Source organism: Mustela putorius, unplaced genomic scaffold (assembly GCF_011764305.1).
Source record: "Mustela putorius furo isolate JIRA1106 unplaced genomic scaffold, ASM1176430v1.1 tig00537227_pilon_pilon_pilon, whole genome shotgun sequence".
In the NCBI taxonomy this organism is placed as follows: domain Eukaryota; kingdom Metazoa; phylum Chordata; class Mammalia; order Carnivora; family Mustelidae; genus Mustela; species Mustela putorius.
In genome coordinates, this window is record NW_025422368.1 from 9,050,789 (window position 1) to 9,182,500 (window position 131,712).

The 131,712-nt window shown below is 37.1% G+C and overlaps 1 protein-coding gene and 1 pseudogene across 10 annotated transcripts; both read left to right on the forward strand.

Annotated features, from left to right (window-relative positions):
- Positions 1-40,196: 40,196 nt before the first annotated feature.
- SCAF11 (SR-related CTD associated factor 11) lies at positions 40,197-119,666 on the forward strand. 10 transcript variants are annotated; one of them, XM_045073206.1, is made up of 17 exons: positions 40,197-40,333; positions 42,099-42,224; positions 59,632-59,683; positions 64,825-64,908; positions 68,156-68,313; positions 83,762-83,839; positions 87,448-87,593; positions 89,888-89,949; positions 106,314-106,372; positions 106,529-106,635; positions 107,786-107,887; positions 110,261-110,367; positions 111,023-113,734; positions 114,516-114,859; positions 115,903-116,121; positions 116,480-116,599; positions 116,859-119,666. In XM_045073206.1, exons 4-17 carry the CDS (start codon positions 64,848-64,850, stop codon positions 117,003-117,005), a joined length of 4,422 nt encoding a protein of 1,473 aa, XP_044929141.1. In that variant the 5' UTR covers positions 40,197-40,333; positions 42,099-42,224; positions 59,632-59,683; positions 64,825-64,847; the 3' UTR covers positions 117,006-119,666. The 10 variants fall into 10 exon arrangements, with proteins under 10 accessions (XP_044929141.1, XP_044929142.1, XP_012918449.1 ...); XM_045073207.1 differs by lacking the exon at positions 59,632-59,683 and having other exon boundaries at positions 64,827-64,908; XM_013062995.2 differs by lacking the exon at positions 42,099-42,224 and having other exon boundaries at positions 59,632-59,687; positions 64,827-64,908.
- On the forward strand, positions 101,007-102,819 carry LOC123389993 (annotated as a pseudogene).
- Positions 119,667-131,712: the final 12,046 nt, after the last annotated feature.

The following is a 131,712-nucleotide window of genomic DNA, read 5'->3' on the forward strand; positions in this document are numbered from 1 at the left end:
AGGAATAAAATTTACTGACATTGGAAAGAAAAGTAAAATTGTCACTATTTGTGGACAACACATTTTTGTATATCTAGAAAACCCTAAAGACTCCACCAAAAAACTCTTAGAATGAATAAATGAATTCAACAAAGTTGCAGAAGATGAAACAATACACAAAAATCTGTTGTATTTGTATACACTAATAATGAACTATCAGAAAAGGAAATTAAGAAAACAATCCTACTCGCAATTGCATCAAGAAGAATAAAATGCCTGTGAATGAATTTAAACAATAAAGTGAAGAGTTGTACACTGAAAACAGGAGGACATTTATAAAAGAAACTAAAAAAGACATGAACAAATGGAAAGATATTCCATGCTCATGGACTAAAAGAATTCATCTTGTTAAAAACTGTGTATTACCAAATGCTATATATAGATTTAGTACAATCCCTATAAAATCCCAATGGCGTTTTTCACAAAAATGCAACAAACAATCCTAAGATTTGTATGAAACCACAGAAGATCCTCAATAGCCAAAGCAATGACGAGAAATAAAAACAAAGCCGGAAGCATCATGTTCCCTGATTTCAAACTATATTACCAAGCTAAAATAATCAAAACAGTATGGAACTGGCATTAAAAATAGACACATACATGAATGGAACAGAACAGAAAGCCCAGGAAAAAACCCACACATACATGGTCAATTAATTTATGACAAAGGAGCCAAGAATATACAATGGGGAGAGCACACTCTCCTCAATAAATTGTGTTGGAAAAACTGGACAGTCACATGCAAAACAATAAAACTAAGCCATTTTATTTTTTTTGTTGTCCAATTGCCAAGGCTAGGACTTCTAGCACTATGTTGAATAACAGTGGTGATAGTGAACATCCCTTCCATGTTCCTGACCTTAGGGGAAAAGCTCTCAGTTTTTCCCACTGAGAATGATATAAGGTGTGGGCTTTTCATATATGACTTTTACGATATTGAAGTATGTCCCTCTATCCGTTCACTGTGAATAGTTTTAATCAAGAAAGGAGGCTGTACTTTCTTTCAAAAGCTCTTTCTGCATCTATTGAGAGGATCATAGGGTTTTTGTCCTTTCTTTTATTTATGTAATGTATTACATTGATTAATTTCCAGATATTGAACCACCCTTGCAGCCCAGGAATAAATACCACTACCACTGGCATGTGGTGGATAATCCTTTTAATGTACTATTGGATCCTATTGGCTAGCATTTGAGTGAGAATTTTGGCATCCATATATTGGTCCATAATTCATAATCCAAATGGATTCTATAAACCAAAATGGACCCCCCTTTTAAGTGGGGTCTTTGGTTTGGGGATCAAGGTAATGCTAGCCTCATAAAATGAGTTTGGAAATTTTCCCTCCATTTCTATTTTTTTGAAACAGCTTCTGAAGAATAGATATTAATTCTTCTTTACATGTTTTGTAGAATTCCCCTAGGAAGCCATCTGGCCCTGGATTTTTGTTCATTGGAGATTTTTTATTTCTGATTCAATTTCCCTGCTGGTTATAGGTCTATTCATGTTTTCTATTTCTTCTTGTTTCAGTTTTGATAGTTTATATATTTCTAGGAATGCATCCCTTTCGTCCAGATTGCTTAATTGGTTGGCATAGAGTTGCTCATAATATGTTCTTATAATTGTACTTCTTCAATGTTGGTTGTAATCTCTTCTCATTCATTCATGATTTTATTTGGGTCCTTTCTCTCTTCTTTTTGATAAGTCTGGCCAGGGGTTAATCAATCTTACTAGTTCTTTCAAAGAACCAGCTCCTAGTTTTGTTGATCTAGTCGACTGTTCTTTTGGTTTCTATATCATTGGTTTCCATTCTAATCTTTATAACTTCTCTTCTCCTGTTGGGTTTAGGCTTTCTCTTTTGTTCTTTCTCCAGCTTGTAATGTTGGGTTGCATTTCTGGGATCCCTCTTATTTCTTGAGAAAGTCTCCTATTGCTATACACTTCCCTCTTGGGACAAACTTTGCTGCATCCCAAAGGTTTTTAAACAGTTGTGTTTTCATTTTCACTTGGTTCCATGAATTTTTAAAATTCTTCTTTAATTTTCTAGTTGACTGATTCATTCTTTAGTAGGATACTCTTTGGCCTCCATGTATTTGAATTCTTTCCAAATTTCCTCTTGTGATTGAGTTCAGTTTTAAAGCATTATGGCCCCAAAATATGCAAGGAATGATCCCAATCTTTTGATACCAGTTGAGACCTAGTTTGTGACCCAATATCTGATCTATTCTGAAGAAGGTTCCATGTGCACTTGAGAAGAATGTGTATTCTGTTGCTTTAGGATGCAATGTTCTTAATATAACTGTGAAGTCCATCTGATCCAGTGTGTCATTTAAAGCCCCTCTTTCCTTATTGATCTGCTTAGATGATCTGTCCATTGCTGTGAATGTAGTGTCGAAGTCCCCTACTATTATTGTATTATTATTGATGTGTTTCTTTCATTTTATTATTAGTTGGCTTATACAAATCACTGTTCCCATGTTAGGGGCATAAATATTTACAATTCTTAGATCTTCTTCCTTTTGGATTGATTCTTTAATTATGATATAGTGTCCTTCCTCTTCTGTTATTACAGTCTTTTGTTTAAAATCTAATTTGTCTGATATAAGGATAGGAGACAATATTTGCAAATGACAGATAAAGGGCTAGTATCCCAAATCTCTGAAGAACTTATTAAACTCAACACCCAAAAAACAAATAATACAGTCAAGAAATGAACAGAAGACATGAACAGACATTTCACCAAAGAAGACATCCAAATGGCCAAAAGAACATGCAAAAACGCTCAACATCACTCGGCATCAGAGAAATACAAATCAAAACCACAATGAGATACCACTTTATACCAGTCAGAATGGCGAAAATTAGTAAGTCAGGAAATGACAGATGTTGGCAAGGATGCAGAGAGAGGGGAACCATCTTACACAGTTGGTGGGAATGCAAGCTGGTACAGCCACTCTGGAAAACAGTATGGAGGTTCCTCAAAAAGTTGAAAATGGGGCTATTATATGACTCAGCAATGGCACTATTGGGAATTTACCCTAAAGATGCAAATGTAGTGATCTGATGGGGCACCTGCACCCCAATTTTTATAGAAGCAATGTCCACAATAGCCAAACTATGGAAAGAGCTCAGATGTCCATTGACAGATGAATGGATAAACAAGATGTGGTATACATATACAACGGAATAATACACAGTAGTCAAAAATGAAATCTTGCCATTGGCATCGATGTGGATGGAACTAGAGAGTATTATGCTAAGCAAAATAAGTCAATAAGAGAAAGACAATTATTATATAATCTCACTGATGTGTGGAATTTAAGAAACAAAACAGAGAATCATAGGAGAAGAGAGGAATAAATGAAACAAGATGAAACTAGAGAGGGAGAGAAACCATAAGAAGCTCTTAATAACAGGAAATAAACTGACAGTTGCTGGAAGGAAGGCAGGTAGGAGGTTGGTGTAACTGGGTGATGGACATTAAGGAGGGTATGTGTTATAATGAGCACTGGGTATTATTTAAGACTGATGAATCACTGACCTTTAGCTCAGAAACCAATAATATGTTACATGTTAGTTAATTGAAGGTAAATTTTAAAAATAATATGTCTTTCATATTCTGTAAATTAATATGGCAACAGAGGGAACTAGATTTATTGTAGTGATCACTTCTCAGTGTATACAAGTACTGAATCATTATCCTGTACAACTGAAACTATGTTATATATCAATTATACTTCAATTAAAAAAGAAACAAGCCATTATAAATAGGATGCATGCCACAAATGAAGAAGTATAGTGTATTGTCTAGGATGCCAGGAAGACCTTCCTAAAAATATGGCATTTCATTTTTTTTATTAAATTTATTTACTTATTTAAAAAATATGGCATTTCAAATGAAGGATGAGTTAGAATTAACTGGGCAAACAGGGTAAAGGGGGGTTTGGGACTTGGAAAGAACTGCAAGTAGAAGGAAAAGACACAGAGGTGAGGGTGGGTAATAATATCTATAAGAAACTGAAAGAAATCCAGTGTAGCTAGAGTGTAGCAATCAAGAAAAGACTGGTATGAGATGTGGCTGTAGAGGAAGCAAAGGAAAGCTGACCAGCTATATCTATAAGTCATGTGAACATCTTTGTGCATGTCTATGGTCACAGCTTTTCCTGATTGCGTTCAGTAAGTGTTATTAATGATGAAGTCTACTAGTACTGTTGAGGGCAAGGTTCTAAGCCCAGAGCCCCCTATCACTGCAGAGTCTCTTCTGACTTAGTAAGCACAGTCTCACTAGTGCTACTGATATCTAGGTCTACAAAGGGACAGCTGAAGACCTCAAGTTCTTTTATCACCCACAAATGCATTCTTATGTAAATTCTATATATTCTTAAAAAATAGTTTTCATTTTAGAAGAGTTTTATATTACAAAATAGTCGTAAAAATAGAACATGATTTTCCATATGCTTCCTATATCCTTTCCCCTTTTGTTATCATATTAGTATGGTACATTTAATACAACTAATAAACCACTATTGACATATCATTATTAACTGAAGTCCATATCTTATCCTGATTTTCTTCATTTTTACCTAATGTTCTTTCCGTGATCCCATCCAGGATATCACACTACATTTATTCATCATCCTTCCTCAGGCTCCTCTACAGAGTGACAGTTTCTCAGACTTTCCTCATTTTTAATGATCTTCAGTTTTGAAAAGTACTAGTCATTATTTTGTAGAGCATCTCTCAATATTGGGGTTGTCTTTTTTTTTTCTTCTCATGATTGGACTGGTGTTTAATGCCTTTTGGAAAGATCACAGATGTAAATAAAGTACTATTCTCATCACATCATATCATGGGTACATTCTGTCAACATGACTTCTTACTGTTGCTATTGACCTTGATTATCTGGCTAAGGTAATATTCACTAGGTGTCTCTACTGTGAAGTTACTCTTTTTCTCCTCCTTTTCATACTGTATTCTTTGGAAAGAAGTTACTAGATATACCCACCTCCATAACAACAAAATATCTATACAAATAATTTGGAATGTTTCTGTATAGAAAATGTATATATTTTCTCATATTTACTTATTTATTCAAACATTCCCTAATATGGACTCATGGATATTTATTTTATACTTTGGGTTGTAATCCAATTCTACATTATTAATTTTGTTGCTAAAATTGTTCCAGCTTTGGCCATTGGTAAGTCTTTCAATTGGCTTTTGTGTCCCTTTGACACACATTGTTGTAGTATTTATTTCTTTGAGAATTCCCTTACCTTTTGGAACTACAAAACACTACAGGAGCATCTTGTTTATATGCATTGCCCCAGTTCTACTATCAGCCATTTCTCCAAGAAACCCTGGTTCATATTGTTGAAGAACAGTATTAGAAACCAAGATCTGGGTGTTAGGTGTGTTCATTGTTACCAAGATGTCATTGCTTCTTAACCTTCTTAGAGGACAGAGAAAGGACAAAATGTGTGTAGTGGCCCATATTACATACGTACTTAAAAATATTTATGTACCCATATGTATTTATATGAAGTTAAACATGAGGTAACAATGATGTCATATGTTCATGAGATAAATCTTTACCAACTAGAGTACAGTGCTTATGTACAATTTTTATTTTTTTTGCCTTTAGTCTTAGTTCCCACCCTTTACAAGGGGGACCACCCCCTACCCCAATTTTCTTTTCTGAGAGTATGCATTCCATTCTGAGACTGCCCAACCTCCTAAATGCTATTTTAAAATACTCTGTGCTGTAGTTCTATGGGGTTTAACAAATACATAATGTCATATATTCACCATTACAGTTGCATACATACATTTTCCACCATAAAAAAATCCCTTGTACTTCACCTGTTCAACCCTCCCTCCTCCAAAAACCTTTGGCAACAACTGATCTGTTTACCATCTCTATAGGTTTGCCTTTTCCAAAATGTCAAATATATGGAATTATACAACATATAACCTTTTCAGACATTTCTTTTTCTTAACAATAAATACTTATAATTCACTCACATTTTGTATGGTTGATAGCATACTCCTTTTTATGTCTGAATATACCATAGTTTCTTTACATATTCACTTATTGAAGAATATATTGAATGCTCCCAGTTTTTAGCAATTATGAATAAACTTGCTTTAAACACTTGCATGCAAGCTTTTGTGCAGACATAATTTTTCAAATCAGTTTGGTAAATACTTAGGGAGCATTATTTCTGGATCATAAGATAAAACTATGTTTAGCTTTATACACTCTAGCCTTTATTATTTCCTTCTGTTTGCTCTGGGTTTAATTTATTCTTCTTATTCTAGTTCATTAAGGTTGAAGTCTAGGTTGTTGATTTGAGATCTTCCTTCTTTTTTTAATATATTCTTTAGAATTACTGAAATATACATCTGAAACTAATGATGTTCTATATGTTGGCTAATTGAATTTAAATTAAAAAATAATTATATAACTGTTTAAAACTAGAAATTTCCCTCTTAGCACTATTTTTATTCTATTCCACAAATTTGGGTATGTTAATTTTTCTCCCCGTCCCCAGTTTTATTGAGATATAATTGATGTATAATGTGGTATAAGTTTAAAGTGCACAATGTATTTGTGTGCACAATAATTTGATACATTATATAAAGTGCACAATGATTTGATACATTATATATTGCAGATTACATAATCTGGCATCTCTATCAGATTACCCCTCATATGACCTTAATTATCCTCTCACTAAAAGTAAGCTTTTCTTTTTTATTAAGGGTTGCTCTATTTGTTGCAAGCTTTTGTTTAGATTCCAGAATCCTCCAAAAAGGTTTATGGTTACAGGGTTTTTTTTTTTTGCCACTTAATCTCTGCTTTTGCAGAGAGATGTACTTTGTGAGTTCCCTACTATGCCATGTTGCCTATCTCTCTCTCTTTTGCCTATTTTTAAATTGTTTTGTTTCCTTATTACCGCCTTTTAAGAGTTCTTTATATATTATGGGTATAGTCCTTTATCTGCTATGTGATTTGCAAATCTTTTACCAGACAGTGATTTGTGTTTTCATCCTTTTAATAGGATCTTCTGCATTGCAAAAAAAAAATTTTTTTTAAGATTTTTTTATTTATTTGACACAGAGAAAGAGATCATAAGTAGGCAGAGAGGCAGGCAGAGAAAGAGGGGGAAGCAGGCTCCCTGCTGAGAGAGCCCAATGCAGGGCTCGATCCCAGGACCTGAACTGAAGGCAGAGGCTTTAAACCATTGAGTCACCCAGGCACCCTTGCATAGCAAAATTTTTTAACTTTAATAGAGTCCAATATCCACGTGTTCTTTCATGGATCATGCTCTTGGTGTTGTACATAAAACCACATCACTGGGACACCTGGGTGGCTCAGTCAGTACAACTATTTTAGCTCAGGTCATGATCCCAGCATCGTGAGAGCAAGCCCCAAGTCCGACTCTGTGCTCGGCAAGGCGTCTGCTTGAGATTCTCTCTCTCTCTCTGCCCTTCCCCTACCACTCACATTCTCTCTCTCTTAAAAAAAATAATAAATAAATAAATAAAATCTCATCACCAAACTCTGTCATGATTTTTCTCATGTTTTCTTCTATAAGCTTTACAGTTTTGTATTTCATATTTAGATCTATAATCTGCTTTGAATTAATTATTGTGAAGGGTATAAAGTTGGTGTCTATGTTAATTTTTTTGCATATGGATGTCCAATTTTATAAGCAATATTTATTGAAGAGACTATTATTTCTCCATTGAATTGCTTTTGTACCTTTGTCAATAATCAGCTGACTATATTTGTGATATTCTATTTCTGGGTTCTCTATTCTGTTTCACTGAGTTATGTGTCTATTATTTTGCCAACGCCATCCTGCTTGATTACTGTGGCTTTTTAGTAAGTATTAAAATATGGCAGCATGAGTTCTCCAATTTTATTCTTCTTTTTCAGTTTTGTGTTGATTATTATATGTTCAGATCTGTATCTTTGACCTTAATTATCTTTTTAAAACACACCATAATAGAATAGCTGCCAGGCATGGTGACCTTTAAAGTATGTAATATTAAGTAAATGTATTTGAGAGAAAAGAATAGACATGTTCCAAGGATTCCTTGCTATACAATCACGAAAAAAAAGAAAAGTGTGTTGAAAAGACATAAGAAAAGGCAGAAAATTTATGAGGATTACTACTCCACACCACTGGAAAATGTAGTTATTAACACTATGATCCTAGATCCCCAAGTTGAACACAATTACCAGTTAAAATATTAGTTCAATGTCTGAATTTGTGAATCTACTCACTATCACCAAAACCATTTATAACACTTCGGTCATGACAACTTGATCTAATTTTACTAGAATTAACATAAAAAATCTTCCAACTAAGCAGCAATGTCCACAATAGCCAAACTATGGAAAGAACCTAGATGTCCAAAAACAGATGAATGGATCAAGAAGATGTGGTATATATACACAATGGAATACTATGCAGCCATCAAAAGAAATGAAATCTTGCCATTTGCGACAACATGGATGGAACTAGAGCGTATCATGCTTAGCGAAATAAGTCAAGCAGAGAAAGACAACTATCATATGATCTCCCTGATATGAGGAAGTGGTGATGCAACATGGGGGCTTAAGTGGGTAGGAGAAGAATAAATGAAACAAGATGGGATTGGGAGGGAGACAAACCATAAGTGACTCTTAATCTCACAAAACAAACTGAGGGTTGCTGGGGGGAGGGGGTTTGGGAGAAGGGGGTGGGATTATGGACATTGGGGAGGATATGTGCTTTGGTGAGTGCTGTGAAGTGTGTAAACCTGGTGATTCACAGACCTGTACCCCTGGGGATAAAAATATATGTTTATAAAAAATTTTAAAAAAAGAGAATAACTAAGAGTGTTCGGATTTTTATTTAAAAGTAATGTCTGTGACAAAAAGCACATAAGAGACCGTCTGTCATATTCCATACTAATTTTTCCAGTGAAGAAATTTTTTTAAAGTGAATTTGTTGCTAAGAGGAACAAATGCCCTACACATATTCCTGATGTCTCTGGAAAACTTGAGTAAATCTGAGAAAAAGAGTCAACATGACAGAAGATTCTTTTAAAGGACTATAAAAAGTTCATAAGCTTAAGCAGCAATTCAGGTTGCCACAGAATTAATGTTCCTGATTCCAAATTAGACCAAGTACTCAGAATGATGGATTTTCAAACAAGCAAGAAAGCTCAGGAAATTTTATTTTTATAACCATTTAAAAAGAAACATAATGCTCATTTCTTCCCTTGAGTAATATAAATTTTAGTGTCTTCTCTTTAGTACTAAGTGTTTCAGAATCTTCAGGAAATGTTAAATGTTAGAACTAAAACAATATGATATTAAAATAATCAGTGGGGATTCTACTGTCGGACTCTGGTAGGTTTTGTGGGCCGACAGGCACGAGGAGAGCGCCCGGGCCAGCCGGTAGCTCCCCTTGGGGCTGAGTGGGATGGCGAGTGTCGCGAGTCCAGGCGCATTAACGAACCACACCAGACTGTCGAAGCAGGATCTCACTTTATTGAGCGGGGTTGCAGCTTATATTGGGTAGGGGATGGGAAATGAGGTCAGCGGGGAGAGAGCCTATGGGGTTTGGTTACGTAGTCAGTAACTGGGTAGGGTGTGTTGGGCGAGAGGAGGAAATATCAGAGATATGCGGAACCGAAACCGCCACGTTGGCGCCAATACTGCCACGGTGGCGCCTTTTCTAGCCGGAAGAGAAGGCAGGCCAGCGCCATCTTTGCTGTGCCCAACATTCTACTTGGAATAGCTTGGTCTCTACTTAAGGAAAACCATCTATTCAATATCATCCTCAGGAGACAATATGGAAAAATAGCATTATATGCTCAATTATTGAACATCTCATTTCGTTGTTCCTCCAAAACCCTGGAACTCTTTGTTATAGGTTCTATAATGAGATAACTTTTTTCTGTTGGATGCTATTAAAATTTCCTTTGTGTTTTTTAACTTGAAGGGACCAGTGTCAATGTTGGTGGTCTCTAAATTAAGACTGCATTTATTTTTAAATGTATTTGCAAGTGGAATGGGTCATTCTTCAATTTTGTTTAACAAAGTTAGAATATATCTTTTCTTTAATAGGTATTAATATAAAACTCATTTTGAAAATGGCATATTGTGACTTATGGATAATAAATATTGGCTTGTCTTACCCCTTTGACACTATGTGTAAGCCAACATGAGTTTTACTTTATCCTCTTAGCAGTTGAGTGATGACGTTTTAGCAGAGGTTCTTTTATTTATTCGCTTTATACATTCACTGATAACTTTAAGGCTACAAAAAAAAAAAAATCCTGCTGCTTCTCACTAATGGTAACAAGGGTCAAAAGAGCCTATGTGTTAAGATATTGAATGGATATTAATATAATACAGCCAAATTTCACTGGGCACCACAAATTATGTCACAGTTTTATTAAAGCCCAAAGTTTAGTTCCTAGTTGCTTCCTACTGGTGATACAGCATCTCAGATTCCTTCCAAAGTATCTCCTAAGTATTCCTATGGTGTCTTGCTTGCCCTAAACTTTCACCATATTTGTTCTACTGGGCTACAAAAAAACCCTCTCTTACAGTTCCATCTAGCAAAGCAATTCTTTGCTGATGACTACTGTTGCTCTGTTGAGAACTGGTGGGAACTTAGCACCATCACATGTTGTTCCTTTGCATGTCACAGTCCCTCCTGCTGCCTTGCCAGTTCTTCAAAGACAGCTACACTTAGCTTTCAAGGTACCCAAACCACACTGTTGTCCATAGCAGGGGTGGGCAGATGGCTCCCTCAGATTTCTAACTTCAAGTGCAGTACCAAAGATATTTGGGACACAGTGGGTAAAGATTTTAATGAAACAATCCTTTTGGTTTCTACTTAAAGCCATTTAGTTTTTTTCCCCTGGGACTCAGAAACATGTTCAGGGGCTAGACCCAAAACAGATTGAGTAATAATCACTGAACTGTACTCAGAATCCTTATTCTACCAGCAGAAAATATGGCCAAATCTAAAGCTGAGAATCTACCAAGTTTAATTAGAAAGAAGCATTAACAAATTATTTTTTCTTACTAAATATACAGGTATAATATTTGAAGTGAATATTGATGATATTTGAATTCAAATGTACAGAGAGATAATATTTGAATTTTAAATTATTTTTCACTCAACAATTCTTTGTTATTCCTTCAGTTTTTTTCATCATTAAAATGACATCATAGTACTTCTAGTTTTCAGTCCAACATATAAGCAGCATAGAAGCCACCACTCAATGCTGATGAGTAAAAGCTGAACAAATTGAAAAAACAAAAACTCCTCTTATGACTGTCAGAGAAGTGAGTTCAAGAGGCAAATCACTGTTCCCCCAAATTGGAGAGACACACAGATGAATATAAAGAATTATAACTTACCCGAGCAGAAACCTCAAGGGGAGCCAGGGCCAAGGTAGGAAAGCCTAAACTTCACTGGTGAATTTCTGGAAGCTCAGCGTGGACAATTCTGATAGCTAAAAACTCCAGGAAGACCCACTCAAAAGAGCTCCCATACTTTTGGTGTTTCAACTCCTAGAGCTGTATGTAGTTCTCACACTGAATGTCAGAGAAAAATACATTCATGCTTCCATCAGGGAGAGTGGAAAAAAAACATTTTTTAATATGTCAGAGCATTCTGTTCTTAGTAAGGCCTATCCTCAAGTGAAACTACTTTAGCAGAGCATGAACTACTGGAATCTCATCAGAGACTAACTGACCAGGAGGAAAGGAAATACCCAACTCCAGCTCACTCACCCCACCTAAAGAGGAAATGGGAGAACTGAGAAGCACTTGTGAAGCCCACAGTCCAGAGGTATAATCTTTACTGAAAGATTAGATATAATTGGGGTGCCTGGCTGGCTCAGTCAGTACAGCATGTGGCTCTTGTGCTTAGAGTTGCAATTCCAGTCCCATGTCGGGTGTAGAGATTACTTAAAAGTAAAATCTCAAAAAAAAAAAAAAAAAGAGGGATTGAGACCTAATCATAGGACTATAGAACATTTCCTACCCACCCCTCCCCCATAACTTACTATCATATTCCTAAAGACCTACTTTAAACCAGTTACTTTAACCTAGTATGTCTAAGTCCATTGAGGCTACTATATATATCTATCTATATATAGATATTTATCTATATATATAGATAGGTAGATATGTGTATATATATATATATATACATATATATATTATTATAGTAGTAGTTTATAAACTGGGTGGGTTATAAACCACTCACAAAAAGTATTTTTCACAGTTCTGGAGGCTGGATAGTTCAAGATCAAGATCTTGTAGGTGCTACTTTCTGGTTCATAGATAGCCATCTTCTAGGTATGTTTTCAAATGGCAGAAAAGGCAAGGGAGTTCTCTGGGGTCTCTTTTATAAGCTTTCTAGTCCCATTTTTAAAGGTTCCCCCCTCATGAACTAATCACCTTCCAAAAGCCCTACTGAGAAATATCATCCCATTGGGAATTAGGCTTGAACATTTTGGGGGGAATTTTGAATTTGGGGAGGATACAAAATTCCATCTATAGCAGAGTACATCATGAATGGCTAACAAGAAAAAAAACCACAAGGCATACTAAAAGCCAAAAAGCACAGTTTGAAAAGACAAAGAAAGCATCAGAATCAGACTCCAATATGGCAAGGATAAAGGAATAATTTGACAAGGAATTTAAAACAATATGCTAAAGGCTCTACATAAAGTAGACACATGCAAGAACAAATGGGCGATGTAAGCAAAAAGATGAAGGTTCTAAGAAAGAATCAAAAGAAATACTAGAGGTCAAAATCACTGTAACAGAAATGAAGACACAGCTGAGCAATAGATAGCCAAGCTTGAAGAGATCACAATAGAAATTTCCAAAAATGAAAGGAAAACAGAAAAACAATACTGAAAAAACCAGAAGAGTCTATCCAAGACCTGTGGGACAATTATTGAGACATAATAGAAAATATACATATGTTGGTCTTTGCCCCTAGTTCCTGGTACAGAGATAAAACAAAACAAAACAAAACAAAACCCTTGTAATTTCCTACATGATAAGAATATTAGGAGCTTATTTTTTTCTAATACTTCTTCTTTGACCCTAGTCAATAACAGAAAGCTCCTAAATTCCCTAGAATTCCTGGGTGACAGGAATGTCTTTGTTCTGATGAGGTGACTCTTGGTGGGCTCCTGGATGGCTTTACGATGAGAGTTGTTCAGCAGAAGTAAATAAGGAAATTCCGTCCTGCCTCCCATCCTCCAGGAAGGAGTGAGGTACTGGAGACCGAGTTACTGACCAATCATATTATATAATGAAGCCTCCATAAAACCCCCAAAGTACAGGGGTAAGAGAGCTTCCAGATTGGTGAATACATCCAGGTGCCAGGAAGGTGGTACACCCAACTCCATGGGGACAAAGGTCCCTGCACTCAGGACTCTTCAGGACCTCACCCAATGTATGACTTCATGTGGCTATTCATCTGTACTTTTTTCTATCCTTTATTACATAACAGACATATAGGTAACATCTAAGTCAAAGTGAGTTCAGTGAGCTGTTCCACCAAAGACTGAACCCAAAGGGTGGGGCATAGAAACCTCCAATTTATAGTTGGTTGGTGAGAGGAAAAAATGACAAGCTGGGACTTGCAAATGACACCGAGGTAGGAAGGGCAGTCTTCTGAGACCAAGCCCTTAACCTGTGGGGTCTACACCAACACCAGATACTGTCAAAATTGAACTGAATTGGGGTGCCTGGGTGGCTCAGTGGTTTAAAGCCTCTGCCTTTGGCTCAGGTCATGATCCCAGGGTCCTGGGATTGAGCCCCACATTGGGCTCTCTGCTCAGCAGGGAGGCTGTTTCCTCCTCTCTCTCTCTCTCTGCCTGCCTCTCTGCCTACTTGTGATCTTTATTTTTCAGATAAATAAATAAATATAATTTTTTTTAAAAAATTGAACTGTAGGACACCAGCTGGTGTTGCTGAAAATTGCTCAGTTGTGTAGGGGGGAGGGTGGGGGATAGTCCGCATATCTGTTGTCAGAAGTGAAGTGCGGTAGTGTGGTGGTAGTGTGAGAGTAAAGAAAAACCAAGGATTGTTTTGTCCTAGACAACTACCGAAGGTGTAACATACATGTAATGGGAATATTGGAAGGAAGGAAGGGAGACTGAGAGAAGAAAAAAAAAGGGAAAAGGAAGGAAAAGAAAAAAATACGTGAAGTAATAATGACAGAATTTTCCCCACATTAGTACTAGACACCAAACTCTTCATCAGGAAGCTCAGAGAACACTAGGCAGGAAATGTGAGAAAAAAAAAAAAAAAAACCTACAAACTGTAATGAGGCAGAGAAAAAAACTGTAGAAAATAAAAGATAAAGACAAGATCTTAAAAGAAGCCAGCGTTTAAAAACAACAACAATAACAAAAAAAAAAACTTATCTATAAAGGAGCAAAGATAAGAATCACACCCAAATTCTTAGAAACCATGCAAGCAAGAATGCAGTGTGGAATGACGTTAGCAAAATGGCCAAATAAAGATGTGGCTCACCTGTAAGCCCCCAGCAACAATTTGGTATCCATTAATAGGAAAAAAATTTCCATTGTCAGATACAGCACCATACACCAAAGGACCTGCAAGGAGCATTACCTACCCCATTTCTTCAGTAGCAGACATACTGACCTAAGTCTTGACTGTGGCCCTTCTGCTGGTCCATAAAGCAGTTCCAGTCCTTCTTGACTGTGGTCTGGAAGCCGGTCAAGAACACTGTCTTAGATAATGCCTGCAGAGCCTTTGTGAAAGTCCAGGAGTCTAGCAGAGAAGTTCTAGCACACTGCTGGAACAAAAAAAAAAATACATTTGGATACCCTGGAGAGAGTAAGAAAAAGTGACTTTACTCATACCACCCTTCATCTGAGGTGGCACAGCCCAGGGTCAAGAGAGAAGTAATCGGCTTGTGATTTCTCCTGCAGGGGAAAGTGAGTGTGTGTGACTGTGTGGGAGCCCCCAGAGAGGTCCATATCTCTCTCACCCCACCCAAAGCAGTATTGAGTCTTGAGCTGCACAGCTGGCAGGTGGAAGGATCCTAGAAGGGCAGCAGATAGAACTCTCTAATGGCATTAAAGGGACATGGATCCCACTAACAGCGTCATGAACTCCATCAAGGAGCTTGCCCACAAGCTCTTGGGGACACTGCCTAGAAATCACTCCAGTGGCACACAGGTATCCCTAGCACTCAATCTGTCTCACCCACGTACCCCACTCTGTGGCTGGTTCCCTACATGCACTCTCAGAGTCAGTGAATATATACAGTGAATATATACAGAAAGCCAGACTGAATCCGTGAGTCAAAGAGAGACCACAAATTTGAGCTTTAGCAGTGTCCTTAGAAAGCAAAGGTAGTCTATTGGCATAAAGGTATGTTGCAGGACTGAGAGAAAGCAAAGAAACTTAAGAATTCTGCCACAAGATGAAGTAAGAAATGTTCAACAGACATATCTGTAAAAGATCTGAGAAAGCCTCAGAATCTGTAGCAACGCTGATGGAAGATATTTCTCTCCCAAAGTCACCCAGCAAAGACAGAAGGAAGTGTGTGAAGAGAACAATGCAAGACATCAAAGAACATGAAAAATCAGGAAAACATGACACAATCAAATGATCATAAAAATCATTGTCACCAACACCAAAGACATGGAGATCTACCCAATAAAGATTTACCCAAAAAAGAATTCAAAATGGCTGTTTTAAGAAATCTCAATTAGCTACAAGAAAACAAAGAAAGAGAATTCAATGAAATTGGGAAAAGAATACATGAATAAAATGAAAATTTTAGCAAAGAGATATAAATAAAAAGAGCAAAACAGAAATTCTGGATCTGATTAATATAATGAATGAAATGAAAAAATGCAATAGATTACATCAACATCAGAATGAATGAAATAGAAGAAAAAAATCTGATTCAGAAGATGGGACCTTTATATTATCCAGAGGAGAATAAAGAAAAAAAAATGAAGAAAGAAAGAAATCATATGCGATTGATCGGATAACATTGAAAGACCTAATCTGTGAATTACTAAGGTCCAAGAAAGAGATGTGGGCAGAAAACTTATTTAAAGGAATAATGGCTGAGAACTTTCCAAATCAGGGGAGAGATTTGGGCATCCAAGTTTGTGAAGCTCATAAACATGAGGAAGTTTATCACCACTAGAACTGCCTTACAAGAAATGCTGAAAGGAGTTTTTCAAGCTGAAATGAAAGGACATTAATTAGTACCATAAAAACACGTGAAAATATACAACACATGGGTAAAGGTAAAGATTTAATCAAATTCAGAATACTTTATTACAGTGGTGTGTTAACCATTTAACTCTAATAAAACGGATTGAGCCCCACATTGGGCTCCCTGCTCAGTGGGGAATCTGCTTCTTCCTCTGCTTCAGCTGTTCCCTCTGTTTGTGCTCTCTGACAAATAAATAAATACAATCTTTTTTAAAAAGAGGTAAAAGCGAAGAACATTAAACTAATAAAAAATTAAAATACATATAGCTACAATACATTCTTAATAAATACACAATACAAAAGAGATATATTGTGACATCAGAAACATAAAGAGAGAAGGAATGAAAGTGTTGAGTTTTTTATGCAATCACAATTGCGTTTCAGCCACTGTGGAGAACAGTATTGAAATTCCTCAAAACATTAAAAATAGAACTATCTTATGATTCATTAATTCTTCTACTGGGTATATATCTGAAGGAAATGAATTTACCATTTTGGAGAGATATCTGCACCTCTACATTCATTGCAGCATTATTTACAATAGTCAAAACACATATTTGTATTTGGAATATAATACCCAGAATGAATGCCTGGCATTGTGTTTAAACAAACTGATACAGAGAGATCTTTCAGGAAAAAGATTTCATATCTCTGGAAAAGCGCTAAAACTTTATATGATCACAAGAAAAAATAAGCTAAATGTATTATAAAGATCTCAAATGATGTTAGATTTAGTAAAATTTATTCCTTGAGTTCTTCATGTGACAACATGATTAGATAGGCATAAGATAAACTTATAATTGTCAGCTAAGGAGTCCATAAATGGCTATAAAATCACCTGACTTAAAAAAAAAATCCAGTCCTATTATTCTTAGTTTCCTTTTTTACCCTGGAACTACTCTCCGTTGACTCTAATGACCCCACCACCCAAGGAAAAGAGATCAGTTACATAAAGCTTTAGAGTGTTATCATAGAAAGTGCTTCGTCCATTGTTTTAATAATGTAAAATTCTCTTCTGGTTTTGCTCTGATTATTTATATAATAGTCTCAGTAAATTCTCTTTGCATGAGGAAGACACTATACAATTTCCATCTGTAGTGATTCTAATCCTCCAAGAAAACCCCAGTCGTCTTCTTAAACTCAAGTTATTTACTTACTTACTTATTTATTTACTTATTTATTTATTTGCCAGAGAGAGAAAGAGAAAGAGTATGCATGAGGGGAGGAGGGGCAGGGGGAGAAGCATGTTCCATGATGAGCAAAGACCCCGATATGGGACTCAATCCCATAGGATCATGACCTGAGCTGAAGGCAGACACTTAACCAACTGAGCCACCCAGGTGTACCAAAACCCCAGTCTTCTTTAACCTAGAAGGATTCTACAATCAGTATTGAGATTGTTGTTTCTTCTTCTCTACTAATCCAGACAGGGGCTGGGATCTGAGCTCACAAGAACTGATGAGAAATGTTACTTTTACCTTCAAGACATTATTTGCTAATATTCTGTATGGATAGTCACAAATCTACACTTTTCAAGTTTTTGAAAATGTGTCAGATGTGTATATGTTAACCCAAAAATCTGTTCAAGACACACTAAGAGGGGCACCTGTGTGGCTCAGTGGGTTAAGCCTCTGCCTTTGGCTCGGGTCATGGTCTCAGGGTCCTGGGATCGAGCCCTGCATCAGGCTCTCTGCTCAGCAGGGAGACTGCTTCTCTCTCTCTTTCTCTCTCTCTCTCTCTCTGCCTGCCTCTCTACCTACTTGTGATTTCTCTCTGTCAAATAAATAAATAAATAATCTTAAAAAAAAAGACACACTAATAAATTTACATAGTAATAAGTACAGTTTGAGTCCTTTTTTAAAAGGAAAAATCCTTTATATTTTAATATAACTGTGTGTGTGAGTTTAGAGATTGGTAAGAAGGGAGATAGACTATCTTTTTAATAATAGATATTTCAAGTGGGTGGGAGTTGACTTGTAAAGAAAAAGGGGAGTAACTTTTCTTTTGCAGTTTGCCGAGGTCACTTAAGAGAATTTAAAAAAATCTTTTCAAAAGAAAAAAAATTAAATGGAGAATTAGATGACTGAGTTAGCTCCTAAAACACTAATTCTTCTACAGATAACAGATAAACGTTGGACAATATACAAAAATTACTTGAAGATTCTGGAGAGAAAGTAAAAAACAACAGGTAGTTTTGGGAGGAAAATTGAAAAACTGGGAGACGAGAGTGACACAAGGCATTTCACATTTTTGTGTGGAAGACAGTTTAGCCTGAGGTCAGGCCAAAGTGGTGGCACTATGCAGAGCTCCAATAATCTGTAGTTTTTCTGGCCTGAAGACCGAAAATACAGAGTTCAGGGCAACCTGCATCATTATAAGCTGAGAGTGGAACCTTAGAAAAGAAAGAACCAAAGAGAGATCCCTAAATTTTGTTTCCAAAATATAACCAAGTTTCCAGCTGACCCTTGAACTACAAACACACAGCAAATAGCTCAGGTATAAAAGAACTACACTGAAATTTGAGCTGTCACCAAAAAGATTTTGCTGTAAATTGCATGCTCAAACAAAAAGATGAGCACTCTTTGGAGGACTAAAATGGAAAACAAAATCTCCACAACATTAAATTCAAAACATTCAAGATATGATCCAAAATTACAAGACATATAAAGGATCAGGAAACTGTGATTATCTTTCAAAGAAAAGATAATAAATGGAGGCTAATCTAAAGATGACTCAGATGTTAGTATTAGCAGACTAAAGCCAGCAGACAAGCACTTAATCAAGCTATTATAACTATGCTTAATGAGGTAAAGAAAAATACACTGTAATAAATTAAAAATAGAAAGGCTCAGAAGAGAAAAATTATGAAAAGAACCAAACAAAAACCACCCCCCCACACACAAAAAAACAATAACTAAAACAAAAAATTTACTGGATGATCTTAACAGCAGAATGGTGATAACAAGAGAAAGAATCAGTTAACTTGAAAATAAGCCAATAGAACTGCCCCAATCTGAAAAATAGAGAAAGAATGACAGAAAGAAAATAAACAGATATTCATGAACCTGTGTAACAATACCAAAGGTCCAAAATTTAAGAAACTAAAGTTACAGAAGGAAAATTAGAAGAGGAAGAAGCAGAAAAAAAATTTGAAAAAATGTCTGAAAATGTACTTGATTTGTCAGTATAATAAAAAATACAGATACAAGAAATTCGGCAAATCCCTAGGATAATAAATATGAGGAAAATAATAACTAGGCATATCCTAGTCAAACTGATGAAAACAAAAGATAAAGAGAAATCTTGAAAGCAATAAGAAAAAAATGATAACTAACATACAGAAGATATGGTTAATGGCTAACTTTTTAAAATTTATTTATTTTAGAGACAGAGAGAGTGAGGGAATGGGCAGAAGGAGAAGAAGAGAGAGAATCATAAGCAGACTTCCCGCCTAGCATGGAGCCTGATGCAGGGCTCAATCTCATGACCTTGAGCTGATGACCTGAGCCAAAATCAAGAGACAGATGCTTAATTGACTCAACTACCCAGGTACCCCAAATGGCTGACTTCTCATCAGAAACAATGGAAGCCAAAGGTACTGGAACAACACAGTCAAAGTGCTAACAATAAAAAACTCAACAAACCTGAAATCTTTATCCAGTGAAAATACCCTTCAAGAATGAATGCAAAATAAGAACACAGATAAAAGATAGCTTGGAAAATTTATCTCCATCAGATTTTCAATATAAGAAATTCTGAAGGAAGTTTTTTAAACCGAAGAAAAATGGCATGAGATAATTTTAGATCTTCAAGAAAGAATAAAGATCATTAGAAATGCTAAATATCTGGATAAATAGAAAGGGCTATTTTCCTCTTAATTTCTTTAAAACACATAGGACAAATAAAAGCCAAAACTATAACATTTTCTTATGAAATTTTTAATAGAAGTAAATATAACACATGACAATTATAGCCAAAAGGACAGTAGGGGCATGAAAATGGACCAATACAATTGAAAAGTTTTTACATTTTATGTGGAGTGATATACTATTAATTCAAGGTGAACTTTGAAAAACTAAAGGTATATATTGTAATCCCTAAAGCAACTACTAAAAAATGCAAAAAGGTAACTAAAAAAAACTAGACAAAGTCTAGTCTAGATAAAATTTTTTAAAACACTAGATAAAATAAAGTGAAGTTTTAAAAAAAATAACTGAATAATCCAAAATAAATCAAGAAAAGAGAAAGAAGAACCAAAAATGAGGAGGATAAACAGTAAAGAAAATAATAAAATAGTAGACCTAAATCCAATCACATTAGTAATTGTATTATATGTTAATTGATTAAACAATCCAAGTCAAGACAAAGATTATCAGATTAGATTTTTATATAAAGGAAGACGCAATCATACAGTCTGTATAAGATGCTTTAAATATAAATATACAGATGAGTTGAAAGTAAATGGAAAAAAAAGCCCATGAAAATTTTAAGTATAAGAAAGATGAAATTAGTGTGTTGAATAGCTTCAAACAGTATTTCCAGAAACAAAGGGGACATTTCATACTCATGGAAAAGGGCCAATTCACAGGAAGACACAATAATCTTAATTGTATACCCATTCAGTAATCAAGCTTCAAATTCATGAAGCAAAAATGACAAAATTAAAGAAAGAGAATCACATTACTATAAATACATTTGGAGGTATTAATATCTCTCTCTTACCAATTTATGAATAAACAGGTAAAATATCAGTAATAACATGGATGACCTAAACAACATGATCAATTATCTGATCTAATACAGAACATTACACCCAGCAACTGCAGAACAGATGTTCTTTTCAAGTGCACCTGGTACTTTTTATCAAGACAGACAAATATACTTGGCTATAAAAAATGTCTCAATAAATGCTGTATGATTGACATCACATGAGTTATACTCTTGGAAAATAGTGAAATTAAACTGGGAATCAATAATAGTAAGATATGTATTTTTTTTTAAAGATTTTATTTATTTATTTGACAGACAGAGATCACAAGTAGGCAGAGAGGCAGGCAGAGAGAGGGAGAAGTAGGCTTCCTACAGAGAACCTGATGCAGGGCTTGATCCCAAAACCCTGAGATCATGACCTACGCCAAAGGCAGAGGCTTAACCTTAACACTGAGCCACCCAGATGCCCCAAGATATGTATGTTTTTAAAGAATATTTTCAAATATTTGGAAATAAAATAACACCCTTATAATTACATGGGTCAAAGGGAAATGACAAAAGAAATCAGAACATATTTAGAACTGAATAAAAATCAAAACACAATATATCAAAATTTGTGGGATGCAGCTAAAACTGTGCTCAGGGTGAAGTTTATAGCTTTAAAATGTTTACATTAGAAGAGAAGTTTAGGGGTGCCTAAATGGCTCAGTCGGTTGAGCACCCAACTCTTGATTTCAGCTCAGGTCATGATCTCAGCACTGCGAGATAGAGCCCTGCATCAGGCTCCACACTTAGGAGGGAATCTGCTTGAGAGTCTCTCCCTCCCTCTTTCTTGGTCCCTCCCCCTGCTCATGCACTTGCGCGCTCTCTCTCTCAATAAGTAAATAAAATCTTTGAAAAGAGAGAGAGAAATTAAAATCAATGACCTGAGGATCCCTCTTTAAAAGTTTTTTTTTTCATTGAAGATTTTATTTAATTTTCAGAGAGAAAGAGCACAAGCAGGGGGAGCAGCAGGGCAGAGGGAGAAGCAGACTTCCTGCTGAGCAAGGAACCCAATGTGGGATCCCAGGACCCCAGGAACATGACCTCAGCTGAAGGCAGATGCTTAGCCAAATGAGCCATGCAGGCATCCTTAAGAGTGTTTTTGTTTGTTTTTTTGTTTTTTAAGAGCAAATGAAACCTAAAGTAGAAATAAGGAAAAAACAATAAGCAAAAATCAGTAAAATAGAAAACAGAGAAAATTCATAGAGGCAAATGCTGTTCTTTGAAAAGATCAACTAAATCACTAAAGTCCTAGCTATCCTGATCAAGATAGAAAGGCGACACAAACTATTAATATCAGGCATGAAAGAGGGGTCCTCATTACAAACTTTACAGATAACAGAAGGAAAGTAAGAGAATACTTTGAGTAATAATCTGCCAACAATTTCAACAACTTAGCCAAAATGGACAGATTCCTTAAGAAATTCAACTTACCAAATTTGACACCAAAGAAAAAGAAATATCTATTATTTATAATCTTCATTCAAAGAAAATGCCAGGCTAATATGGATTCTCTGGTGAATTTTATGAAATGCTTAAGGAAGAAACAATACTAATATTATACAAAACTTTCAAAAATTAATTAGAGAATAAGGGAACACTTCTCAATTCATTTTACAAGGATAGGATTACCAAAATGAAAAAATATGATTGAGACAGTACTAAACAAAATGAAGAAGCTTCATCTTTTAAAGCAGCTGGAAGTGAATATTTCTGTAAAAAATTCACTCCCAAATGTTTGTATATTCACACTTACGTACCTGTAGGCTCATACTCTTCTATCTAGGTTGACTTATTTTAACAGCTGTTTGAAAGTATACTCTGGAATGAAACTTAGAGCTACTTCATTAAATAATATAGATTTTTAGCATATTTATTTATTAAACACTTCATTAATCTTTCTATTTTCTTAAGATTTTATTTATTTTAAAGAGAGAAAGCACATGCAAGTTGGGGGAGGGGCAAAGGGAGAAGGAGAGAGACTCTCAAGCAGACTCCATGCTGAGTGCAGAACCCGATGCGGGGCTTGATCTCACAACCCCAAGACCTCAGCAGAAATCAAGAGTGAGAAGCCAACCCAACTCGGCCACCCAGATACCCCTACAAAGATTTCCTTATTTCTGTTTCAATTATCTATGTTTTGCTTTTATACAGCCTCAAATCCTTTTTAAAGTACATGTAATATAAACAACAGAGACATAATTGAAATATTCTAGTAGCTGGAAAGAAAAACAATAATTAAATTGGGAAACATCCTCATAGGAATATTGTGGTAATTTAATTCCTGTCAATCAAATGGTAATAATACAAGTTTTATGACACAACGGTAACAAGAAAATAAAACTATGAACACTCGATTTGTAACTATGTGCTATGTGTACCATGAAGAAATATTGAAAGAAAACATGCATAAACGAAAAAAATATTCTGTTAGTTAGATGGTGATTGTTGCCCATTCCTGCTCTGTATTCCAGATTGCTTCACTGTTGTTGACTGTTCGTCATAATTGTTAGAAGGAACATTCCAGTGAGGAAGGTTTTGAAGATGTTTCATGGATGTTAAAGCTTAATCAAAGTGAAGACTGTCTTTAAAACTTTTTATTGTTGGGCACCTGAGTAGCTCAGTTGGTTAAGTGTCTGTCTCTGGTCCAGGTCATGATGGCAGGGTCTTGGGATTGAGCCATGCATAGGGCTCCCCACTCAGTGGGGAGTCTGCCCCTCCCCCAGCTTGTGCGCTCACACTCTCTCTCTCTCTCAAATAAATAAATAAAATTAAAAAAAAAAAGGTTTGGGGCGCCTGGGTGGATCCGTGGGTTAAGCCTCTGACTTCGGCTCAGGTCATGGTCTCAGGGTCCTGGGATCGAGCCCTGCATCAGGCTCTCTGCTCAGCGGGGAGCCTGCTTCCCCTCTCTCTCTGCCTGCCTCTCTGCCTACGTGTGATCTCTGTCTGTCAAATAAATAAATAAAATCTTTTTAAAAAAATAAAAATTTTTATTGTTATAGAAAGCATAAAGACTAAATTACTTTGAAACTAAATTCACCTAAGAAAAGGTTTATTTTGGAAAATAGCCAATTATTGTTTATCTACATATTATTAGATCCTTCTGAGAATGGCTTTATCTCATGGATTTGTTCTATTATTTTAAAAATAAATCTAGAAGAGAAAGTAAAAATCAATGGAACTCATATAGTAAATTCAGAAGACATGTATCTATTGCATGTTAACATTCTGTTGGCTTGAGAGCTGTGCAAATACCCTTGTTAAAAATATGAATATAAGATATAAGATTCTGATAAATAGTAAAATAGTAATTTATGAAGCTGACAAAAGTACTGCTGAAAATTAGTATGTAAATGATTTTTATATGCCAAACATCATTTTAAGAAAGAATATCGTCATTTTTTGTTTTGTTTTTTTAATTAAAAGTCTATCTTCTGTTGGCTCTAACTATTATAAGATAGCTTTAGGAAAATAAGACTTAAGTGGCTGGTTTATTAAACTGATGCAAATTTTCCTATATGTTATTTCCCCATATGTTTTAATAAAGGAATTTCTCAAGGGTGAGTATATATTGTCTATTAAATCCCACTGTGTCTTTTGGATTATCAGTGTTTAAAAGAGTATTTTCTTTTTATTTCCTAAAAGAGATTCTGGAAAATTGCCAGAATTTTTAAAGGGTGAAAATCTCACTTAACATTAAAAAAAGTTTTAAAATTAAACAAAGTATTACTCTTTAGGACTGTTTGAGAAGTACTGCCATCTTTTCTGCAGACTATTCCTAACTTTAATTAGTTGTATGACCATGGGCAAGTCATTTTATAAATCTGACCATTGATTTCTTAATTTTTAATGAATTATGGATGGAGAAAAAAAGGTAAATGTTTTTATGATGTTGGAGCAAGAGGCAGTGATTAGGAGAAGCTTTTCTAAGCATGACAAAAATCTAGAAGCCACAAAAGAAAAGCCTGCAAGATTTTAATTCCTAAACAGTAAAACCAAAATTTCTACTTGGTAAAACAAACAGGGTTTCATCGTGAACAATGATGATGACAAATAACAACCAGGGGAAAGTATTTGCAACAAATATGATCATATACTAATAGTCCCTGTATATAAAGAGCTTAAAAAAATTTACAAAACAACAAGAAAAAGACAAATATTTCAATAGGTAAAAAAGAGTAAAATTACAGGCAATTTCCAAAATTGGTCTCCAATTATTATTATTATTTTTAAGATTTTATTCATTTATTTGGCAGACAGAGATCACAAGTAGGCAGAGAGGCAGGCAGGGGGGAGGTAGCAGGCTACCTGCTGAGCAGAGAGCCTGATGCGAGGCTTGATCCCAGGACCCTGGGACCATGACCTGAGCTGAAGGCAGAGGCTTACCCCACTGAGCCACCCAGGTACCCCTCCAATTATTTTTTTTTAAAAACAGAATAATCCAGGGGCACTTGGATGGCTCAGTTGGTTAAACTTCAGGCTCTTGATTTCAGCCTAGGTCATGATTTCAGGGTTGTGAGATTGAGCCCCATGTCAGGTTCCCCACTGAGTGTGGAGCCTGCTTAAGGTTCTCTCTCTCCCTCTCCTTCTACTCCTCCACCACCACTGGACCACTGGCACACACCCACAAGCCCTCATTCTTTAAAAAAAAAAAAAAAAAGGAATAATCTGATGAATGCAAATTTTTACAAGTGTGATATCCTTTGTTAGTTGTTGGATTGGTTATGACAAAACAACATGGAATATCAAATGTGGTGGACTGGAAAAAAATTATGTGACTAGTTTGCTTTAGGGAAAGAGCTATCTTTACCTACAAAAAGATCTTGATAACTTATTTGGGATTGGCAAGAGAAAGCAGAATTGGGTAAGTCTCTTTACTTAAAAAATGAACAGGAATTTTGGATGGGGTGGAGAGAAGAAAAAAGAAAGAGAATGAAATAAAGCACCTGTGGAAAGCTAGAGCTTGTGTTAGGAGAGATGGCCAAGGTTCCTTTTTACTTATTTTTATTATTTTTTAAAATATTTATTTAGTTTTCTTAGAGAGGGAGCATGCATGAGTGGGGGAAGGAGAGAGGGGAGGGAAAGAATCTCAAGCAGACCCCCTGCTGAGATGGAATCCATGTGGGGTTCTATCTCACAACCCTGAGATCATGATCTGAGCCAAAACCAAGAGTTGGACACTCAAGTGACTAAGCCATCCAGCCACCTCAGTCAAGGTTCTTTTTTAAAAAGGAGAAGTAAGAGGCACCTGGGGGGCTCAGTAGGTTAAGCATCTACCTTTGGCTTAGGTCATGATCCTGGGGTGGTGAGATCATATATCGGGCTTCCTGCTCAGCAGGGAGTCTGCTTCTCCCTTTGCCTCTGCCCTTCCCCCTGCTTGTGCTCACTCTCTCTCTTGCTCACTCAGATAAATAAATATTTTTAAAAAATTAAAAAGAGAAGCCAAATATTTGATTTTGAATTATTTCCTGTATGGTTCTTTGATGCAATATCTAACATTATCTCCTAAATTAGTAGTTCAAGTCAAGTATCAGCAAAGCCTTGCCTATATCTGGCAAAGATACTAGTTTCTCTTTATAAAAGTAAACTCTGGTTGAATTAATCATAAAGGGATTCAATAGAAGGATGCTGGGCAGCTCACCCAAGGACTCGGAGAGCTAGGGAATTAGGCTTGGGACTAAGCAACTGGTAAAAACAACGAACTCATGTCCAAACCTGGTTCTGGCACGGAAACATTTAGCAGTGTGCAGAAAAAGAGAGGAAGAGTAAGAGAATTTAGCCATACTATTAGTGTCATTATATCCTAAATTAAATATAAAGTGTTTCTGACTGATCATATGCCTCTGCATAGTACCAAGAGAGGCTGCAAAAGTGACTTGTGTAATTCCTATAGTGAGAAATGGACTTTGACTCTTACCAAGACTCATAGAGTTCAGATTCTAGGTACCAGAAAAAATGAGATATGATCACTACAATGGTTTTTGGGAAAAAATCAAGGAGAAGCAGCCATGCCCCATATTTGGGTTAATACCTGGACATTGATAAAGAATAAACTACAAAATATAGATATGAATTAGTAAACTGAATAAAGCAACATATAAAAAGGATTGTACACCATGACCACATGGAATTTATTCAGAAATGTAAGGTGTAACCAAAAAATCAATTCATATACCTTATCACTAGAATAAAGGGGAAAGTCTTAAACAGATTCAGAAAAAGTATTTGACAAAGTCCAATGTATGATAAAATCACTCAACAAACTTAGTTCATAGATAGAAAGGAACTTCATTAATGTAAAGGACTTCTATGAAAACTCATAGTTAACATCATACTTAATGATGAAAGACTGAATGGTTTCCCCCCTAAGATCCAGGACAAGACAAGGATGTCAGCTCTTACCACTCTTTTTTTAAAGATTTTATTTATTTGACAGACAGAGATCACAAGTAGGCAGAGAGGCAGGCAGAAAGAGAGAGGAGGAAGCAGGCTCCCTGCTGAGCAGAGAGCCCGATGCGATGTGGGGCTCCATCCCAGGATCCTGGGATCATGACCCGAGCTGAAGGCAGAGGCTTTAACCCACTCAGCCACCCAGTGCCCCAGCTCTTACCACTTTTATTCAACACTGTCCTGGAGATTCTATTCTAGCAAGGACAATGAGGCAAGAAAAGGAAATACAAGCCCATATTTGAAAGGAAGAAGTAAAACTACTTCTATTCACAGATGACATGATACTGTATGCAGAAAATCCTAAGGAATCCACCAAAAAACTATTAGAACTAAAATTTTAGCAAAATGTCAGGAAACATGATCAACAAAAATCAATTTTATTTCTACACACCTGTAGTGAAGAAACTGAAAAATGAAAGAAAACAATTTCATTTGTAAAAGCATCAAAAAGAATACAACAGGTATAAATTTAACCAAAAGAAAAAAAAAGAAAGGAAAACCTATACTCTGAAAACTACACAAACACTGTTGAAAAAAATTAAAGAAGTAAATAAATGGAAAGACATGTCATGCACTGGACTGGAAAACTTAATATTGTTAAGAGGGCAATAATCCCCAAACTGATCTACAGATTCAGTCTGATCACTATCAAAATCCCAGTAGCATTTTTTTTTTGCAGAAATTGACAAGTTGATCCTAAAATTCACAAGAAAATCCAAGGGACTCAGAATAACCAAAACAATGTTGAAAAAGAACAAAGACCCATATTTTCCAATTTCAAAACTTACCACTAAGCTACTTGTAATCAAGACAAAAGATCAACTGGGATAGGACAGACATAAAGATCAACGTAATACAATTGAGGAGTCTAGAAATAAACCTTCATATTTGTGGTCAATAGATTTTCAACAAGGGTGTCATGACATTTTAATGAAGAAAGGAAGTCTTTTCAGCAAATGATGTTGGGACAACTGGATATCCATATGCAAAAGACTGAAATTGTATATACACAAAATTTATGCATATACACATAAAAAATTAATGGATCAAAGGTCTAAATGTATGAGCTAAAACTACTAAACTCTTACAAGCAAATATAGGCATATATCTTGGTGATGTTGGAATGGGCAACTAGTTTATTAGATACGTAACCAAATCACAAGTAACAACAATAAAAATAGATAAATTCAACATCATCAAAATTTAAAAATTCATTCTTCAAAGAATACCAAAGTGAAGATAATTCATAGAGTGGGAAAAAGATTTACAAAGCAAATATATGATAAAGGACTTGTATCTAGAGTATATAAAGAATTTACGGCTCAATAATAAAAATAGCCCAATTAAAAATGAGCAAATGAGGAGTACCTGAGTGGCTCAGTTAAGTGTCTAACTCCTGATCTCAGCTCAGGTCTTGATCTCAGGGTCCTGAGTTCAAGCCCTGCACTGGGCTCCATGCTGGGTGTGGAGCCTACTTAAAAAAAAAAAAAAATGGGTGAATGATTTGAATGGACACTTCTCCAAAGATATATAGACAAATTAACACACGAAAAGATGTCCAACTTCATTAGCTACCAGGGAAAGGCAAATTAAAATCACAATGAGATACAAATTCATATTTAATAGGATGGCTGTAATAAAAAACACAGAAAGTTCCACGTTTACTGAGTGTGCAGAGAAATTGGAATCCTCATACATTACTGATGGGAATATAAAATGGTGCAAAAGCTTCTTTGGAAAAGAGTTTGGCAGTTCTTCAAATGGTTAAACAGAGTTACCATATGGACCTAGCAATTCCACTTATAAGTATATACTTAAGAGAAATAAAAACATATGTTCACATAAAATTTTGTACATGAATATTCATAACACTATCATTCATAATAGCCAAAAAGTGGATACAACCAAAATGCCCATCAATTGATGAATAGATAAATAAAATGTGGTATATCTATATGACAGACTATTACTCAACAAAATAAATTAAAGAAGAATAAAAAAAGAAGTACTGTTACATGCTAGAACATGAAGGAACCTTGAAAACATTATGCTAAGTGAAAGCCAGTCAGAAAAGCCTGCATATATATTATTCCATTTATATAAACTATCCAGAATTGGCAAGTCCATAGAGACATAAAGTAGTTGCCTAGGGCTGGGGGATAAGGAGTGACTGCTCATGGGTATAGGATTTGGGGAGCGGATGATGAGAATAATGCTCTTAAAACACTGATTCTGAAGGAAGGTCCTGGGTGGCTCAGTCAGTTGAGTGATCAGCTCTTGCTTTTGGCTTGGGTCATGATCTCAGGGTCCTGGGATTGAGCCCCACCTGAGGCTCCATGCTCAGCTTGGAGTCTGCTTGGGTTTCTCTCTCCATCGCCCCCTCCCAACCCTTCCATCTCCTTCCGCCTCCGTCTCTGGCGCGTGTGCTTTCTCTCTAAAATAAATAAAATCTTCAAAAGCAAAAAAATTTATGGCAAGGATTCTTGCATAACTCTGAATATATCAAAAACCATTGTACTGTGCACTTTAAATGGGCAAATTGTATGGTGTGATTAGTGTATCTCAAAATAGTGTTAACTAAAAAAAACAAAACATAGAAGAGAAAGAGAAATTAGTTAAGTCAGAAATTAGAACCAGATGTAACTGGGAATAAAGTAAATTCCTGGAACTTTCAGAATCATGAAGAAGACTCTGGACTTATCTTAGAGCATAACATGAGTTTCAAGAAAATTTTATCTAAAAAAAAAAGAAAATTTTATCTAGCCTTTATGTGAAGAGCAATGGGATAGACATCCGGATCACATTCCTGTTGGTAAGTAGTGTATGAGGGAACTGGCACTCTCATGCCCTGTTGGTGTATGTGTAAATTGGTGCAATGTGTCAAATTTTTTAAAATTTTAAACATGTGTACCCTTAATGTGGCAAACCTACTCCAAAGGATGAATGCATTAAAGCATGCTTTGTAATATTGAAAATTGGGAAAAAAGAAAACACTGTGTGTCTATCTATAAGCAATTCTTCTCAATCCTAGCCAACTCAGTTCCCTTCTTATAATAAATACGTTGTTAGGGGCACCTGGGTGGCTCAGTGGTTTGGGCTGGTGCCTTCGGCTCAGGTCATGATCTCAGGGTCCTGGGATCGAGCCCCGCATCGGGCTCCCTGCTCCGCAGGAAGCCTGCTTCCCTATCTCTCTCTCTTTCTGCCTGCCTCTCTGCCTACTTGTGATCTCTGTCCTTCAAATAAATAAATAAAATCTTTTAAAAAAATAAATAAATAAATAAATACGTTGTTAACACTTCCTCTACAGTTCTAAAATGGAAGTCATAGATAAACAAAATATACCTAATTGTAATACCAAAGAGAAATAAAAGGAAAGCAATTTGTAACAAAAATAATATGTATTTCAAAACATGAATACTTTAGACACAAAGTATACTCTAGACACAAAACATACTCTAGAGGGCGGTACCATCCAGTTAAGAACTCATTGTTTACAGCAAGCTGGTTAAATTACGATGTATCCAAATGATGTCTATATATCTAAATATGCATGGAATGATGTATATCTAGGATGATGTATATCTAGATTCACTGATATATTACTGAATCAAAGAGCAGGTTGTAAAACAGCAACCACATGGATAGTTTTATTTATGTAAATATATGGGAAATGGTACGAAGAGATACTCACTAGGATGCTGATGACAAGATTGTCTCTAATGATGAGCTTCATGACGATTATTGATTTCTCCTTGTATATTTGAACTTTCTTATTTCTATATAAATTTAAAAGTTTATGGCAAGTCCCAGTGGGACAATCACAACACAAATCCCTTAGGTTCTGGAATGAGGTCATGTCATCTGCAATGGAGTCTTAAATATCTTTTGTTGAATAGTTACTGGTCTTTTCCAGGCAGATACCAAAGATGGTGTTGGGGCTAGTCACAGTACATGGATAGCCAAGGCCATCTCTTGTGTTGTCAGGTGAGCATCATGGCTAAGAAGTATTGCCAGGCAGAAGTTGTGAGGGCGTCCACATTTCTGGCAATTTCTACTGAAACAAGTTGCTGTACCTGGTCTTCTTCCACAAATGCATGAACACCAACTCATCCTGTGAGCTCTACCACTTCCAGTCCCCTGTTATTTCTGGGTCCCTAGCCGTATCTTTTTGCAGAATGGTACAAGGCATTTTGCTGCTCAAGACCAAGTAAGACCCAGCCGCCTTGGATAACCTCATGGTATCTGATGGGATATCACTCCTGCTCCTGTCCCCCACCCTCATAAGAAGAAAAAGTGAATGGTGGTTTTTACTGCCCCCCAAGGTTGTGCATCTGAAGCCCACTCAGGAGTTTGCATACCTGGGCACCTGGCTTGCAATGTTTCCTGGAAGTACAGGCCATGATGGCCACCCTACAGGAAAAGAGAAAGGAGAAGGTCAAGTTCCATTATGGGAAGAAATAGTAGCTCATGAGATAACAGAAACAGGCCAAGAAGAAAAGACAACTGATAAATACAATGAGTTCCTCAAGACCCAAGGACTCCTTGTTTGGGTCCAATAAAGATTTTATTTCTCATGCTTGGCCTGGCCTTCCCATCTTCCATTGGTACCCTAGGATGTGGGGTACCTAAAAGTGGCAGTCCCAATGTCCAAGTGCCACAGGCAGCTACTTAAGAGTGGCCCTGAAAGAGGGGAATACCTCTAAGTGAGCAGAGATTTGACTTGCAGAGATCTCCCCATCCAGAACCAAAGTCATTCCACAGCTGCTAGAAGTGTTGGAGGCTGATAGCTTTCAAATGAACCCTACTCCAGAACTTACCTTTGGCTTAAGAAGGCTTCCTTACATTTCTGGGTTCTGCCAAAATTACTGGGATTGAGGTAGCATAAAGTCTTCAGAGCTCTCTGCAGGAAAGGTTGATACCTTTGCTGGACTGCATCATAGTTTAACTTCTTCCTCTGTCCAATCTTACTTCCTTTACTCATTCCAGAGTTGGATCCCAAGAGCAATACCCAAGGAAATTTCTGCATCTGAATCTCCGTGTCAAAGTATAGTTGTGGGGAATTCAATCTGTGACAGATTCCCTTCCCTGTGTATCTTATAACTGTTAAGACCTTTTGTATTGTGAGTTTTTTAAAAACTAAAAGTTACTTAAATAAGAAAGGGGACTTATTGGCTCACATAACTGGGCAGGTATCAGGATTGATTTGATTCAGTGGCTTAATGATGTCAAGGACCCAGTTTTGCTCCTTCTCTGCTCTGCCTTAGAGAGAATCAGCATTACTCTAAAGCCAGCTTTGTTCACAATGACAGTAACTGCAGTAATTCCAGGGTTTATATTCACAACCCTCACCATCCAAATGTAAAGAGCAGGTTTTTAGTAGCTTTATTTAAAGAATAAGGAAAAATCTTTCTCAGAGTCACTAGCAATTCAAGGTTCACAGATACAAATTGGTCAAAGTCTGGGTTTCCTAAACCACTTGCTGTGACAAGAGATGTGGGATTACCTTGAGTGCTTTAAAGTAATCAGAGTTCATTCCTGGAATTGTTGGTATGTTTTAATCTTTGCCTTCTATAACCACATGGATGCTATACAAGGGGGAGGTATGGAAGGAATATTGTAGAGACAACCCATATTCATTTGCTAGGACTGCCATAACAAAGTACCACAGACTGTGTGCTTAAACAAGAGAAATCTGTTTCCTCACAGTTCTGGAGGCTAGAATTCTGAGATTAAGAGGTTGGCAGTATTGTTTCTTCTGAGGTCTTTTTCCTAGACTTGTAGATGGCCATATTCTCCTGTGTTTGCCTGGTTTACCCTCTGTGTACACACATGTCTATGTGCTAATCTCCCCTTGTTATAAGGATACCAGTCATATTGGATTAGGGCCTACCCTAAAGAACTTATTTTAAATTAATTCCCTCTTTCAAGACCTTGTTTCAAATACAATTACACTCTGAGATGTTGGGAATTAGGACTTAAAACACATGAATTCTGGGGGCGGGGGGGACACAATTCAGCCTAAAACACAAACTCAACATCAGCATCAATTACATACTGAAATATGTTTATTTGGTTGACTGTTGCAATAAATTGTAAACTCTTTAAGGGCAAGAACAATATCTTATTTATACCACCAGTGCCCAGCACAAAGCCTGGTACACAGTAGGCAGTCAATAGAAGACAACAACTGCTTGCTGAGGACTATAAAGAATTCATCGCACTTGGTCAGTATGAGGCCACTGGTGATTTTTTCCAGGAGGAGTTTCAGAGGCGTGGTGATGAAATAAGCCTAATTGTTGTGGGTTTAAGAGTGAATGGATAGGTTTGGCAATATAAAAACTAAAACCTTCTTATGACAAAAGCCACTATGAGCAAAGTCAAAAGATGATTATGAAAAAAATAGTATCCACATATATGGGACACCGGGAGTTAAGAGCTCTAACATAAAAAAGATCCTATAAAAAGTTCAGAAAAAGAAGACAAACAATAAAACAACATGATAAGGCTATGCACAGCCTCAGAATATATGAAAACAAGTTCAGCCCTATTAGTAGTCAGGGAAACACTAATTAAAATACTAGTGAGATAGCATTTAATGCACATTACACCAACAAAGATGTAAGATTCATGCTTCAGTCCTGGTAAGAGACAGAGAAATAGACATTCTACCTTTTGATTGGAATGTGAACTGCAATAATTCTAGAGGTAATCTGGCAGTGTCTTACTCAAGACATCTTTGATCACAAGTAATAGAAAACCCAGCTCACCCCCCCATGTCCCCAAAAGTTATTTATAGAGTCACATAACTGAAAATCTAGACATAGCTAGATGGAATCTACTGAAATGTTATCATTAGAATCTAGTTTCTTTCCATGTTTTAGTTCTGCTTTCCTCTGAGTGGAGGTCATTTTCTGTAAGTCTCCATGAAGAGAGCTTACATCCTTACAGCAACAAGTTTAGCATAGAAGAAAAGTCCTTGATCTAATTCTTATTGCCCTGAATTGAGTCATGTGCCCATTCCTGAACTATAGAATATTATACCTCTGTGATATTTTACTCTCATTGACCAAATGTAGAAGCCAATGGAGGAGTCAATATCATTTGTAACCCCGTAGTTTAATAGATGAGTAATTCATCTAAAGAAAATGAGGTGCTGTTACCAGAAAAAGAGGAGATGGATGCTGGGTATCAAAACAAACAAGACAAAAAAAAAAAAAAATCCATATATATCCTCTCCAGGCAGTATCTATCAAAATGTGCACATACCTTTTGTCTCATTAATCTCAAGTTAAGGACTTGAGTCTATAGAAAGAAATTGCACAAAGGACACTCATTCTAGCAATGTCTATAATGGCATAAAATCTGGACAAATCTATATTATCTACCAATAAAGGAATGGCTTAAAAATTATGGTACATTAACAGTATATTGTGCAGCTAGTTAACAGAAGGAGCAAGAAAAGAGTATCCATTATAAACTTTAATAAGAAAAAGTTGCAGAAAAATATATATGGTGTAATTTACTATTTGTAAAAAATCAAAATTTCTATTAATATGTATTTCTGTAACCATTGGAAAAAATATGGAGAGAAACATTAACCTTTTAACCTTGATTTTATCTAGGATTGGGATGGGGAGAGGAAAACTATCTTTTTCTTTATTTTCTTCTTTATTTTCTGTTATACTTCTGTGTTGTCTGAATTGTTAAAATGAATGTTTATTACCTTTTAAACAAGTGAGTAGAAAGTGAAATGAGGATGTAGTCTTAAATATAAACTATTTTTAGATTTGGAGAGAAGAAAGATAAATTAATCTCCAGTAAAGCAGAGATTGAAAAGATGGAAGACAGAGTAATCCATCAGGTGGGCCCTGAGGGGATGGAGAGGATCCATTTCAGAGCAGTGTCCCCAAAGTGCCAGGGCTGTGATGGCTTCACTGTTTCACAGGGAAATACAAATAAACAGGGTAGTTCCTAAAAATCTAGTTCTTTAGTGTTGAAAGTGCATTTTCTTTAAAGGAATTGAGGGTGATAAGAGATGGGAGGACTTTAAAAATTTATATCATTATTTGTCAAGATTAAAAGTTAATAGCCCTATCTATGCCAGTTCCTGAACTGGTAGAAATATTAATGGTCTGTAAATCCCAAAGTCTGGAAAAAACAGGTCTACAGCACAAGTAGAAAGCTAAGTAAGCATTAAGCAAGACAAGAGCTAGTGCTTCCTTTGTGGTAGAGGAAAAGAAGTGTGTATGGATATAGATAGTTATAGACAGAATTGGCAGGTGTAGGGAAAGAAGGTAAGAAAGTTAAAAGACTATGGTGAGATCTTTTTCTGGGTTAGGGTTGAGGGGCTCTGCAGGAGTAATTGTAAAGTTGAGACTTGACGGGAGTGTTAAAAAATGGTAAGAGGTGCTGTGGGGGTTGGGAAACCAACCTGAGAGAAACTGGAGCTTTTAATATGGAATAATACCTGACTCTATTTTGTTCAGATTTGTTCCTTTATGAACTTGTCCTTGGTCCTTTTTGTATTCTCTCTCATTTGACACCCCCTTTCCCAACCAGCACTTTTGTTTTTATTCCTTTTATGACACTTATATTCTTCCTTTGTTTTTGTAATTATCAGTACCCATTAAACTGTCTCTGAGACACTATTCATTTATCTATAACAACCTCATAGCATGTCCCAGAGAGTAGAAACCCAACTGATTGGTGCTGAAGTAAATTTAATTCCACATAGAAAATGGCTGTGTAATAATCCACATTATCTTGATTAAAATTTTTCACAGTTGTGAAAACAGAGATAAAACATTGGCTTTTTTCTTTTTAATTCCTATAAACTAACTTTTCTCTATGGCATGCATTTTTCATTCCTTAAAAAGATAAATTATTTGGTCATAATTTGCTTGTAAGAGTCTTAAACTGTAAACCCTTGGAATTCATACACTTCTGTTATAAAACTGCTACAGAAATCATTAAAATAAAATTTCCACTGTAATGGATATGAAAACTGAGGACCTGAAAAATTGGGCAATTTGTTAAAAACTGCAAGGGTATCATGTGAGAGTCCATATGAGAGTCTTATTTCCAACTTAATTCAGTTACACAGTAATTCCACCTCTTAATTTCAATATTATTTTGTATTCAACTTATAGTAGTTAAATTAATAATAGTTATCTCTGATAAAGCTCTCAAAATCAATACACTGATTATCCTTCAATTTTTTTTTAAGATGCCAGTATGGGTTGCTGTTGCTATGTGACATGTTTGATTTTTTTAAATAAAGATTTTATTTATTTATTTGACAGACAGCGATCACAAGTAGGCAGAGGCAGGCAGAGAGAGAGAGAAAGGAGGAAGCAGGCTCCCTGCTGAGCAGAGAGCCCAATGTGGGGCTTCATCCCAGGACCCTGGGATCATGACCCAAGCCGAATGCAAAGGCTTTAACCCACTGAGCCACCCAGGCACCCCAACATGTTTGCTATTTTAAGTACCATATTATTTGGATATTTTAATCCAATAAGCCAATTGGGCGTTCAGTTGAAGGTTGTTTTAAGAAGGGTATTATTTGTGTTATTTATGGTTATAATCAAATCTTAAATATTGACAGTGATGGTTGGTATAGCAATCTTTACTCCTGCATTTTATAGTTCATCATTTATTTAAAACTCTGTATCTCTTTATTATATTATAAATAAAGAATTGAAACAACAGAGACAGTAACAAATCCTCACATGCAAATGTAACTAGGAGGATGCTGCACGTACAGAAATAGTCTTTTCCCTGGAAAGATAAGAGATGGCCTATTAAAAGCCACCACCCTTTTTTCTACTAGCACATGAAAGTAGAAACTGCTAGTACATTAGCATTAAAAACATTTTTCTCTTAAAATATTCTCACATAATACCTACAGAGTCCAACTGTAAAAAAGTGGAAAATGAATTATCTGCCAGAGAATAAATATATCCAAAAATCCCTATTGTTCAGTACAGAGGTTCCTCAAAAAATTAAAAATAGTATTATCTTATCATCCAGTAATCACAGTACTGGGTATTCACCCCCCAAATATAAAAACACTAATTCAAAGGGATACATGAACCTCTATGTTTATTGCAGGATCTTATTTACAATAGCCAAACTATGGAAAAAACCCAAGTGTTCATCAACAGATGAGTAGATAAAGAAAATGTGGTTTATATATACAATGGAATATCATTTAGCCATAAAAAAGAATTTTGTCATTTGCTACATGAATAGATCTAGAGAGTATAAAACTAAGTGAAATAAGAAAGATAAATAACATATGATCTCACTTATATGTATCATTTAAGAAAACAAAAGAGCAAAGAGAAAATAAGACACAAGAAACAGACTCTTAACTATAGAAAACCGATTGTTACCAAAGGGGAGGTGGGTAGGGATCAAAGAGTATATTTATCATGATGAAAACAAAATAAAATAAAATGATAAAACAAAGGCGAAATAGCCTCAGTGGGGGGAAATGATTTATATTGTTCAGTTTTGCTGAAATGGTATATACTATTATTGCTTTTTAAATTTTTTATTACTTTTTAAAATATTTTATTTATTTACTTGACAGAGACATTGAGAGAGGGAACACGAGCAGGCGAGCAGGTAGAGAAGAAAGAGAGGGAGAAGCAAGCTCCTGGCTGAGCAGGGAACCGCATTCCGGCTGGATCCCAGGATCCTGGGATCATGATGTGCGCTGAAAGCAGACGCTTAATTACTGAGCCACCCAGGCGTCCCTGCCTTTTTTTAAATTGTAGTTTTCTATTGGCAGATATTATCATTTGACCTCTCATTAAATTTTAAGAAGGAATCCTTTTTAAACAAATAAATAGATTTTCATGTAAAATACCCACAGAAGAATATTGCCCCATTAGTCTCCATCTGAAGTGACGCTCCCGGAAGTCGCACTCTCGAGGGCGAAGATGTGCCTGTATATACATGACAAAGCTACACCCTGCTTCGGTTGGATGGCTCATCACCGTGCTTGTTAACCTGGTTATTTTATGGAATTCTGTTTGCTCTGAGAGTGACAGGAAAAGGCCGTTCATAAACATTTTGTTCTTCCATCAGAAAAAAAAAAAAAAAACAAAAAACAAACCCACAACATTTTAACTCCTCTAGATCATCATTCCCTCAAACCTTCCGAACACCGCAAAGCCCACCTAAATCCCCAGACCTCGAATCAAAAACTAGACATCGTTAAAACTCCAAAGACTTTGAAGTCGGGCCAAGGCTGCCATTCGTATACTCCCCCCGCAATTACGGACCAAGTTCTCATTGAACGACAGATCACGGTGCCAGGTGCTGTTGTTAGGAACGCGGGGAGACCCTGCCCCAGAGCTCGCAGAGCCAGGCGGACTCGGAGCCGACCGAGCAGGATGCGCGCACAGTACCGGGAGCAGGGGACGTGGCAACCAGCCTAGTCTGGGCCACAGCGGCAGAGAGGTGGCCTGCCGGCGGGGTATCGACCACGTGGGGAGGCAAGCCGTCCTGGGCAAGGCTTAGCGTGGTTCAGGGGGGCGCCGCGTGCACAGCAAGGGGACGGGGCGGACCGCAGGGAAAGGGGCGTGCGGCGCGGCTGGCCGAGACTGAGACCCGGGGGAAGCCGCGCCGGCCGGGCGGCCCGGGGCCAGAGCTTCCTCCCGCGGGAGCCATTAGCAGGACCCCGGGGTGCGCGGGGGACGGGAAGGACCGGCTGGAAGAGGAGGGGGTGGCCGCCGGCGCGGGAGGAGCAGTCAGGAGCGTGCGGAAATTGTCCGGAAGAGACACTAGGAGGTGGAGGAGTCAGGGACTTTGAAAAAACAGCCCGTGAAGGTCTTTCCGAAGGAAAACGAAAGCTCTGACGACCGGACGGGGAATGAACCAGGCGCACGGGTTCCACTTCGGAGGTCCGGACCAGGTACCGCAGCATCACGCCGCTGCCTGACCACCGAGTGGAAGTCCTCTAAGCCCAGCATAACCAAGTTTGATTTTTCTGCTGTGGTAATTAAGACACGGGGAAAAGCGTAGGCTCGGCGTGCCGCAGGGAAAACCTCTCCCCTAGGATAACCATAAAGATAGGGTTGCAAATGCCACGCAAACCACCTCACGTCCAGGTCCACGAGGGACTCCCTCATTGTCCACCGCAGCTAAGCCCGCTCAGCCGCCAGAGGAGCGCCAACTCCAGCGCCCCACACACGGCGCCTGCGCACAATCTGCAGGGTGGGAGGATGACAGCGCGCGGAAGACGTTTCCCAGAAGCCCGCGCCACTCGCCGCGGTTCTCCCTCCCACTCCCAGGCCGCGTGACGTCACTCCGCCCGCCACGTTCTTAGGTCGCTACGGGTGGTTTGGCAGCGCCCCCCAGTGGTCTGGTTGAGCGTTGCAGCAGGACGCGCGGGGGCCCAACAAGCAAGTAGGGAGAGCCGCCGCCGCCGCAGTCGTCACCGTAGCGCGCCGACATGTGGCGGCGCGGCTAAGCCGAGCGGAGGGGAAGAAAGGGGAGGGCACCCGCGGGGAGGGCAGGGGAGGGAGGAGGCCAGACAAGGCGGGGGGAGGGGGAGCAGCGGTGGCGCAAGTCGCGCGGAGCAGCGCAGCCCGGGTCCGCTCTCTGCTCCGTCGGCACCTCCCGACCCGGGGGGTAGAGCCGGCGCCCCAGCGACCCCCGGGACAACTCCAGGCGGACTAAGGAGTCCATGTTGGGGAACTTGGCGTCGTGACGGGGACCTAGGGACCTGCAGTGGAGCCGCCGCCGCCGGAGCAAGCGCCTCGACCTCGGCCTGAGGTAAACACGGGCCGACCCCGGGGGCGGAGGGGCTCCGGCAGCTGTCGGGGCGGAGTGGGGGCTGTTACGGGCTGGCGCGGAGCGGAGGAGCGGGCCCGGGGCGACGGGAGGGCGGACAAAGTTTCGGAATCGCGCGCGGCCCAGACGGCGTCCTGCGCTTGGAGGAAAGTTGGAGCTGCCTCTTGAGGCGGGGGAAGCTGCGGCGGGGAGGGCCCCGCTTCCTTCTCACTCCCCGGCGAGGGAGGCCCCGCTCCGGCCGCCGCCGCCTCACTGGCGACACCCCGTCCCATTTCCTCCTTGTGGCCTACCCGGCTCCCGCCGCTTCTGCCGGCGGAGCCTGTCCCCGCCTGGGTGCGGGGTCCGGTTGTGGGGGGTGGGGTGAGGCAAGGGGCTCCACGACCGAGTGGGCACACACACCCCCGCTCCCTGCAGGGGAAACGTGTCTTGCTGGGCTTCCGGGTGCTCCCCGACCCCCGAGTTCGCTTACTTAGAAGACTTTGCTTTTGTCACTGGTGTCCAAGCCCGCTTGTGAAACCAAACTTTACTGCGCCGTGACCTCTCCGTGCGCGAATAGGGAAGAGCCGGCGCTGCTAGGCATCCGCGTTTACCCCGGTCCTGAATTTCAAACTGCTCTCCCACCCCCAATTTTAAACCCGTTTCCTACCCTGACAACAAAAGGGCCGGTCTAAACTTAGCCTAATGAGTCGCTCCTCCTCAACACCTAGGAATTTTGAACCATTAAAGATGTTTTTTAGAGATGGCTGGCCGTGTTGCTACCCACATATTTTGAAAAATTGTTTTGAAAGTAAATGCGTGGTTTAAGCAGTTGGTTAAAATACAGATTCAAATGTTGAATTGTAAAATCCCCCTAGCATATTTCTCTAGAGGATTTCTTCCAGTGTCTGCCCAGTTGAGCGATTATTAGTTATTTTGGATTGCTTCTAACATCTTTATTCATACCACCAGTGAAGTAAGATATTTAAGCAAAACTGATCAAAAAGTTTTTAGTGTTTGGCTAATGGGCGCTGATCTTAAATATTCCCAGTTTCGGAATTTTCACTGAATTTCGGAAAAAGCATATTAATAGATGCATTTTTCATTTTAAAAGTTAATTCGAGCATGTGACTGCTTACCTCAGGAGAATATTGAAGGCAAAACATTCTTAAATAACTGGCAGTTTTTGTATTTTATTGGTAATTGTATTAAAATTTTGATAATCAAATCTCTAGGCCATTGCTTTCTCAGGTTTCTTTTTGCGTTTGGCTTAATCGTCTCACTTTTTTGCTGTTGGTTAAGAGCTGCAGTAAAAAGTTTGTGAGATTTTAATTTTTGTTGCTTTAAATTATGGGGCAGATGAAATTTTGAAATTGTCTTTGGATTTCTTTCGCTTTATACTCAAAGATAATCTGAATTTATAATTTTAAAAAAATTAGTTATTCTTTCTGTGGCTGCAGTTTTGCATTATAATATTTTTCGGTGCCTGCAAGTATATTAATAAAAATTCAGTTTTACGTTCAGATGGTGACCTTTTTGCCTGAGAATTTGAGTACATCAAAATAAAAAGGATTTTGAGTACATTTTAAGATTTTGGTAGGATAAGATTTGGATGTTTGCTTACGCCTAGTGTACTCACACTCTAAACATTCTTCAGTATGTCAAGGGGGAATACAACTGTAGAGGAAAATAGAAAATTGTTCATAAATATACTGCCTGCCTCAAATGTGTAATGAAAAAATTTTAAGTGATTTTTTTGGTATGTCTTCAGGTGGTGGTAGTGGGGTCCATGAGTTAAGATTGAAACTCTTCAGGGGTCACCCAGCCTCCCCATTATTTTTTGGGCCCTAGCCTGTGCTTAGGCAATTTTCCTGAAAAGCTGTGCTGTTGATTAGAGGTAAGAGGAAACACTTCAGTTGCCTGGTGTTGATTCACCATCAGTAGCATGTTTTAATAGTAGGAGAAGTATTTACTACTCATCGACTTAATACTGAACTTTTTAGGTACACCTGTGAGAGACAGTTGTGAAACCTAATCAGAGAGTGGCAGATGTAGACATAATAAAAAGAGTCAGTCTTAGAATTTTCATTGTAGCTTCCCTTTAGCAAGGTCTGCCATCATCTACCCTTGCCTTTTAGTGACGTACACTGGATCCTGACTTACTTTGCCCAGTGAAATGAAGGTTAAAACCTAAATTCTTAGTTTTTAATTTAGGTTAAAACCTAAATTCTTATTCTTTGTCCAAAGAATAAATTAGTAGCTTTGCACCTTATCTTGTATTTGAATTTTACTAACTGGTAATAGTACTGAGTAGAGCTCAGAGTTAAAATACCTGGTATTCTCTTAATATTCCCAAGACTCATCTTTGCATTTTCATTATTGTCTTTTTTTTTTTTTTAAATCTGTGGCTTTGTTAATTCTGGTGCTTAGGCATATACAGTTTTACTATAAAATGTAAAAACAATACCATCATTTCTTACTTACAAAATAGTTTCCTAAAAAGTCTCACAATGACCTTTGCTTAGTACATGGTCTTTAACACTCAGCTGCCAGTGTGATCTTGATGAAGTTTGTCAAACCATGTCACTTGTCTTCTCAAATGGCTTCTTTTCTCAGTCATAGTAAAATCCAAGTCTGTGGTTTACCAGGCTCTGTGTGGTTTTTTTTGTTTGTTTGTTTTTTAAGATTTTTTCTTTATTTATCTGACAGAGATCACAAGTAGGCAGAGAGGCAGGCAGAGAGAGAGGAGGAAGCAGGCTACCTGCAGAGCAGAAAGCCCGATGTGGGGCTCGATCCCAGGACCCTGGGATCATGACCTGAGCCGAAGGCAGAGGCTTAACCCACTGAGCCACCCAGGTGCCCCGGCTCTGTGTGTTTTGTCTCTTCTTCCTCTCTGACTTGATTACCTCACTCTGTTCCACCAACTTCTACTCTGCTACTAAAGTTTTCTCTGACTACTCTGTATAAAATAGCAGACCTTGCTCCCACATTTCCTATCACTTTGTAAGCCAGATTTTCTCCATAGCGTTAATCACTTTCTAACATACTGTATACATTCCTATATTAAGTTTATTGTATTTCTCTTTCACTTTAGTGCATTTCTGTGAGAACAGGGTTTGTCAGTTTGGGTCATTGTTTTGTCCCCAAATACCTGAACAATACCTGATATGTAGTCGATGCTTATATTTAATATTTAATAGGTCAACCTGCTTTCAGCTGGAAACATTAAAAATAGTAATTGTGGTTCAAAACTTTAAACTATGCAAGTCTGTCTTTTGCATGAACTCTAAATTACTTGTATCCATGGTTTATATTCAGTTCAGGGGAAATTTTCAAAGGAGAGTATGATCGAATGTGATCTTAAAACTGATCTGTCAGGATATAAATGGAACTAAGGATACGAAGTTAAGAGTAAAGTGGTATAACTGTCTTACTGTCTAAAATGTTGTTGTTTAGAAGCCAAATTGGACTTATTTTTGGTAGTTCCAGGAAGTAGAATTATGATTGTGGTAGTGGATACCAAAAGGGAGGAGAAGCAGCAAGAGTGGGTATAGGGAGATTAGGACTCTTTCAGTAGTAGTACAGAAGAGATGGAGGATAGCTTGAATTAGGATGAGAATTGTGGAGGTGGGCAAAAGTGAATTTAAGTGGATTTAAGATCACCAGGCCTCTGTTGATGGACGGAAAGTGCGGGATATAGAAATTTCAACCATCAGCTCAGGGAAACAGCTTGGTTGATGGTGATACAACATAAGGTCCAAGGTGCTTTTGATTCTGGCATATTGCATTAAAGGTATCTCTGGAACTTTCAGATGGAAATTACATAATATGGTTCTAAATTTCAGAGAAGAGGTGTGAGCTGAAAATAGAATACTGGAGTCACTGATATAGATAGTCCAAACTACAGGTGGAATTGCCTAAGGGAGGGAATATAACTTGAATGGAATCACAGTGGCCTTTAACATTAAAAAAAAAAAAAAAAGTACACTGGAGGAATGTAAGCTCCCAAAGAATACTGTGAAGGTCAGAGAAGTATGAGTTGAATGTGGTATTAACAGAAACCAAAGGAATAGAGTATTTTAGGGGAAGAGTAATCAGTAGGGTCAGGTGTTGATGAGAGTTGAGTAATATAAAAGTTTAAGATTTTTTTCTTAAGTTTTATTTATTTATTTGAGGGAGAGAGAGAGAGAGAACGAGCAACAGCACAAGTGGGGAGGAGAGGGAGAAGCAGGCTCCCCGCTGAGCTGGGAGCCCAGCTCAGGACTTCATCCTAAGACCCTAGGATCATGACCTGAGCCAAAGGCAGATTCTTGACCGACTGAGCCATCCAGGCCTCCCAAGATTTTTTTTTTTTTAGAGACACAGAAAGAGGGGGAGAGGAAGAGAGAGTCTTAAGCAGGCTCCAAGCCCAGCACAGAGCCCAACAAGGGGCTCGATCTCCGCCCTGAGATCACCACCTGAGCCAAAATCAAGAGTCAGGATGCTTAACTGACTGAGCCACCTAGATGCCCCAAGAGCTAAAAGATTTTTTAGTAGAATTTAACAACAAGGAGTTCATTGGCATTTTGAATAAGCAAGATAGTAAGCTGCTTATTTTCAATTTGATGTTCCTGTAATTACTTAACTAGTAAAAAAAAAAAAAAACTTGAGATCAAAGATTAAGAAATTATCTGTTCACATTACAGAAAAGATGTAATGTTTGTCAGACATTTGTTATTTGCCAACCACTCTGTTTTAGACATTTTATATGAATTTTCATTTGACCTTTTCAGCAGTCTTGCAATGTTGGGCATATTAATCCATTTTACAGAAAGGAGTCTGAGGCTCTAGAGAAGTTAAATGACTTGCTAAGTGTCAGGGAACTTGTTAAGAAATATATACTCAAGTCCATCTGACTCTTGGGCCTTTAGTTATTCGTTGTTTCAGTTGGTCTCTCAAACTCTGCCTCAGTCCTATCTAGAAGTAGACTTTTCTGTGATGATTGAAATGTGTATCTTTGCTGCCAATACAGTAGCTAATGTGGCTGTTGAGCTTTTGAAATATGGCCAGTGCATCTGAGGGAAGGAATAGCCGTTACAGCGCAGATATAGATCAAAAGTCATTGAGAATCCCATAAATCATAAAGTAGAGTCTTTTCTTATAAGAAGAGGTGGAAACACATATTCTTCATTTGGAAGGAGTAATATTCTGCTTATATATTCATTTTAGGTGCTATAAATGAATCTTGTAGACAGTCTTTTTTTTTTTTTAAACAATTTTAAACTTTCAGAAAATTCTAAGTACAATACAAAGGACTTTTTTCCCTGAACTACTTGAGAGTAAGTTGCCAACACAGTCCTGCTTAAATCCCAGATATAAGTACAGAGAAGTTTTTTCAAACCCTGAGCCATTTGGGAGTAAGTTGCAGATGCCTTCTCATCACCCCAAACAAGGATAAGGACTTTCTTTTATATAAATATATAAAAATCAGGAAATTAACATTGGTATATTACTACACTTTAATTCTCAGACCTCATTCAGGTTTTCCAGTTTCCATAGTAATTTCATTTGTTAACAAGAGGATCCAGTTCGGATTGTGTTACATTTAACTGTAATGTCTTTTTACACTTCTACCTAGAACAATCTCTCAGTCTTTTCTTGATTTGTATAACCTAGGCACTTTAAAAGATTGCAGGTTAGTTTTGTTAAATGTCTCTCGATTTAGATTTGCCTGGTATTTCCTCATGGTTGGGTTCAAATTGTGCATTTTTTTTCCCTTAGGAGTGTCTCAGTTAATGCTGTTGTGTTCTCATTGCATCCTATTGGATGGCATACCATTTCTGTCTGTGCTGTTATTGATGATGTACGCTTTGATCACTTGATTAAGGTGAAGTCTCTCAAGCTTCTTCACTAAAGTTTTTTTTTCTTTTTAGTAACTAACAAGCATTTTGTGGGGAAGTATTTTGATACTTTATAAATAGCCCATTCTTTATCAGATTTGCTATTTATTCTCAAATTGTCCCAGCTTTGACCAATGAAAACCCCTTCAAGCTGGTTTTTGTGTCTTTTGACTTGCTTTGAGTGCTTCCTTGCTGTTTGACATGAGAAGATGTTCTGGGGTCACCTTGCACATACTTTCCCTGCTGTGACCCTGGAATCAGCCATTTCTCAAGGAGGGATTTCTTTTAGTGGAGAAAGGTATTTAGAGAACCCAAGATTTGGGTGCTATTTTTATTTCTGTATATATAAAAAAACATGAGCTGGTACTAATTTTTCCAGTTTCAGTGTTTGTTTTCCAATGTTTGTTTTCCAATGTTTGTTTTCATTTTCTCCCTTTCCAAATTTATAACTCCCTACTCTCAGAAGGAGAAACCTGACCCAATATCCTTAGTGTGTTCAATCACCATGATGTAGCTAAATTCCTCCCTCATGTTGCATAAGATTTTCACTCTTCCTAAGGCTCTGATGATTTGTGCCAGGAGGCATTCCTCATCCTAGGTCCCTTGGATACCTCACATTGAGGATCTCAATGTTCTGCTTGAGTTCCAGTACCTCACTCTGGGCTACCTCATATCCTTCATATGGACACCTGGCATTAACTTGGGTTCCAACACCTTCAGGCCGAATACCAACAAACAGACATGTTTTCTTAAAGATTGTATTCATTTGTTTTTATAAAAGATTATCACACCAAAACTTGTAGTGAAAATTACGATCAAATAGGTTCTCAACTTTTAAAATTTAAATCCTCTTGAGACCCTGACATCTCTGTTAGTGATAATACTAATCTTCCTCCTTATTTTCTCATTTACCCAAAAGTTCTCAGATGTACTTTCAGTTGAGTCTTTTTAATAAAATTTTGACAGTAAAGTTAAAATTGGTTCTTTGGAATCAGTCAGACCTAGCTTTGCATTTTAGTTGTCCCAGATAGTGATTGTCACCTTTTATTGGTGACCTAATCAGTGTCCTCACCTATTTTAATTTTTAAGGAACACTTAACCTGAGTCCAGTGGTAATAGCAGCTAACGCCAATCCCTTTTGTTTCATACCTTTAAGTTAACTCTGTTTAGCAATTTTGAAACCTTTTTAATGCAGTATTACTAGTATACAATATTAGTGGTGTTTTAATTTTTAAAATGTTCTGTAGTATCAGATCTTGAGGATTAAATGTGCAAAGGCATGTCAGTTTATGGCTTTATATAAAGGAGGCATTTCCCTTACATAATCTTCTGCTATAAGTTTGTTAATATCTGTGTCTAGTAGATCTGGGATGAAACATGGCCTTTGCCTTTAAGGGGCTTAGATCTAATCAGGCCTTCTTAATTTGCTCCCCAGTGTTCCTCCATTTTTTCCTAATTAGTTTCCCATACTTTCCTCTCTTTCTCCACTTTCTGCTGCTACATTATTTCAAAACACCCAGTTTAAACATGTCAAATTAGTTAAATGGGATCAAGATGTTCTTTTCCTTAGTGATTTCCTACTTTTTACAAAACACAATTTAAGGTCCTACCTTGGACTTAAACTTTAAGTCCCTTTACATTCTGGCCCATAATTATGTCTTTACCCTTATCTCCTATTGCTGTACTAAATGAATTCTTTCTGACTAAATTAGTCCTGAAAAATGCTTGTAGTTCACATTTGGCACTTAGCATTTGCTATCTTGTTCATCTTTTGTATGCTACTTCTCTAGCTCTTGTTTTTGCAGCAGGGAGGGTTATAGTATCCTAATCTGTCTTTATATTCCAAGCCAGTCTCAATACCCTGGCCATTTTAGTAGTTTAGCTGCTTAAAGTAAACGAAAACAGAAACAAATATTCAAGAGAGCAGCCACAGCATCACTGCTTTGAAAATACTCTGGGATCAGTGAAATAGCTTACAAATGATAAATGATCTGTTAACGTAAATATACTTGTAAAACTATTTTGTATGCCTAGATGGCCTGTCAAGAAAATTGTTTCTTTAAATTATTGTTCTAATAGGGAATAAATATTAATAACTTAAAAAATTTGTAAGGTAATCCTTCACCTGAAAACCTTATCATAGAAGAACCTTCAGATAGGACAGCTTTAATGCACTAAAGCCATATTTCTTTAGGAACTGTTGTACGTATTCAGTTTCTTAGACATCAGTATGATTAATATGAGGGAGATGTGTGAAATGGAAAATAGCTTTATTGTTTCAAAACTGCTACAGGAGTAGTTAAAACTAAATGAAGGAGACACTAATCCAATCAAGCTTCTAAAAGAAGTTAAAAATATATTTTATATTACTATAGCCACTCCAGCTTCTTTGATTACTGTTTGCATGGTGTATCTTTTTCTGTACTTTCATTTTAACCTGTGTCTTTATATTTAAAGTGAATTTCTTAAAAAACAAAACCAGATCTATAAATACAGAGAACAAACAGATAGTTGCCAGAGGGAAGGGGAGGGTGGGAGGCTGGACAAAATGGATAAAGGGGAGCAGGAAATACAGGCTTCTAGTTATGTGGTGAATAAATCACAGGAAAAAAGGCACAGCATCTAGACTATAGTCTTAATATTGTAATAGCATTGTATGGGGACAGATGGTAGCTACACTTGTGGGGAGCATAGCATAACATATAGAGAAGTTGAATCATTTTGTTGTATACCTGAAACTAATGTGACATTGTGTGTCCACTATACTCAAATAAAAAAAATTTTTTTAATTGAGTTTCTTGTAGACAGTATGTAATTTGTTTATGTAAAATCTAATCTGACAGTATCTCAGTATGTTTGTTATTTATATGTAATTATTGATAAGATATACTAATTTCCCATTTCCTGCTTTCTTCAATTAAGTGAATATATTGGATATTCTACTTTAAATTTATCTGTTGACTTTTTGGCTGTATCTCTTTGATTTATGTCTTTGTGGTTGCCTTAGGTTTACTCTTGACAACTAGAAATGTGTCTAGCTTGATTTGAGATATGCTATAAATGGAAAATACACACAGATCTCAAAGACTAGTTTACTACCACAAAAAGAATATAAAATGTTTCATTTAATAAGTTTTTTACTGGTTAATATTTGGACATTTTGGGTTAAGAAAATATACTAGATTGGATTTTATCTTAAATATGACTACTAATAATATAAAATTGTATGTGGCTCACATTATATTTTTATTGGATAGTGCTGCTCTGGGAATTATATATGTACTGAAATATTAACAATCTATTTAGAGTTAATATTTACAGTTGGAGAAGCCAAACAACTCCTCCAGTGACCTTTATGATAAAGTTGTTGCATGTATTACATGTATATGGAATGAAAACCCCACTAGGCAATAATGTAACTTTTGCTTACAGTAATCATGCTTTTTAAAGAATTTGAGGAGAAAAATAGTCTTTTATCTGTATGTGGCTATTGACTATTTTTCTTCTTTGTTAATGGAATTTCAAGTTTCTTGTTACCATTTCTCCTCAGCTTGGAGAACTTCCTTTAGCATATCTTTTAAGGTAGCTGATAAATTCTCTTAGTTTTTCTTTGTTTATTATTATTAATTTTATTAACATATAATGTATTATTTGTCCCAAGGGTACAAGTCTATGAATCATCAGACTCACACATTTCACAGCACTCACCATAGCCCATATCTCTTTGTTTTTGTTTTTTTTTTTAAGATTTTATTTATTTATTTGACAGACAGAGATCACAAGTAGGCAGAGAGGCAGGCAGAGAGGAGGAAGCAGGCTACCTGCCAAGCAGAGAGCCCAATGCTGGGCTCGATCCCAGGACTCTGGGATCATGACCTGAGCTGAAGGCAGAGGCTTCAACCCACTGAGCCACCCAGGCACCCCATCCACTTTCTAATGGATTTCTTTACCAGATACAAAATTCTGGGTTAAGAGTTATTTTCTTTAGCACTGAAGGTGTCCTGCCTTCGTAGATGCCATTGTTTCTGATGAGAAGTTTGCAGTAATTTGAATCATTAATTTCATCTGTATGTTGTGTTTCTCTATTTAAAAAATTTTTTTTTTCTCCCTTTTGCTTTTTCGTGGTTGATTATGATTTTTCTAGTTATGTTTATCCTTTGAGTTAGTCCTATTTGTTATCTCCCCAAAATTGTGAATTTTTAAATTTGGGGAGGTTTTGGGAATTACTTCTTCAACATTTCTTTTTGTTTGCTTTTTTTTTTTTTTTAATGTACTAATCTCTTTCTCTTATTTTTCTGAAACTCAGATGACATAAATAGAACTTTGGATATTGTCCATAGGACCCAGAGACTCTTCATTTTCTTTCAGTCTTTCACTTCTCTGTTCTACAAATTAGATCAATTCTTTTGATACATCCTCATATTTACTGACTCATTCCTTTGTGTTTTCAATCTGCTGAGATCTTACTTCAGATGCTATATTTTTCAGTTCTAAAATTTCCATTTGTTTCTTAATTTTTTTATAGCCATTATTTCTCTCTTGAGAATCTCTGGCTTTCCATTAATTTCCTTTAATATATAGTTACCCAGATTAATACCTGTTTTCTTTTAAGCCCTTTTAACAAAGGGCTAGTTGAGCTCCAATCCTGATACTTAGAACTGGCTTTGTGACCTTAGACAATTTACTTAATTTCATTGTACATAGGATGGAAAAGTTTTCACAAAATACTATAAAAGTTAAATGAGATCATTTAGGAAATGTCAGAAAGTAATATCTAGAAGTAGTGTGGAATGCATACCTGAAAGTCCAGCTCTTGGGGCATTTGGAACATTTATAATAAGATTACAGTTAGGAAAGAATCCCAGTTATCTGCCCATGCCCGATGTTAATTTAGAAGAATGTTCTTTCTTTTTCATTTTTTAAGTGAGTTTTCATAGTAAGTGATAATATATTTCCAGATTAGAATAGTAATGTTTTATAGAAGTAAGATGAAATGTCTCTTTAAGTTATGTATGAGATATTTATTTGAGAATACATTGATTATATACTTAGGTAACATAAAACTGTACTTATCTGAGACAACTGCCTAGGTGATTTTAAGAAATTCAGATTATAGGCAGAACTGGAGTGGAGAGTGTGAATGTCCTGCTCACTACACAAAACAATTGCTTTTTTCTTTTCAGTACTAGTTTCACTATAGCAATTTGTACCAATTTACAAAGGATTAGAGAATGACATTTCTTGAGGAACCAAAGAATGACCTTTCACATCTTTGCAGAAAAGAGACTAATTTCTGAAGTTGAAACTCTATAATTAAGGTTTTTAAAATCTTGTTTAAATAAAGTATTTCAGAAATAGTGTTTTGAACATTGTCCTTTTTTATCCTGTTACAGTGAAATACATTTCCATTCCACTGTAACAAGCATTTGTATGTGGTCATTTATTGTCATTAACTCCTCTTTGATTCTTAGGATTTGTTTATTTATTTGCAGGTGTTTTCTGTGCTATTTATGTTTTGGGGAGGTGGGTAGGCAAGGATTGCCATTTCAGGTTGGGCATCTTTCTAAGGTAGAACAAAGGTTAAGTTAAAGATATAATTGATAGTTTTTCTGTTTTGGTTAGAAAAAAAGATGAAAAGATAACAGTTCCTTTACTTCCCATACTTCCATCCAGGACAACTTTGTTCTTCTTGCCAGATAAGAGGGTATGGTGCTGTTGATCCCAAGGGCTCCCCTATAGCTAGTCCTTCTGGGAAGTTTGGTTGTGAGATGAGTCTCTACCACCGCACTGTTCCTTTTGTTCTTTGTTCGTAGTAGGCATAACATTTAATCTTCTCAATGTAAATTTTGCTTTTCCACATTTATAACTCTCCCCTTCAAGGGATCTATAATAGGCATTGAGGAATTGCTGATGGAAAGAAACCAAAAAAGTCAGAGTGTTAGGTTTGCCTTTAACCATTTGATCAGTTATGTCATCTTGTTTTAGTAAATAGGGATGAGAAAATGGAGATGAGAATCTTGAAGACAGGTGAAGATTGCACAATCAGTTCCTCCTTTCTCTTCCGTCCGCCATACCTTAAGCAGGAGTGGTGGGGTTATTAGAGAAAAATTGCATAAATATGTATTGAAATTATTGGAGGACATATAACATGATACTGCTTTATAATATTTTTTATTTGGTGAAATAGTGGAAGCTTTTCCTATGATTTTCTTATCAACTACTTTTCATGATGAAAAGTAGCCAGGCACATAGAAGACACTCATTTTTCTTTTTTAAAAGAAAGTATTGCTTCATAGATACATTCTTTTCATAGAGTGAACACCTGTCACATTAAAGTGTAACCCACGGGCGCCTCCGTGGCTCAGTCAGTTGAGCGTCCGACTCTTAGTATCAGCTTAGGTAATGATCTCTCAGAGTTGTGGAATTGAGCCCTGGGTTAGGCTCTGTGCTCTATGCGGAGTCTGCTTGAGATCTTCCCTCCCTCTCTGCTCCTTCCCCTGCTTGCTCGAGTGCACACACTCGAAATTAATAAATAAATAAAGTCTTTAAAAAAAAAAAAAGTGGATCACCCAGTTAGAAGTCATCTGTAATGCTGGTCTTCCCCCAAGTAGTGAAAAACTTGTCAGCTCCATACCATTGGTAGGGTCTTGGAACTGATCTGTAACACTGCCTTAGAATTTGAAGGAATTGTGAGGTTGTGCCTGTTGCTTTTAATCTCTCTTTCTCCACAGCCTGTAGAATACATGACCTTTGACAGAAATACAGGAACCAGAAATAGGAAAATTAGATACCTCTTCTCAAGCTCATCAGTGACAATGATAGTCTTTACTTATAAAACATTTTCAGTTTAACTCATATTAGTAAAATTGACCTTATTTGGTTTTGTTGTTCTTTGAATTTTAATACACATGTTGGTTTTTATTACCATCACGAGTCAGGATTCAGAATGGTTCCATTACCTCCTAAAAGTTCCTTCACACTATCTTTGTAGTTAAACCCTACTCAAACCCAAGTGACGACTAATCAAAGAATTCTTTGTCATTACAGTTTTGACCTTTTGAGAATGTCATATAAATGCAGTTGTGTAGTATGTAACCTTTTGACAGTGGCTTCTTTGAGTATATTGCCTTTAAGATTCATTCAAGTTGGTGAGTGAAGTGCTAGTCCATTCCTTTTGTTTTAGACTGAGTGGTATTTCATTGCATGGCTGAGAGTACCATAGTTTATTTTTTGTTAAATCTAGTATGTCAGTTTGTTCTTTTCTTTTACCATCTTTGTTTGGTTTTACTATCAGGATAATGCTGGACTCATAAAATGAATAGGGACGTACTTACCTTCCATTTTCTGGAGGAGATTGTGTTGAACTGTTGTTATTTCTTAAAATTCACCAGAGATCCTGGAGATTTCTTTTTTTTTTTTTTTTTTTTTGGAAGACTGCAGATTTAATTTCTTTAAACAGTACAGGTCTATTTAATGCTGTTTGGTAGAGGATTTTTATTGATTTTTCCTTTCAAAGAATAGGCTTTTGGTTTCATTGATTTTTTTTTTTTTCTGTTTTTCATTTCATTGATTTCTGCTCTCTAATTCTTTCCTTCTGCCTGCTTTGTATATCTTTTTCTTTTTTAAGTTTTTTAACATAGAAGTTTATTTGAGATCTTTTCTGATGTAAATACTTTGCAGTTATGCTTACCCTGCATCTCACATTTATAACTATGGATATATTTGGATTTAGTTCTACTATTTTATTTTTTTATTTTTTAGAATGAGAGCACATGCATGTGCAAGGGGGTAGGGAGCAGAGGGAGAAGGAGAGAATCTTAAGCAGCCTCCATGCTCTTGGTGAGGGGCTTGATCTCACCACCCTGAGATCATGACATGAGCAGAAATCAAGAGTCAGATGCCCAACCGACTGAGCCACCCAAGCGCCCTCATTTTATTTTTTTGGTTCCCTCTTTGTTCTTATGTAATCTCTTTCTTTGGAATATATGAATGGTTTTTAGTATTCCTTTAGTTTATTGTGTTTTTAACCTGCTATATATCATTTTTTTAGTGATTGCTCTTAAGGATTATAATACATACATTTATATTTTCACAGTTTCCTTAGAACCAGTATTTTATCACTTCAAATGAAATATAGAAACCATATCATCGTATCGGTCCCTTTCCCCTTTATGTTGCAGTTGTCTTGTGTACATCTACATCAACAGGAAATCTTACTAGAAAGTGTTATAAAAATAAAAATTAAAAAAAGAAAGTATTGTAATATTTGCTTTTCATTGTCAGATACGTTTTAAAGAATTCAAGAGGAGGGTAGTTAATTATATTTATTCAGGTATTTATTATTTCTGTTGCTCTTCCATCTTCACAAACCCAACTATGGTGTGTCTAGGCATGGATTTCATTATCCTATTTGGGGTTTGTGAGCCTCTTGAATTTGGAGGTTTATATCTTCCATCAAATTTGGGAGTTTCTGGCCATTATTTCTCTTCATCTTCCTTTTTTTCTGCATTGAACTCATTTTTTTCTCCTTGGGCTCTTGACATGAATGTTAGGGTTTTGGTGTTGTCCCAGGTCCCTGAGGCACTAATATTTTTTTCAATGTTTTTTCTGTTGCTCACATTGGGTAATTTCTGTTGATCTGTCTTTAAGTTCACTGGCTTTCCATTCGGCTATTAAGTCTGTCCTGTGTATTTTTCTATTTCAGTTATTGCATTTTTCAGTTCTAAAATTTTCATTTGATGGTTCTTTATATTTTGTGGGTTTTTTGTTTGTTTTTGCTGTGACTGTCTAGTTTTCCATTTGTTTCAAGAGTATTTGCTCTTGTGGAGCATTTTTTTTAACCTGCTTTAAAGTCTTTGTCAGATAATTCACCCAGTGCTCTAAGATCTGTGTTATCTCAGTGTTGTTCTCTGTAGGTTCTCTTTTTCCCACAAGAGTTTGAGATTTTTTTGTTCTCTCTGCCAAGTAATTTCGGGTTGTGTTTTGGAGATTTTGAACATTGTGCTTGAATCTTAGTGTGTTGCTTAAATGCTGCAGAGACTTGATGTTTTTGTTTGGGTAGGCAATTGATTCAGTTAGGTTTTAGGCCACAATTCTAACCAGCTTTTTTCAGGTTGTAGTTTTATTTTCTATTTTTATTTTTTTTAAAGAGTTTGTCAGAGAGAGAGAGCCACAAGCAGGCAGAGTGGCAGGCAGAGGCAGAGAGAGAAGCAGGCTCCCTACTGAGCAAGGAGCCTGATGCGGGACTTGATCCCAGGACCCCAGGATTGTGACTTGAGCCAAAGGCAGAGGCTTAACCTACTGAGCCACCAAGGCGTCCCCAGATTATAGTTTTAATCTCAGTTCTGTTTTCAAAACCTTTGTAGTACGTTTGGGTTTTTCCCATAATGTGTATTACCCACTAGCCAATCTGTGATTTGCATGGGGGTTTATCCTATATTTTATTTTAATCTTCATAGTCTATGATATGCTGTTTAAGGTTAAACCTGTAGATGAACAGCTCAGGGGTAAGCTAGTAGTTCACAAACAATTTATAAGTTACTTAAACTCTTTCCCATCTTTTATGCTCATGGTGTTTTCTAGATCCCTTGGAGACACCCTCCCCCCCATCCTCTGGCTGGAAATCCCAGTCTCATTTCATTAATTACACTGTGGTATATATTTTCTACAATTGCATCTGGAGGCAAGTGACAGGAAGACAGGAGGAAAATTGAGATTAGTCCAGTTTCTACAGTCAGTGAGGATGGTACCTTTCCCTCAGAGTTTTCTGCTGGCTCCAATGCCTGCCGCTGTTGCAGCTGTCACCACAGGATTGCTTGGGAATTGGGTCATGGGGAATGAGAAACAGAAAAAAAGAGATTTCCCTTACTCTTTCTAAGCAGTTAGGAGACCCCTTTTCCACTCTTTGGTCAGAGACAGAGGGCCTTTCCGGGAGCTTTCTCTTTTGCTACTCTTTCTCTCTTCTCCTGTTCAGAACAGCTTTTTGGGTTTTAGGTTGCATTAAGCCCAGGCTGGGGGCAAAACTAGATGGGAAAGTCATGAGCTCACTACCAGCCTGAATATCAGATTCTGGCCTCTTTCTCAATCCACCTGCTGTTACTTACTTTCAAAATTTCAATTAGCTGCTCCATTTATTCTGTCTGGGTTTTATAGTTTCAGTCAGTGAGATTAACAAGGTGGAATGTGCTTACTCCATTTTACCCAGAACCAGAACTCCAGTTTACTTACTGCCACTTACAGAATGCAGTGGCAACTTTGAATCTCCTTATTTCATTTATATATGGTTTATCAGTAACATTTTTTTAACATGTAAGAATGCGAGCCCAATTTTTTTTTTTTTAATAAGATTTTGTTTATTTATTTGACAGACAGAGATCACAAGTAGGCAGAGAGGCAGGCAGGGGCGGGGGGAGAGGCTCCCGGCTGAGCAGAGAGCCCGATGTGGAGCTCCATCCCAGGACCCTGAGACCGTGACCGGAGCCCAAGGCAGAGGCTTGAACCTACTGAGCCACCCAGGCGCCCCCAGGGCAAGCCCTGTTGAGGAGATGATACTACATTAAATGTAAAAGGAAATAGGGAAAAATAATTTCTCTTTTAGAGCATAGTCTTCATGAACCCTAATCTTCCATAATTATATTACATTTGAAAAAACTGTTTTCCTATTTTCAGTTTAGTCTACGTTTTCTGCCCGAGGATTTGCAGTTCCCTTCACTTTGGAAACTTTTTTATTTAGTCATTTTAACCTTTTAAAAATGATTTGCTTAGGGGTGCCTGGGTGCTCAGTTGGTTAAGTGTCTGCCTTTGGCTCAAATCACGATCTTAGGGTCCTGGGATTGAGCCCTGCATTGGGCTCCTACTCAGTGGGGAGTCTGCTTCTCTCTCTTCCTCCTCCCCTCCTCCTCTCATGTTTGCATACATCCTCTTTCTCAAATAAATGGAATTAAAAAAATAATTTTCTTCTAAATAAGTTATTGGTCATTGTAGAACTTAGTATGAGGTGATATGCTTCATATTAGTGGACTCTTGGCTTTCACTCCACAGGAATTTTAGAGACATTTTGAAGCACATCTTCACTTCCTAGATTGATATGGGAAGCTGATTTTATTTTAAGACTGATAAGTGTAGATGACTTCATCTTTTCTATTTTCAGTTTCTTTGGTAAACAACAAGATTATTTGGTCATCAGTGAATGGTGCTTGGAAAACAAGCTTTTTTCTGGGTGTAGGCCCAGGATGAAGGAAGGGCCTGATTCAATCAATAGAATATGAAAGATTTCCAGAAATTCTTGTTGTTGATCAGCTGCTGACAGGCAACCAAATCACTGAAAATCTTATCAAAAACTAAATTAGGAAGTAGTTCCAGGGACTGATTGTGCAGTAGTAACGGAAAGAAGAGCATGTGTCTTATCTGTTCAGGTTGCTATAACAAAACACGTGGCTTATAAGCAGTGAAATTTATTTCTCAGAGTTCTGGTGGCACAATGGTTGGGTGAGGGCTCTTTTCCAGGTCACGGACTTTTCCTTGCATACTCATGTGATAGAAGGGGCTTGGGATCTCTCTGTAGCCTCTTTTATAAGGTACTAATCCCATTTATGAGGGTTCCACTTTTATGATTTAAGCACTTCCCAAGGGCCCCACTTAACACCGTCGCCTATTCAGCATTTTAACATGTGAATTTGGGCGGATGCAAACATTCAGACCATAACAGCATGTAAATGAGTTCACTAAAACTAAAATTGGTTGAAAGTCTTAGGTTTCATATCCATTTCAGTTTTCTTGGTAGTTATAAAGGTGGGGTGAAATCGAAACTATTGGCAGAAATGAAAATTTTGTTGCTGTTTTTATAAATACATACCATAATTTGCTCGTTCTTCATTGTACTTTTTTTTAAAAGATTTTATTTATGTATTTGATAGAGCACAGGTGGGCAAGGTGGCAGATAGAGGGTCAGGCGGAGGGTAAGGCGAAGGAAGAAGAGAAGCAGGCTCACCAGTGAGCAGAGAGCCTGATGTGGGGCTCAGTCCCAGGACCCTGGGATCATGACTTGAGCCGAAGGCAGACACACTTAACCAACTGAGACACCCAGGTGCCCTGCCCTGATTATTATTTTAAATGTATGGTGTTCATTTAGACAATATACTCAGATAATTGTGTGAAATATACTATTTTATAATTGTAGAAAGAGAAAAAATCCTTCTCTTTTACCAGTGTGTATGTGTAGCCATTGTCTGAAAACCTTTTTTGGAGATTAAGCCTTTATGGTGTGGGGTTGGGCACAGTGTTATCGTTTATGTTTGCCCAATGGTCATTTCCATATAGGAAGTCTAACATAGCAAGCACATCAGCTTATCTATGTGCTGTGATTCACATTTGTCCTTTCTTTTGAAAATTAAAATTGGGGCACCTGGGTGGCTCAGATGGTTAAGTGTCTGTCTTTGGCTCAGGTCATGATCCTTGGGATCCCGGAATCAAGCTCCCAACTTAGTTGGGGGTCTGCTTCTCCCTCTCCTTATGCTCTATCTCACTCTGTCTCAAATGAATTAAAAAAAAAGATTAAAATTCTCACTATCATTTTTAAGTTGGCAATTCCAGTTCCAAGTCCTTTAAAGATGGAAATGCTCCAGTGGTACAGAATGGTCAGGGGGTTAGAAAAATATATTTTTAATCTATTTGCTCTCAATTGGGAATCCTTTTTTACAAATGTAGATATGTTACAAGGATTTGGTGGTTATTATGTGCTCCTGTTATGTCTTGCACTTACCCCAATTACAGCACCTACTTACTGTATTATATTATAATTGTTGATTTTTGTTCTTGTTTTTGTTTGGTATGTCAGTGCTTAAGGCCTAATGGCACCTAGAAAATAGGGGCATTGGCTAAGTATTCATTGAATGAATAAATACGGACTGTAGCAAGGAGGGGAGTCTGGTATAGGGCCTAACTGAAAGAAAGAGGGGAACAAAAGAGGAAAGTGACTATTGGTTAAGTATACTTAAGGTCTGGAGTTCAGGAAGTAATTTAAATTCTAGTAGTTGTTGAATTTCTATATCTTTTCCTAAATTGTCTTTTTAGGTGATGTGGCCAGTCTATTTGTTGGGGTAGATCTTTTCTAATTCTCCGTTACTTTGTTTTCAGTTGTTTTTTTCCTATGTGCTGAAATGTGACTTGTGCTTCTCTCACTAAACAAAATGTTTTTTTTCATTGTTTGCCTCCATTACCTGTAAGTATCTTCATATGTGAAGGCATATACTTAACTGTGTCAGAATGTCTTCCATTCTAAATAAAAGGTATTCACTACTCAAAGCCTTCTGGAATAAATCATTTTTTATGTTTAATTGTTCTTTTATCCTGAACCCAAGATAAATAGGGTCACAGCTGGGTGAAAGTGAAGTAAAATAGGACTAATTTTCATAATTCCCTCCCCAGAATAATTTGATAGAAAACTGATTACGTGACTGTTCCACCTGAAGAATCTTAAAAAGGTAAGAGGGCTTGTGAATATTTCCATACTTATGAAAAACTAAAAATGGCACTCGTAGGTACTACTTTGGGAATTGTGGTTATAGCTTCACTTAACTATGTATAACTTCTTTTTTCCTGGAGTTGCCATGTTAAAACATAGTGTTTTATCTCCTATACATATATAAAGTAGGAAATAGGATGTTATAATAATCCTAGAACTATTTTCTTTTGAGTCCTAGATTTTGTCTTGCTGTGACATTTTTGTTTCCAGATAAATAGAATAAAGAACATATTTACCACATATAAGATCTGTTCAAAAAGCTATTTGGCGAATTAAATTTTGTGAACTCTTCTCACATTCTTTCTGTATGTGGGTATTCTTTGAAATACAGAAGTTTTAAAATATGAAAATCTCATCCTAGTGGGAGTCATACAGATTAACTATCTTAAATCCTGTGATACATCTAAGATCCTTTTGGGGTGGAGCCATGTTTGTGCCTGTGTGTTAGTTGTTGAGTACTTCTTTTGTCCTAGTCTTTTTGCTAAGCACTTTAAAAGGATTATGTGATTATGTAATTTAGTCTTCATAATGACTGAAGTGGTTACTACATTTATCTCCATTTAATAGATGGGGAAACAGGCTTAAAGACATTATCAAGTAAGTGGCAGACTAGTTGTGGTTTGAACCTAGACAGTTTTTTCCTAAAACCTGTGCTTAAAGGGACAGTCTGTCTCTTTACAGAAGCATACTGGTATTAAAGCTCCAGCAACAAACTTGTAGGGGAGGGCTATTTTTAAACAAAAACATGTTAGAATAGCCTGCTTGAAGCAAAGAAAACTACTTACAAACTTAAATAAAATTGCGGTACAGGTAGAAAAAAAATTGGAGCATTTTGTAAGGGATTTAAAAATCAAAAATTGTAGAGCAGGACTGAGTTGATTAGCAGAGAGGCTGTAAAGGAAATAATTATTAAGCTGAAGGAGTTAATTACTTTAACCTTACTCTGAAGTGAATTAATTGAAGGCGCTGGAGCAAATATCTGTGATAGTTTAAGCCACACTGAGAAAATAAATGTAGATAAATCAACAAAATCACATAGCCTTCAGGGGTGTTTTAAAAGGAACTCAAGGACAACACTGTAGAACCATTGACTCAAATGTGTAATAAGTAACTGTTGTGCCAGAGTACAGATTGAATATAGATGTGGAGATGCCTATACTTCAGAAAGCTTGAAGAGCCCTCTGCAGTGAGAGACTGAGCCACATCTGTAAACTTTTTCTGGAAAGGGCCAGGTCGTAGGTACTTTAGGCTTTGCAGAGTATATAGTTTCTGTTACAGTTATTTATATTTGCCAATGTAGTGCAAAAATCATAGGCAATATGTAAAGGGATAAGCATGGCTATTCAACAAAACTTTATTTACAGAAAAACTCGGCTGGTTTTTTGAACATTGGCCTATAATAATGGATACTATCCCTCCCTGGACATCACTGAAAAATAGCCTTGGAGGATCAAATTTTTAATAGCATTGGGAAGCAGTTAATGACTTTATTTAAGACTGGCATTGAGATGAAAGATCCTGCACTGAATAGTAATGTAACATTTGCGTGTTTATTACTGCTAGACAATCTCATAAGCACAGGTTGGCCTGACACCAGTGCCCAAGTCATTAATCATGGAAATATACCACTCAGAGTACCTCCTTAAATGCCCCCTCATTTTTAACTGAATATTTGGCACAGGGGATTGAATTTGGGGACCAGTTTATCTTGGATTAGGGGATTGGAAATAAAGGAGGAAGAAGAATAAATTATCTTAAGAGTAGTTCTGGGAGTCACTGATTCTCTGAAGACCTTAGCTGTGTGAATCAGTATACTATTTAGCATCTTCGTGAAGTATGCTTGTCCTTGTCATAAGTATGCCCAGCACAGGGACAGCTCTTACTTTTTCCCAAAGTCCCTTTCATTCAGTCTTGGTTCCCATTTATCATATCTGTGTCCTTTATGATAGAGTCTATAATGGCAGAATTGGGTGTGAGAGTGGGGTGGGAAACAGAGTTAAACTTCTCATGGCTTTTCATAGGTCTTCTTTTTTTGTACCCCAAAAAATCTGACTACTCTTGACAGAATATTAGTAGACTTTATCAATTTAGTTGTTACTCAGAAGTATTGATTTGTGTTTTTTCAGTCCTCTGTTTGCCTTTATTTTTCACTTTTGTCTAGGGAAAACACAGAAATTGGGCAGTTAACACTTTTATTACACTTCCCTATTTTTTTGTTCTTATTAGCACCAATAATAAAAATAGGGGCCCCTTGTTGACTCAGTTGTTTGAGCTGCTAGCCCTTAATTTCAGCTCAGGTCATGATCTCAGGGTTCTGGGATCAAGCCCCATGTCAGGTTTTATGCTCAGCAGGGACTCTGCTTGAGGATTCTCTCTCTCTCTCCTGCTGCACAACACCCCCCACCCCCGCACCCACCCCATGCATGCTTAGACACTAGCTCTAAAAATAAATCTTTAGGAAGAAAATAGTAATGATAATAACAGCCACTAACTACATGGCAGTGGAGCTACGATTTGATTGTATGTCTAAGTCTTAACTAGGATGTACATCCTTAACTAGGATGTACCATGGACTTGCTTGAAGGACAGTAGGAGGAAGCAAGGAGGTGGAGGTTTGAAGTGAACTGGATGTAGATGGAAGGAAACAGACTTTGAAAGAGAAAAGGATGGGGAGAAGGGAAGGATAGAAACTTTAAATGGAGTTGGCCAAGGCTAAAATGTTTAGTTTCTGTTAGCAGGAACCCCTTGTCCTTCTCCAATTCCTTGAAGCTTGTTGTGCTTCAGGAATTACAAAAGAAAATACATGGCTAGCGTCTTAGGTGTAGCTTGAAATAATTTCCTTTTATAGAGAATGGTAGTAATATCCTAGAACTGTGCTCTCTAGCATGGTAACCAGTACCACACTGGATTACTTAAATTTAAATTAATTAAAACCTAAATAATATGAAAAATTTTATTCCTTGGTTGTAGTAGCCACACTTCAGGTGCTTGTTAGAACAGTTCTTGTTGGGCAGTCTTGTTCTAGAGAACTGAGCTATCTTCTACACTACTGTTACTTGAATGCACTATAATTGCTGGCCTGGGATTCTTGCTTCCATGTATTCCAGGGTATGTGTGGGAAAATGAGTTCTGAATTCTGAAAACTGATTGGTAATAGTGCTCCTTCTTTTAAATTCCACATCTAAAAGTTGGTGCTTTTATGATAAATAAAATTTGTAAATTAGGTCATTCTTCCCAAACTGATTTTATGAACATATTTGGAATAGGATTTCTAATACGTAACAGAAACAATATATACTGGAATAAAAAGGGCAACTTGTAAGATATAAGTGCTTTAAGATCATTATGTTAGGAATAAAAGACTTAAAAGATACTTTAGCTTGGAAAGGTGGAGCCTGAGAAGAGATATTAAAGATTGAAATTTGTAAATTAGTCATCTGAAAAGTAAACAGAATTAAAATCAAGAATGAACAACCATTCTTTGAGATTCATTTGTGGTAAACCAAATTTAAAAGAAAATTCTGTTTGGTTTATAGATAATTTTTAGAGCTCGGTTGAACTATTAAGGAGTCTAGGTAGAATATGATATGATTAAGAGTCATTAATAGTTAATATCATGAAATCAAGTTATATCTCTTTGGATAACCACAAGAAGGGATAGTTCTGCCCACCCATAGCTTATCTCTTAAAGACCACAAATTATTGGCTTAGGACCATGGTGTCTGTATTGTATTCCTGTGTTCCTATTACTGGAAATTCAAAGCAAAACTGGTATTAAAAACCATGAATCCTTAGATTAAAAATGAATCTAGGCAGATAGAACAAATAAGCATAATAAGTTATAACTTTATATGCTATTGAACTAAAAGTTGTGACTTTTATCTACTGAAATGCTAAAACCCTATCATTTTGAATGAATAAACTAGTAATGTAGCATAATTGGTGTTAGATACGGCAGCAGTAAATACATGATGTATTCAAGAAGAAGCGCACAACTTCTAAGAATTTGGAGCACTTGGTGTTTTAAGCAGATTTCTAACAAGGAAGGGCAGTCTGTAACTTGATTGAGGGTTTCTCAGTGATAAACTATTACTTATGTACTCCATTGCATGCGTTAAAATAGAGAGGGAGTATTTGCTAATTTTACCTCATACACATTTTCTTTGACTAACAAATTCATTTCCTTTCCCACATTTCTCATTTTGCCTCTCATAATCATTTTCTTAGTCCTCAAGGCCAGAGTAATCTTTGACTCCTTCCCTGTATTTATTTAGTCACCATATCTCAGAAATTCTTATTTGTTAATTCTTTCTTTTTTATTCAGTTCATAGCCAGTTACCCTAGCTATGTGGATCTCTCTGATTCTGTTCTCTCCCTGCTATAATCCATTTCTGTGCTTTAGTGGCAGATCATTCTTTTAAAAGAGTCGTAATACTTTTATCATTTCAGTCTTCAGAGGAATCTGTAAGATTGGATCTAAACTTCTCAATCATTAGAGATCCATTTGTAATCTGTCCCTACTTGATTTGCATTGTTTTGCTTACTGCTTTCCTTACTCATTACCGTAGTCTTCCAGATGAATTTCTTGGCATATATCCCTCCTTAGTACACACAGACACACACACACAGACTCTCCTTTCTCTCTGTCTCTCTCCCCCCTTCTCTCCCTTTCTCTCTTTCTCTTATACTTTTCTTGTTGTTGTCAGATTGGCCTTGTTAAATGCTATTTTACTACTTTATACTGTTGCCTCTTAAATGCAGTAAGCTCAACACATATAACCTGTCACATTCAGTGACAACTCAGTTCAAATTGATCTCTTTTTTCCCTAAGCTCTAATTATATTTATGCCTGTACCACGAAATCTATCATTTATTCTTTGTTGCTTAATACTTATAGAAAGCTTTTTCTTTCAGTAAGACTGCTTGATGGCAAGGAGTATAAAAGAGTACTGGATTATCCATAAAATTTACTGGTGTGGCTTGTACTGTGTTCTTTTGTGTGTAAAATAATTTCTTACAGTTCTGGATTTTTCGTTGTTTTTCATTGATACTGGAAGAATGCAAACATAAAAACTCTCTATTATAATTCATCCTATAGGAAGTCCATTTTTAAGGAGAAATGAAGAGGAAAATTATATATACCCTAAATGTGGGTGATCAAGAGTATGAAGATACGGAAGGTAAATTTTTATCTTTTATAAAGCTTGTGTGTTGAAAGCAAAAGACTTAGTGGTTCTAAACTGTTCATTTGTGTACATTTCAAAATTTACAAAGAGTTTTTTTGTTTTCATTTCTTTTCATTGGTCTTAAATTCTGAAATAAGCTTCTGAATAAGAAGTGTATACATTTTTTCCCCTCCTCCCATGACTTATTTTTGATTGATCAAGGTTTTTTGTTTGTTTGAACTCTTTCTTCTTAAATTTTTTCCCCTACTGGTTTATGAATATATTAATCTGTGTTTGTTGTTATAATCTTATGCTTTGGGTTTTTTAAATAGGTGGCATTGATCTTTTCCTCTACTTCTAAATTTAATAATTTAATATTTACTGTTAACAGTAAAAGAACCTTAGAACACTTTAACTGATCATCCTACTCTTACTTATAGGTAATAATCATCCTTTTTTTTTTTTTTAACACCACAGATTAGTTGATTTTTTAAAGATTTTATTTATTCGACAGAGAGAAATCACAAGTAGGCAGAGAGGCAGGCAGAGAGAGAGAGGAGGAAGCAGGCTCCCCGCTGAGCACAGGGCCCGATGCGGGACTCGATCCCAGGACCCCGAGATCACGACCCGAGCCGAAGGCAGCGGCCCAACCCACTGAGCCACCCAGGCGCCCCAATTTGTTGATATTTTTAAATGGATAGTATTTGAGGGGATTTCTTCTCCATTTCTTTTTCTTTCTTTCTTTCTTTTTTTTTTTTTTTAAGATTTTGTTTATTTATTATTTGAGAGAGAGAATGAGCATGGAGGTGAGGGTCAGAGGGAGAAGCAGACTCCCTGCTGAGCAAGGAGCCTAGGATGCGGAACTGGATCCTGGGTCTCTGGGATCATGACCTGAGCTGAAGGCAGTCACTTAACCAACTGAGTCACCCAGGCATCCTCCATTTCTGTCTTTTTTCCTGAAAAATCTTGAAGTTCTTTTAGTGAAAGTCTATTATGGGGGCGCCTGGGTGGCTCAGTGGGTTAAGCCGCTGCCTTCGGCTCAGGTCATGATCCCAGGGTCCTGGGATTAAGCCCCGCATCAGGCTCTCTGCTCAGTGGGGAGCCTGCTTCCCCTCCTCTCTCTGCCTACTTGTGATCTCTGTCAAATAAATAAATAAAAGCTTAAAAAAAAAAGAAAGTCTATTAGTGGTAAATTCTTAAGTTTTTGTATTTATTTTAACCTCTTCAGAACTATTCAAAGAGCTACAATTCTGTATTGATAGTTTTTGTTGTTTTCCTCTTAGCACTTTGGGGACACTACTTAACCATTTTATGGTTATGTTTTTACTGTCAGGGAATCCCTTCTCAGCCTAATTGTCAATCCCTTAGAGATGGTCTGTCTTTTCCTTCATTTTTCTTTTTAGATCTTATTTTTATCTTTGATGTCTTTGATGTTGTACAGATCTGCTGCATTGTTTCTGGCATGGATTATTTTCATTTCTCTTGGTTACCATACTTTCTATGTCCTTTTATCTTTTGGATCGTTTTTGTTTGTTTGTTTTCTCATTTCTCAGCCATTACTGCTTTAACTGTTGGATGTTCTTTATTCTCTTCTTCTGGGCTTCAATTAGTAGGTTAGACTTTGTTTTGACCTCATTTCCCACTCTCCCAGGTTACATCTCCCTGTATGTCTGATACAGTCTAGGTAGTTTTCTCAGCTCTCTCTTACAGTTCACAAATATTCTTTTCTTCTGGGTCTAATACACTGTTTAATCATTCTATGTTGTATTTGCAAATTCTGATATTTGAAGCCAGTGGACATCTAAATAAATTTCTCATTAGTGAGTATAATGTGTAAAATATAAATAATTGTTTCTGTTGATTCTTACTCAAAGTAACTTATTTCGTAGGTTTGGTAATGTTTCATTATGAACTCATATTTGATAAATTTAATCTGTAGAATTCTGAGGGCCTACCTAAGGGATGTTTTCCTTCAGAGGATTTGTATTTGTTTTTTCCTAAACCCATGCTCTACTTTAGCATGGTGTCTTGACTTGATATGGAGGTTTCTTAGGATCAGTTCCCCTGCCAGGGTTGGTTGTAAGTTTTTAGATGTGAACCCTAATATGAACATTTGCTCTCAGGACAATCTCCACTTTTCCACTTGCTTGGTGTATATTGTTCACATTTCAGCTGACAATTTCTTTATTGTTGTTTCATTTTATGTAGAATTTTTGAGTTTCTTTTACTTTTGAGCCAACAGTACATATTCTTTTATGTTGGTTATATTGCTGGTGGGCATTTAAATTAGTACAAACCGCAAGGGATAAAATTTCATAGTATCCAAACTACAACTGTAGTCCATCAGTAAGTTAAAACAAAAAAAAAATGCAGACTAGTGTATATAGTGTTTTAGTATTTGTGTGAAGAGGGAGCCTTAAAAAGATATGTTTTCAGGGGCGCCTGGGTGGCTCAGTGGTTTGGGCTGCTGCCTTCGGCTCGGGTCATGATCTCATGGTCCTGGGATCGAGCCCCGCATCGGACTCCCTGCTCCGCAGGAAGCCTGCTTCCCCCCCCCCCTCTCTCTCTCTCTCTTTCTCTGCCTGCCTCTCTGCCTACTTGTGATCTCTGTCTGTCAAATAAATAAATAAAATCTTTAAAAAAAAAAAAAAGATATGTTTTCAAGTTGCTTGCTTCTGCATTAAAAAAATATCTTTGGAAGAACAGAGAAGAAATGTAATAGTTGTTACTTATTGCATTTGGTGGATCTGGATGGATGGCAGTAGATTTGAGTAGGAGATTTGTCATTATAACCTTTTTTTTACTTTAAAATATTTGAACCATCTGATTATTACTTATTTTAAAAATTCATAAAGGGGCGCCTGGGTGGCTCAGTGGGTTAAACCCTTTGCCTTCGGCTCAGGTCATGATCCTGGTGTCCTGGGATCAAGCCCCGAGCCCTGCATCGGGCTCTCTGCAAACCAGGGAGCCTGCTTCCCTTCCTCTCTCTCTGCCTGCCTCTCTGCCTGCTTGTGATCTCTGTCTGTCAAATAAATTAAAAAAAAAATTTTTTTTTTCATAAAAAAATTATTTTTATTTCCCCATTAAAAATATAAATTAGTAAATGTTGGGGGTATTGTGCTCAAGGAGATGTTTATTACACTGTAAGATTTAATTACTTTTTCTTTGGGGGCCCTTTAGAATATCTAGTTCTTGATACTGCCTTGAACATGTCATTTGGTCTGGAAAACTTGAAAGTGTATATGGCTGCTTTACTTTATAGGTGAAGAAAACAAAGATAATACTACTACCACTGGTCTGTTGTACAGTGAAGCTGACAGATGTCCAATATGTCTTAATTGCCTGTTAGAGAAAGAAGTTGGTTTTCCAGAAAGCTGTAATCATGTCTTCTGCATGACCTGTATTCTTAAATGGGCAGAGGTGAGTCTAGAATGAACTAATATTATTGTATTTTAATTTCCTAGCATGGTATCATGCCACCTAAATAGCTGATAATACTATTTTATAAGTAACACTTTTTCCCCTTACTCTGGACAAATTTCCCTGTATTAATCCAATTCTGTCAGTATATTTTCTTCTAGTTTTTTTTTACACATCTTTTTTGTTATTTTATAATTAAAAAATATTAATTGCACATTTTTAAAAAAAAACAACCTTACAGGAATAACTGATTTTTTTTTTTTTTTTTTGCGAGGGGGTAGAAATGCAGTAATTTGTCTTCAGTGTACTTTATCCTCTTGAGATAATATCTGCTTACTACTAATAACGCTTTCTGTCCATTTTGTGTTTTATATTTTTCAGGGAATTTTTATGTAGATTATTTGATTTCTTGTATCAGCCTTGTGGAATAACAAGAGCAGATATACTAGGGTTTTTCAGTTTTACGATTTCATAGCTTAGAGAGGCCGGAGTGAATTTAGAACTGCCATTCTCTAATTCCTGTCTTTAATGTAGTGTAAAATAATTTCAGAGTCCAAGTTAATGATATTGCTTGAGATTCTTCTTAGGTAGTAAGTGATTAAGAAAAGGATATTTTGGACTTACAATGTATTATGTTGACTTAGTTCAGGCCAAGTAGATCATGGTACTAGTACATTGAATCACTGAATATGCATTATAAGCCCTATTGTTATGAATTGTGAAATAAAAATTCATTGTCATATGAATCGTGCTGTATTTTTCTGAATTAGTAGTCCTTCAGTAAAAAAGATAAATCACGAAAATATTTTTTCAATAGTAGCTGCATTCAAGTTGATGTCCTTAAGCACATTGGATAATTGCTTCTTAATAATTGGAGCTTTCAAAATTCTGTGTTTCACTTATATTTTCATTAATAGTGTAGAAAGGAGAATATAACTGTATACTGATGCTGTGGCCAAGTTCTGGAAGGAGGAAAAAAGATTTGTTATACCAATTGAATTCATTTATACCAATTGAATTCCGGTATACCTGGAAACAGTTCTCATTAGATTAAAGCCTCAACTGGTCTTGGCAAGAAGGGACTAAGGAGAGGTAAAAATGTATTTTGGGAAAAAATATGTTGAGTTTAATTTAATTATTAATATAATTATGAATCTCCATGTGTTTATAGGAGCACTGACTAATGAATGCATATTTTTCTCTGCCACCCAATTAAAGATTTCATCTGTGTTGAATTTAGTGCACCTTGGTTTGCTTTGTGATTATATATTTTAAAAGTAGAGATTTTTGCTTCCAGTAGAGAAGTAACATTATTAGATGGGTAGAAGGTTTCAATTCAGTGCTTTCATAGGATTTTATTTAGCTGAGCTATCTGAGGTTTGTACTCCAGGTTCATTGAAATAGGAATCAGAATGGATATCAAGAACCAAAAAGAAGTACTTATTTACATTTACCTTACACCCTCCTGAAATTTGTCATGCTCCTAAAGTTTCTATATCCAAAGTCAGAGTTAGTTTTTAATCTTTTCAAGCTCTAAAATTTTGGGTCTGTGTTTATTTAAAACAAAAGCCATGTAAGGCCTTTCAAGTGATCAAGTAACTAAGCTTTAGTCTGTAGGTATTTTATACAGTATGCCTTCCCCAGGGAGGAATGATTCAGGGTAATAGAACCTATAGTTGCCTTCCTGGCCCGTAACCTAATTTCCTGCGTTTTGGGACTCTAGAACAAATTAAGCATGTCCACTATGACTATGTTTAATTTTAAGGAACTCTTGCATGATAGGCCTGTTGGTTTGTGAAATAATGGTGATGATGATGATGTAGAAATAGAATATTAAACAGTAATTAGCACTTAAGGAAAGTTGAAATTTTTATTTAAAGCATTAATATTAGGGCTGAGAGTCTAAAACTAAACAAAGTAGACCTTTGAACTGATTTATTACACACAGAGCAATACACTAAAACTAAAGTTTATTAGCCACTTAAAAAGTTATTTTACCAAATTTACCTACCTATATATTTTACCTACATTACCTATATATTTTACCTTATTATATCTAAATGGTCTAAACATATTGTTAGTTTTTACTTTGTAAGTTTAACCTTGATCCTCTGAGTTTGCACGTTTTAGTTTATTTTATTCATTTTATTTATTCATTTGAGACGGAGAGAGATTATGAGAGGGAGGAGGGGCAGAGGGAAAGGAACAAGCAGGCTCCATACCAAGCAGGGAGTCTGATGACTTGGGGCCAGATCCTAGGACCCTGAGATCATGACCTGAGCTGAAGGCAGATGCTAAGCCAGTTGAGCCACCCAGGCATGCCCTAAGTTTATATATTTTAAAGTAGATAATTAGAAAGGTAAAGGCCAAGAGAAGTCTGACACACAGCTGTAGTAGTGATAGCTGATTCTTAATTGTGATTCCTATAGACAATAAGATATCACTTCCACCCATACACACACAGGTTGAGAAAATAGGATTTATGATTTGGCAGATTGCCAAGAAGTGGTTAAAATTTTGGCCCTAAAAAGGTTTTAAGTTTAAAGCCTTGGAAGCATTTTATGTTTGAAGTATTTAAGAGATTGTGTGAAGGGACACACATAGGCGATGAGGAGGTTCTCATATCCACTAGGGTTTTCTATCTTTAATATAAAATACTTCCCTATCTTTTTAAGTAATTTTTTATAAACATATATTTTTATCCCCAGGGGTACAGGTCTGTGAATCACCAGGTTTACACACTTCACAGCACTCACCAAATCACATACCCTCCCCAATGTCCATAATCCCACCCCCTTCTCCCAAACCCCCTCCCCCCGGCAACCCTCAGTTTGTTTTGTGAGATTAAGAGTCACTTATGGTTTGTCTCCCTCCCAATCCCATCTTGTTTCATTTATTCTTCTTCTACCCACTTAAGCCTCCATGTTGCATCACCACTTCCTCATATCAGGGAGATCATATGATAGTTGTCTTTCTCTGCTTGACTTATTTCGCTAAGCATGATACGCTCTAGTTCCATCCATGTTGTTGCAAATGGCAAGATTTCATTTCTTTTGATGGCTGCATAGTATTCCATTGTGTATATATACCACATCTTCTTGATCCATTCATCTGTTGATGGACATCTAGGTTCTTTCCATAGTTTGGCTATTGTGGACATTGCTGCTATAAACATTCGGGTGCATGTGTCCCTTTGGATCACTACATTTGTATCTTTAGGGTAAATACCCAGTAGTGCAATTGCTGGGTCATAGGGCAGTTCTATTTTCAACATTTTGAGGAACCTCCATGCTGTTTTCCAGAGTGGCTGCACCAGCTTGCATTCCCACCAACAGTGTAGGAGGGTTCCCCTTTCTCCGCATCCTCGCCAGCATCTGTCATTTCCTGACTTGTTGATTTTAGCCATTCTGACTGGTGTGAGGTGATATCTCATTGTGGTTTTGATTTGTATTTCCCTGATGCCGAGTGATATGGAGCACTTTTTCATGTGTCTGTTGGCCATCTGGATGTCTTCTTTGCAGAAATGTCTGTTCATGTCTTCTGCCCATTTCTTGATTGGATTATTTGTTCTTTGGGTGTTGAGTTTGCTAAGTTCTTTATAGATTCTGGACACTAGTCCTTTATCTGATATGTCGTTTGCAAATATCTTCTCCCATTCTGTCAGTTGTCTTTTGATTTTGTTAACTGTTTCCTTTGCTGTGCAAAAGCTTTTGATCTTGATGAAATCCCAGTAGTTCATTTTTTCCCTTGCTTCCCTTGCCTTTTGCGTTGTTCCTAGGAAGATGTTGCTGCGGCAGAGGTCGAAGAGGTTGCTGCCCGTGTTCTCCTCAAGGATTTTGATGGATTCCTTTCGTACATTGAGGTCCTTCATCCATTTTGAGTCTATTTTTGTGTGTGGTGTAAGGAAATGGTCCAATTTCATTTTTCTGCATGTGGCTGTCCAATTTTCCCAGCACCATTTATTGAAAAGGCTGTCTTTTTTCCATTGGACATTCTTTCCTGCTTTGTCGAAGATTAGTTGACCATAGATTTGAGGGTCTATTTCTGGGCTCTCTATTCTGTTCCATTGATCTATGTGTCTGTTTTTGTGCCAGTACCATGCTGTCTTGATGATGACAGCTTTGTAATAGAGCTTGAAGTCCGGAATTGTGATGCCACCAACGTTGGCTTTCTTTTTCAATATCCCTTTGGCTATTCGAGGTCTTTTCTGGTTCCATATAAATTTTAGAATTATTTGTTCCATTTCTTTGAAAAAGATGGATGGTACTTTGATAGGAATTGCATTAAATGTGTAGATTGCTTTAGGTAGCATAGACATTTTCACAATATTTATTCTTCCAATCCAGGAGCATGGAACATTTTTCCATTTCTTTGTGTCTTCCTCAATTTCTTTCATGAGTACTTTATAGTTTTCTGAGTATAGATTCTGTGTCTCTTTGGTTAGGTTTATTCCTAGGTATCTTATGGTTTTGGATGCAATTGTAAATGGGATTGACTCCTTAATATCTCTTTCTTCTGTCTTGCTGTTGGTGTAGAGAAATGCAACTGATTTCTGTGCATTGATTTTATATCCTGACACTTTACTGAATTCCTGTATAAGTTCTAGCAGTTTTTGGAGTGCATTCTTTTGGGTTTTCCACATATAGTATCATATCATCTGCGAAGAGTGATAATTTGACTTCTTCTTTGCCGATTTGGATGCCTTTAATTTCCTTTTGTTGTCTGATTGCTGAGGCTAGGACCTCTAGTACGATGTTGAATAGCAGTGGTGATAATGGACATCCCTGCCGTGTTCCTGACCTTAGCGGAAAAGCTTTCAGTTTTTTCTCCATTGAGAATGATATTTGCGGTGGGTTTTTTCATAGATGGCTTTGATGATATTGAGGTATGTGCCCTCTATCCCTACACTTTGAAGAGTTTTGATCAGGAAGGGATGTTGTACTTTGTCAAATGCTTTTTCAGCATCTATTGAGAGTATCATATGGTTCTTGTTCTTACTTTTATTGATGTGTTGTATCACATTGACTGATTTGCGGATGTTGAACCAACCTTGCAGCCCTGGAATAAATCCCACTTGGTCGTGGTGAATAATCTTTTTAATGTACTGTTGAATCCTATTGGCTAGTATTTTGTTGAGTATTTTCGCATCTGTGTTCATCAAGGATATCGGTCTATAGCTCTCTTTTTTGGTGGGATCCTTGTCTGGTTTTGGGATCAAGGTGATGCTGGCCTCATAAAATGAGTTTGGAAGTTTTCCTTCCATTTCTATTTTTTGGAACAGTTTCAGGAGAATAGGAATTAGTTCTTCTTTAAATGTTTGGTAGAATTCCCCCGGGAAGCCGTCTGGCCCTGGGCTTTTGTTTGTTTGGAGATTTTTAATGACTGTTTCAATCTCCTTACTGGTTATGGGTCTGTTCAGGCTTTCTATTTCTTCCTGGTTCAGTTGTGGTAGTTTATATGTTTCTAGGAATGCATCCATTTCTTCCAGATTGTCAAATTTATTGCCGTAGAGTTGCTCATAGTATGTTCCTATAATAGTTTGTATTTCTTTGGTGTTAGTTGTGATCTCTCCTCTTTCATTCATGATTTTATTTATTTGGGTCCTTTCTCTTTTCTTTTTGATAAGTCGGGCCAGGGGTTTATCAATTTTATTAATTCTTTCAAAGAACCAGCTCCTAGTTTCGTTGATTTGTTCTATTGTTTTTTTGGTTTCTATTTCATTGATTTCTGCTCTGATCTTTATGATTTCTCTTCTCCTGCTGGGCTTAGGGTTTCTTTCTTGTTCTTTCTCCAGCTCCTTTAGGTGTAGGGTTAGGTTGTGTACCTGAGACCTTTCTTGTTTCTTGAGAAAGGCTTGTACCGCTATATATTTTCCTCTCAGGACTGCCTTTGTTGTGTCCCACAGATTTTTGAACCGTTTGTATTTTCATTATCATTTGTTTCCATGATTTTTTTCAATTCTTCTTTAATTTCCCGGTTGACCCATTCATTCTTTAGAAGGATACTGTTTAGTCTCCATGTATTTGGGTTCTTTCCAAACTTCCTTTTGTGGTTGAGTTCTAGCTTTAGAGCATTGTGGTCTGAAAATATGCAGGGAATGATCCCAATCTTTTGATACCGGTTGAGTCCTGATTTAGGACCGAGGATGTGATCTATTCTGGAGAATGTTCCATGTGCACTAGAGAAGAATGTGTATTCTGTTGCTTTGGGATGAAATATTCTGAATATATCTGTGATGTCCATCTGGTCCAGTGTGTCATTTAAGGCCTTTATATCCTTGCTGATCTTTTGCTTGGATGACCTGTCCATTTCAGTGAGGGGAGTGTTAAAGTCCCCTACTATCATTGTATTATTGTTGATGTGTTTTTCTTTGATTTTGTTATTAATTGGTTTATATAGTTGGCTGCTCCCACATTGGGGGCATAGATATTTAAAATTGTTAAATATTCTTGTTGGACAGACCCTTTGAGTATGATATAGTGTCCTTCCTCATCTCTTATTATAGTCTTTGGCTTAAAATCTAATTGATCTGATATAAGGATTGCCACACTCCTGCTTTCTTCTGATGTCCATTAGCATGGTAAATTCTTTTCCACCCCCTCACTTTAAATCTGGAGGTGTCTTCGGGCTTAAAATGTGTTTCTTGGAGGCAACATATAGATGGGTTTTGTTTTTTTATCCATTCTGATACCCTGTGTCTTTTGACAGGGGCATTTAGCCCATTCACATTCAGGGTAACTATTGAGAGATATGAATTTAGTGCCATTGTATTGCCTGTAAGGTGACTGTTACTGTATATGGTCTCTGTTCCTTTCTGATCTACCACTTGTAGGCTCTCTCTTTGCTTAGAGGACCCCTTTCAAGATTTCCTGTAGAGCTGGTTTGGTATTTGCAAATTCTTTCAGTTGTTGTTTGTCCTGGAAGCTTTTAATCTCTCCTTCTATTTTCAATGATAGCCTAGCTGGATATAGTATTCTTGGCTGCATGTTTTTCTCGTTTAGTGCTCTGAAAATATCATGCCAGCTCTTTCTGGCCTGCCAGGTCTCTGTGGATAAGTCAGCTGCCAATCTAATATTTTTACCATTGTATGTTACAGACTTCTTTTCCCGGGCTGCTTTCAGGATTTTCTCTTTGTCATTGAGACTTGTAAATTTTACTATTAGGTGACGGGGTGTGGGCCTATTCTTATTGATTTTGAGGGGCATTCTCTGAACCTCCTGAATTTTGATGCTCGTTCCCTTTGCCATATTGGGGAAATTCTCCCCAATAATTCTCTCCAGTATACCTTCTGCTCCCCTCTCACTTTCTTCTTCTTTCTGGAATCCCAATTATTCTAATGTTGTTTCGTCTTATGGTGTCACTTATCTCTCGAATTCTCCCCTCGTGGTCCAGTAGCTGTTTGTCCCTCTTTTGATCAGCTTCTTTATTCTCTGTCATTTGGTCTTCTATATCACTAATTCTTTCTTCTGCCTCATTTATCCTAGCAGCGAGAGCCTCCATTTTTGATTGCACCTCATTAATAGCTTTTTTGATTTCAACTTGGTTAGATTTTAGTTCTTTTATTTCTCCAGAGAGGGCTTTTATATCTCTCGAGAGGGTTTCTCTAATATCTTCCATGCCTTTTTCGAGCCCGGCTAGAACCTTGAGAATTGTCATTCTGAACTCTAGATCTGACATATTACCGATGTCTGTATTGATTAGGTCCCTAGCCTTCGGTACTGCCTCTTGTTCTTTTTTTTGTGTTGAATTTTTACGTCTTGTCATTTTGTCCAGATAAGAGTAAATGAAGGGGCAAGTAAAATACTAAAAGGGTGGCAACAACCCCAGGAAAATATGCTTTAACCAAATTAGAAGAGATCCAAAATCGTGAGTGGGGAGAAAGGGGATAAAAAGAGGTTCAAAAAGGAGAGAGAAAAAAAAAAAAAAAAAAAAAAAAAAAAAAAAAAAAAGAAAAGAAAAGAAAAGAATTTTTAAAAAAGAAAACACCTAAGAAAAATGTAAAAAATATATATATATATATTAGATAAACTAGTAAAAAATCGTTAAAAAAGAAAAAGGTAACAGTTAAAAAAAAAAAAAAATTTTACCCGAAGGCGAGAAAAAAAAAAAATGAAAAAAAAGAAAAAATTAAATTAACTGCAAGACTAAAAAAAATCACAGGAAAAAAGCCATGAGTTCCGTGCTTGGCTTTCTCCTCCTCTGGAATTCTGCTGCTCTCCTTGGTATTGAAACCGCACTCCTTGGTAGGTGAACTTGGTCGGCTGGATTTCTTGTTGATCTTCTGGGGGAGGGGCCTGTTGTAGTGATTCTCAAGTGTCTTTGCCCCAGGCGGAATTACACCGCCCTTACCCGGGGCCGGGGTGAGTAATCCGCTCGGGTTTGCTTTCAGGAGCTTTTGTTCCCTGAGCGCTTTCCGTAGAGTTCCAGAGGACGGGAATACAAATGGCGGCCTCCTGGTCTCCGGCCCGGAGGAGCCGAGAGCCCAGGGCCCCACTCCTCAGTGCGCCCTCAGAGAACAGCGCCCAGTTACTCCCGTCTGCCTGTCCTCCGGCCGCGCTCCGAGCTCACCGAGCCTGCGACCGGTTCAAGGTAACACCGAGCTGCGAGATTACTGTCGGCTCTGTCTCTGTAGCCGGCTTTCCCGTTCCAATACCCGCAAGCTCTGCGACACTCAGACACCCCCGATCCTTCTGTGACCCTGCGGGACCTGAGGCCACGCTGACCCCGCGTGGGCTTCGCCCCGGTTTAGCCTCTGGAGCGATGTCCCTCAGCGGAACAGACTTTTAAAAGTCCTGATTTTGTGCGCGGTTGCTCCGCCGCTTGCCGGGAGCCGGCCCCTCCCCCCGGGGTCTATCTTCCCGTCGCTTTGGATTCACTTCTCCGCCGGTCCTACCTTTCAGAAAGTGGCTGATTTTCTGTTTCCAGAATTGCTGTTCTTCTTCTCTTCGATCTGCCGATGGATTTTCAGGTGTTTGCAATCTTTAGATAAGCTATCTAGCTGATCTCCGGCTAGCTGAAGCAGTCTCAGCTTGCTACTTCTCCGCCATCTTGACTCCTCCCTTAAGTAATTTTTTAAATGTGATTATCTTTCTTTCTGTAAGCAAATTATCTTCCAACTTATTTATCTCAGTTTTCCATCGCATACCAAATGCTGATAGCTTCAGTTTGAGAAAGTAAGGTTAAGGAAATCAAATTTGGACAGCTGGCAAAGGTATGTTTTCTATTCTGAGAGTAGAAATGAAGAGGGTCTTACTATGATGAGTACAGTTCTTGAAGAAGTTAAACGACAGTGTTCAATGCAGCCAGGTGAGGAATTTATTTTTCAATTAATAATGCATACCAAAAAATCAGAACCTGACTAGTTGACTTATATCTTGATTACTGATGGGTTTTATATGTAGATATTCTTTATGCAGTGAGTAGAAATTTACATTCTAGTGATTAGAATACTTTTCAAAGCTATATTGCCTGGATTTCTTTAATTTTTTTCCTGGAATTTTAGTTTTTGTTTATTCCTGAATGAGACTAAACCTCTCTGTTGTGTAGTTCGCTGTGAACAAAAATGTAAACATCTGTGGAGCAATACTGCTAGTCCTTATCTTTAAAACTTTGTAAAGCATTGTCAAATACATTATTTCATTTACTTATTACAACTTGTGTAGAGGTGATTCAGGACTGTCATCATCCTAAAAGTAAGAGAGGTTGCTCATTCTGGGTCCTCCAGAGCTTGGAATTTGTGACTCATTATTCCAGATCCCCTGTTGTTTCTCCTCATAGATGAATCCTTTGGTAAAGCAAGGAATATTTTTACATTGTGAACCACTCATTATCTAAAGTGAACACTTGTAATCTAAAGCATAAATGTAATAGATTTTCATTTAATACTGTTTTTACCAATTAGGTAAATTAAGATGTATTTCTGTATATTCTACTTTTAAATGTCAAAATTTTAAAATGATTTGTGCAGGTAGTTTATGGAATTTAGTGTTTTTATTTTTCCAGAGAAAGAAAGTATTAACTATTAAATGTAAAAAGAAATTATAATTAAAAGTAATTCTTACCCAACTGTTGAGTTTTCAAGAACCAAAAAGGGTTCCCTTTGAGTAGTTAGACAAAATGCTTTCTTGGTATTAATTTTGTCACTGACAGTCATTTGTCCTTTAGGAATAGATTTCTGAAAGCTGTTACAAAGAACCACAGTTTTACTAATGTGGACTGACAAGGACTGTCTTGAAGAAACTGGTTAAGTGTGATAGGGATCTTGTAGTCTGTCTGACTACAGGTGAGCACTTTCTTTGGAGGTGTTCAGGCTAGGTATCTTAGAACCATTAACAAGAAAAATAGGTTCTTGTGAATAGGTTTTCAAAATAAGCCTCTAATGGTATGCATTCCTAAATCCTTTTTATTTGCTCTTGAACTGTAGTTTTATGTATTGTGCTCTATTTGTTAGTAGGAAGAATAGATGTTCTAGAGATTCCCATGAACAGACAAACCTACTTAGAAGCATAGGTACTGAGATTTAGTCTTAAGCGCTTACCTTTAACACTTGCTTCTCTCTCTCTAGGAGGGGCTATCTGTAGGCAGCCTTTGTGATTGAGGATAGAGCAGCAACAGGAAGCAAGAAATATTAGGAATCAAGAATCCTGAATTCCAAATAAGGAAGGTTTCCTGTTCTTACATTTAAATATGGGTTTGTCTGAGCTGAGAATTTACAACGCTTCAGAATACTAGGGTATGTTTTACTAAAATCATTAGGAAGATTTTTTTTTTTCCTATCAAAATTGCCTCCACTGAGAAAACCTTAGTACAGAGCTTCATACATAAAATTATGCTCTGTTTTTCAATACACATTACATTGTAAAGCAGTGATCAAATTCTATTAATTTTGTAGCTCTGTCAAGTTGAATGGTGATATTGAACTATGTTGATTATAAAACAAAGTAAGATACTTTACAGATTGTTGAAATGAAAGTCATATTGGCTTAAATAGGTGATTGAGTATTTTTGATGTATATAAGAAATCGAAATGGTGAATAATCAAGGGGTATTTATTTTGTGTATATAAGGAAAACAAAATTTGGGATAATTTTCTTCAAAACTGAAGTCACACTTTTAAGCACAATAAGCATATTAGTTCAGAATTTTCTATGTTAGTTTGACTTGTGCATTTTTTAAAACCATACAACTTAAAAACTAAATCATCTATATTAGTAACAAACTGTGAAGACTAAGATTAAAATATCTGACATTTTCTGAATGGCTGTCTGTTGGGTATAAGGGTGAAGTACCCTTGGGAATGCCTTAAAATTAGGCCAGTGCAAACCATTTTTTAAACTCTATTTGCAAAACTTTCCTAGTAAAGGTATTTGATCATCATGTTATCTGTAATTTTATGCATTAGTACCTGCTAATGATGGTGTCTTTGAACTTTGCCCTGTGTACTTTTCTTACAGTATACATTAACAAAAAAATTAATGATCCACTTGATTTTTTAAAAATCTGTTTTGATCTTTTTTTATTCTTCTTTAGTCAATCTTTTTTTTTTTTTTAATTAAAGATTTTATTTATTGGGGCGCCGGGGTGGCTCAGTGGGTTAAGCCTTTGCCTGCCTCTCTGCCTACTTGTGATCTCTCTCTGTCAAATAAATAAATAAAATCTTAAAAAAAAATTTATTTTTATATATTTGACAGACATTGATCACAAGTAGGCAGAGAGAGAGAGGAGGAAGCAGGCTTCCTGCTGAGCAGGGATCCTGATTCGGGGCTCGATCCCAAGACCCTGGGATCATGACCTGAGCTGAAGGCAGAGACTTGAACCCACTGAGCCACCCAGGTGCCCAGGTGCCCCTTCTTTAGTCAGTCTTAATCTCTTGAAGTATGCTATGACAACTTAACTCAGGATAACCAAATTTCTCTTCTATTTACCCTTTGAATTGTTTTGTTAAACTGTTCTAAGGTCAGAACTGAATATCATCATTTCTAAGTAGCCATGGCAAAGATACTGTAGGTAGCTTGTTTTCTGACCTTTGCTTCCTTAACTGGAGAGGATAACTTGGTTTTTCAGCATTTTTTCTGATGGCCGAGCCTGAGCTAAAGAAAACCTATTAACTTATTTTCTAGTACTAACTAGATTTAGAAAATGTAAGCATATACAAATTTTGATAATATATAACAATGGCTTTCTGACTTTTTGCTGTTTTCTTTTTGTTTTTGTAATAGCAGTGAAACCTTTTCTTCAAATGAAACCTTAAACAAATCTGTGGCAATTAAGCTTAAGGAGAACAGAACAAAACCAAAATCTTACTCAGAACCCTGTTATTTGAAACATCAAAATGGAATGTCTCAGTTAAAACTGTCAGTTTTAAAGGCAGGAGTGCCATATAGCTGGTGTCAAATGAGGAAATTTGATAAGGAAGAAAATACAGTTATGTAATTTCAAAGTTTTTGAAAGATTCGATGCACCTAATTTAGAGTAAGTTTCTTGAACACAGTGGCTTTCTTTATTTGTTAGATATTAGTGTTTTGAAATAGTTATAATAAAATGAAATATTTTAACTTCCATAAAAATCATTGAGAATGGTCTCTCACATGCATGTATAAATCATATTGTGGGTTGTCTTTTTGTTAATGAACTAAGCTTTTTTTGTTTGTGCAGTGAAGTTAGTTGATGTTTAGAAGACTTTACACAATGCTTAGTATATGACATACACTCTTCTAAGATTAATTCCGGTAAGAACCTTAGAAGTTCTATTATCCACATAGTTACAAATGAGGTAACTGAGACGCAGGAAAAGTATGTTACTTGCTCAAGGTTACTCTCAGAGCAAGATATGAAAGTACATAGTAGATTCACAGCTTCCATACATCTTTGTTAATGGCTTTTTAAAGAACATGGATGGAAACAGTTTTCATCTATCATTGTTTGAGCTTTTTTAAAAAAAATATTTATCTAAATTTGCCTTTAAAATAGAAGAATATTCTGAAACTTTAGTTATTTATAAGAACTTGAAAGTTTTTATTTATTTTTTTAAACCAGAGAGACAGACAGACAGAAGAGGGAAAGAGAAAATTTTAACTAGGCTCTATACCCAGTGTGGAGCCTGATACAGGGCTTGACCCTACTACAACCCTGAGATCGTGACCTGATTTGGGCGCTTAACCAACTGAGCCATCCAGGCACCTTGAAAATTTTTACTTTTAAATACTATTTTGAGTTATAAATATATTAATACAACCTTAGTTGTATTAAATTGTTTTAAATTTAGTTGTCTTAATCTCCTTAAATTCCAGTTTAAGAAATTTCATATAGAAAATGTTAATATGGTAAGCAACAATCACAAAAGAACTCAACTAGAATTGATATTTGCAGTGCATCATTTAAAAAGATGGACAGCTTTGTCACTACTTGTTGCAAAGCTTCTTAAGGGGTCAAGTTTTCTGTAAGGAAAGTAATAGCATCCTAAATCCCTATTACTTGGAAGTAAGCGGAGCTGGCTTCTACCAGTCTGAACTGATTTAATGCAGTAAGGTCACATTTCCTAATTCAGATGTGGTAAAACATTTTATCAAGGCCTACTTAAGAGGAAGAGAAAAACTACTTTTTAGAGTAAGTAGAAAGTAACTCAATTTGTATTTTGGCTGCTCTCAAAGTGATGCACAGGCTTTGTGAAAATGTATTCTATGATCAAAGGCTACACATAGTCTATCGACCTGTGCTTATGTAAGTGTATCTTGGTATGTTCCATAGTCCAGAAAGGCAAAAATGACAACATATTTTTTTTAAAGATTTTATTTATTGTTTATTTGACAGACAGAGATCACAAGTAGATAGAGAGGCAGGCAGAGAGAGAGGGGAAGGGAAGCAGTCTCGCCGCCGAGCAGAGAGCCTGATGCAGGGCTCGATCCCAGGAACTTGGGACCATGACCTGAGCTGAAGGCAGAGGCTTTAACCCACTGAGCCACCCAGGCACCCCAACATTTTTCACTAGAGAATATAAGATAATTTACCAAAATTCCACTACAATGTTGTGGTCTTTTAGGCTTTTGCTGTTACATTGTTAAAATTCTGTTTTACTTTTATAACCATGAGCACTAGTAATATCACCTTTTGGTATTTTTATATGGTATAGAATCTTCCCTTCATCATGCTACCAATGGGCAACATACTGTATCTTTAATAATTTAAATAATATAAACCTATTTCTATGCAAATATTTAAATACTGTAATCACAGAAACTCCTATAGTTGATGCACATTTATTTTGAAAGTATAGGAAATAATTTTATCAAAGTTCATTTAGGATCACAGTGATCAAAAGACTATTTTCCTTAATCTATAAGGAGTGCCTACAATTCAATTTTAAAAAGATTAGAAACTTAATAAAAAAGTTAGGCAAAGGGCAATGAATAAATAATTTAAAGAAAAGGAACTTTGTGAAGCACTTAAAAATACAAAAATATGCCCAATCTTACTATAAAAGGAAATGTAAACTAAAATTTTTTTTTTCTTAAAAAAAGATTTTATTTATTTATTTGACAGACAGAGATCACAAGTAGGCAGAGAGGCAGGCGGGGTGGTGAGGGGTGGAGAAGCAGGCTCCCCACTGAGCCGAGAGCCCGATGCGGAACTCGGTCCCAGGACCCTGGGATCATGACCTGAGCTGAAGGCAGCGGCTTAACCCACTGAGCCACCCAGGCACCCCGTAAATTAAAACTCTTAAGCATACCATGTTATTAATAGAGAATGGGACCACTCAGAAATAGTAATATAAACCAGTTTAAGATACATAATTAAGAGGGAAAATTTGGTTCAGCATATGTTTAGTTTTACTGTATATTAAAAAGATACACCATATATACATGTATGTGTGGGATATATCCTAAAGGATATATAGGAAACTACTTCTGGAGACATTATTGCTGGTGTAACTGTTCATTCAAAACAATTGATTTGGGGAGAAATGTTAAGTCATAGAATATTAAGATCTGTACAGGACCTGTCCAAGTCATTCCTTTCTACAGCTGATTTAGAGTTGCCCAAGTGCTTTAGGTCACAGAGCTGTTGATTTCCATGTAGTTCTCCTTTCAGTATACCAGTAGTTCTCAGCTGGGCAAGCAGGTCTTAATGGAATTATCTTTATATTTTGATAACAGAGATTTTATCTCTTGTGGATTGGTATAGTACACTTATGTAGCCAGCATGTAGTAGGTGCTCAGTAAATGTTTGAATGAATTGAACAAATTTAGGATATTTATTACCCGTTTTTATTTATTAGACTTTGACATGGTATAGGTGGAAAGTATTTTATCTTTATCTTTGAAAGAAGAGAAATTATTTTTCTGTTTCCTTTTCTAGTGGAAAACTTATTATAAATGCATTTGTTATGGTTTAATTTTGATCTGTTCTAAAGAAACATTTGTAAAGTTACAATTTGCTAATCATTTTTCAGATACTGGCTACATGTCCTGTAGACCGAAAACCATTTCAGGCAGTGTTTAAATTGAGTGCATTGGAGGGTTGTGTTAAGGTAAGGTTTATGTTTTACTTTGTAGTATGAAATGTATAAACTTAGTTGAGATGATTTTCTTTAATAGATTTCCAGTTTGAGTATATTTATGAATTGTTCAACTTTAGGTTTAGTATGTGATTATTATTTCTATTCAGCATGGCAAGCCTAGACCTTTCTACAAGGCTACAAAAATTATGAACCCTTTTTATTCTTTGCCTTCTTAAAGAAGACATATCTATGGTAGTCACCTTACGATTTTCCACAAAATACGACTTCTGATGCTCTAAAGGAAGTTTCACATTTAGTCTTAAATTGTAGGAGGTTTAAATTTTTAGAATGTTTTTAGTGTGAGGATGATTATATATCAGAAACATTTACTAATTAATTGGATAGTGCTTTGAATATATTCTTCCATTGAAAAGGGGTTTGAAATGGAATATGAGATTCAAAGACTGACCCCACAAAAACTTAAGTTTGAAAGACCTGAAAATTGTTTTTCATGAAAAGCATTATTATGTTTGGAAGATTAAGCCAATAAAACTAAATATAAAATGGTATCTTTGTTTTTAAATGCTGGTGCTTGAAGGAAAGTGAGCAATTAGAGAATATGGGGTTTTGTAGAGATCTTGAGAGAGACTGCTCACAGTTTCAGGGTTAGTATAGGCAGATGACTTTTATTCTTTACGTACAATTTTATTGTAATCCTTAATCATAATCACTTTCATGAGATGCACATTTAAATACATAACCTCATTGATGTTATTTATGGTTATGAACCATGATTATGGTTTGTATTTAGATTAATATTTGGCTTACAAATAAAAGAAGAAAAAAGAAATAGGAACATATTCCTGAGTTAATGAGTAAAAGGTGAAATGACAAAAGGAGAGTAAGTAGTTATATAAGATATATGAGAAGATTTCTTGAGATAACATTTACAAGTCATGAATGATGCATTGCGGTACTTGGCTGGCTCATTTGGTAGAACGTGCAGCTCTTGATCTCAGGGTAATGAGTTCAAGCCCATTTGCAGGTAGAGTTTACAAAAAAAAAAAAGGAATTTTCAATATATACATACCTGATGCCAATGATGAGGGGTAGAGAGGAAGACTGTTCCCAAGTAGCATGATAAGCCCATAACAACTCAGTTGCTGTCTTTATGAATAGAAATGGGTATGGAAGTGACATACAACTATTTAAGCATAAGGTATTCTCAGTGTAGGTATTTATAATTTGTTTTGATATATTTTTACCAGATGAGTCTCAGTGACATAAGGAACAAATGAGATTATAATTCAAATAATATGACATATGTAAAAAATTATTTTGCTTGTTGTAATTGTGTTAATTGTGCATCTATATAAATTAGTATGTCTTGGAGAAAGATACTATATAAATGTTATGATCAAAATTAAAGCATGGCTTCTCTGAAAGATAGATTCTCTGTTTTTCCCGACTATATATATAATGTTGCTGAAGATGTATTGGCATGAACTAGCTTCTAAAGATACTGTCCTCTAAAACTTTATTTTGTAGCTTTATGTGAAATACTGTTTTTGTTGCTTAGATTAACAACTTATGTTTTCTTTAATATGGTTTGTATTTTACTTAAATTAAAAGTCTGCAGGGGTGCCTGGTTGGTGCAGTTGGTTGAGTGCCCCACGCTCAGTTTCTGCTTGGTTGTGATCTTGGGGTTGTGAGTTTGGGCCCCAGGTTAATTACCACACTGAGCGCAATCTGTTTGGCACTTTATCTCTCTCTCCCTCTCTCCCTTCCTCTCTCAAATAAATTTTTTTAAAAAAGTTTAGAGGAGTGTTAACCTAATTTAGTCACTTAAGTATTTCTTATTATGTGATACTAACTATATGTTGTTAATATTTTCCTTTGACCTTTACTTCTGAATCTTCACTTTATCCCTTTCCAACTAAACGAATGAGACATCTGTACTTGCTTACTCCCTTTTTATACTTGTTTTTCAATTCATATTGAACATTTTACCTCTGTAAAAGTGTCCTCACTAAGGTTTGGGATAATTCTTTGTTTTCTGCATGTGGTACTTTTGACTGCCCTTTATTTTCTTTGGCTTATAGGGTATCTTTTTATGAATTTTGTATGTATGTTTTACTTTTCTGACCTTTTCACAATCTTATCATCTCTCTGCCTTCCTTACCTTCTTAAAAATCATTTCTTAAATTTCAAATTCCTTTCAGTGTCCTGGGGATACTTTCTCTCTAAATCTTCTCAAGTACTCCAGTAGTTATAAGCTCTTACAGGTATTTGTATGGCTTTTAAAACTATCACTAGCCCAGATCTCTTTCCTCAGAACTAGATTTATGTTTTCATCTGCTTGTTGGATATCTCCGTGTAGAATACTGAGGAATGTAAACATTAACAGATCCAGAACTCATCTGGGAGTTTTCCTTTTTTTCTTTCTCCCTCATCTTTGCTTAGTCCTTCTGAGCAATGTCTTTTTTTTTATTTATTTATTTGACAGACAGAGATCACAAGTAGGTGCAGAGGCAGGCAGAGAGAGGAGGAAGCAGGCTCCCTGCTGAGCAGAGAGCCCGATGCAGGGCTCCATCCCAGGACCCTGGGATCATGACCTGAGCCAAAGGCAGAGGCCTTAACCCACTGAGCCACCCAGGCGCCCTGAGCAATGTTTTAAATTTGTTTTCTCTTCATTCTTTTTTTGTCACTTCTTTGTAGACCTTCATGCTGTCATTTAGACTGGTTCTGCCAATAGAAATATAGTACAAGCCACTATAATTTAAAATTTTTATTTTCAGTAGTTACATTGAAAGAGTAAAAAGAAACCATTAAAATAAATTTTTATAGTATATTTAATCGAACATAACTAATGTATTATGTCAACATAAGGTAATTTTAAAGAATTATTGAGAGGTTTTATCTTGTTCTATATCTTTGAAATACAGTATATAGTTTTACACTTAGAGTACATCTCAATTCAGACAAGCCACATTTCAGTGCTCAATAACCACATATGGCTAGTATCTTATCTCTCTCAGTGTGTAGATCTGCTATACAACTCTAAAAGCTTTCTTCTGGTTTCCCAGACTTTATAGTCTCTCCTTAACTGGTTTGTTCTCTACAATGCTTTAATACCTCCATTTATTCACTGTTTCCCCTGGAATTATTTTCTTATTTGAACCCCTTTACAATCTGTTCCTAATATGTTACATCAGCTTCATATCCTGCTAATATTTTCTTACCGATCTGCATTGGCTTCTCATTGTTCCTTGTAACTATGTTCATTCTTCTATTCAGAATACTTTTTTCTTAGACAAATTCCTACTCTTTAGGACTGACTCATTAAAGTCTTCTCTTTTATCCTCAAATAGTAAATTTCTCAGTCCTACATGTATACAGAGATCTGTGCTCAAGAGCACTTTCTGTTTACATGCCTCTCACTATTTTGTTTCCCTGGAGCTTTAGCACACTTACCAGTCTTAAAGCTTAGGATACTTGAATGAATAAGCATGTGTTTGGGCTACCCTTTCATTCAGAAAATTTTGCTTCTTTAATTTTTTTATGCTTTCAGAGGAGAATTGATAGGCTATCATTTGTGGTGCTGGATTATCACTTTAAGGATTTTGCTTTTCTTCTAGGTTCAAGTAAAAAGACAGTTGAGAGAAACAAAAGACAAAACTGAAAGCTCTTTTAAGAAGCAGCTCTCCTGTTGTGAAAATTCTAAAAGCTGTATGAGGTTAGTGATGAACTTCATAAGTGGAGTCCAAACGTTTAAAACCAGAAGGTAGCTAATAATAAAAAATAAAGAGTTATCTTTTTTTTTTTAACAACGTAGCGTTTAAATGTATTTAATTATTTCTTTTAAAGCACACACTTGATATTAAGAAATGATCCGCTGAAATCTGAGAATTGAATTTGAACTATCTTATTCATGAATTTTTTTGGTTTTTTTTTTTCTGTAATCTGTTTAGATGAATATTTTTATAAAATAAAAGTGTTATAGCAGTGTAAATTAAAGCTTATTCATTTCTGTTTATGACAAACCAATAATGAGTAAGTATTGGTATACTGACCACATTTTGGTTAGCACCACTCTAGTATTTATGGACAAAAAGTAGAAAATAACTAACGATATAGCACAACATTCTTTATGAGACAGTTATAATTGAAACTGCTTATTATTATCTTTATAGTTTTCTTTTTTTGTATAGTAGCAGGCACTTGGTACCTACCATAACAACCATTTATGTTTTAACATGTTTGGATTTCTTTCTTTAATTACTGTTGTTAAAATGTAATTGCCTAGAAATACAGTGCTTAGTACTTGAGTTTATTAGGTATTTAACATATTTTTTGAACTAAATTGAGAAGATAGTGTACTGGAAATTAATTCATTATTAATACTTAAATTGTTCCAGTACATTTAGAAGTTAAGCCCATTTTGATCTGACATATATTCAGAGCTTTCCAAAAATTGTATTCTGAAGACAATATATATTGTCAAATTCATAATGAAACCTATGATTCATTAGTATATTTAATCACAATACTAATTTCTTTTTTTTTTCTTTCAAAGATTCATTCACTTATTTTAGTAGGGGGTGTGTGGTAGAGGGAGAGAGAGAGTCTAAGCAGATTCTGTGCTGAGCATGCAGCCTCACTTAGCTCGATATCCCAACCCTGAGATCATGACCCAAGCTGAAACCAAGAGTTTGGACCCATAAAGGCACCCCTTGAATACTGATTTCTTAACAGAGTAGATTTATTTAGTTACTAAAACAGTTGACAGGGGCGCCTGGGTGGTTCAGTGGGTTAAAGCCTCTGCCTTTGGCGCAGATCATGATCTCAGGGTCCTGGGATCAAGCCTCGCATGGGGCTCTCTGCTCAGTGGGGAGCCTGCTTCCTCCTCTCTCTCTGCCTGCCTCTCTGCCTGCTTGTGATCTCTGTATGTCAGATAAATAAATAAAATCTTTAAAAAATAAATGAATGAATGAATAAAATAAAACAGTTGACAATAGTTGTTAAGATTTATGCAGTCATGCCACAGTTTATAACACTGCGGATCTTTAGATCTTTTTGGAAGTTATGGACTTATTTTAGAATCTGAAGAAGACTATTGACAGTTTCTACCAGAAAAACAGGTCATAAAACATACACACAAAACTTTGTATGTGATTTTAAGGGATTCGTGGAACAGCCATAAACCCAAGTTAGTAAATGCATTAGAGCAAATTTTATTAACATTTTCTTTTAACTCGGAGTCAGTTTTGATTCTTGCATTTATGTTTACAGAGAAGATGGTAGCACACTTTTCCTAGGACTCTGAGAAACTTCTGCTAGCTTCATTCTTGATACATCTCCTGTTACTTGATATGACTGTGTCAAGAATATACATTTTTATGCTTCCTCTGAATTACCACAGTTCTTTGGCCCTTACTGAGAGTGCAGTGGTCATCACTGTATGTCCTATATAACAGGGTCATACACTGGGTCTAACACAGCTGAGGTAGTTCATATGCTTAACTGCTTTTTCTCAGGGATTTGTGGTAGCGGGATGGTATAGAGAAATAACAATTACAAAATAATAATTTGCTTTTGCCTACCAAATCAGCCCCTCCATAATTTCTCCCCAGGCGGAAAACCTGTCAGCTATTGAATATTTATAGTATATTCTTTTTTGGAGTCTTTGGTGTTTTAGCATTCCTTTCATTCAATCTTATATTCACTGTAGTCTCTGTAGCACCTTGATATCCATTCAGTGCTGCCTCTCCCTTCTAAAGCAGTACAAAACCCCTGATGCCCCTTCCTTTCTGTTACTTTCTACCAGTTCCAGGGAAGGGGATTGTGGTTTTTTATTTGGTTTGGTTTGGGTGTTTTTTTTCTTGGTAGTGAACCTCCCTTGTAAGTCATTGGAGTGGAGAGTGACATCTGAATGGGGAGTAGCAACTGGTCATTCTTTCTTTGCTAGAATTTAAAACTCAGTGCATAATCCATTTCATTTTGCTTGGCAGTGAACTGAAAAATGAGCAGAACAACAAAGTTCTCTTAGTTATTTCACCTCTCTATTAATGTTTACAGAAAAAAAGTCATAAAAGAAGATATGTTAAATGCAAAACTTAAGGATTTGAAGATGACACATAGTAAGTGACTTGTTTAACTTGTGTTTTCTACCCTTTTTTGTTTCTTCAGTGCTTGCGTTAAAGTTCTTATTAGATACATTTTGGTTCAGAAAATAGTCATACAGGGCGCCTGGGTGGCTCAGTGGGTTAAGCCGCTGCCTTCAGCTCAGGTCATGATCTCGGGGTCCTGGGATCGAGTCCTGCATCGGGCTCTCTGCTCAGCAGGGAGCCTGCTTCCCTCTCTCTCTCTCTGCCTGCCTCTCCATCTACTTGTGATTTCTCTCTGTCAAATAAATAAATAAAATCTTTAAAAAAAAAAAAAAAAGAAAAGAAAATAGTCATACAGAGAGCTCTACTGAGCTCTGTACATTGTGTTCAGTCCTATATCAACTGTTGCCATGTAATCATTTATGCTTTCCCTTCCCCCCTTTTATGCTCAGCTTGGAAGGAGGGAAGAGATTGAGTGCGAGTGCGTGTGCATGCACACGTGTGTGTGTGTGTGTGTGTGTGTGTGTGTGTGAGAAAAGGAAAAGGAGAAAAGAGTGTTTTCTAATTACTTGGTGGGTAGCAGCCTGCATGTGGTCTTACTCCATATATTAGTGCAGAAGTGCTTAGGGGAGATAAGGTAAAATACCTTGTGGGCCAGAAACTGTAAGCAGTAGCCTTATAGTTACTGAGAGAGGTCTATGGCAGTAGGAAGTTAATTCACAGTTCCCAGAAGAAGTTGTAGTTTGGCCTCTAATCACACTTCTAACTTGAAACTGTTTGGAAATGGAGCACCTCTTACATATTTATCTGATGAGCAGTTAAATATTCCTGTCTTTTGTTCTTTTCTAGTGCATGGTTCTCTAAGTTAGTAAAGCTTTGCAGCAGGGTGTGAGAAAAATGGCACCACCGTTCTTTGTGACTCCTCCTCAGGGCTCAGGCTATTGATTCTGTTTCAAAGAAGAACTTACTATAGGTTGTTTATAAGCAGGGGGGTGAACATTTATTTTTCAGATTAGGTTCCTATGAAGTTCTATTTATAGATATAAAGAATTAATGAATTCACTGTTCTTAAAAGTAAATGATAATCAGCTTCATTTTTTTGTAGATTATGAGGTTTGGATGTTATTACTTTTGCTGATTAGAATTAACATGATCTCTCAGGTTCATGGATGCCCAGATTTACTGCCTTTGAATTCACTGATTACATGAAATTGCAATATAAGGACTTCTGTGGTCGTATAGCATTTTTCTTTAGTTAAAAACTTTAGATGTCAAAACTTCTTCTGTCATTGCTATAGATTAGCATCATTTTTTATGGATAGCCTTTGCTTGGTATAATTCTAGGATCTGATATAAAATTTATGGCTGAGGAAGATTAAATGATGTTTTAGATTTTCTTTAAATAATTTGGCATGCTTTCACTATATTAATCTTAATTTTAAGACTACTGTAATTTCCTTTAGTGTTTATCTTCTGCCTGGCTTTATTTTTAGAGAGAGAAAACTATTCCTGCCAGAAGGTTAACATTGTCCAAGCCCTGTTAAAGTAGTGCTATGTCTACTTGTTAAGATGCCTGATAGTAAAAAATACTCATTATGCTTTATGAGTGGATACTACAGAAGTACTAACTAATACCTAGGTAATTATGAGCAAATGTGTATACAAGTCTGGATTCATTTGAGGGTACTTGGTGATTTTCCTTTTAGTTTTTTTCTGTGATGTTGCTTTTTACTTGGGGAATTTAATATATCTAACATGGCCAGTTTTACTTCCTGCATTGAAATAGATTACGTACCTGATAACATAATTAGTTTGTATTTAAGTATTGTATTTAATGAAAATTACTCAGGTTTAAGTTCTAAATCCATACACAGTATGTACTCAGTGTGAGATGTTTGTACTAGTAGAGCAGGAGAATTGAGATCAACTCATCCCATTCAATAAACCATGCTAAGCACAGTTGTAGACTCTTAGGAGTATAGCAGTATACTAAAGAGACAAAGTGCTTGCTAACGGAGTATCTTCTGTGGACAATGAAAAGATAAATGTGTGTAATATGACAGGTAGTGATAAATGCTTTAAAGAAGAATAGAACAGGGTAAAGTGATAAAGAATGATGATATTATAGATGTGATTATCTCATGTAAGTGGTCAAGGAAAGCCTCTTGGTGAGTTTATATTTGAATAGCAACCTAGAATAATTAAGGGATGAAGTCATAAAGAATATCTCAAGGAAGAACGTTCTAAGTGAGATAACAGCAAGTGCAAAAGCCCTGTGACAAGAGCAAAACCTTGATATGTTCAAGGAATATTACAGAGGTCAATATGACTAGAGTGATTGAGTTAGATAGGTAGAGGAGGAAGAATAAGACATTGGTGGGCAGGGCCGTTAGGGCCTGTGTGAGATGGGAAGTACTTTCTGGGATAACATCTGACATATTATTAAAGGACAACTCTGCCTATTAAGGGGAAACAGATCATAGGAGGACTGAGAGACTAATAAGGTGGTCATTTTCTAGGCTAAAGATCATGGTAGATTGGGCGGAGAAGGTATTAGTGGAAGTAGTGAGAAGTGGTTCAATTCTGAATCTATTGTATTTCAAAGGGGAAATTAACAGGATTTGCTGATGGATTGGATGTTGGGTATAAGGTTGATTTTAAGGTCTTGGCTTGATTGTTAAAATGGAGTTGCTGATTACTAAAATGGTGAAGGCTGGTACAGTGTTTAGGAGTGTATAATCAGGAATTCTCTGTTGAACATGGAAGATGCCTACTCTACAACCAAGTAGAGGTTCTCTGAAGAAATACGGATGTTTGAATGTCATATGCAAATAAACCATTTATCTTTGGGCCATCTTACAGATGGTCCCCAATTTATGATGGTTAGATTTATGATTTCTGACTTTTAGTGGTGTGAAAGTGACACACATTCAGTAGAAAGTGTACTTTGAATTTTGATCTTTTCCAAGTCTAGCAATACATAGCATATAGTACTCTCTTGTGATGTTAGGCAGCTCCTGGTCAGCCATGCAATCACAACAGTAACCAAAATAATATACTTAAAACTACTCTCTACCCGTACAGCCATTCTGTTTTTCACTTTCAGTACAGTATTCAGTCAATTACATGAGATATCCAACACTTTATTATAAAATAGATTTGGTGTTAGGTGATCTTACCCAATTATAGGCTAAGGGAAATGTTCTGAGTGTGTTAAAGGTAGGCCTAAGCTAAGCTGTAAGGTTCAGTAGGTTAGGTGTATTAAATGCGTTTTAAGGTGTTTTCAACTTACAGTGTGTTTATTGGGATATAACCCCATTGTAAGTTAAGGAAGGTGTGTAATTAGAAAAAGCTTGATTCTACATGTAAGGAGGTTTTACAAATACCTCAGCTATTTATTATACCTGTATATTTTTTGCTTATGATTTTATTTTAAAAAAATTGCCTAGATCTATATTCATTTCCTAGGGCTGCTGTAACAAACTAACCACCAACTTGGTGGTTTAAACCAACAGGAATTTGTTTTCTCACCATTCTGGTGGTTAGAATTCTAAAGTCAAAGTATTGGCAGACCCATAATCCTTTTCAGGGTTCTAGGGAAGAATCCTTCTTTGTCTCTTCCTAACTTCTGGTGGCTCCTGGCAATCCTTGGCATTCTTGGGCTTGTAGCTGCATTACAGGATTCTCTGTCTCTGTCTTCACATGTCCTTCCTCTTTGTCTCCCTGTATATCATTTTCTGTCTCTGATAAGGACACTGTCATTGAATTTAGTTAAGGTCCACCCTAATCCAGTATTATATCAATCTTACCTGAATTGCATCTGCCAAGATCCTCTTTCTTTCTCTCTCTCTCTCTCTCTCTCTCTGTTTTTTTTAAGATTTTATTTATCTGAGAGAGAGAGAGAGTGCAAGTGTGGAGGAGGGTCAGAGGGAGAGGGTGAGGGAGAAGCAGACTCCCTGCTGAGCAGGGAGCCTGCTATGCCATCGAACGGAGCTCGAACCCAGGATCCTGAGATCATGACCTAAGCTGAAGGCAGAGGCTTTAACTGATCCACCCAGCTGCCCCAAGATCATATTTCTGAATGTCATAATATTTTGAGGTTCCAGGTGGACATGAATTTTGGTTGAATTCTTTACAAAGTCACTGAAGTGTAAAACACGGAAGAGTTGTTAGAGTATTTATAAAATAAAATTTCTAAGTGATAGGAAAACAGTGTACCCCAACCCTGGTGCCTAGGTTGTGTTCTCCTAGTACCATTTCCCAATGAAAGTACCAGGGCATCTTGAAATAAATGACTGACTGATTCCAGGTTTGAGGTAGTAAATAAGATGTGTCTAGAACATTTTTCTAAAAGCAAGAAGTTTTTAAACACTACTTGCATCATAACAAAAAGTCTTTAGGAATCAATTTGCTTGGGCTCCCTCTTGCCAAAAATGGGATAATTTGAGCATCAAGAAGAGTAATAAAAAAAAAAAGAAGAGTAATAAAACTACAGTTATTGAGACCTGTCAGATAAGTTGAAATCCAAGAGTTCATCACGCTACCTTATAAGTAAACACACTAATTGATCTGTTTAGGAGGATGCTAGGAGGTTAATTTATTTTGAAAACCGGTACATGAAGAAAAATATCAAAGCATTTTTCATGCTTTTCCTCGCGGTAAATGGATAGATGAGGATAATTGAACAGTAATAAAGGAAAGTTAATTTTTTTTTAAAGATTTTATTTATTTATTTGACAGAGAGAGATCACAAGTAGGCAGAGAGAGAGGAGGAAGCAGGCTCCCTGCTGAGCAGAGAGCCCGATGCGGGACTCGATCCCAGGACCCTGAGATCATGACCTGAGCCGAAGGCAGCGGCTTAACCCACTGAGCCACCCAGGTGCCCAGGAAAGTTAATTTTTTAAAGAAATATTTCAGCACATAATTTTACATGGAATTACAGATTATGAATATCAGCATTTTGTAAACTGTAGTGAATTAATGGCTCCTAGGCAGTGATCAGCAGTGGTTGTTCGCATCACAAAAGGAGGGAGCAGCAAACATTAAACATCTCCTTATAGAAGTAGATAATATACAGTAGTAATAACAAAATGAAAAACCCTGCATCTGATTAAAAATCTGACTACTGATTTATAGGGTATATAGAAACACAGAAACATACTAAGCAACTACAAGGGGATGCAGTCAGCAAAATTTAGACACAGACGAATGACTTGGGTTTCTTCAGTCCGAAAATTCCAAGGAGTTTAAGAGGGATGGAGGGGACTGTGGATTAAAGAGACAAGCATTAAAGCAACCACAATTTATGGACCTTATTTGGATCCTTATTCTAACATGTCATAAAAAGAAAGTAAGCAAATACAACTTGGGATGCCTGGGTGGCACAGTAAGTTAAGTGTCCACCTTCAGCTCAGGTCATCATCCCGGGGTCCTGGGATGGAGCCCCACAGTGGGCTCTCTGTTCAGTGGGGAGCCTGTTTCTCCATCTCCCTCTGCCTGCTGTTTTGCCTGCTTATATGTGCATTCGATCTCTCTGTCAAATAAATAAAATCTTTTTAAAAAAATACAACTGTGGACAGTTGGGGAAAATTGAGCATTGGGTATTTGATATTAAGGAATTACTGGGTTTTTGTTTGTGAGAATGGTATTAAGGATTTTTCCCCCTTGTCTTTTTGGAGTTACATACTGAAATATTTATGTATTAAATGATAAAATGTCCAGAATTATTTCTAAATGATCCTGAGAGGGTTGTAGATAAATTAACAGTGGGAATGAATTAATAATTTTGGAGACTGGGATTTGGGTATATGGGGATTTCATTATGCTAGTCTGTCTACTTTTCGGTTGTTTGAAATTTTCTGTAATTAAAAGAAAGTGCTATGAGAATTTAATTGTCCATTTCTGCCTTCCCCCATAGTGGTACATAAAGTAATTCAAGGCCTTATAGTTAACTTTTAACTTACAGTTAAAATACAGTATATTGTCTTGGGTATATGGGTTTTTTTTCTATATGATTCTGTTTCTCGTGGTTATTTTCTAAATGGCATTTTCCACGGTATCATGCAAAGTGGTAGTGACCATTAAGTGTTTAACAGTTTGATTGTCCTTGGCTGCAACTACCTGATGACAGAAGATAATTGATCTATAGATATAACAAATAGAAAACTGAGATTCAGGAAGTTAAACTAATAAAAATGTGCATGAGAACATTACCTCCAATTTCGGGAAGTAGTTTCCTTTAATAAAGGAAGGAGACAGATTAATGTTAAATAAAAATGGCTAAATTTAACATTAGTCAAGTCTGCTCTGTAGGTGTCATTTTTTGTACTTCATGTAATGTTCAAAATCATTAATAATTGTAAACTTTAAGACAGTTTTAAAAAGCTCGGTATCTTAGCCAGGATCACACAGCTCACAGTTGGACCAGCCAGAATTTGATTAGTCTTCAGACTCCGTATCTGGTATCTCTTCCCACCACACAGAAATATTAAAGCATGCTATTAGTAATGTTACCCATCTTAAGCCTTTCACTTTATGGTTGTCTGTAGTTTTTATAACTCAGATTATTATCTTATTTTGATGGGTCTTATTTGGATGTACTTTTGAGCTAAAAAATAATATAAAATTAACTGTCATTTTGATAGCATCATATCTGTTTTCTACTTGATAGATCAATTAACCTTGATTATTTTGCCTTACCTTTCAGAAATGTGTTATCAGTCTTTTTTTTTTTTTTTTTCCCAGACTAGTTTATAAACCATACCTATAGGAATAGAACATTAAAGAGTTTTTAACCTTTAGTTTTCACTTTCCTCCCTCTTATACTGTTTGTGGGAATGCAAGTTGGTACAGCCACTCTGGAAAACAGTATGGAGGTTCCTCAAAAAGTTAAAAATAGAGCTATGACCCAGCAATTGCACTGCTTATCCCAAAGATACAAATGTAGTGATCTGAAGGGGTACCTGCACCCAATGCTTATAGCTGCAATGTCCACAATAGCCAAACTGTGGAAAGAGCACAGATGTCCATCAGTGGATAAATGGATGAAGAAGATGTGGTGTATATATACAATGGAAAATACTCAGCCATCAAAAAAATGAAATCTTGCCATTTGCAGTAATGTGGATGGGTATTTGCTTAATGAAATAAGTCAATCCGAGAAAGGCAATTATATGATTTCACTCAATATGTGGAATTTAAGAAACAAAACAGGAGCATAAGGGAAGAGAGGAAAAAATAAAACAAGATGAAATCAGAGGGAGACAAACCATAAGACACTTTTTTTTTTTTAATTTTTTTTTTATTTATCAGAGAGAGAGGGAGAGAGAGCGAGCACAGGCAGACAGAATGGCAGGCAGAGGCAGAGGGAGAAGCAGGCTCCCTGCTGAGCAAGGAGCCCGATGTGGGACTCGATCCCAGGACGCTGGGATCATGACCCAAGCCGAAGGCAGCTGCTTAACCAACTGAGCCACCCAGGCATCCCACCATAAGACACTCTTAATCATAGGAAACAAACTGAGGGTTACTGGGACGGAGAGGGATGGGGAATGGGACAACTGGGTGATGGGCATTAAGGAGGGTACCTGATGTAATGAGCAATGGGTGTTATATACAACTGATGTATTACTGACCTCTACAGTAATACACTAATACTAAAAGTACTGTCACTGAACTGTACAGTAATACAGTAATACACTATGTTAATTAATTGAATTTTGATTTAAAAAAAAAAAGGAAAGTGACTCAGCAGCCCTCCCTTCATTCAGTATGAAGCAATAACAGAGAGAGCCCCTAGCATCTAATAGTGCTCCAGTGCGATCACTGCTCTTTGCTGGTAACATTCCTTCTGATGTGTGTTTTCATTGGTTGTACTAAATTAAAAGGTTAAATGTTAAAATTTCAAAAAAAATTTTTTTTTCATATTCTGCATGAGATTTTTTAGTTTTTTTTTTTTTTAATTAACAGACTGCCTCCTTAGAAGACACTGAGAGAATCTGTAAATTATTACTTGTAATTGTCCCAAAGTTTAGGGTAGAAATGAACCTTTATACAGGAGAAAAGCAACCTTGGACCCTTAAATTTAACCACTTGATGACTGAGCAAAGAATGAAGAGATTAAGTTAAGGTGAAGGTAAAGTTAGTGGCAAGTTATGCATATTAAATATATCTTTATTTACTTAACCTGTTACATTGAACAGGAGCCATTGTGTCCTAAGGATGATTTAAATTTCTTTTTATAAAAAACTTTTTGAGAAAACCTTTTTTCTTTACCTAGGACTGCTTAAGTAGATTTTAGAAGCAGCTTAGTGTACTTCTTTCATTTCTTAAAGTTTTTTGAAGCAGGAAGGGACTGTTCTTTGAACATTTATGTATGGCTTTATGCCTGAAGTTATTTATCTTTATGTTATACACTACTCAAACTAATTAACAGAGCATATGAAACTGAAATTCTTTTATCTGAATTAGAAATTATACATTAGTTAAAATTGTAGAAGGCCTAATAGATTTTATTGGGAGTTGGGCCACTTGGCCTTTGTACTGGTTTTTCCATTAAATCATCTGTGACTGTAGTAAAATTAGGTAAATTGTTTAATTTAGTTTCTTCATATGATGAAAATACTGGTGCCTCACTTGAAGATACTGGGAAAGGTTAGATAGCATACCTTTGGCAGATTTGTTGAGGAAATATTACTTTTTTTAACTCTCACTAGGTAACTGAGTTGTCATACTTTTTTTCTTTTTTTAAGTCATTTATGTACTTGGAATAAACATTAATCTTTTGTTTGGACTAATAGTTTATAATTGGTGCAGTTTATAAAAAGTATCCCTTTTTTATTTAGGCATTTCTTAATGGAGTGCTTCTTGAAGTACATGCTAGAGCATTTAATTATGGCTTTATTAACTTTGGAATCAATTAATCAAGCTGTAATTGGGTACCTGCCAAATAATGGGCTCTAAGTTAAAAGCCTTTTTCATACTTGTTTGTATTGTAGAAAAGATGTTTTCATGAAACATCTTTTGGCATTAGTATTTCATGATACATGTTTAGGATGTGCTGAATTCAAACAAGACAACCTTCTAGCTAAGCATAGCAGATTGACAAACATGGGACCTGTTTAATTCCCTAAACCTTCCAAGAACCCTACTAAAATGATAACAAAAGAATGAAAAGAAAAAAAAAAATTAAGCCACAAATCCAGAGAACAAGGGAGAAGAGACAGCAAATAAGAGATGTCCACAAAACTTGAAAGTGATTGTGTGAGGCGAATGGTAAATTGTCTTAACAGATGGGGTGCCTGGCTGGCTCAGGGAGTAGAGCATGTGACTCTTAGGGTCACGAGTTCAAGCCCTGTGTTGCCAATAGAGTTTATTTAAAGAAAAAAAAATTGTCTAAGCAGATAGCTGAACCTTTCATGGGGAGCATGGAATTAATTAAAAATCAGTTTACATACCATAGAACCTTAGGCAGACTTGGGTCTGAGGACCTCCATTATCTAGAAGGCAGGGATATGGGTGATGCCAAAAACCAGAACTGGTTAAAGTGTTTGTTTGTTTGTTTGTTTGTTTTAAAGATTTTGTTTATTTGACAGAGAGAGACACAGCAAGAGGGGAAACACAAGCAGGGGGAGTGGGAGAGGGAAAAGCTTGGCAGGAAGCCTGATACAGGGCTCAATCCCAGGACTCTGGGACCATGACTAGAGCTGAAGGCAGACATCAAACAACTGAACCACCCAGGCACCCCTTGGTTAAAGTGTTTTAAAGACTTATTTATTTATTTGACAGAGATCACAAATAGGCGGGGGGGGGGGTGGGAGAAGCAGGCACCCCGCTAAGCAGGGAGAGCCCTATGTTGAGCTTGATCCCAGGACCCTGAGAATATGACCAGAGCCGGAAGGTAGAGGCTTAATTCCTGAACCACCCAGGCACCACGGTTGAAGTGTTTTAAAGAACTTTATCCTGCAGAGTTTTAGCAACTTTATCCTGCAGAGTTTTAGCGGAAGAGGGTAGGGGTGGAGTCCCGCCAGGCAAAGACTGGATGTTTCCTCCATAGAGTGAGTGGTTAAATCAGATTAAATTCTGGCACAAGTGAGGGTTGAGGAAACAACAGTAAAGAGGGAAATTAAATCAAATATTAAAGCCTCTAATTCTCTACCCATGGCACTTGCACTCTTGCTTATTGCTAAATTAGAAATAGGAGGCATCTTATCTAAGACAAAAGAGTTGAGATTCTAATATTTGGGAGTCTCTGAATGAAATAGCCAGATCCCTGCTTGATCAGCTTAAAGTGAAACCCGTTAGTTGAAACGCTCTGACCACCTGTTCTCAAGATTTTCAGTCAGTATTTTAGTGTCTCAAAAATCATGGGTCACTGGGTATTTGTGGGGAACCTCCAATATAAGAGAGGTCAAAACAGAGACAAAAGGAACTGGATAGAATAAACCAAGTGCTGGGAAAGGAAACTTTAAAAATTAATATTCACGAGATAAGGGATAGTTCATCATTGACACAAGAAAGACTGAAAAAAGGCAACTTGGAAACCAAAAATGTTATAGTAGAAATTTTAAAAATTCAACAGGGATAGAGAATAAATTGAGAAAACTGAGAAGGTGAGATGAAAAGTTGACAATATGGTAGGGTATTAGTCTGTAAGGTTCAGTACAGACTAATAATATTTCAGAAAGAAAACAAGCCAAAAGGCAGAAAGTTACCAAGGTACTACAAAGGAAAATTTCCCCAGAGTTGCTGGGTATGAGTATCTGAATAAAGAAATAACCCAACACCTGGTAAATAAGGAAAGAACTAAAGTGCTTCATAAAATTCTAGAACTCTGCAGATAACAAGATCCTAAGAGGTTCTAGAGAGAGAAAACAAGACTATGTATAAAAGAATGTTATCAACAATGGATGGAGCACTGGAGCAATGTCTTGAAAATTCTGGGGAAAATAATGGCTAAACCAGGACATTGTAAACCCTGTTAAACTGTCAATCAGGTGTTAGGGTAGAATAGACATTGTCAAACATGTAAGAGCCCTTGCTTCACTAAATAAGATAGTAGTGAACATTGTTCCAAAAAATGAGTTCTGACCTAGGGATTTAAAAAATGAGTTCTGGCTTTTTCACAACGGGTTTGCCGCCAGAACACAGGTGTCGTGAAAACCACCGCTCATCCTAAACCAGAATGGGGAAGGAAAAGACTCATATCAACATTGTTGTCATCGGACACGTAGATTCGGGCAAGTCTACCACTACTGGTCATCTGATCTACAAATGTGGTGGGATCGACAAAAGAACTATCGAAAAATTCGAGAAGGAGGCTGCTGAGATGGGGAAAAGGCTCCTTCAAGTACGCCTGGGTCTTGGATAAACTGAAAGCTGAACGTGAACGTGGTATCACCATTGATATCTCCCTGTGGAAATTCGAGACCAGCAAGTATTACGTGACCATCATTGATGCTCCAGGACACAGAGACTTTATCAAAAACATGATTACAGGCACATCCCAGGCTGACTGTGCTGTCCTGATTGTTGCTGCTGGTGTTGGTGAATTTGAAGCCGGTATCTCCAAGAACGGGCAGACCCGTGAGCATGCCCTTCTGGCTTACACACTGGGTGTAAAACAATTAATTGTTGGTGTTAACAAAATGGATTCCACTGAGCCACCCTACAGCCAGAAGAGATACGAGGAAATCGTTAAGGAAGTCAGCACCTACATTAAGAAAATTGGCTACAACCTCGACACAGTAGCATTTGTGCCAATTTCTGGTTGGAATGGTGACAACATGCTGGAGCCAAGTGCTAATATGCCTTGGTTCAAGGGATGGAAAGTCACCTGTAAAGATGGGAATGCTAGTGGAACCACACTGCTTGAAGCTCTGGATTGCATTCTGCCACCAACTCGTCCAACTGACAAGCCCTTGCGTCTGCCTCTCCAGGACGTCTACAAAATTGGTGGTATTGTTACTGTCCCTGTGGGCTGAGTGGAGACTGGTGTTCTTAAGCCTGGCATGGTGGTCACTTTTGCTCCAGTCAATGTTACAACTGAAGTCAAGTCTGTTGAAATGCACCATGAAGCTTTGAGTGAGGCTCTTCCTGGGGACAATGTGGGCTTCAATGTCAAGAACGTATCTGTCAGGGCGCCTGGGTGGCTCAGTGGGTTAAGCTGCTGCCTTCGGCTCAGGTCATGATCTCAGGGTCCTGGGATCGAGTCCCGCATCGGGCTCTCTGCTCAGCAGGGAGCCTGTTTCCTCCTCTCTCTCTCTCTGTCTGCCTCTCTGCCTACTTGTGATCTCTCTCTGTCAAATAAATAAATAAAGTCTTTTAAAAAAAAAAAAAAAAAGAACGTATCTGTCAAAGATGTTCGTCGTGGCAATGTGGCTGGTGACAGCAAAAATGACCCACCAATGGAAGCAGCTGGCTTCACAGCTCAGGTGATTATCCTGAACCATCCAGGCCAAATTAGTGCTGGATATGCACCTGTGCTGGATTGTCACACAGCTCACATTGCTTGCAAGTTTGCTGAGCTGAAGGAGAAGATAGATCGTTGTTCTGGAAAAAAGCTGGAAGATGGTCCCAAGTTCTTGAAATCTGGTGACGCTGCCATTGTTGATATGGTTCCTGGCAAGCCTATGTGTGTTGAGAGCTTCTCTGACTATCCTCCTCTGGGCCGTTTCGCTGTTCGTGACATGAGACAGACGGTTGCTGTGGGTGTCATCAAAGCAGTGGACAAGAAGGCAGCTGGAGCTGGCAAGGTCACCAAGTCTGCCCAGAAAGCTCAGAAGGCTAAATGAATATTATCCCCAATACCTGCCACCCCAGTCTTAATCAGTGGTGGAAGAACGGTCTCAGAACTGTTTGTGTCAATTGGCCATTTAAGTTTAATAGTAAAAGACTGGTTAATGATAACAATGCATCGTAAAACCTTCAGAAGGAAAGGAGAATGTTTTGTGGACCATTTGTTTTTTTGTGTGTGTGGCAGTTTTAAGTTATTAGTTTTTAAAATCAGTACTTTTTAATGGAAACAACTTGACCAAAAATCTGTCACAGAATTTTGAGACCCATTAAAACAAAAGTTTAATGAGAAAAAAAAAATGAGTTCTGACCTAGGGAAAAGGTAAATGGGATTATCAGGATGTTGATAGAGGATAGTTCTGAATGACTGTTAAACTACTTTTAGAGGGTTACCAGTTCAGACTAGAGTGGGACAGAGGAGTACCATTTCCGTGAGAGTGGGAAGCAGAGTTTGTGGATGAGATGATGTGTTTGCGTATAGTAAGAGGAGATTGATACTTTTGTTGAAGAGTTAGCTATAAATTAATTATAGGTAATAAAGAGAAAAAAGGAAAAGAGAAAACAAAGTAGTTAACCCTAGGAAAAGCAAGCAGTTGTGTAAGAAAAATAATCATAATGTAGTATATGGTTCAGCTGTGAAAAATGTTTATATAGTTATAGTAATGTAATATTGCTTTTGATATATCAAAAAGAACATTTGGTGGAAGCAGCAGCTAAGCAGGTAGATAGGGTAGTGGTGTAAGAGAAAAGTCTTTATCTTCTATAGTAAAAAAAAATTAGAAAATATCTGAAACCAGAAAAAGTCAGGTAGAGTAGTATAAGCTTGTTATTTAGAAATAAAGAAGCAAATATTAGAAGAAACAGTTAAGGGATTTGATGAGTGCTTTCAGGGAACAGGAATTTCTGTAGTTTGCTGTTGTGCTGTTTGATTTCTTGAAGTTTGTACATGCATTACTTTGATAAAAAATGCAATATAAAGGCCTATCATTGCTGTCCAAAGGCAGTTAGATTAGTAGGGTGGATTTGTGAAATGGTCTTTGATCACAATTTAGGCATATCCACCAGTATTGAGTATTTTTGAGATTGTTATTGGAGCTGCTCAGTAATTACCTGAGAATTACCCAAAGATAGTTGGAATACCTTTTGAACCAAATTTTCATTTAGCGTCTGGCCAGAAAACAAGCAGTTTTTTGCATAGAGAGCATTCTCTAATGGTGGCTTCCTGAGATAGGTTTTCAAGTGAGGGAGTGCTGTGTAAACTTTACAATCTTAGAAGTGTTAAGTGAATGAAACTTGAGTGAAAATAACTCAGTACCCTTAGGTACTGGTTGTACACTGTTCAACTATAATAGCACTTCTGTGCCTAGCTGAAAGAAATAGTTAAACTTCTAAGAATGTGACTGGATATCACACATTTTATTCCTGGCTTGATGCACAGTTTAAAAAATCAGTATTAGGGGCACCTGGGTGGCTCAGTGTTTTAAGCCTCTGCCTTCTGCTCAGGTCATGGTCTCAGGGTCCTGGGATCGAGCCCCGCATTGGGCTCTCTGCTCAATGGGGAGCCTGCTTTCCCCTCTTTCTCTGTCTGTCTCTCTGCCTACTTGTGATCTCTCTTTCTGTGTCAAATAAACAGATAAAATCTTTTTAAAAAAAAAATCAGTACTGGGGTGCCTCGGTGGCTCAGTTGGTTAAGTGTCCTATTTTGGCTTAGGTCATGATCTCGGGGGTCCTTGGATTGAGCCCCGCATTAGCCTCTTCACTTAGTGGAGTCTACTTTTCCTCTCCCTCTGCTCATCTCTTTCTCCAATAAATAAATAAAATTTTACTTATAAATAAAATTAGTATTATCTTTTAAATATACGTTGAAGAGTAAGAAAATAAGTTTCTGGAACTCAGCCAGTACCTCTTTCCCCATTGTTGAAATTACATTTGTTAGAACACTTCTGGGTGGGACATGTGTGAAGGATGGATAATAGCAGGAAACCAAACAGCTGTTGTATGGTAGCTTAAAAGGAAATTAGTATGCTCTTAAGCAGAATGTAACCTATTACCAACTGGACTGACTGAAGAAACCCCAAATACATATGGTCTTACAAGTAGCAGCAAACAGGCCTCCTCGTTAGAGTGATTTATTTTAACAAGGTCAGTAGGTCCTTTATGAGGCAAGCAAGGCAGAAGATCGAAAGATCTATTGTCATTTGCACTGTGCACTTTATAGAGTTCTTGAGGAGAGAGCAGTGACAACAGTAGCAGCAGCGGATTATTGCAGGCAACAAATGCCCTGATAGGCAAAGAAGACTAATCACACAGGGTCCATGGTAAAGAAGAACTAACAGCAGTAATCTGTAAAGATGCTAACACAATTTTTGTGATTAGCAGAAACTGTCCTTTATCTTCCTTAACCTGGAAGTATATATCCATAGAAATAAATGTCCTGATACAACAGGTAAGACCAAAAAAAACACAAAACACCCACCATGAGCAGTGCAGCCAGAAGCATTGCTCTAACGGAAAGCTATGTGTCCTTCCTACTTTTAAAGTTTGAGGAGAAAGGAGGGTACTTGACATTGGTACCAGTAGCTAAATGATAATTTACGGGCTCATGGCCCCAGTTCCTCTGGTCAGTTCTGCTTGAGGTGAGTTAACAGTTGCTGGTTTTTAAGTTACAGCAGGGAAGGTTATATTCAGTGCATTACTGATATTATGTAATTTAACATCTTGTATATATTTTTTGTAACAAAGTAGTGTAAGTTTACATAGGCTGCCAGAAAATGTTGACAAGAATTTTAATACTCATGCTCTGAGCATAGTATTTGCACATGTTTCATACCAATTTTCTGTTTTTGTGGCTTTTTAAATTTTCTTTGTATCTGCAGCTTAACAAGATAAAATCAGCATTTGAAAAAGTTATAAAATGCAAGTACTATTATTTTAAATGCAACTTTTCTACATATTTTAACTTTATCAGTATGCCAGTATATGCCAGTGTCAGTACTGCTTTACAACCTTGTTAAAATTTTTTTTTTACTATTTATTTATTTAATTAGAGAGAATGGGGTTTGGGGAGGGGCAAAGGGAGAGAGAATCTGAAACAGGCACCACATCCAGCACAGAACCCAACACAGGGTTCAGTCTCACCACCCTTAGTTCATGACCTGAGCAGGAATCAAGAGTCGGATGTTTAACTGACTGAGCCACCCAGGCACTCCTTTGGTTGGTTGGTTGGTTGGTTGGTTGGTTGGTTGGTTTGTTTTGGTTTTGGGTTTGGTTGGGTTTGGTTTTTATTGTTTTTGTTTGTTTTTCAAGAGAGAGGGAGCAGGGCAGGACGAGTAGTAGGGTACAACCTTGTGAAATAAAAAGTGAGGGGCACCTGGTTGGCTCATTAGGTAAGCATCCAACTCTTGGTTTCAGCTCAGGTCATGATCTCAGGGTCGTGAGATTGAGCCCTGTGAAGGGCCCTGCGTTGGGCCTGGAGTCTGCTTGAGATTCTCTCCCTCTTCCTCTGCCCCTACCCCTGCTGCGTGCATGTTGTCTCTAAAATAAATAAATAACATCTTAAAAAAATAAAAATTAAGGCAAGGTAACAGTCATTTTGTGTCTTTGTACAGGAAATTCTACACACAGTGAAATGGAAGGAAAGAAAAATGCAACAATAAAAACAAATAAGGTTTGTTGAAATAAAGAATAACTTTTAGATAATAACATTCTGTGGTGGTTTATTACCTAACTATAGCTTGGCTATATCAAAACATTTAATATAACTATTAGTTATCATGGAGGTTTTATTGTTTGCTGTTTCACTAACTTCTTTTTACTTTTCTAGCCTCGAAGATCAAATCAGTGTACCAGTCAGTGCTTCAGAAATTTTTTCTCCAATATGTTTTCTTCTAGTAGTCACACTGGAGAATCTTTCACCTGTAGAACTTACTGGTTAGTATTTTCTATTTTAATTTATGTGTTTGTACTTGATGTTTCATTATTATAATTAACTTTTGGTAAAAAAAAGTTCTGGCTCAAATATGAAAGCCCATCTTGTTCCTTGGTTTTGTTTCTTTTGGAAAATAAACTAGTTCTGGTAAAGAGGAAACCTGTTTTATGACCCTCTGTAGCATGCAGTGACTGCCCATGATCTAGTGGGTTTTGTCTTCATTAATAATAAATTGTTCTACACTGGCTTTTTACGTGATGGAGAAGTAAGCTACTTGTTAAATTGTAATCAAGCAGAACCCTTTTAGAGTAGAACCAGTCATCCTTGAATCTGTATTGACTGGCATGTAGATACTAAGTAAAATATTTGTGGAATTTGAAGGTTAAGTTGGGGTTTTATTTTTATTAATATATTTTTTTAAGATTTTATTTATTTGCTTGACAGAGATCATAAGTAGGCAGAGAGGGAGAGAGGAGGAAGCAGGCTCCCTGAGAAGCAGAGAGCCCGATGTGGGGCTCGATCCCAGGACCCTGGGATCATGACCTGAGCCAAAGGCAGAGGCTTTAACCCACTGAGCCACTCAGGCACCTCTAAGTTGGGGTTTTAAAATCACCTGCTTTAGTTGAATGAACGAGACAGGTCAGGTTTGCATGATTTAATTTTAGAGCTTGGCAAAGGTTACCAAAGATAACAATTACATCTAAGTAGCTTTTGGAAAGCTGAACTCTACCCATTTTTGGTTATAGGACCTGTATCTTTCTTTATTTTTTCCTTTGTCTTACACTTCGTTTCAGATGGAAAACTACTGCAAATACAATTTCTGCTGGGACTGCTGGCTGCAGCTTTGGTTCATGGGATAGAAAACAGTGTTGCTTTTTTCTCTCAGTAATAAGGGTTTATTCTGAATTGACTTGTTAAAAATTCTGTCACTTCAAGATACAAATTCAAGCATTGTTTTTATGAATCAGATAAACAGAATTTTGATTTGTAATAAATTTTACAATTAGTAATGAGTTCATATTGAAATAGAAGTCTGTTTTAAATGTGGTTTATAATGCTAGGTACAAAATTTTTGCTATCATGATTTAACACAAGTATTACGCTGAACTTAATATTTGGAATTCTGATGAGGGTCTAAAATTTATCTTTTAGTACAGAATTTATAGAAATCAATGAAATGAGTGCATTGATTAGACAGAAGAGGCAGGAATTGGACTTGTCATGGTTTCCTCATACGTCACCTGGAAGTGGAAGGTAAAAAAATTTTTTTTTTACCAAAGTGTTTACATGCTAACGTAAGCAGAAGGTGTCATTAATACTTAAGTAACAGGTATCTTAATCAATAGTTGTGTTTCTAAGAAAGTTTTATGCAAATTAAATTTGGTGTCTCAACTGCCTAAAGAGGATTGGTATTTAAAGAATCCCTTGAAAAATACCTTTTTTAATCTGTTTAATAAATGTAGATACTTGGGTCATTTAAAAGGAAGACTCTTGAATCCCAGAAACAGTTGTGGAAAGGGAGGTGGGTGGGGAAGGGGGTAACTGGGTGATGGGTGTTAAGGAGGGTACGTGATGTGATGGGCACTGGGTATTACATGCAAATAATGAGTCACTGAACATTATGTCAAAAGCTAATGATGTGGGGGTGCCTGGGTGGCTTAGTTGTTGGGCGTCTGCCTTCGGCTCAGGTCATGATCCCAGGGTCCTGGGATCCAGCTGCGCATCTGGCTCTCTCTGCTCAACGGGCAGCCTGCTTCTCCCTCTCCCACTCTCCCTGCTTGTGTTCCTTTTCTCACTGTGTCTCTGGCTGTCAAATAAATAAAATCCTTATTTTTTATTTTTTTTTAAATTTTTTAAAGATTTTACTTATTTATTTGATGAATAGAGATCACAAGTAGGCGGAGAGGCAGGCAGAGAGAGAGAAGAGGAGGAAGCAGGCTCCTTACTGAGCAAGTAGTACGATGTGGTGTTCAATCCCAGGACCCTGGGATCATGATCCGAGCCAAAGGCAGAGGCTTTATACCCCACTGAGCCACCCAGGCGCCCCAAATAAAATCTTTAAAAAGAAGTAATGATATATGCTATATGTTGGATAATTAAATTTAAATTTAAAAAATTAAAATTAAAAAATAAATAAATAAAAGGGAGAGCACCAAGATGATAAGATTCATTGTTAGTAATGGCATTTGGATCTGTCATCTTTCTGTTGTTTCACTCATTTGAATCTTAACCTGTGTGCTCTTAGCGGACACACTACTTCTTTGGTCACGACATTTCCCCTCTCCAAAAGATTTCTCTAAAATTTATTTGACTAAGTCTTTATACTCTGACCTGGCATTCATGATTTTCTATAATGTAGTCCTTTCTTTCTTAGTTTAAGTCCTATAGCTACTGTCAAGTTGCTAGGTGTTTTATAAATATATATACTTAAATTAACTTCCTACAAAATGATTGATTGAGGTCCTTGCCACTGTCATTCCTGTAACATTATAACTTTATCTTATGTAACACTGTAATATAGTTCTGCATATATAACACTGTAATATAGAGGCCTTCCCTGTAGGAATGACCGTGGAATATAAATACAAGTGAAATTAGGAAGTCCAGATATATGAGCTCTCAAATATTTTTGCGTATGTGTAGTTGCACATTGTTTTTGAAGCTTTTCTGCTTTTACTACAGATTTCATTGGGATAAAGTAGGTTTTCTTCTTTTTATTAGGCGATCTGAACTGAACAAATACGAATCAGAAAAAAGCTAAGAGTGAATTGGGTTTGGTTGTAGAAACTTAATAGGGACATTGGGAGCTTTGAAGAGCCATTATTCTTAGATTGAGGAATGTCATAATATAATAGAACAACAGAAATCAGTCCTTTTTTTTTCTTTTTAAAAAATGTATTTATTTTGATGTTTTTGCTTTTGATACGTGTTATAAAACAAATGTGAAAACATAACTCATGTATGTATGACATGCTTCAAATTCAAGTGATACAATTCTATTTCCAAGTTATGTTAAATTATTTATTCATGAACTGATTACTCTTTAACCTTGCTGATTTCTTAAGACCTTGATTTGATTAACTTGGCTAAATTTTCCTTTGGTTGCCCAGAAAGGGGCGTGCGTAGCACAAAGGGCATGAAATCACCTTTTGGTGGTTGGGGGTTGTGGTGGTTACACAGATCTATACATCAGTCAGGTGTCATCAAGCTGTGCACTTAAAATCTGTGCATTTTATTTATCTATACATTTTATTTTCCAAATTGAATTTTTTTAGAATGAAGGTAAAAAAGCAGAAACTAAAAAAAATTCTTGGCAAAATATTACATTAAATTATTTAAAAGAGAAACATGTATTATATATGAAGTTGCCCTTGGTCTCCTTTTGCCCTTAATTTATCAGAAAAATATGCTTTTAAGGGTTTTTTCTATATAGTCAGTTGGTAGCCATCTTTGAACATGAGTAACCTGGAATTTACATTTTCAGTTATTTTGGCAAAAACTAATTTAAGTATACAGTATTTTAAAGTTGCTAACCTGATTTGGGAAAGTAGTAATTTTAAATTGTTGGTGTAACTTTTTAAACCATTTAAACAAAATGTCTTTTTTTGTTTTGTTTTAAATTTTCAGAATTGGTTTTATACCCTGGAATATTGAAACACAAGTACTTCCTCTCATCTCTTCTGTGTTGCCAAGAACTATTTTTCCAACAAGTACCATATCTTTAGAAAATTTTGGTAAAGTTTGTGTAATGTTTTTCTAGTCTTTAGAAAATTATTACTAGTTTCTTTCAGTATCCAGTGAGTGTTCATGACTTAGAAAACTATAAAATAAGGTAAAGATAGTAAGTCCTAGATACTTCTGTAAATATTTGGGTAGCGACTTGACTTTTAGATTGTTCCAAGTAGAAAATCTTTTTTACTTAAGAAATTACATCATCAAATATTTGAGAAACTGGCTAGAAGTATCCCTTCTGTTTAGGGCTTTAGCTTTCAAAATATAGATCTTTAGAGGTTACATCTACTAATTATGAACAAATAGTGTCAGTCTTTATATTTGTGGATAACTTGTTTTCTCTTTTTTTTGCCTAGGTATTACCTATTCATAACACAGTGGTATTTATCAAACCAAACATATTTTCTTCTGGTTTTCCTATAGATTGCCCACAAGAATTCAAATCTTGTGATAATTCATTTCAGTAGCATTAAAATAACCTGATAAATACCTGCTGTTACTTAGATGTTAGTAGCTATGCATTTATTCATAACTTGATTCATAAGTATATTTTGTTTCACTTTGTTACAGACATTTATGCTAACACAACCTGAAGCCAAAGGCTTCTCATTTATTGAAACATATACTTTTTACTTTTTAAAATGTATGTATTATTAGGTACCTCCTGCAAGGGATATGCATTAGCACATACTCAAGAAGGAGAAGAGAAGAAGCAGACTTCTGGTACATCAAACACCAGAGGAACAAGACGAAAACCTGCAGCAACAACTCCTACAAGGAGATCAACACGTAATACGAGAGCTGAAACAGTCAGTCAGGCTCAGAAATCGCCAGTATCAAATAATTCTGGATGTGATGCCCCAGATAACAACAATCCATCTGTAAGTGTTTCCTCTTCGGGTGCATCAGAAAAGCAAACAAGACAGGCTCCAAAACGGAAGTCTGTAAGAAGAGGAAGAAAACCACCTTTGTTGAAAAAGAAACTTCGGAGCTCTGTATCTGCCCCTGAAAAATCATCTTCCAGTGATTCAGTAGATGAAGAAACAGCAGAATCTGACACACCACCTGTGTTAGAGAAAGAGCACCAATCAGATGCAGAAAGTAGTAACAGTTGTACTGTGCAGGCAGGTGTAGAAAATGAGTCTGTTAATGACTTGAGAAGTTGCAATGAGCACGTAGAAGAAAGTGAGGAACATACTGAGAACCATGATACAGAGGAAGCAGTGGAATCTTCATATTCGGAGTCTCATGTTCAAGATCCTCCTGTACTAGTTGGAGAGGAAGAGGACATTCAAAAAGTTGAGAATACAAGTATAGAAGCTAATATTTTATGGTTAGAAAGTGAGACCCCTAAAAATATTTCTGGAAAAGAAGGTGATCAACTAGGAAATCAAGACCAAACATCTGGACTTTCAGAATCAGAGGTAAAGGTGGATAAATGTACAGATCATTGTTCAGATGATCTTCTTACTTGTTCAGGATCTGAAGTTGAAGTAGATGAATCTGTACCAAGCTTAGGTGAGTTACCAGAGAATGCAGAGTCCGTGGTTAATGAAGAAAAAGTTATGGAGAGTCCTGTGGCAGAAATTACTGATCATAAAGATTCAATAGTAAAAACAGAACAGCTTGTAGAAAGCCCCAAATTAGAATCTTCTGAGGGTAAAATTATGCAAACAGTGGACAGAATATCCATAGAGCGCTCAGAGGTTCAGTTGCTTGGGCATGTTGAAACTGAAGATGTAGAAATAATTGCAGCATGTGATACTTCAGAGAATGAAAATTCCAGTAGTATTCAAGACTCTGAAAATAATTTATTAAAAAATAATCTTAACACCGAATTAGACAAATTAGAAAAGACTGAATCTCCTATTGAACATTCCGGATCTGCAGAATTGCCTAATACACACATTGAACAAATTCAGAAGCCTTTTAGTGAGGACAATAATGAAATGATACCTATGGAATGTGATTCACTTTGCAGTGACCAGAATGAATCTGAAGTTGAACCTTCTGTAAATGCTGATACTAAACAATTGAATGCAGATTCTATGGAGCACAGTTCTCAAAATAATATGCCATCTTCTGATCCTGCAAATGGAAATGCTGAAACTGTATCTCAACCATCTGAAAGCCCTGTAGATGTGGCAGAGAAAGCCAAAAAGCCTCGTACCCGAAGATCTAGATTTCACTCCCCATCTACAACTTGGTCTCCCAACAAAGATACTGCACAAGAAAGGAAGCGGTCTCAGTCTCCATCTCCCAAAAGAGAAACTGGAAAAGAAAGCAGGAAGTCTCTCTCACTGTCTCCCAAGAAAGAATCTGCAAGAGGACGTAGAAAATCTCGTTCTCCGTCCCCAAAACAGGATATCGCAAGAGAAAGGAGACAATCTCAGTCTCGATCTCCAAAAAGAGATAGTACAAGGGAAGTCAAAAGATCTGTATCACTCTCCCCAAAAAGAGACACTTCTAGAGAAAACAGAAGATCTCAGTCAAGAGTGAAAGATTCTTCCCCAAGGGAAAAATCCAGGTCCCGGAGCAGAGAAAGAGAAAGTGATAGAGATGGGCCAAGGAGAGATCGAGATCGAGATCGAGAAAGGAGAACCAGAAGATGGTCTAGATCCAGATCTCGTTCTAGGTCACCATCAAGATCTAGAACAAAAATTAAGAGTTCATCATTTGGCAGAACTGACAGAGACACTTACTCTCCCCGCTGGAAGGAAAGATGGACAAATGATGGTTGGAGGTGTCCACGAGGAAATGATCGGTACAGAAAGAATGACATAGAGAAACAGAATGAAAATACAAGAAAAGAAAAAAATGACAGTCCAGGTGCTGATGATCCAAATTCTGCTGACAAACATAGAAATGACTGTCCCAGCTGGGTAACAGAAAAAATAAACTCTGGGCCTGATCCAAGGACCAGGAATCCAGACAAGTTAAAAGATTCTCACTGGGAAGAAAACAGAAATGAAAATTCAGGGAATTCTTGGAATAAAAACTTTGGTTCAGGTTGGATGTCTAACCGTGGTAGAGGTAACCGTGGCAGAGGCACTTACAGAGGTGGTTTTGCCTATACAGATCAAAATGAAAATAGGTGGCAAAACCGAAAACCCCTCTCAGGGAATTCAAATAGTTCAGGGAATGAGTCTTTCAAGTTTGTGGAACAGCAACCCTATAAGCGGAAAAATGAGCAACAGGAGTTTTCATTTGATACACCGGCAGATAGATCTGGGTGGACATCTGCATCTAGTTGGGCTGTGAGAAAGACTCTACCAGCAGATGTACAAAACTATTATTCACGACGAGGGAGAAATTCTTCAGGCCCGCAGTCTGGATGGATGAGACAAGAGGAGGAAACAACTGAACAAGGTAACATGTTCTGCTTATTGAGTAATACTGTTTTATTTAAAGAAGGAGATTATAAGTTTAACATTTATATGAATTGCAATGATCCATGTTTATAGTTTTATAATGTTAAATTGAATCCCCGTTTAATAAGTCACTTTGCATTATATAAATATATATACACATCAGCATTTACTGCATTTTTCACCTGTGCGTCACCCCCCCACCTTGCCAAAGACTTACGTACTGTAAGTACAGTTTGTTAAAATAGAAGAATTTGAGATGTTAAAATAGAAGAATTTGAGATGTTCTTGTGCAGGATATAACTTCTATTTCATTTATCTCAGATGTGAGCATTTGGATTTTTTTGATGATTAGTCATATAAATAAGTTACTCTTCTAATAATGATTTACTTTTCTTTGGCTTTTCTTGTGAAGAGCATTCTAAGAAAAAAGCTGTTGAAGATTTTAAAAAAAGTGATTAACCTTCTAATTTAGTATTCTAATTAAATTTTATAGGATTATTTCTTTAGCAGATTTCTTGAGGTACTGATTCTTTGCTAATGTTGACAGATGTTGTTATGTGAACTTATTCTTAAAAATAATTCTAAATGGTTTTTAGTTAGAAAATCAGTCCACATAATTTAGAAATGATAGGATTAGACTAAATGATCTGAGATTCGTTTAGGTGTTCTGAGTCTGTTCATTGCTATTTAACCTTACTATAACCAGTGGTTCTTTGCTTCTCTGGCTAAAGAAGTTTGCAACATGATTTTATTTCACAAGTCTTTTTTTCTTTTGATAGATTCTAACCTAAAAGACCAAACAAACCAACATGGAGATGGTTCTCAGCTACCGATAAATATGATGCAACCACAAATGAATGTAATGCAGCCACAGATGAATGCACAACAGCCTGTGAACATCTTCCCATACCCAGTGGGTGTTCATGCTCCTTTGATGAACATCCAGCGCAATCCATTTAACATTCATCCTCCGCTACCCTTGCATCTGCACACAGGCGTGCCTCTCGTGCAGGTGGCTGCTCCTACCAGTGTATCTCAGGGACTCCCACCGCCACCACCCCCTCCCCCACCATCCCAACAAGTCAGCTACATTGCTTCACAGCCAGATGGAAAGCAACTGCAGGTATGTTTTTAGCATCTAAAGTTTAATCAACATAACCATTATAAACATTTAGCTGTTAGGGACAGATGGGCAAGAAAGGGCTTTCTGGCATCCGGAACATTTGTTTGATTAGGTTTATGGGAAACCTTCATAGCCTCCTTCACTGTCCTTCCTCAAACCTCCCACCCCTCAAATAAGAAAATGAATTGAATGCATATCGTCAGATCTAAGCTACATATATACTGTGGTTGATGTCCAAACAGATTTGCTTTTTCAAGTTAAGACCAAATTACGAGCCAAATTAGAATCAGCTGGTGGGTGCTTTAAAATAATTTTCCAATTTATTGGACTTTTAAGGGGGTGGGAACTGGTGATGAAACTTAATACTGTCTTGTTGGGACAAATGCCAAATAAAGCTGTTCATTATCTGTTACCATCAGTGTTTCGTTTTCACTGAGTTTACCCCGCTAAAAAGAAAGAAGTGACTTGGAGGCATATAGAAAATTTGGACAATAGTTTGTAAACATAGTGTTCATTATAGTTCTGTGCCTACATTTCACAAATTCTAGAATCCTAACAGCAGTTTATAGTTGGAAGATAAGGGGATAGGATTCCAGAATTTGGGATCTCTTATCTTTTTTTTTTTTTTTTTTTTTTTTTTTCCGTTTTTTTCCTGTCCGCTCTCTGCAGGCCATTTGATGTCACTGTCTCCTTTCCCTCCATCGTTAAAGTGGGGGTAGTACTTTAGTTAATTTTCATAAAGAGCCTCTCAGGAGAGATACTATTCTTTAAATGCTGTTCGTTTCCTTCTTGTTTTGTAGTCAGAACATGACAATTTGCAGGTGTAATTTAAAAGTCACTTAACATATTTACATAGATCTCTATTTAAGAATGTTACTCATTTTTCTTCGGAGTCCTTTGGATATACATGACCCGAAATAAGAATTTTCCCTAAGTACTGAGGTTGACTCACTTTGAATTTTTTTGTTATTTCTTAATAAATGACTAAAAGACTTCTATTGAAAACAAGTAACTCATTAACTGATGATAACTCTTTAAAACAGGGTATTCCTAGTGCTTCTCATGTAAGTAACAACATGAGTACACCGGTCTTGCCTGCTCCAACAGCAGCCCCAGGAAATTTGGGAACAGTTCAGGGACCAAGTTCTGGTAATACTTCGTCATCAAGTCACAGCAAATCCTCTAATGCTGCTGTAAAATTGACAGAAAGCAAAGTAAGTGTTACAGTGGAAGCCAGCGCAGATAGCTCGAAGACAGACAAGGCAAGTTCAAGGTTGAGAGCAACCTACATATTCTGTATATGATAAAGATGAAAATATAAGTTTTGTTTTGTATAATTGGTAAAGGGAATTTATGTTGATAATCTTAAATTCCAGTGTTATTTGAAGGGTTCTGTCTAGATAATGTTGGTGTCCAATGAGTTACTGGTAGTTTTTCATGATTAGTTTTAGAAATGTTTGGTATATGTGTTAATAAATAACTTTTATATTTATGGCACCAATATTTGAAGAATTCTTGCAACAATGTAGAAGTGTAGTGTTTTCAGTATTATATTTTTAAAGACATTTTTTGAAAGTACGTGATTGGGCAAAGAATAATTATACTTTTTCCTTTTACCAGAAATTACAGATCCAAGAAAAAGCAGCACAGGAGGTAAAATTGGCCATTAAGCCATTTTACCAAAATAAAGATATCACCAAGGAAGAATATAAAGAGATTGTACGGAAAGCAGTAGATAAAGTAAGTTCCAACTTTAGCAGAGTTATGTATGTATTGTTTGAATCACCTCTATTTTAATAAAGGAATGTTTAAGGCTAATTAAAATAATAAGCACTAACTTCTAATTCTTGTCTACTTTTTTACCTTTTGAATAAGTTCACATGAGATATGAAACTTAAGAAAAAAATCTGATTATCTTTTGGGGGGTTTTCAAAAAGCTTTCCATTTTGCTGTAATCCTTTTAAGTATGAGAAAAATATTCCCCCTCCTTTTTTCATAGGTTTGTCATAGTAAGAGTGGAGAAGTAAATTCTACTAAAGTGGCAAATCTGGTTAAAGCCTATGTAGACAAATACAAATATTCACGGAAGGGAAGCCAAAAGAAAACTCTGGAAGAACCTGTGTCCACCGAAAAAAACATAGGTTGAAATGGGGAGCACTATAAAGGACACTATCAAGATATCTGCAAAGTGCAATTTCAACATGTACCTTTAACTGAAGATCATAACTGTGATTGAAATTTGGTTTTGATAAAATTATTTTTTTTAATGTAGAATATAAAGTTTTGTTCTAAATAAATATAGTTCTGCACTGCAACTTCTTTCTCCTTTCCTCCTCCCCAAAATAAAAGCAAATTCAAGGGAAAGTAAAGGGGTTAAAGGAGTGTGCATTTTTACTAAGACTGTGTTATAGTGTGGATACTGGAAGATGTACAGCTTTTTGATTTGAACAGTGGAGTGCATAAATTAGAGTCTTCTAAGTGCACTGGTTTTGGAAAAGATATATATAATACATTTATTCTGTCAGGCTAAAAATAAAGTATGATCTCTGATTTTTCCCTCTAATTATAGAAAGTTAAATAATGTATTACCATGAAAAATATTTCTAATAACAGAATATACCAATTGCAGGGTTCCTAATGTGTATTTTTAAAGCACACATCTGAATAAATTGCCTAGATAGAAAACAAATTATCACATGAGTAAAATTCAGTGTTCAGAACTTTGGAACACGGTTATTGTATCACCAAATAAAGGTTATGCTGCTTGTTTTTCTTTTGTGCCTTTTTTCCCCCCAACTGAGATGAAGCAGTTTGATTTGCTAGATTTACAACTTTGGAAGTCTAAAACTGTTGAATTTAGAAGACTAGTTTGGAAAAAGTGTTGTCTTTGTAAAAATTATGTTATTTCATGATATCTTCTACCTGTCAGAGAAATGATAACTTATTTGTGCCAACTGGGGAGTTGCTGTGGAGTAGTGACCCTCCCTTCCTTGGGAGGAAGGTAGAATTATGAAACTTGCTCATCTGTCTAATCACTAATGAAATTCTTTTCACACTTGAGAAGTCTCCAAATACTTTACAGTGAATAAAGTGTTAATTAGGTGACCATATGGTAGCTATTAACCATGTTGCAAAATTGTAGACATTAAAACCTGTGTTTTGGAAAGAGAAAGGAATTAAATAATGGGGTCTTGGTTAGGTTTTCAGGGACTAGGGATTTGACTATCTTTTTTACAATATTAGAATATATTAATTTTTACAAAAGGTAAGTTCAAAGCATTAGAGAGCCACTATTTTAATTAGAGAGCCACTATTTTAATTGGCATCTTAGAAGAAAACATGAGTTATATCCATGATAAACTATCTTTCATTCCAGTAACAGTTTTCAGTAGATACCAAATAATGGGAAAGCTATTCGGATAAGATGTTAATGGCTCAGATAGATGTATGCCTCAGTGAGACTGATTGACCCTTAACTAGCTAACCTAGAGAGCAATACTCCGTAGGACTGTGCTTTTCTGAAGTAAAGATGATCTGTTTCTTAAGTTTATGTGCATAATACTTTCTTGGTGCTAGCTTTGATAAGGCAAATATTTTGAATTGTTGGCCCCAATAATGATTGTGTTAGTTCATAATCTTCATTAGATTATGAGTGTAATCCCCAAAAGTGTTAGAAATATTTCCAAGCAGTTCTTGATCTTTATTCTGCATTTCTGGGCATTTGTAATATGATATTCTACTGATTTATATATATATTTTTAATTAAAATTTGTGTTTAGATACGAAGGGGAACGAAGTTTGGAAGTATATTTCTTCTAATAAAATATTAAGACTGTTTTAAATATCAACACACACCTCCTCATTTGTTTGTTTTGAACTCTAGAAACAGTGGTGTGAACTTTCAATGTATTTTCAGTTAAAGCAGGTTCACACTTTGAAAATTTTGTAGCAGATTGCCTAAGATGATTAATCACACAGGGCATACTTCTACATTTTCTTTCAGTGATGTTTGGAGTAGGGTTACATTTTCCAGTTTGTTTCTACCATTTAGCTTTACAAACATGTTTAAAAGTTTTGAAGAAAAAACTAGGTGGTATGGTCCAGAGTTAAAGTTTCACATCTTTGGTAGCAGTGCCGTGAATTATTTCCACCTTTCTTGAAAATAACAAGGGTGTATTCCATATCTGCTTTGGGGTACTTGGTTACACTGCATTCAAAATCCTAATGAAGAATGTTACTGGATTAGAATTCAGACTTTTAAAACTTAGAAATACTTAAGAATGTATTAGAAAGTGCATGCTTTATGTTCAAAAAACAATGCTTTAACATTCCCCATTCTTGCTTTTTTCAGAAATTTTCATTAGTTTTGCATGTGCACAAACTTAAAAACATTTTGTGGGGTTACAGATTTCTCATTACTTACTAAGATTCAGTATTAACTTAACCTTTGAATCCTTGGTCCCATTAACTTAATAGTCACATTGACCAATGATTGAGGCTGTAGTGATGCCTAGAATTTTGAGACTAAAAGTAGTTACTTATTACTTTAACATTCCAAAAGTTTTGTGATTTTTTTTTTCCTGGTAATTACCACATTTTCTCCATTATCTTCCTTTAAATGGCCACAGTGTGTACTGTTTGAATGTTCCATCCAAGAGATGTAGCATCATAATCACAGTGGTTGCCCAACCCCCCGTCCACGAGATGTTGTTTGTACTATGAGGATGGAGTGCTGTCTACTGAAACAATGCTCTTAAACAGATATGTAGTATGTAATATTTTCTAATAAATTCTTTTGATAAACAAAGAAGTGTCTTTAACATTTTATTATTAAGATTCTTGGGAAATGGTGACTTTTGCCTCATTATATCTCCTTCCAAACCCATATTGAAGTATTTCTTGGATTTGTACCAAAGTAACTAGCACCATAGTTACATTAATTCCAAGTTGTAAAGCAAGCTTGGAGTCAGCTATAAGCATATATTTTAATAGCATTTTTTCCTAATTACAAAATTATTGTAGGAAATTAGGAAAACTTTATTTTAGAAAAATTTGTAGACGAGGGAAGAAACTGAAAAACAAAAGGAGAAAAACCACCTGTAATCCTACCATTTAAAGGTAACAGTGCTGCTCAAATTGCCCATAACTATGAGATAACTTGTCCTTTTCACTTAATGGTATATTTAGAAGTTTTAATTTTTTTCATTTTTAATTTTTCTATAAACATATAATGTATTATTAGCCACAGGGGTACAGGTCTGTGAATCACCAGGTTTATACACTTCACAGCACTCATCATAGCACATACCTTCCCCAATGTCCATAACCCAACCACCCTCAGAAGTTTTCATTTTAATAAAAATTCTATAGCATCATTTTTAATGGCTATATAGTATTCTGGTACATATTGTACCATTACTTAAACCAGCCTTCTGCTGTTGGGTATGAAGTTGTTTTTACTAATATAAATAAATTAGTAAAATAAAAATAGTGCTAACATGCATAAGACTGATTTGAATATCTTTGTATATAAAATGATGTATCCTTTTTCAGATTACTCTCTGGGGAGTAATTCCTAGAAGTAGATTATCTGGCCAGTTTTTTATTTCCCCATAGAAGAATTTTAAATGTGATTATATATACAATTAATATATAATTTAAAAAATTCAATTATATTTAATGTAAAATTCCATTGTTTTCCTAAGCTGATTTCTCTGTCCAGAGAGAACTCTCAAAAAGGTCTGTATATCTCCTAAATCTTCAGTGCATTTACAAGAATGCTTACTAAGTTTCTGGGCAAACAGGTTTCACAGATTGTTCTCCACCACATGAAGTATATTCTGTAAACTGTTCTACATCTCCAGTCTACTGAATAAATTGAAGGTATACCTTAATGTCTTATTTGTTTTATAATGGTTATATCATGTTCCCGTGGTGATGGACATTGAAATTATGTGCAGGTTTTGGCTGTTAGAAACAATTTTATGGAGCACCCTTTGTGACTTTGCTCTCTTTTTTGTGTATGCGATTACACTGAATTTCTGATATGCACGTTTTAAATTTTGGATAGTGTTGCCAAATTGCTCTCAGAAAGGGGTATACTACAGCACAGTGCTGAATTTTAGTGTAGTTCCACCTTTGATACTGTGACTGAAAATGTAAAATTAAGATTGCTCTTAGTTATAAGGTCTTAATGAACACTGATTTCATCACACTGCACACCTACTGTGTGTCAGGGATTCTCGGATTCTTCACATATTATCAGAATTACACCACAATCTTCTAAAAGAACAGTATAGGAATAGCATGTTTATTAAGTCTGTAATTAATAAATTTAAATTAAGCCAGGTACTCTATAAGACATTATATGTGTTACCTCTTTTGCTTTAAAAAAACCAATTCTAGGGGCGCCTGGGTGGCTCAGTGGGTCAAGCCTCTGCCTTTGGCTCAGGTCATGATCTCGGGGTCCTAGGATCGAGCCCTGCATCGGGCTCTCTTTTCAGCCCGGGAGCCTGCTTCCCCTTCTCCCTCTGCCTGCATCTCTGCCTACTTGTGATCTCTCTCTGTCAAATAAATAACTAAGATCTTAAAAAAAAATAAAACCAATTCTAATAGTTCTCTTTGTTCTGATGAGAAAATTGAGGTACATATTAACTGAGTTACCTGGTTATACAGCTACTTAGTGATTAGAGACAGGATTGAGAAAAAGGATTGGTAGACACTGAAGTCAGTGCTTGACTTGGGGAGTGGGGTGTTACACTGAGCTCCCAGAAGTAAACTAACAGAACACATGGGTGTTCATGGCTGAACTAAAAAGTGAAGTATACTGGGAGCACAGAAGACACAGCTGACGAGGGAAGAAGTGAGGCAGGGAAATTCATACTGTGTCTATATTGTTTCACTGCCTTTTTAATACTCCGTATTTCCTGTTCTGGAGATACTAGCTTTTAATATTGAAGCCATCTTCCGTGCATTTTCCATTCTCATCCCATCTCTGTTTTCAGACAGTTGCTATTTCCTCTGTATTCCTCTGGAATTCCTTTGCAGAAAAACTCAACTCCCTTAGTTCCCAGCAGTGTTACCATCTGACCTCTTTTAACAGTCTCAACTATGATTTAGATTCTATACACACAGGTTTGTCTTGGACACGAAAGACTAACCTTCCAATAGCACAGCTTGGTCATGTTCTGCATCATTTCGGTATACAGTGCCAGCCTCGTGTGTACACACTAGGGAAGAGTGAGCAAAACAATAGTTCCAGTCTCGTAGAACTACATAATATGGTGGGCAAGGCAGCTGTATGTTTAAAGAGCTGATTAAGGAGTGACAGAGGGCTCTGCGTGGCCCCAGAATCTGCGATAGGGCAACAGCACCGGACAGTGATCAGTGAGAGCGCCTGGAGGAAATGGCCCCCAAGAGCTAGAAGATGAGTAAGAGCTAAGCAAGGAGCAACGATGAGCAGGCAGAGGAAAAGGTGCGAAAGGTCTGGAGCCTGAAAGCATGGCCACCGCACCCCTAAACTGGCTGGAGTGAAGACTGGCGGAGGGTTCTTAAGGCAGTTGGTTTTGCAAAGAAAAGCTTTTGAAATCTTTCAGCAAGAGGTATTTGATACGAGCAGATTTGCATTTCGAAAGATTACTCTGCTCATAATCTTTCAGTGGCTTAATAAAAGTGGTTAGGAAATATGAAAAGTGTTCACAGCTAGACAATTATACATTTTCCTTTATCAAACTGATCAGTATATTCTGGCAAGAGTCCCATGAGGAAATAGTACTGTGGCCATTTGTACAATTTTTCTGAAAGGCTTTAAAATGGCCATATACTCTTTCCATAATAATAAAACACACTCGTTCACATAGTCCTTTCTAGGATTTAATAGTGGAAAATTGGAGGGGATGCTTAAACTATAGTTTGTTCATGTGACGGCATTTTGCAGCTGTTAGGTTTTCAGGGATTAAAAAAATGAAATGGTGACACATAGAACATAAACTATAGGTGACCCTTGGACAATGAGGGGCTGGGAGACCAGTCCCCTGCACAGCCACAAGTCCCCATAGAATTTGTGACTCCCAGATACTTAACTATTGAGAGCCTGCAATTGACTGGGAGTCTTAATTGACAACATAGTCAACATATATTTTGTATGTTACGTGTTTTATCACACGGTATTCTTAATATAAGCTAGAGAAAAAAATTGTTAAAGTCCTAAGGAAAACACATTTATAGTATTTTATTATATAGCATATTTATAAAAAAAATCCATGTGTAAGTGGACCCATACAGTCCAAACCTGTGTTAAGGGGTAACTGTATACATACTATTCTTTTTTTTAAGGCAAAAAAAAAAAAATTCTTAATAGGGGTTATTTCTGGGTAGCAGAGGACCTTTCAATGAAGTAAAGCTTCCTGCTTTACTACAGTGAACAAGAGTTGTATGATCAGAAAAAAACCTTATCAAGAAAATGCAATTCTCATTGCATGGGGCATGATGGTGGGAGAATGGGCAAGAGGCTTTGCTTTCGGCTGGGGAGTTACCAACTTCCCACTCTAGAACCGGCTTAAGGTCTCAGCCTGAGCACATGTGATAGGTGTCTTACAGGTGGCTTTCCATACATAGCTCTGGGAGGAGTGCAGCCTCCTGTGGTAGTTGATGGGTGCTAGTCTGTGAGCAATCAATACCCACTGGCTTTATGGGCTGAGCATCTCAGTCCTTAGTCATGAGAAAGTGGACCATCCAAACCATAGTCATAAGGAAGTGGACCGTCCAAACCATAACGAGTTTGGGCATATTTCCCCTAATCCTGTGAGCACTAGAGAAGGTAATCCATGTAAGGTAAGTAGGAGTCTTGGCTTTAAAGCTCACAAAGACAGGCACATTTTGTGCTCCTGAGGAGGTTACTTCAGTGAGCCAGAGTAGCCTCTAAAAGGGGCTGTTGCCTACCTACCTACCTAGAGGATTAAGTGAGATGACAGATGTGAAAGTAGTAATTTCCTATATATTTACTTGGGAGAATCTGCCCTATAATGCAGACTGGTTTTCCCATCATATCCTCTTGGATAATGATGAAAATACAGCTTACTTGTCCAGTGGTTTGAAATCTAGTGGCATGTTTAGGGTCACAGAGCTTTAAAAACAAAAACAACAAAACAACCAATACACAGAGACTTCCAGGAAGATGGTGGGAGTAGGAAGATCCCAACATCCAGTGGATATAATGAGGTAATGCCCATATCCGTGTAAATAACCCCAAAGATGAGCTGAGGACTGGCAGAACACATTGTGCACAGCTAAATGCACAGAAGAGGCCACATCAAAGAGGGCAGGAAGGACAGAAACAGTGAGGAGCTAAACTAATCTCAGAGCAGGTGCTGGAGGGGCAGGTGCCTTTGGGAGACTTCAAGAACAATAAAGCTGGCTGGCACCCTTTCCCTCCCCCATGCCCTGCCACCCCCACCCCCCGCCGCCACAGACACCTGTGGGAACCAGTGCAGCAGCAACACTCTACCTAACTTGCCAGCAGTGCACCTGCCCCTGCATTCTCCTGTGGATGCACCCCTCTGGCCAGGCCTGTAGGTCTCCCACCACAACAGACCCGTACATAACTTACCACACTGCACGACCCACCCCCAACTCTTCTGTGGATCCATCCACCCCATCCAACACCACCAGCCCTGATCCCTGGCAGCTACAGGCCCTCTCCTGCAGCACAGCTGCACAGACCTTGCTAATGCCACATGTCCCACCCCTGCGTTCTGTGGACCTGGCCCCTCCAATATGCCCTTGGCCAGAGCCCACCCAAAGTCGTGCCACGAGCCTGGCAGTGTGCACGCAGCCCCCACAGGACCCACATCACTCCAAAGTGACTCCTGCTCCGAGGGAAAGGGAAAGTAACCACACACCAGACTGACTGCGGCCGCAAAAGTGGGCGGGGGGCAGAGCTTCCCAGTGGACAACACAGAAAGCATCCTGCAGTTCGGTGCTACTGCATCTGGCAAAAACCTGGTCTGAGTCACTCAAGCCCAAGATGGCCCCAGATCGGCTTACTAAAATACAGGGACCAAACCCTGCACAGAACAGGCAAAGAGAGATACTACAGATGGACTGGAGGGAAAAGTGGCTCAGCCACAACAGTAGGGCGGGGGAGCAATACACTAAGAGACACCCCTATAGTGCCAGGTTCTGGGGAACAGGAGGCATTACACTGCAGGGCACTTACTGGACTGCTTCTTCATAAGGCCACTACTTTCAAGAGCAGGATATGTAGCTAACTTTCCTAACGCATAGTTAGACAAAATGAGGAGACAGAGGCCATTGTCCCAAATGAAAGATCAGGATAAAATCACGGCAAAAGAGCTAAATGAAATGGAGATAAATCATATGTCTGGGAACTTAAAGTAATGGTCATAAGGAGACTCACTGGACTTCCGAAAAGAGTGGAGGATCTCAGTGAGAAACTTAACAGGGATGGAAAACAAAAAAGAACCTATTAGAGATAAAGAATTTAGTTAAAAAATTAAATTAAAACTACACTAGTGGGAATAAATAGATAGAGGAAGCAGAAGAACAGGCCGGTGACCTGAAGAAAATAATGGAAAGCAATCAAGCCAAACAGGATAGAGAAAAATAATAATAATAAAAAACGAAAATAGACTTAGGGAACTCAGCAACTTATAATAACATTCCCATTATAGGGATCCCAGAAGGAGAAGAGAGACAAAGGGGTAGAGAATGTAGTTCAAGAAATACTTGAGGGGCGCCTGGGTGGCTCAGTGGGTTAAGCCGCTGCCTTCGGCTCAGGTCATGATCTCAGGGTCCTGGGATCGAGTCCCGCATCGGGCTCTCTGCTCAGCAGGGAGCCTGCTTCCTCCTCTCCCTCTCTCTGCCTGCATCTCTGCCTACTTGTGATCTCTCTCTGTCAAATAAATAAATAAAATCTTTAAAAAAAAAAAAAAGAAAAAAGAAATACTTGAAAGTTTCCCCTAAGCTGGGGAAAGAAACAGAAATCCAGATCCAGGAAGCATAGAGATCTTCCAACAAAATCAACCCAAGGAGGCCCCCACCAAGACACACAGTAATTAAAATGCCAAAAAGTAGTGATAGAGAATTTTAAAAGCAGCAAGAGAAGAAAAACAATTACATAAAAGGAAAATCCCATAAGGCTGTCAACTGATTTTTCAGCAGAAACTTCAGACCAGCGGAGAGTGGCATGATGTATTCAAAGTGCTGAAAGGAAAAACTACAACCAAGAATACTCTACCTAACAAGGCTATCATTCAGAATAGAAGGAGAGAGAAAGTTTCCAAACAAACAAAAGTTAACCACTATAACTTTTTGGTTTGTCACCACTATACTAACCCTACAAGATATGTTAAAGGGGACTTTTTGAGTAGAAAGGAAAGACCATAAGTGGGAGTAAGAAAAGTAGGAAGCACAAAAGCAGTAAAATTAAGCATATCTATAAAAACTAGTCAAGAGAGTCATAAAATAAAAGGATATAAAGTATGACACCATATACTTCAAACATGGTGGGGGAGAGGTCCCAGAGAGGAGGAACAGGTTCAGTCTTAAGCCCCCACTGATGTAATATAAATTACTATCTGCATAAGATGTTATGGGGATTAAAAGTACACTAATATTAATGAGCACTGAGTCATGAACAGAATTGTTGAAACACTGTATTGTACACCTGAAACAAACAGAATACTGTATGGTAACTATACTGGAATTAATCACTTTAAAAGGCTCACCAGAGACCAATTTAATCAGTCTTTGGGTTTGGGATAGTTGAAAATCTTCTCAGGTGGAGGCTAATATGCAGTCAAAAAGGGAACCACTCTGTAACTTTTCTAGATCCCCTGTAGATCACAGCCGTTCTGTTAGAGCAACATAATTAATTAGATCACAGCTTGTCTTTAAAACCATTTAGATTCTATCATCCCTCTCAAAGGTAGCAACAGACCTGACAGTTTATCCTCACTCTTTTTTAAACCTTGTTTTCAAATACCACTTTATCTGGTTTAGATCTCACTCAGCAGAGAGAGAGATCTCGAATATTCCTGAGTAGAATAGAAATCTTTCTCTCTCTTTCTTTCTCTCTCTCTCTGACAGAAGGAAAGAGATCACAAGTAGGCAGAGCAGCAGGCAGACAGAGAGGTGGAAGCAGCTCCCTCTTGAGCAGAGAGCCCGATGCGGGGCTCGATCCCAGGACCCAGAGACCATGACCTGAGCCGAAGGCAGAGGCTTAACCCACTGAGCCACCCAGGTGCCCCTGGAATAGGATTCTTGTAGGAATCCAGCTGTTGATAAGGTCAAGCTGTGTATGCTCAATTCAACAGGTTTTGTTTTTTTTTTTAAGATTTTATTTATTTATTTGTCAGAGAGAGAGTGAGTGAGAGCGAGCACAGGCAGACAGAGTGGCAGGCAGAGTCAGAGGGAGAAGCAGGCTCCCTGCGGAGCAAGGAGCCCGATGCGGGACTCGATCCCAGGACGCTGCGATCATGACCTGAGCCGAAGGCAGCTGCTTAACCAACCGAGCCACCCAGGCGTCCCAATTCAACAGGTTTTTATTTTATTTGTATTTATTTTATGCACACTTGCCTAAAGGAATTCTAGACATTTCTAAAATTATCACTGTATCATGCTTTTTTCTAAATCATTTTTGGAAGTCTTTCTTTTACACTTTAATGGCTGATAGCATGTCCTCCTTAGCTCTAGCAAGTGCAATTATGATTACCAGTCACAGCAGCAGGGACTAACACTAAGTGCTTCTTACTGGCTGCATGCCAATATTTTATTGGCATTATCTCCCTTAATTTTCAGGACAACCTTTAAAGTAGGTCCTATTATTAAAGTCATTTGTCAGGTGAGGATGAGGCTCAGTTAAGTAGCCAGGGTCACTCAGAATTCACAGAAGTGGTTGAGTGCAAAGTCTATGCCCATAACCCTCTCCCAGTGCCTGCCTCCTGGCTCATCACAAGATCTAACCAACCATACGTGCCCCACACGTACTCCGCCTCACTCAACACACCCAGTTTGGGCACCAGACATGGCTTGTCCGTACTTGTACTTCCACTGTCCCTCTCCAGAGTACATGAAGTTCTCCTAATCACTCACCTACCCAACCATCCAACCAGCTGGTCCCTCTATCTAATCTTCTCTTCCAGTTCATCCTTCAGACTTCTTTTGACCATTTAATTCCATTAATATCAAATACTTGCTCTGAGCAGTATAATTCCCATATGCTGAATTGCCAACAAACTTCTTACAGAACACCTTCTAAACAAAATCTTGAACCATTATGAATGAATGGGTCTGCCCAGGCTCAGGTAAAGGCAACAAACCTGCAAAGCCATCCTCTTGCCCATCCCCCAACCGAACTGACTTTGTGGCATCTTTGGATAGTTCCAGGATCTCTCTTCTATCAGTGATTTGCAAACTCTTATAGGCTGCTCTGTGGTAGTACCTTAAGAGATGACTAGATACAATCCCACAGCTAAGAAAATGATCAACAGAAAGGCATTCCCAAGCATACCAAGAGACAAGGACAAGGCTGCTCATATATCATCTGTAACAGTCCCAAACTGGAAACAACTCAAATACCATCAATGCTGGAATACTATTCAGCAATAAAAATAAAGGAACTATTGTTACTTACAACCATACAAATGAATCATACTGCCAAGTTGAATGAAAGACAATGGAAACAAAAAACTAGAATTCAATACTACCTTTCTATATTAAGTTCAAAAGTAGACAAAACTATATTATACCATTTAGAGATCTCTACCGAGGTGATTAAAAAAAAAAGTTTAAGGGAAGTAACTGTTCTTAAAATCAGGAGAGTGGTCATTGGTGTGGGGGAAGGAGGAGTTGTGATTGGGACAAAGGCCTTCTGGTCAGGAGGGCACTACCAAGGTCTACTGCTTGATCTGGGCAGTGGTTACAGAGGGGTTTGCTTTATAGTAAAAAGCTCTACTACTCATGTTATGCACTTTGTTATATGCCATCTGAGGTGGGGATTTCACAATAAAACTTTGTGTTAAAAAAAAAAAAAAAAAACCAAGGGAGGGGTGTCTGGGTGGCTCAGTGGGTTAAAGCCTCCACCTTTGACTCAGGTCATGATCTCCGGGTCCTGGGATGGAGCCCTGCATCAGGCTCTCTGCTTGGCAGGGAGCCTACTTCCTCCTCTCTCTCTGCCTGCCTCTCTGCCCACTTGTGATCTCTCTCTCCCTCTCTAATAAATAAATAAAATCTTAAAACTACAACAACAGCAAGGGAAACAATTAACTCAGAGCCATTGTTTAGGTTTGTGGTAGTCAATCCACCAGTCTATATCTTTTCCTTTCTTTCAAACCAGTCCCAGTGGGAAAAGAAAATCATAAATTTGGGGAAAAATTACCACTGAAAGAATTCTGCATCACCTAAAATGTCCTTCTATTTGGAAACAGAAGAATAGAGCAACAAATATGCCAGTGCCTACTCTGTGCAAGAGAGTGAAGTCATTGTGTGTATACCCAAATTGCGCTTTCTGTATTAGATTGTGGAAGCTTTTGTTCCTTTCTTTCAGTGGATATTTTAACAGACTATATCAATTTTCAAAGGTTGTACAACTTAGAAAGTTGCCTGTTCCCAGCCCAGCAAGAGTGAATTTGTTGAAATGATCAACCCCCAAATTAGTCTTGTTATCTTTCAAATAGTTTAGCTGTAAACAGGGCATCATATCTGATCATTCAAATCAATAAATCCTCTCTAAAGTCAATTTCCCCATCAGTTTAGGGAAACCGTACAGCCCAGAGATTCTGGAAACCCTTCCCTACCCCGAGCAAATGTGTTTCAACCTATTATGATTGATTTCCAGACTACACTTCATGAAGCCCTTTGGGTTCTTTACTTGGTAGCCAAAGCATTTCTCTGCTTTAGGAACATCTAACTCACACTGCACCATTTAATCTATAACCTCTCTTCTTGAACAAGACCTCTCCAAACTCAAATACTCTCTCACCACTGTTAGGTCTGTCAAATTTCTATCAGCCCATAAAGTCTCCAAAAGACATTCTTCTTTCTCTTTGAAGCCATCCTACTTTGCCTTCCCCACTCATTAATTAAATGAAGTCTGCTGCATGACTGAACTCCCAGAACACTTTATAATTCTCATATGGCCCGTGTTTTACCTCAGTTACTGGGCCACGTTGGGAAGCTTGTCTCAACCTCAGAGCAGGACTATCTCCATCTTCCAAATGAGCAGCAGAAGCACTCCATCAATGCTCATGCTGAATGAGATGTAAGGGAGAGATAAAGAGGAAAAAATCTGATTAACATCCCAAAAAGAGTTTAGAATAACTTTATCCAGAAGAATCAGCTAATGGTTGTTCAAATTATATACCAGTGTGGATAGTTGTTGGTCAGAAACTGTGGTTTCAATTTACTATAAACTCTTCTCTTAGCAATGTTTCTTTGTTAAGGGAATTCCCAGCAAGTTTTTCTGGCTCTAAGAAGTTAAGTGATGCCAAATTAATAAATGAAATACTTGGGGGGGGGGGAACTGAGGTACTACAGAAACTTAAAAAGTCAACATAATGCATAGGAATAAAATACTTAGTAGAAAAATATGCAGCAAATAAAAACATGCAGCAAATTAAAAACAACAACAACAAACACCAGGAACAAGTATCTTATGTCTGACAACTCCTGGAAAGAATTCTAATTAAGTTAGCTTCATATGTGCTGGTTACATAGCTCCACTTACTTGCCATATATGTCTTTGGTCAAGGTAGTCAGTCGTCCCAAACCTCTATACCCACTTTGAAACATTAGCTATTACTTTGGGTTTTTAATAAAGACTGAGACAATACATGTAAAATGCTTAGTGTAGTGAATGACAGGAATTGTGTTAAGCAAATGTTAGTGACCAGCATAATTAAAGTTTGGAAACAACTTAAATATCCGCCAATAAGAGGTCCAAATAATAAATCATGGTGTACCAATAAGATCGAGTACCACATAGCTCTAAAAAAGGATGTGAAAGATCTTGACATACCAATATGGAAGGATCTTAAGATACTAAACTTTTTTTTAAGTGCAGCAGCGTTAATGGTATAAAGTACTTTTCATTAAAATAACACACTAGTATATGCTCTTTTGGAATCAATACCAGAGGTGTACTTAAGAAACATGACCAGCAATTATCTGGCAGTGGAGGTGGGGGGCCAAGAGATGGGAAAGATTGGGGAGATTTTTCAGTGAATATCTTTTAACAACCTTTTGATTCTCAATTTGCACGGCTGTCTTACCTATTCACAAAAGTTACTTTTATAAAAAGCAGCTCATCTTTTGAATACATGTATCTGGTGTGGACTGTCTCAGACTGAAATCCACAAGAACCAGGACTCGAGGACTTGACTTACCATGACAGCTTTTCTCTTAATGTTCAGGTGTATTCATTATCAGAAGAAATGGGACATGACAGTGGGCCACTGCCTTCCTTACACACAGCGCAGTCCTGGACTTCATTGTTACAGCATCTGTTCCTTTCCTTCATGAAAGGAGAATCTAGGAAACCAACTAAAGATTCACAAATGAAGTGGAGAAAGTGAACACTGGCTGTAATATAACTAGAAAGTAACACTCTCTTCCTTTGTTCTGCTGCCTCAGAAAAGGTAGTGAAAATTTTAAGTCCTCCAACGACTGTTTTTGTGCTCTGAAGACAGTTACAGTAAGACAAGCACGACAAGCTCAGATTTCCCGAGGATAGATACTGGATTTGTTTTCCTCTTTCACCTTATTACTCTTTGGTCAAGACGATCCAACCGCCAAGTGCCAGGTGCCCCACATGGTTAATCCGGCAGCTGTGCTCC

Excerpts from the sequence above, each read along its gene's own strand:
- SCAF11 (XM_045073206.1), top strand. The coding sequence starts at position 64,848 with ATGAAGAGGAAAATTATATATACCCTAAATGTGGGTGATCAAGAGTAT. Across the intron at positions 83,840-87,447 it reads CATTGGAGGGTTGTGTTAAG|GTTCAAGTAAAAAGACAGTT; the intron begins GTAAGGTTTATG and ends CTTTTCTTCTAG. Across the intron at positions 89,950-106,313 it reads GGATTTGAAGATGACACATA|GAAATTCTACACACAGTGAA; the intron begins GTAAGTGACTTG and ends GTCTTTGTACAG.